This window comes from Chiloscyllium punctatum, chromosome 37, assembly GCF_047496795.1.
Source record: "Chiloscyllium punctatum isolate Juve2018m chromosome 37, sChiPun1.3, whole genome shotgun sequence".
Lineage (NCBI taxonomy): Eukaryota > Metazoa > Chordata > Chondrichthyes > Orectolobiformes > Hemiscylliidae > Chiloscyllium > Chiloscyllium punctatum.
Genome location: NC_092775.1, coordinates 60026637 through 60170815, shown reverse-complemented (window position 1 = coordinate 60170815; position 144179 = coordinate 60026637). Strand labels below are relative to the sequence as shown.

General features: G+C 43.3%; 1 protein-coding gene across 1 annotated transcript; it reads right to left on the bottom strand.

The window, feature by feature from the left end:
* Positions 1–73258: 73258 nt before the first annotated feature.
* LOC140463156 (tumor necrosis factor receptor superfamily member 5-like) lies at positions 73259–142553 on the bottom strand. The gene is made up of 9 exons (XM_072556922.1): positions 142159–142553; positions 115810–115894; positions 99456–99584; positions 90674–90817; positions 89096–89192; positions 81307–81368; positions 79777–79875; positions 77734–77771; positions 73259–77135 (listed from the first exon to the last, which is right to left on the bottom strand). The coding sequence occupies exons 1-9, from the start codon at positions 142198–142200 to the stop codon at positions 76893–76895; spliced, it is 939 nt and encodes a 312-aa protein (XP_072413023.1). The 5' UTR covers positions 142201–142553; the 3' UTR covers positions 73259–76892.
* Between the last annotated feature and the right edge of the window lie 1626 nt (positions 142554–144179).

Below are 144179 nucleotides of genomic sequence, written 5' to 3'. Positions count from 1 at the left end.
TGTTTAATGGTTAAATAATCTATTATTCTGTTAAGTTTTTCAGTCGAGTTAAAATTATGCCAATTCTTTCTTTTGTTTGTATCTTAACTGTGGGTAAGAATAAAATGTGTTTTGCTTAAAGCTGAGTAATGTGACTAATCAAATTACATCTGGAACACGGTACCTCACATCTGCCTGTAAATAAGATAAAAGTCAGAGTCGAGGCTATCGTTTTGATATATTTACAGGGGGTTTCTTCTGATCCATAACAAGATGGAGAATAACATGACACTCCATGGCTTAAAGAATAGTTTCACATCAATCATGCCAACTTGAAACTTGCACCAGGGTTGTTAATAAGGTAAATTAAGAATCCTGTGGATTTGCCCACAATCCACATTGAAATAAGTCAATGTCCAAGACTCTCCATTGCTACATCAGTTGTGTCCTGTCAGTGGGGTATGACAATATAGAGTCAAAAGGGGTGTCATATTATTGCTCGGGTCTCAGCAAAACACTTTAAGACAGCTGGGTTGTGTCATGACAAGTGAAGGTCTATTGTTATAAAGTGAAGGTTGACCACCCCCACCGAGAACAACAACTGAAATACCCAAGGAGGAGCACCTTGCCCTATAATCTGTAAAGGAGTGCAAAAAGTGGTGTAACCTGCTTTTCAGCAACTTCTAGTAGTTAACTAAATCAAATCCCTGACACTTACTTTAAAATCTACAAGTAACAATTTATTTATCGAACTCTAATAATGAACAAATTAACTAAACTTTTAAGAAGCAGAATAAATGTTTTCTAACTACTAACTGTTCCCGAATACAGTAAGATTCCAATGGAATGCTGCTCCAATAAATATAAGTCCCACTTACGCAAAAACAAATTAGAATGGAGTTTCTCAAAATTACAGCCGGGTTACATGTCTTCCAGAATGTTTTGTGCTTTCTCCATCGATTCCACTATCAGGAATCCTTCTCTATTGATTCTTCTGTCAGAAATGCCTTCTCCTTCATTTTTTTTGTCAGGAATATTAAATAGTTGTGTCATTGGTAACATTTTTATTTTAGGTAGTGCTTTGTCCAAGACATGGAGAAGGCTGTGGTGAATGACAGCTAGCTCTGGGGACGTTGAAAATCACACCACACCAGGTTATAGTCCAACAGGTTTTCAACTTTGTACACCCCAATCCAACACCAGCATCTCCAAATCTGAGGTCTTTGTCCAACTGCCCCTTTCTTTTATACCATGATGACATATCAATATTTCTACAATAGGATTGATCCTATTTATCAAAACCATCAGATTTAAGCTTAATAGGTGTTAGCAATCTAAGCACCTGGTTCAAATTGATTAACTAAATTCAAAAACCCGTTGTCTTGATAAAAGCTGCGGCTTGGCCTGCTAACTGCTTGCCTTTCAACACAAATGTTTCAATTCAGGTGCTCTCTGTACTTGCAAACTTTCAAGCTGCTGCTCAGAGACATACATTTTAAATCTCTAAGCATAGGAAAAGCACACATTCTTTTAAAGGGACCATGCAATGCTTTTCCCCATAGCAGTTTACAAACACCAAATTCTAACTTCCTACTGCCTAATCCACAACTTTGCTACCCAATTTCACAACACTATTATAAAAGGTCTCCATCCTACTCTCAGATAAGCAGTTAGTCACTTAGTCACTACAGCTGACAGCTAGTTTGCAATGTAGGGAATGTGTGTGTGTCTTGTGTGTGCTAATTTGGGAATCATTCCCAATATTTCCCAATGTTCCCATAAAGATAAACAACCTTTCAACATCACCCTGTTACACCCTCTCAATATTTCATATATTTCAATGAGATCACCTCATCTTCTGAACACTAGAGAATACAGACTGCTCGATGTATCCACATGGGCTAACCCTCTCATCCCAAGATTCAGTCTCGTAAATCTTGGCTGCACTGCTTTGAAGTTCAATCAGGAGAATGCCTTCCCCAGACTACAGAAATTCCTGCTGCCTGTCTTTTTGTAAGAACTATTTCTTTGCAATGAGCAGTTTTAATGTGCTTGGAGAAAATCCATACAATAATAATCCTTTAACTGAAATTTTTCCAAAGCAAAACATTAAATGTGGTCAGCAAGGTAACAAAATCCACCTTTACACCAATCAGTGAGACATGTTCCATGTATCATGCAGCATCTATTGCTGTCTTGTCAGAAATAATATTCTCAATTGATGGTATATAATATGTTGCAGAGCATGTGGCTGACAGCAGATTTTTATGTCCAGGAGATTTACTGAGATTTAATAACTAACCTAGCAGTAAAGTGAATATATGACATTTAAAAAAAAAACATTTTTTAAGCTGTTTTTAGTTTCTACAAATATCTCTGAAGGGCTTAAAAGTTACGACTGAGATTTGCTTTAATTTATAACTGACATTTCAGCTGAAGTATCTGGCAGATGAGTCAAACTCCCAGCATTTTCTCATTCAATCTTGTCCTCTGATGGGATGTGGCACATACACAAGTCATGGGAATCTTCATCCAATCTTTACGTCTGGATGGTGCGTTAAAATAGAAGCGAACACAAGTTGGTTGAATTCATGGAAAGGATAGCAACGCAGCTTAAGATATTACAGTTATATGATCTGGCTGGTTCTATGTTGGACTCTTTGATTCCAAAAGGACAGGGTCAGAATGTTACTGTGCCAAGAGTACTTGGAGCTGGCAAGGATATGATTGAAATTTATAGTCTGAAGGAGGGATGGATGGACACCAGATTTTTAAAAAATATTTAAATATAAGGAATTATGAGGCAATGAAATCAGATTAAAGCAAATTGGGTTAAAGGATTGTTCAATAGATATACCATGATAGACTTTTAAAAGGACATTTCAGGATACAGAGAATGGATACATTCCAACAAGTAGGCAAAATTCCAAGGAACAGACCCAAAATCCATTGTTAACTGGTCATGTTAATCTAAAAAAGTACATATATTTTTGCAAAAACAGATAGCAGGTCAGACAATTGTATGGAAATTTAAAAACAGTAAAGAATCATAGAATCCCTACAATGTGGAAGCAGACCATTCAGCCTATCGGGTCCACACCAACCCTGCAAACAGCATCCACCCGGACCCAATCCCCCCATCCATCCCTTCCCTGTAACCCTGCATTTTGTACATCTAACCAGCTTACCCTGATCCTCCCTGAACACTATGGACAGTTTAGCACGGCCAATCCACCTAACCTGCACATCTCTGGACTATGGGAGGAAACCAGAGCACCCAGAGGAAACCCACACAGACATGGGAAGAACGTCCAAGTGTCACACAGGCCCAAGGGTAGAATCGAATCCAGGACCCTGGCGCTGTGAGGCAAGGGTGTTAACCACTAAGCCATTGAGCTGAAAAGAATAAATCAAAAAATTAATAAAGGGTGAACAACTAGATCATAAGTGAAAGTTAGTTGGTATCACAGCTCATTGGTGTAGCACACTGCAGATCAAACCCCATGATTCCCAAATGCATCATTAAGGTTAAAAATGCTATTAAAGTATACAAAGTCTCCAATCTGCCTTTTGGGTAGACCTAGGTTAACAGAAAATATTTCTTTATTTAAACAAGAGTGACTATTTATTTTCAACAAATGGATTCCAACCACAGGTAGGCAGCAATGGACTGTCAATAAATAACACACCTAGTTAGAATGCTAAACCCCCCTAACCCCTACCTCCTTTACACATATACACAGATAAACAAAAAAAATTTGGTAGAGAAAATAGAAAATATTGGGAAAGCAGCTGAATGGCACCAGCCCTCAGGTGTTCTTTTTGTTCCCAAGTTCTACAATTCCCTGATCCTTTCCTTTTGATGCTCAATTTTTTTTTAACAAGGGACACCGAGAGACTGGTTCTCAAATTATAAACTCTGCCTTACTGGTTAACAGCACCAGTGAGAGAAAATGAACTGGCTTTCTTCAGGGTCTCAGTATTTATTGGAGACAAAGACACATTATTTGCTTTTTCAGCAGGTCCAAAGGCATCTGCTGGTATTATCCACACCCACAAGCTGTTCAGCTGCCCAGGAGCCAATCAGATAGTTGTTGTCAGGCTGATGACCTTCGGAATCTACAGCTGGTCATAGCTCCACAAACCAATCAGCAACCCGTTGCTGGCTGAATTTCACTTTTGTATACATCCCAGGTGTCAATGCATGTACGAGTAACTTCCCTCACCATTTGAGCAAAGCAGCAGAGTAAATACAACTTCTAATGAAGTTCAGTAACGTGCTTTTTAAAAATGCAACAATTCCGTCCATAATACTTGGTTTAAAAACAAGACTTTGACCGTTCCATCCACAAGCAGAAATACAGATAAATAAAAAGATAAAAGTAAGAATTTCTACAAATATTTAAAGAACAAGAGTTAACAAAATGACAATTGGTCCTACAGAAAGTGAGACTGGAGAATTAATAATGCACAATAAGAACATGGAAAATGAATTGTACAGATATTTTGCATCAATCTTCACTATGAAGAATACAACATTCCAGAAGCAGTAACAAACTGGTAAATGGAAAGAAGTGGGGTACTCAGTGATATCCCAAACACCAGAGAAGTGATGCTGAAGAAATTAAAACCAAAAAAAACTACACATTCTGTAAATCAGTAACAAAGCAGAAATTGCTGGAAAAGCTCGGCAGGTCTGGCAACATTTAGAGTCATAGAGTCATAGAGATGTACAGCGTGGAAACAGACCTTTCGGTCCAACTCGTCAATGCCGACCAGATATCCCAACCCAATCTAGTCCCACCTGCCAGCACCTGACCCATATCCCTCCAAACCCTTCCTATTCATATACCCATCCAGATGCGTTTTAAATGTTAGAATTGTACTAGCCTCCACCACTTCCTCTGGCAGCTTATTCCATACATGTACCACTTTCTGCATGAAATAGTTGCCCCTTAGGTCTCTTTTATATCTTGTCCCTCTCACTCTAAACCTATGCCCTCTAGTTCTGGACTCCCCCACCCCAGGGAGAAGACTTTGTCTATTTATCCTATCCATGCCCCTCATGATTTTATAAACCTCTTTAAGGTCACCTCTCAGCCTCCAACGCTCAAGGAAAAACAGCCCTAGCCTATTCAACCTCTCCCTATAGCTCAAATCCTCCAACCCTGGCAACATCCTTGTAAATCTTTTCTGAACTCTCTCAAATTTTACAACATACTTCCAAGGGAAGGAGACCAGAAGTGCAGGCAATATTCTAACAGTGGCCTAACCAATGTCCTGTACAGCCGCAATATGACCTCCCAACATTTCCACTCTGTACACTGACCAATAAAGGCAAGCATATCAAACGCCTTCTTCACTATCCTATCAACCTGTGACTCCACTTTCAAGGAGCTATGAATCTGCATTCCAAGGTTCAGCAACACTCCCTAGGACCTTCGCATTAAGTGAAAAGTCCGGCTAAGATTTGCTTTCCCAAAATGCATCACCTCACATTTATCTAACAATAGATAGACAATAGACAAACAATAGACAATAGGTGCAGGAGTAGGCCATTCTGCCCTTGGAGTCTGCACCACCATTCAATATGATCATGGCTGATCATCCTTAATCAGTATCCTGTTCCTGCCTTATCTCCATAACCCTTGATTCCACTATCCTTGAGAGCTCTATCCAACTCTTTCTTAAATGAATCCAGAGACTGGGCCTCCACTGCCCTTTGGGGCAGAGCATTCCACACACCCACCACTCTCTGGGTGAAGAAATTTCTCCTCATCTCTGTCCTAAATGGTCTACCCCGTATTTTTAAGCTCTGTCCTCTGGTTCGGCACTCACCTATCAGCGGAAACATGTTTCCTGCCTCCAGAGTGTCCAATCCTTTAATGATCTTATATGTCTCAATCAGATCCCCTCTCAGTCTTCTAAACTCAAGGGTATACAAGTCCAGTTACTCCAGTCTTTCAGTGTAAGGTAGTCCCGCCATTTCAGGAATTGACCCTGTGAACCTACACTGCACTCCTTCAATAGCCAAAATGTCTTTCCTCAAATTTGAAGACCAGAACTGCACACCAATACTCCAGGTGTGGTCTCACCAGGGCCCTGTACAGCTGCAGAAGAACCTCTTTGCTTCTATACTCAATCCCTCTTGTTATGAAGGCCAGCATGCTATTAGCCTTCTTCACTACCTGCTGTACCTGCATGCTTACCTTCATTGACTGGCGTACAAGAACACCCAGATCTCTTTGTACTGCCCCTTTATCTAAATTGATTCCATTTAGGTAGTAATCTGCCTTCCTGTTCTTGCCACCAAAGTGGATAACCATACATTTATCCACATTAAACTGCATCTGCTATGCATCTGACCACTCACCTAACCTGTCCAGGTCACCCTGTAATCTCCTAACATCCTCCTCACATTTCACCCTGCCACCCAGCAGCAAATTTGCTAATATTATTACTAATACCATCTTCTATATCATTAATATATATTGTAAAAAGCTGCGGTCCCAGCGATACCCCACTGGTCACTGCCTGCCATTCCAAAAGGGAGCCGTTTATCACTACTCTAAATTAAACTCTATCTGCCACTTCTCAGCCCATTGGCCCAAATAATCAAGATCCCACTGTAATCTGAAGTAACCTTCTTCGCTGTCCACTACGCCTCCAATTTTGGTGTCATCTGCAAACTTACTAACTATATGTCTCTTACGCTCATATTCAAATCATTTATGTAAATGACAAAAAGTAGAGGACCCAGCACTGATCCTCGTGGCACTCCACTGGTCACAGGCCTCCAGTCTGAAAAACAACCCTCCACCAACACTCTCCGCCTTCTACCTTTGAGCCAGTTCTGCATCCAAATGGCGCGTTCTCCCTGTATTCCATGAGATCTAACCTGGCTAATCAGTCTCCCATAGGGAACCTTGTTGAACGCCTTACTGAAGTCCATATAGATCACATCTACCACTCTGCCCTCATCAGTCCTCTTTGTTACTTCTTCAAAAAACTCAATCAAGTTTGAGAGACATGATTTCCCACACACAAAGCCATATCCTTGATTAGTCCTTGCCTTTCCAAATACACATGCATCCTGTCCCTCAGGATTCCCTACAACAACTTGCCCACCACCGAGTCAGGCTCACTGGTCTATAGTTCCCTGGCTTGTCCTTACCACCTTGCTTAAATAATGGTCCCATGTTAGCCAACCTCCAGTCTTCCGGCACCTCACCTGTGACTATTGATGATACAAATATCTCAGTAAGAGGCCCAGCAATCACTTCCCTAGCTTACTACATAGTTCTAGGTTACATCTGATCAGGTCCTGGGGATTTATGCACTTTTATTCATTTCAAGCATTTCCTCATCTGTAATATGGACATTTTTCAAGATGCCACCATCTAGTTCCCTACATTTTATACCTTCCATGTCCTTTCCCACAGTAAATACTGACGCAAAATACTCGTTTAGTATCTGCCCCATCTCCTGCGGTGATACACAAAGGCTGCCTTGCTGATCTTTGAGGGGCCCTATTCTCTCCCTAGTTACCCTTTTGTCCTTAATGTATTTGTAAAAACCCTTTGGATTCTCCTTAACTCTATTTGCCAAAGCTATCTCATGTCCCCTTTCTGCCCTCCTGATTTTCCTCTTAAGTATACTCCTACCGCCTTTATACTCTAAGGATTCACTCGATCTATCCTGTCTATACTTGGCATATGCCTCCTTCTTTTTCTTAACCAAACCCTGAATTTCTTTAGTCATCCAGCATTCCCTATACCTACCAGCCTTTCCTTTCACCATGACAGGAATATACTTTCTCTGGACTCTCATTATCTCATTTCTGAAGGCTTCCCATTTTCCAACCATCCCTTAACCTGCGAATATCTGTACCCAATTAACATAACAATCTTAAACAGAGAAATTAGAAGATATCTATGTAATGGGGCTAGATGAAGAGAAATCAGAGTTAATGCTTCAGATCTGAGGAAGAGTCACTCGACCTGAAACATTAACTGATTTCTGAATAAATTGTTGGAGTCATGGGCTGAAAAATATCTGGCCTCTGATGAGTTTCATCCTTTGAAAAGGTCGTCCTTGAGATCGTTGATGTTTTCGTTTTATTGTCTGATTCAGGGACAGTCCCATTATATTGAAATGTAGCAAAAGTAATTCAGTTACTCAGAAAGTGAGGGAGACAGAAAGCTGGAAACTATAGCCCAGTGCACTCAACATCTGTCCTGGCCAACATGTTGGAATTTATTATCAATGAAGTTAAAGAGGTGGAGAAGGCAAAGTCAACGTGGCTTTCTGCAAGGGAAGACATGTTTCACCAATCTGAGTTGGCAGCTAAAAGGGGAATTGGGAGAGATTAGATTGCTTTGATTTAGACTTTAAACTTACATTTCCAAAAAACATTTGTTAAGGTGCTACATTGTTGAGGAACATGACATGTGGGGTCAACATATTGGCATGGATAGAAAATTGGTGTGCTGGGACAGGAAACAGAGAGCTTGCATAAATGGGTCTTTTCTCCTTTTAACAAGATGGAACAAATGCTGTGCCACTGGGATTGATGTTGGGATCTCAACTATTTACAATTCATATACCTTTTACATAAATATGACTTAGATGAAGGGATGGAAGGCATGGTTACTGAATTTACTGACGACACAAAGATAAATAGGAAAGTAAGTTGTGAAAAGGACACAGAAAGGCAACAAAAAGATATAGGCAGGTTAGGTGAAAGGGCAATGATCTGGCCAATAAAGTATAAAGTGGGAAAGTGGGAAATTCTCCATTTTGGGAGGAAGAATTTTTTAAAAATTTTCAAAAGATAGCAGATTACAGAGATCGCAGTGTCAGAGGAATCTTAGCATTCTCATGCATGAATCACAAAAGGTTAGTGCAGACATTCAGCAAGTAATTAGAAAAGCTAATAGAATGTTATCATTTATTGCAAGGTGATTGAATACGAAAGAAGGGAAGTTATGCCTCAGTTTTACAGGGCACTGGTGAGATCACATCCAGAACACTGTGCACAGTATTAGTCAGCTTATTTTAGGAAGGGAGTAAATGTATCAGAGACAAATAGCTGGAATGGAGCAGGGAGGTTGTCTTATGAGAAAAAAGTTAGACAGGCTAGGCCTGTATCCAATAGAGTTCAGAAGTTGATTGAAACAAATAAAATCCTAAAGGATGTTGATGCAGTAGAAGTGGAGAGGATGGTCTTATGGTTACATTCTCTTAGTGTCAGATTCAAGGAACTAATGGATCACTAAGCATAACAACAGAAAATGTATCAAAGAACTAATAGAGATGTGAGTGTTATGCTTACAAGGTTAGTGGGATTATGATTGACACTGATCCACTGCCTGAAACCTTCACTCCTCTACCACCAGCAGACAGCAGTTTACTGATAAAAATCCATTGAAAACCTTTATAATGAATGCTGATATTGTACATGAATGATAAAAAGGGAAAATGTGCTATCTCAGTGGGAGAATGCAGTTTACCCAGCTCAGAAGGAGCGGGAGGCAAACCTTAAACATTTGCTCTTTACTCAGTATGCTATCTGCACATCAAACAATTTCCAATCATCCATTCTGAAGTAGGTTAAACTTCACAATCGGGGCAGCTTCACAATTTTGCTAACAACAGGAAAGAGGCTTGGTTATAATTAATAAATGTACAAGCATTAACATCAGCTTTGATTTCTGCAGCACCAGTGACAGGCAGGAATTACTGTTGCTCCTTACAGTTAACTAAAGAGGATTTTAGTCAACGTTTGCTTTCTGATAATATAATTTAAACCTGAATTTTTTTTCTTGCTGACAGAAGGAAGGCTGTCCCATTTGATTTTTTTTTAATTCTCCTGTATCAGAGTCTGTCTGAACAGAATTGTACATTTTGCTTTGCATACACATCTAGAATCTTGCCTTTTCTGGGCTGATATATTGCTGGAAGTTTAATTCTGTTGACAGAACCTCTTGAGAGAATCAAAGAAGTGCTGGTGGCTGCCTTGCCACACACAGAGGATATCCTCCTTCAATGTCTTTCTCAGGGGAGATAACTGTTCCATGAACTTGGGGATGTATGGCAACAGGAAGTTTAAATAAGGCAACATCACATATCCCTCTTATTCTATGGAGTGAGCTTTTAAAATCCTGCTTAGTAGAGGTGAGGAAACAACGACAAGGCAGGGTACAGGAAAGAGATAAAGAGCTTAGTGGCATGGTGTAAAGACAATAATCTCTCCCTTGATGTCAGCAAAATGAAGGAGCTGGTCATTGACTTCAGGATGCAGAGTGCCTATACCAGTGGTGCTGAGATGGAGGTGGTCAAGAGCTTCAAGTTCCTCGGAGTAAATATCATCAACGACCTGAACTGATCCATTCACGTAGATGCTACAGTCAAGAAAACACACCAGTGTCTCTACTTCTTCAGAAAGCTAAGGAAATTCAGCATGTCCACAGTGATTCATACCAATTTTATAGATACACCATACAAAACATTTTATTGGTATGTCAACTGCTCTCCCCAGGACCACAAGCAATTACTGAGAGTTGCGAACGCAGCCCAGTCCATCATAAAAACCAGCCTTCCTTCTATTGATTCAGTCTACACACCTTGCTGCCTCAGGAAAGCAGCCAACATAATTAAGCCACACATAAATGATTTGGAGCTAAATTACCATTCCTTCACTGTCACTAGGTCAAACGCTTGCACCACCTTCCCTAACATCATTGTGGGTGCACTTACACTCTAAGGACTGCAGTAGTTGAAGAAGGTGGCTCATCAGAATAGGCAATAAATGTTGGCCAGGCCTATAAGTCCCAACACCTCAGGCAAGAATTTTTTTAAAAGAAGCTAGGATGTACAATCATGGAGATCAGCTTCATCCATCTGTTTATCTGATCCAGGATCAATGAACCATTTTGTGAAGACTACCAGCGTCAGCTCTGGAAATCACTAACCCCTGCTTGCCCATACACTGTCCATTATTCCAATTCAGGACTAGTCGACTGCTCTCACCTCTTATTGTATCACGTCTGCCTATTTAGACTCTGCACCAAACTTTGTCCTTTCTATTAGCTCATGCATCATTTTTAATGCTGCTGCATCATAATCTCCCTTAAATCACATGAGTTCTTGACCATCTATTTTAGGAAAACTGTGCCTTTCAAACCCTAAGATGTAATTTAATGAGCAAAGGAGACAAAACATATCAAGGCCTGTGCATGCCACTATCAAATCAATGCCATGATCTTGCTGATTGACAGAGCAGGCTTGAGGGGCTGAATGGCCGCCTGCTGCTCCTAATTCCTATATTCAGATATTTGTCCACAAACCTTACACTGTCCTATGGGCATAAATTAGTAATGGGATCTTCTTGTTTAACCGTAGTAGCAATTTAATGTGAACTATTCATTTTCAATCACAAGATTTAGTGAACCAGACAGAAGTGCTTCAGAAGACTAAAATATTTACCATGGATATTAGAAGTGATCAAACATAATCCAAAATGCCCATTGGTGTTCATTTGCCACATTGCAATAGCAACAATTTAATCCTCAGTTCAAGACAATTTCCTCAGGCCTATGTTTACAGACGTAGCCAGCTCCATCAGGTTTGATATAACACAGTGAATTTACAAGCAATACAATTCTTTAAGCCTGGACAATTTGGAGGATTTAGTCCCTGCTGCAGAGACACATTAATCAAACCACATTTAACAGTTCATCTCTGAGCCTGCCTCAGTAGCTCTCGATGAATGATCAAAAGTCCACAAATGGCCACCTTAGATCGGGACTTCTGTTTCTGAGTCAGAAGCATGGGAGGAGGGGACATTTCCTCTCTCCACAAGTTCAATTTGGGAATACGTGTCCCTGCAGTTGGAATTCTCATTCCCAGTGGCAGAGATCACTGGGAGTTGGACCGGGCAATCTCAGAAGCAGAGCAAAGCCCAGCCTGTGTTCACCAGCACTGTACTGAAGTTTCAAACAAAGAACAAAGTGTCAAACAGCCCTTACACCCATTCACTCACATGGCACCTTATGAATCCCTCAAAGCCCCAGTGCTAGTTTGTATCCCTGTACCCACTTCTCCATGTCCCTTTGTACACTCTAGGCCATCTTAGTATTTATTCCAAACCTCATTTTCCTGTCTACCAACCAATTCTCTAGCCAGTCAGTACTCCACCCCCAAAGCCACACACTTTAATTTTACATGCTAATCACTTACGTAGGATATAATCGAAAGCTTTCTGCAATTCAAGGGAAACCACATCCACTGACTCTCCTTATCAGTTACATCCTTGAAGAATTGCAGTTGATTTGCCAAGCATGATTTCCTTTATAAATCCATGCTGCTGTGTCAGATTCTACCACTGATTTCTAAGAGCTGTGTCATGAAATCTCTTAGAACGGGCTCTCGCATTTTCCTCACTACTGATGTCAGGCTAACCTGCCAATAACTTATTGCTTTCTCTCTAACTATTTTCTTTTTTTTAAGAAAGTGTGTGGCTACATAGATGCCTTCCAATTCATGGGAACGGTTCTAGAGTCCATAAAATATTGAAAGAGGACATCCCCTATTTCTAGAGCCACTTCCTTAGGTATTCTGGGAGGCAGATTATCAGACCTAAGGGATTTAATCCCATCAATACCTCCCAATACCATTTCTCTACTAATACTAATTTCTTTCACTTTCTACCTCTCACTGGACCCTGTGTTCATGTTGAGATGTTATTGGCTTCCTCCTTTTTGAAATCATAACCAAAGAATGTATTTAATTGGTCTGCTATTTCTTTGTTTCCCATTATAATTTTCCCTATTTCTGACTATAAGGGACCTGCACTTATCTTCACTAATCCTTTTCTCTTTACATGCCACAGACATTTTACAATCAGTTTATATGTTCCCCCAAGGTCACTCTATTTTCCCATTCTTATTCAATCCTTTTAGTCCTCCTTTCCCAATTCCTTCTTCATTCCCAATCCTCAGGTCTGCTATGTTTTTTGGCCAAGGTGCATGTTCCTTCCTTGGATCTAATATTAACCCTAATTCCCCTTTCCTGCTGCGGCCCAGTCATCTCTCTTATTTCTATGCCAGACAGGAATGACCAATTGTCGGAGTTCATCCATGCCAGTTTTAAGTGTTTGCCATTACCTACTCACCATCACTCCCTTAAGTAATGTTCCCCAGTTCATCATAGCTAGCTTGTGCCTCACTCCATTGTCATTTCCCCAATTTGGATTCAGAACCGGGGGCTTAGTATCAGATATGTCACTCTCCATCTGAAAGAATTATTCTATCATATTAGGGTCACTATTACACTTGGTGCCTCACACTACCGGATTGCTAATTATTCCTTCCTCGTTTGTCGAGGATGGCCTCTTCTCTAGTTGGTTCCTCAATACATTGATCCAGAAAACCTTCAGGAATTCCTCCTTTACGGTATTGTTTACCTGATTTGCCTAATCTGTATGTAGGTTAAAGTCACCCATAATCACAGCTATACCTTTATTGCTTGCATCTCTAATTTACTGATTAATGCTTTCCCCAGCATTACCACTACAGTTTGGGAGTCTTCATACAACATCCAATATATCCATGTATAGTTGTCAATTAAAGTGTAAAATAGCAGGCATCAAATTGTGAGAATGTAATCAGTCATGTGGCATTAAACCAGTAATGGGTAAACAGGCAGAGTCAAATGGCATGCAATGACTTTGTTAATACTCCAATCATTGTTTTCAAAGATTTAAAGACTTCTAAAAGACCTAAGGATTTAAGAACATTTAAGTTGACAGATCTATAGCTTTTTTTGACTGGAGTTTTGAACGGCTCTTGTTGCAATTTTGACGGATGCTTTTGACAGCTTTTCTTGACACTTTTGACAGTTGTCTTCACAACTCTAATTAGCTTCACCGTTCAATGAGTTTATGTACTTTTACACACATTTATGTCGATTGACAGTATTCCCAAAAGGAACCTGACTTCTTTACAAAAGGGTACTTAACCTGACTCTGATGTGTACACTACCTGTTCAAATAAATCCACAAAATTCAGGCATGCTCGTACCAGACCTAATGTGTTTCAGCCAACCCAGTTACCGAAACTACATAGGAATGCAGTCAGCTGCTGATGCCTATGGACAGAAAAGGAACATGCATGAAATGCAAGTCAACCGTCCTTGTACAGTTTCATAGGTACAGTGTTTAGAGACAGGATTCACAATTTTCAGCTATATATCTGCCATTCTCACCATAGGAGAGGCTATCCATCACGGAGAAAATCCAGGTATCAGTATCAGGTTGGCATTGTTATTGAGAATCCTATTATACCATATTACGTTGTATGAGCAGAAAGGTTTTTAAACCAGTTTGAGAGAGTTTTGCTCCACTGTGTCATACAACTTATTGATATTTTATTATTGACAAAAATCTTGACTGTAACCACTTATAGTGAACGAGAACTGGATGTCATGTTGGAGGTCATGTTGCGGCTGTACAGTACATTGGTTAGGCCACTTTTGGAATATTGTGTGCATTTCTGGTTGCCCTACTATTGGAAGGATGTTGTGAAACTTGAAAGGGTTCAGAAAAGATTTACAGGAATGATGCCAAGGTTGGAGGGTTTGAGCTATAGGGAGAGGCTGAATAAGCTGGGGCTGTTTTCCCTTGAGCAGATGCTGAGGGGTGACCTTATAAAGGTTTTTAAAATCATGAGGGGCATGGATAGGTTGAATGGGTCTCTCTTCCAGACTGGGCAGTCCTGAATTAGAGGGCATAGGTTTAGTGTGAGAGGGGCAAGATTTAAAAGGGAGCTAAGGGGCAACTTTTTCACACAGACAGTGGTGCATGTATGGAGTGAGCTGCCAGAGGAAGTGGAGAAGTGGTGAACAATTACAACAGTTAAAAGGCATCTGAATGGGTATATGAATAGGAAGGGTTGAGGGATATGGGCCACATGCTGGGAAATGGGACGAGATTAGTGTAGGATGTCTGGCCAGCATGGATAAGTTGGACTGAAGGGTCTATTTCCATGTTATACAACTTTATAAATACTCTATAAAATGGATTAAAATCAATTGAGATGCATGCAAGTGGACAGAGTGTCCAGTGAAGCACTGGTTGTATCATCAATAAATATATCAACTTCGATCCCATCTACCTGCCCTTGAAAAAAAAAAGGACCGGAAATGACATCACCACCTTAAGAAACCAAGACCTATAAATAGAGAGGCAGGACATACCACCAGCGCTTCACCAGAGACTCTCACTGATGATGTTACCTAGTCATGGTGACGAAATGTCTGGAAACAAACCTTCCAGCTCAGTGAGCTAACTTACATACTATTCAGAGCAATCTTCAGAACAATCTGCCTGCCTCAGCTCATCCTGAAGCACCAAGTAAGTTGCCAGTACAAACTCTAAAGGGGGGATAGCTACATCTAGGCAAGACACAATCTGTTGCCTCAGGAAAGCAACCAATATAATCAAAGACCCTCTCCTACCCTAGTTATATTCTCTTCCACCCTCTTCTGTAGGGCAGAAGATAGAAAGGTTTGAATGCATCTACAAAGCGATTCAACAACAGCTTCTTTCCCATTGTTGTCAGATTTTTGACAGGACCTCTCAAGTGTAAACTCTGACCTCACTCTCTCTCTCTCTCTGTGGTTGTAACACTGTACTCTGCACTCTGTGCTGCCACCCTGATGAACTTTGTATGATATGATCTTCCCGAATAAGCACACAAAACAACACTTTTCACTATCTTGGTACATGTGACAACAATCAATTAATCCAGAGAGTTAAGAAGTAAGTCTGGCCAGGCGTTCTAACAGAGTACAGAGGGAGTGCTACACTGTCAAAAGGTGTGGTCTTTTAGTTTAGGCTGCTAACTGAGATCTTCTCAGGTGGCACTATGACACAGACAGCAGAATACTTATTCTAATGCCGAATTCATCCAGTCATTTATCCCAACACAGCCTGAGTGGGACCATGCTTGTTACAAATTGGCCGTCTTAAATTCTTCTACAACTGTGGCTATATTTGAAACATTTACTTCACGGGTTGTAAAGTGGTTCAGGCATTTTTAGAGTTGGAAAGTGCAGATAAATGCAGTAATTTATTCCTTTCGATCTTCGTGACAACCAAATTAGATTTTTGGCAGGGCGATCACTTTGAGGAAGAATAGGAGATGATTTCCCTTATAATTTCTGAGACAGAAGAAGAGTACGGCCTAATGTTAGGCTGCTGAGTTCGTGCTTTAAAGACTGTGGTGTTTAGAATGCATGGCTTGAAGTAGCTTCAAGCACATTTGAGTTCACAGAATTCCGGGCTGCATCCTAATTGCGATACTCTGACCATGCAGTGTATAGAGAACATGGCTTATAGCAAACACTAAGAATTCCTGACACATTCTCTAACGGGTCTATTGTGAAAGCAACAGAATTTAAAACTCATTAACTTCAGTCCTTTTGAGTGGTAATCCTATTAAGTAAATATGTATTTGCCCAAATAATAGAGTTTTGCTATTTTGCTCCAGAGTATTTGTATTTTAACTGCCCTTGAAGAATCTATCAAAACAATTAATTTGCTATCTTTGCTTTTATTTGTATTGCTACTGACTAATGTAGTTTACTTTTAATATCTCCCCACTTGTTTTCGATTTATCTGACTAATGCTAAGAGCTAATTCCACAAGCACTGGGCAAAATCCTGACATTGTTTCCTTCCTGCGGGCCTGGTGAGGGACTGACAGCAATCAATTTAACCTGAGTGGCATCACATTGATCCTGATCATTTCCAACAAGGCTCAATAGTTTTCAGCCACTGAATAGTGGCACTTTTACAACTTCTGGACACTGGGAGCACAGATAATGTCACTCGAGGTCAAATGCGTCATTCACTTCCAGGTCAGCCTTTCTGATTACATCACTTCCTCCACCTTCATAAACATTGAATTTTGCTGAGATCTCTTGTGACACCACCAATTATCGTTCTAGCTCAAGCCGGCTGACTTCAACTGTGGGACTTGTTTCTTTTTAAATTCTTTCGTTGGATTTCTCACCTCTTACTAATTGCCCTTGAGAAGGTGGTTGTAAGATATCTTCTTTAGCAAGTCCATCCCATGTTGGGCCACCTCAATGCTATTAGAAAGGGAGTTCCAGGATTTTGATCCAGCTACGGGTTAAGGAATGACGACATGGTTCCAGGTCAGAATGACCTGTGGCTTGGAAGGGAATTTACAGATGGTGGTGTATCTGCTGCCCTTGTCTTTTTAGGTTGTAGTGATCTTGGGTTGCAAAGGTGCGATCAAAAGAGCCTTGTACGTTATGCAATGCAGTTATTTCACCATCTGACTATCCAGTGCAGCCATTGAGTTAGCAAGATGTGGATAAATTCAGGATGAATGCACATTCAGACCCCTGCGTATCAGTTGTTTTTGTTTGAAAGGCTACTTTTTGGGGTGGAACACAGGATTACCTCATAGTTTTCAGGGTCTGTTTTCTTCATCCTTTATCAGGTGATGCAGCCTCACAATAACTTTACTTTTAGTAATTGTGTGATGTACACAGGTTTCAGACTCATGCAGAAACAGAAATAGAAAAATTCAACAATACACATTATAATCATCACTTAAACCTAAAGTCACATGATACAAGGAAAGCAATACTTTTAAATAGCATAGCATTTAAATTGGCATGTGATAACAGGCATGGTTTAGCAATATACATTTTTATGAAAGAAATAATTAACACACACTTGTTCACCAAAAAAAAAACTTGCTTTTTGCAGACTAGTGAGATCTGATTCCCCCAACGTTGGAATCCCTCCCCCCACCGCTACTTATTTGTCCCATTTGCAGACTTATGTTGTACCCAGCCCCCAGCGTCCTTTCCCAAGCCCTGAATTTGCCAGTCACACTTCCTGCCCACTGTCTCCCTCCAAGCCCTCCACTTGCTCTGGCCTCAGCCAACTTGCTCACCACTCTCTCCAGCCTTCTCATTATCCCTCCAATCACACTCTGTTCCCCTTCCACACTTGCTGCTGATAAGCTCACAGTGAACCTATCAGGATTGAAGAGAACCAGCCTGTGACTGGAGGAAAAAGCACCCCTCAGAGGGATAGCTCTTCTCTGGTTGGTCACCATTGTGTTAATCTTTCCCCAGTTGGACTTGGCCACTTTCAGTGTGAATCTACCCTCTGCCCCCACGTATTTTAAGTTTGTGTCCATTTAGCTAATCACTGGAAGCTTCAGTAAATACATCCTGATACAACACAGCCAACTTGCTGGAGCTTTTTGAAGAGATAACAGGAAAGTTGATGGCGAGGGGGGGGGTAATCCTGTTGATGTAGTATACACAGACTTCCAAAAGGCATTTGATGTAGGGCACACAACAGACTTATGAGGAAAGCACATGGAATAAAATGGACAGTACCAGCAAGAATACAGATTTGATGAGGTAAAGGAAACAGAGAGTAACGGTTAACAGGTCTTTCTTGAGCTGGAAGATTTGTAGAGGTCAATATCGGGACCCTTGCTTTTCCTGATAAATGAAAATCATCTAGATCTTGGTGTACAGGTGCAATTTCAAAATTTACGGATGACGCAAAATTTGTAGATGAAACGTAAACCAAGAGGGGGTCAGTGTGGAACTTCAAAGGACATTGACACATTGGTGGAGTGAATGGATAGGTGGAAGATAAGTAGAGACATAGAGTACAAGAGCAGAGAGATTATGATGAATGTATAAGCCCTGTTAGATGTAACCTGTGTACAGTTCTGGGTAGTATATTATGAGACTGTGAACACTTTGGAGAGAGCACAGAAGGCGTTTACAAAAATGGTTCTGGCCTTGAGAAACTTCAGTTATGAGAATGCATTGGAAAGACTGGGACTATTTTTTTTTAAGAGAAGCCACGAGGAGATTTGAAAGAAGTTTGCGAAATCATGGGGGCGGTTATTGTAGACAGAGTGAATAGGAAGAAACTATTCCTACTTGCATATGGATCGACAATAAGAGGGCAACACTTTAAAGCATTTTGTAAAAGAAGCAAATGCAAGTTGAGAAAAAAAAACTTTTTCACACAGAGAGTAGTTAGATTCTGGAATTCTGCCTGGAAGTCTGGTGGAGGCATTCAAGAAGGCTTGATAAAACAGGCGATCGGCACTAGGTTACAATGTTCAGACAGAGTCCAGATTAGAGTGTTGCTGGAAGAGCACAGCAGGTCAGGCTGCATCCAAGGTGCAGGAAAATCAACGTTTTGGGCAAAAACCCTTCATCAGGAATGGAGCGATGCTCAGACAGTCAATGCTGGCAGAATGGGCTGAATGGCCTCCTTCTGCACATACCAACTCTGTGAATCTGTGACACCTCTGGTGTTGGAAGGGGTAAAGTTGCATTTTCAATCTTTCCTCATGTAGCTCCATCTCTCTTCATCTTCAAAAGCTTCCAAGAAAGCTATCTCTTCACACAGATGGAAATGGCCAGTTGCATTAACTCCATTTAGTTATTCAAAAACACTCAACAATCACACTGCAGCATCAAACTAAATGATGCCAGGACTCTCCTCCATTATTATGCAGAGTGGATAGATTGTTGTAACTGGGAGTTTATGCCATTAGATTGATCACTCTTGATGGGAGAAACATTTCTCATATCTGATCTAATTTCCCTTTTCTTATTTGAACCTGTCTCCTTGTCCAACTCTCACAATTCAACTAATAATGATATTCCAGATCAGTCTTTTCTATTTTATGTACTATCTCATTTTGTTCTGTAAGATTATCACAGAGACACCTTCTGCCCAGCCTAAAATGCTCATGTTTTCCCAATCCTTCCCTATAAGTGACTGACTGCAGGGGCTGGTTTTGTTGTTTACCTCTAGACCGCCTCCATCATTGAGACATCTTTCCCCTGGCTCCACAATTAGATACAGTAATCCAGGCACAGTCTGAGTAGAGACTTATGTGGTTAGATCACAAATATTGACTTCTAATTCTTTTCAATCGTGTCTTCAGCACTTTTCATTGTGAGGTTCTGTCTGCCTGACCCAATTGGACAGAAAAAGATCCCATTGCATTATTTGAAATAGAGCACACTCTGCACAATATTCATCCCTCAACCAATAACCTCGGAGTATCTAATCATATTTCATTCCTGGAGGCATTTTGCTGTGTGCATGTTGGCTACTATGTTTCCTGGTTCCTAACAGTGATCGCAGATCAGAAACCACTTTGGGACAGTAAAGTGTTTTCAGATATCCTGAAGTTGTGAAAGGTACCACATAAATGCAGTTCTTTATGCCCGTATGAGAATTTGTAGCACCTTTATAGGCATAATTCTGGATAATTCAACTGTTTTCTTTAGGTACGGGGAGAGAGATAAAGAACATTATTCAACTGTATTTATCAAAATTAATAAATCATGATAGGTACAGCCTGGATCTCTTTTCCATCCTGTTAACTTTTTCATTATAAATGTGGTTAAGGGCTCTGAAGAAATCCTATGCTAGTAAAATCTCCCTTTAAAAGATTAAACACTCTGACGGGCAAAAAGAAAGATTAAAAAACACAAACTGTGGCTTATAGCCCTGGGTGACTTCCTGCAAAAGAAAATATTATATTTTCATTAGCATATTCATTTTTACATAAAAGGCTTTTCAGAAGCCTGGCTGTCCATTTGCTGGATTTTGTTTTATTCTGTGCTGCTGTGAAATGGGAACAGAAAGAATAAGTGAGCTGTTAAAGCCAATGGCATCTGTCGCTAGGATTTGAAGTAAGAGCAAATTACAGCCAACTCCAATCTTTGCAACCAAAATCAAAATATTGCAGGAGCTGGAAATCTGAAATTAAAACAAAAAACGCTGCAGTAGGTCAGACAGTATCTGTGGAGAAAGCAACAGAATTAAAGAGCAGAATTCAATGCATCCTCGACCATGATCACGTTGGTGATGGGGGACTAACTGGAAGGTGCAGTAGCATAAAAGATACAGGAGCAGAATTAGGCCATTCGGTTCATCGAGTCCACTCTACCAATCCATGCCACATGGTGGCTCAGTGGTTAGCACTGCTACCTCACAGCACCAGGGACCCAGGTTCGATTCCAGCCTTGCTTCAAGTGACAAGCTCTTCATCCCAGACAACCACCTGACAAACGAGCAGTGCTCTGAAAGCTAGCGCTTCCAAATAACCCTGTTGGACTATAACCTGGTGTTGTGTGATTTTTAACGAAGTAAACCCCAGTCCAACACCAGCAACTCCAAATCATGATCCCAGAGAACATTCTTGTAAACTTCCTCTGGACCCCCTCCATTGCCAGCACACCCTTCCTTACATATAGGACCTAAGACTGTTCAAAATACCAAATGTGGTCTGATCAGAGCTTTATACAGCCTCTGCTCTTGTATTCTAGCCCTCTTGAAATGACTGCTCAAATTGCATTTGCCCTCTTAACAAAAAAATGAACCCATGTATTAACCTTGAGACTCTTCTACTAGGACTCCCAAGTCCCTTTGTGCTTTCTGAAGCCTTCTCCCCTTTCAAAAATAGTCTATGCCTCTATTATTCCTACTAAAGTGCATAACCTCACACTTTCCAACATTATATTCCATCTGGTACTTCTTTGCCCACTCTCCTAGCTGTCTAAGTCCTTCTGCAGCCTCCCCATTCCTCAACCCTACCTCTCCCTCCTTCTATCTTTGTGTCATCTCAAATTTAGCAACAATGTCCTCAGTTCCTTTGACTAGGTCATTAACGCATAATGTAAATAGTTGTGGTCCCAACACTGACCCATACAAAATTCCACTAGTCACCGGTTGCATCCCTGCAAAAAATTCATCTATCCCAACTCCCTGCCTTCTGTCAGTCAGCCAATTCTCTATCCATGCTGGTACCTTGCCTCAATACCACAAGCTCATGTTTTATTTAGCAGCCTCCTGTGTAGCCCCTTGTCAAAGGCCTTCTGGAAATCCAAATAGATCGTGCTCACTGGGTTTCCTTTGTCTTACTTGTGTGTTGCCTCCTCAAAGACTTCTAACAGATTTGTCAGTGATGACCTCCCCTTGATGAAGCCGTGCTGAATCAGCCCTATTTTACCATGCACTTCCAAGTACTCTGCAATCTCATCCTTAATAATGGACTCAAAGATCTTACCAATGACTGAGGTCAGACTAAACAGCCTATAGTTTCCTCTCTCTGCCTCCCTCCTTTTGTAAACAGGGGTGCTTCACTGGCCATTTTCCAGTCTTCTGGGACCCTCCTAACACCACTGATTCCTGAAAAATCACTACCAATAGCTGTGCAATCTCCCTAGCTATCTCCTTCATAACCCTGGGGATAGTCCATCTGGTCCAGATCGATTTACCCACCTTCAGATCTTTCAGCTTCCCCAACACCTTCTCCTTAGTGATGGCCACTGCATTGATCTCTGCCCCCTGACCCTCTTGAAGCTCTGGTATTTTGCTGGTGTCTTCCACTGTGAAAACTGTAGCAAAGTACCCATTCAGTTCCTCTGTCATTTCTTTTATCCCCTTTACAACTTCTCCAACTTCATTTTCCAGTGGTTCAATATCTGCTCTTGCCTCTCTCACACCTTTTAATATCTAAAAATAACTCTTGCAGTTTTCTGTAATATTACTAGCTTGTTTACACTCATATTTCATCTTCTCCTCCCTTATTTAATTTTTGGTCATCCTCTGCTGGTTTTGACAGGCTTCCCACTAATTGTCATCACGATATATGCTTTTTCTTTTACTTTTATGCTGTCCCTGACTTCCCTTGGCAGCCGGGCTCACCTCATCCTCCCCTCAGTATGCTTGTTCTCCCTTGGGATGAACTTCTGCAGTGCCTCCCAAATTACCTCCATTATCCTGCCATTCCTACTCCACTATCTTCCCTCCGAGGGTCCTCTTCCAATCAACTCTGGCCAGCTCCTCCCTCACGGCTTTGTGGTCACCTTTACTGAATTGTTATAACGTTGGATCGAATTCCAGCTTCCCCCTCTCAAACTACAGGGCAAATTCTATCATAGTATGCATACCGCCCCCTTGGGGTCCCTTCACCTTCAGCTCCCTCAATATAGTCTGCCTCATTATACATCTCCAAATCCAGATTTGTCTTTTCCCTAGCAGGCTCTACGACAAGCTGCTCCAAAAAACCTTGTAGATATTCCACAAATTCCTTCTTTTGAGTCTACGAGTGACCTGATTTTCCCAATCTACTTGCATAATGAAGTCCCCGATGATTATTGTACCCGTGCCCTTCTTACATACCTTTTCTATCTCCTGATCTATTTGCTTCCCCACATCCTGACCACTGCTAGGAGCCCTGTTCGCAACTCCCATCAGGGTCTTTCTCTCCCTTATGGTTCCTCAACTCTACCCTCACAGATTCTACACCTTCTGACACTATATCATTTCTTGCTTTTGATTTAAGTGCGTTTCTTACAAATTCCACCTCCTCTGCCAATCTGCCTGTCTTTTTGATAAGATGCCTTAGATGTTTAATTCCCAGCCCTGATCCCCTTGCAGCCACATCTCTGTGATCCCCACAACATCATACCTGACAATTTCAATCTGTGCTATTAGCTCATTTGACCTTATTTTGTATACTCTACTTATTTAAGGACAATACCATCAGTTCTCCATTGACTGTCCCCCTTCTCATAGCTGTCTCCATCTGCTGTGCCTGAAGTTAGATTCCTGACCCTTTCCATACTCTCATGTCTTATTGCTGGTTCTGGAAATGTTAATCACCTTGGCTAAGCCCTCCCCCCTCTTTAAGCCAACAGTGGCTCAGCAGTTAGCACTGCTGCCTCACAGTGCCAGGGACCTGGGTTTGATTCCTGCCTCGGCCGACTGTCTGTGCGGAGTTTGCACATTCCCCCCCACCCACCCCCGTATCTGCATGGTTTTGCTGCAGTTTCCTCCCACAATACAAAGATGTGCAGGTCAGGTGAATTGGTCATGCTACGTTGCCCATAGTGTTAGGTGCATTAGTCAGGTCTAAACATACAGGTACAGGAATGGGTCGGTGTGGACTTATTAGGCCCACACACCTGCTTCCATACTGTAGGGAATCTAAACATGTTAACTTTATCCATAATTTCCCATACAACTGAACCCACTCCTCCCTTACTATTTAGTTTGAAAGCCCTTTCAACAGCGCTAGTTACACATGATCAGTCTCTGTCATCTATCTGTGCTCTCTGTTTAAATCTGTTACAGGAAAGCTTGTGAATTATCTCTCTTACCCATCCCCAACTGATGTGCTTAAGTGGGCAATTAATGCATTTTTTTGGTGGGGGGAGGATCATGGGGACGCCCAAAAAGCAAATCTTGCCATGGTTTGCTATGGAGATATGAAATGATGGGCCAAATGGCCTCCATCTGAACAGAACAATTCAGTGATATTGGGTGTCTGAGGTGTTGGGGAGACAGGATCACTCAGTTCCTGATCAAGGGAGCCCACACCCAAAACATATGGAATTAGGTTTTGGTTACAAACCACTGGTAGCTGTGATTGATGTAATTCACTGCCACTAATTCTCCTCTCTGAGATGATAATTTTGATCATCCTGGTTGGACATGTTACAACACACCTTCAGGGCATCTTCAATTTGAACACAGATCTTCTAGCCAAGAAGTAGGGACCCTACCACCACACCACAAGAGTCCTTAATTTGCCTTTCTCTGCTGAGTCTAAGTGGTTGTCTAATTAACAGTGACATAGATTAAAACACAACAGAGCCTTAGGATAAACAAAAGGAACTCCCACAGTCCAAAGATGTGCAGGTTAGGTGGATTGGCCACGGTAAATTGCGCATAGTGTCCAAGGATGTATAGGTTAGGCAGACGAGCCAGGGGAAATGCAGGGTTACAGGGATAGGGTAGGGGGTTGAGTCTGGTTGGGATTGCTTCAGACAGTCAGGGTGGACTTGTTGGGCCAAATGGTCTGTTTCCACACTGTAGGGATTCTAAGTGATTTGTCTAACATAATAACATGGAATGTCTTGCATGGTAACAATAGGTACAAAGAAAGTACAATTAACCAGTTAGACATAACTACAACTATCAGTAGTTTGAGATGTCGTGTCAGTCTCCACAAGAACCTTAGGCGAGACTGCCCAATTCTTCATCCAAAGGCTGTGTTACATCATCAGATTGGGTGGAACTACTGCAACGGCAACATTAACTCTTTCAGAATCAATACCTCACACAAGGTAGAGTCATAGAGTCATATAGCACAGGAACAGACCCATTGGTCCAACCAGCCTATGTCGACCATAATCCCAAACTAAATTAGTCCTACCTACATGCACTTGGCCCATATCCCTCCAAACTTTTCCTATTCATATATTTATCTAAAAGTCTTTAAACATGGTACCTGTATCCACCACACACAAAGCACTCTGTGTAAAAATATTGCCCCTCATGTAATTTTTAAATCTTTCTCCTCTCACCTTAAAAATAGACCTACTCTTCTTGAAATCCTCCACTCTAGGGAAAAGGTACCTGCTATCCTCCTTACCTATATCTCCTCATGATTTCATTAACCTCTGTAAGGTCACCTTCAATCCCCTATGCCTCAGTCTCATAGAATCCCCACAGTGTGCAAACAGGCCCTTCAGCCCAACAAGTCCACACTGACCCTCCAAAGAGTAACCCACCCAAACCCATTCCCCTACTCTATTACTATACATTTAGCCCTGACTAATGCACCTAACTTACACATCCCTGAACCTGCACATCTTTGGACTGTGGGAGGAAACTGGAGCACCCGGAGGAAATCCATGCAGACACGGGGAGAATGTGCAAACTTCACACAGACAATTGTCTGAGGCTGGAATCAAACCCGGGTCTCTCGCACAGTGAGGCAGCAGTGCTAACCACTGAGCCACCATGCCATGAAACCTATCCAGCTTCTCCTTATAACTCAAACCCTCCTTTTCCAGCAACGTTCTAGTAAACCTTTTCTGAACCCTCTCCAGCTTAATAATATTCTTCCTATAAAAGAGCAACCAGAATTGGACACAATGAAGTATTACATTGTTTTACCAAAATGTAATACCTCTTACTTACCCAAATTAAACTGTGTTCTTCCACCCTTCAGCCAATTGACCCAATTGATCAAGATCTCTTTGTAATGCTAGGTAACCTGCTTCACTGTCTACTACACCACCAATTTTGATGTCATCCACAAACTTACTAACCATGCCTTCTACATTCTCATCCAAATTGTTTGCATAAAAGACAAACTAACATGGAACCAGCACCGATCCCTGTGGAACACCGTTGGTCACAGGCCTCCAGTCTGCAAAACTACCCTCCACCATCACTCACTGTCTCCTGCCATTAAGCAAATATTGTACCCAATTGGCAAGCTCAACCTGAGTCCCTTGTGATTTAACCTTATTAATTAGTCCACCATGCAGAACCTTGTCAAAGGTTTTATTGAAGTCCAAGTAAACAATATCTACCGCTCTGCCCTCAATATTCTTAGTTACTCTCTCAAAAACCAAATCAAGTTTGTGAGACATGATTTTCCTTGCACAATTATTCTTAGTTATTCATTGTTTCCCCAAACATATAAATCCTATCTTTCAGAATCATTTCCAACAACGTACCCACCACCAGACTGAGACTCATAAGTTTATAGTTCCAAGCTTCTTGTTAAATCCCTTCTTAAACAAAGGCACAACATTAGACACTCTCCAGTTATCCAGAGTTATAGATGATACAAATATTTCTGTAAGACGTCCCGCAATTTCCTTCCTAACTTCCCACAACGTCCTGGGATACACCAGAGATTTATCCATCTTTGTTTTCTAAGAACTCCAGCACTCCCTCTTCTGCAATGTGAACTGTTTTCAAAACATCAATATTTATTTTGCTGAGTTCTCTAGCCTCCATTTCTTTCTCTACAGTAAAAACTGATGTGAAATATTCATTTAATATTTCCGACATCTCCTAAGGCTTAATACAAAGGCAGCCTTTTTGATCTTTAAGAGGCCCTACTTCTCTCTAGTTGCTCTCTTGATCTTAATATACTTATACAATCTCTTTGGATTATCCTTAACCTTATTTGCTAAGGCTGTCTCACGTCCTCTCTTTTCCTTCCTTGACCTCCCTCTTAAGAATGCCCCTTTGCTCTTTCAACTGTTCAAGAGGTTAATTTGAACCCAGTTGTCTATATCTAATTAATATACAATTCTCTTTTATTCTTCACGAGAGTGTCAATATTTTTATTCATCCATTGCTCTCTAATCCTCCCAGCCTTACCTTTCACGCTAACAGGAACATCAGAGGGTCGGTGTGGATTAGTTGGGCCCAAGGGCCTATTTCCACACTGTAGGGAATCTAATCAAAATAATGACTCGTAACTCTCATCGTCACACTTTTGAAAGCATCCCACTTATCAGGTATCCCTTAACCTGCAAACAGTGTACTCTAATGAGTTTTTTAAAAGTTCTTGTCTGATACCATTAAAATTTGGCTTGCTCCAATTAAAATCTTTAACTTTTATGGAAAGCTTACCCTTATCCATAACTATTTTAAAACAAATAGGATTATGATCACTGGACTCAGTGATCCCCCACCATCACTTCAGTCAGTCGTACTGTCTTATTTCCCAAGGGAAGGTCAGGTTTTGCTCCTTGTCTAGTAGGAACACTTACATATTGATAAAGAAAATTTTCTTGAACACATTTAACAGATTCTTCACTAACCAAATTTTTAACACTATGATGGTCCCAGTCATTGTGTGGAAAATTAAAATCACCTACTATTACAACCTTATTAGTCTTACATATATTTGAAAAAGTGTATATTTGTTCCTCTATTTCCCTCTGACTATTGGGGGATCTATAGTACAAGCCCAATAAGGTGATCATTCCTTTCTTATTTCTAATTTTACCATGTGTTTACACTGAACAATTTTACAGAAATATCTTTTCTCGTTACAAACGTAATGGTTTCCTTAATAAAATGCCACTCCCCCTTCTCTTTTGCCTCTCTTTCTATCTTTTCTTTAGCATCCTTTCTTTAACATTAACCTGTTAGTCTTGATTATATCTTCCCCGAGCTATTTTCTCTGAGGGTAACATCTATATATTCAGGTACATAACAAGTGTTTACATTTACCACCACCCCACCAGCCCTCAAGTCTCTAACTTCACAAATCCAGGCTATCTGAAGATGGCATACTCCTTCCAAATGCATTTCACTGGTAGTTTTTTGTTTGACTTGAAGACTGTTAGCCTTTATTCTGAAGTAAATTATTTCCCTGCTCAAAGATCTTGTATCTCTTAGCTATCTTTCACAGAGGATATTATTCCAATTAAACCTGATACTTGGTTGACTATCACCTCTGGAGCAAACTTAATCACATGAATTCCCTTCACAGAAAAATTCTTTCCTGCTAACTCAGATCCTTTCCTCATAACACCACTTGAAGAATCAATCATGGAAGGTGATTGCTCTGGTACATCAAGTTCTTTCTTCCTTGAAATATCTTGGATTCTCTGACCAGTTACTTTCCACGTTTTGACTGCATCTTGAATGTGTAGAGTTGTTCTAGTTTCCATGGAGACACATGTAGCTCATCTCTACTTTGACCAAGAAAATCCTTATCAACGACCAGCTGATATATCTGAGTTGAAGTATAAAGTGGATTTAAAAATATCTCAAATTAACACTGATGTAAGTAAGATCAGTGAAGGTGAGTTCAATGAATTACTAACTGTGACTGAATAACTAATATTCCCTCACAATGCCTTGGCTACTTTTCTAATGGAGGTGTATTGTGTAATCAGGCATCCATTCTCAAGGAGGTGGGTTCCAACTATATTAATCTTTTAGTAAGAATAAGCATTTTGCTTTTTCTTGCCCTAAGACTGTGTTCTGCTTCTGCACATTTTCTGGAAGAGACCTACAGCTTTACATATGCTGCCATACCTGAACATTACCTGTGTTTATGAGACTTTGTTGTTCCACAGCATTGAGAATGATCCTTAGTATCCGCAGTTCAATTTACTGTCTGTGTTTACTTGTTACATGTTTCCAGGGGGAAGGCAATGGTGTTAAATTGGGGGAAGTTGCACTACAACAATATTAGGCAGGAATGGAGATGTTTATTGGAACTAAGAACAAAGAATATTACAGCACAGGAACAGGCCCTTTGGCCCTGCAAGCCTGCGCTGATCCAAATCCTCTATCTAAACCTGTCGCCAATTTCCCAAGGATCAGTATCCCACTGCTCCCTGCCCATTCATGTATCTATCTAGATAGATCTTAAATGATGCTGTTGTGCCTGCCTCTATCACCTCCACTGGCAACATGGTCCAGGCACCCAAGACCCTGTGCGTAAAGAACGTTCCACGCATATCTCCATTACACTCTTCCCCTCTCACCTTGAACTCATGATGCCTAGTAATTGAGTCCCCCAATCTGGGAAAAAGCTTCTTGCTATCCACTCTATCTATACCTCTCATGATTTTGTAGACCTCAATCTGGTCCCCCCCCACCCCCAACTCCATTTTTCTAATGGAAATAATCTTAATTTACTTAACCTCTCTTAATAGCTAGCACCCTCCATACCAGGCAACATCCTGGTGAATCTCCTCTCAAAAGGAATTCTCCTAGAGGCCTGGCACTCCAACCACAATGCCATAAACAAACACATAGATCTAAATACCATCTATCAACCCCTCAGAAAACCAACAGGAAATGACATCACCACAAACTCCAGGAATCCCATCCAGGACAAACATATAAATAGAAAGCAGGAGACAACAGCTTCGCTTCACTTGGAGGTCGCCACTGATGATGTTACCTAGCCAGGTAATGAAACATCTGGATATCAAACCTACAGCTCAGCGAGCAAACCTACACCCTACAGGCAATCTATGTTTAGAGCCAGAAGAGGTAGGTGACTTCTCAAATTAATACTTTGTGTCAGCATTCACCAAAGAGAAGGAATTAGTGGAGGATGGTCTCAGTCAAGGGAGTATTGGTTTTTATACCAAGTTGCTATTAAAAAGGGAGAAGTGCTGCACATCTTAAAAAGTATCAAGGTAGATAAGTCCCCAGGTCCTGATGGAATCTATCCCAGAATATCGAGGGAGGCAAGAGAACAAATTGCTGGAGCATTGACAAACATCTTTATATCCTTTTTGGCCACAGGTTAGGTCCCAGAGGACTGGAGAATAGTCAATGTTGTCTCATTGTTTAAGAAGGGTAGCTGGGATAATCCAGGAAATTACAGGCCTGTGGGTTTCACGTCAATGGTAAGGAAATTATTGGAAAAGATTCTCAGGGACAAGGTCTATACTCATTTAGAAGTAAATGGACTTATTAACGATGGACAGCATGGTTTTGTGCAGGGGGGAGGGTCGTGCCTCACTAACTTAAGAGATTTTGTGTAGATGATGAAGATAATTGATGAGAGAAAAGCAATTGATGTGTACATGGACTTCAATAAAGCTTTTGACAAGGTCCCTCATGGCAGACTGATACAAAAGGGAAAGTCACATGGTATCAGGGTGAGCTGGCAAGATGGATACAGAACAGGCTCAGTTATAGGAGACATAGGGTAGCAGTGAAAGGATGCTTCTTTGAATGAAGGGCTATGACTAGAGGTGTTCCACAGGGATCAGTGCTGGGACCTTTGCTGTTTATGATCTACCTGAATGATTTGGAAGAAAACATAGCTGGTCTAATTAGTAAATTTGTGGTCGTTACAAAGATTGGTGGAGTTGCGGATAGTGAGGAGAATTGTCAGAGGGTACAACAGGAGGAGGCATGGGCAGAAAAATGGCAGATGGAGTTTAATCCAGACAAATGTGAGGTGATGCATTTTGTAAGGTCATGTACAGGTGGAAATTATACAGTAAATGGCAGAACCCTTAGGAGTATTGATATGCAGAGGAATCTGGGTTTGCAGGTCCACAGATCAATGAAGGTGGCAGCATGGGTAGATAAGGTATTAAAAAGGTGTGCTTGTTTTCATCAGAATGGGCATTGAATATAAGGATAGACAATTTATGCTGCAGCTTTATAGAACTTTAGTCAGGCCACACTTGGAATATTACATACAGTTCTAGTCACCACACTACTAGAAGGACGTGGATACGAGGGTACAGTTAAGGTTTACCAGGATGTTGCCTGATATGGGGGATTTTAGCTATGAAGAAAGGTTGGATAGATTGGCATTTTTCACTGGAAGGCATGAGGTTAAGGGATAGCCTAATAGATGTTATAAGATTGTGAATGGCATGGATAGAGTGGAAAGTATAAGGTTTTATTCCCAGGGTGGAGGGGTCAATTACTAGGGGACACAGGTTTAAGGTGTGAGGGGGGGAATATTTCAAAGAGATATGCGAGGCAAGTTTTCCACACAAAGGGTGGTGAGTTCCTGGGACACACTGCCAGAGAAGGTGGTAGAAGTAGACACAATAGCAGCATTCAAGAAGCATTTGGACAAAAACATGAATAGGAAGGGAATAGAGAAATATGGATCCTTTAAGTGAAGACAGTTTTAGGATAGAAGGTCAAAATATGGGAGCACAGGTTTGGAAGGTCAATGGGCCTGTTCCTCTGCTGTATTGTTCTTTGTTATCCAGAAGTAACGTTTGCACCCCACTATGATAGATGGTAAAATTTGAATTCAATGAAAAATCCAAAAGAAAGACAGCTCGGCTAATGTGACCAGTTAACCATTGTCAATTGTTGTAAAAACCCATCTGGTCATGAATATCATTTAGGGAAGGAAATCTGTCATCCTTATCTGGTATAGCCTACATGTGACCCACAGCCTCTGGGCAATTGGGAATGGGCAATAAATGCTGGCCAAGCCAGCAACATCCATATCCCGTATAAGAACAAAATAAAAGTGTCAATATCTTATAAAGTGAATAGGTTTTGTTGCTGTCCTCAGGTAGGATGTTTCTTCATCTCTCAGGATCTGTCTGTGAGTCTTTATGGTTCATACCTCCAGCTCAATTTCAATAGCTTTCTCCAAAGTTAAATACTCCTTGGACTGTGATAAATCTGACAAATACCCATGAAGAATTCCACCATTAATTCTTTTGAATTCTGATTTCAAACATCAAACCCTGACTCTCCAGTGCAGCTGTGAATGTGGTCCCATGACAACACTTACACTTAAAATTAGTTCCTGGCTAATTAGGCCTGATTTCTTTCCAGATGAGACAATAATGTACAATGCATGTCCTTTGTTTTTGATTCTTGCGATGGAACAAATATTTCTATCTATCCCAGCAAATCATTTACAATATTTCAATCTTCTATACTTGAGGGAAAAAAAGTCTAGTTGACAAGCAACTGGTTCTTATCACCTAATCCTTTTAACATTGATACCAGACTGCTAAAATTGCATTGCATACCTCTCCAAAGTTAGTATATTCATCTTGAGGTGTACTTTCCAGACCTGAGCATATTACCATTGATTAGTTCTTACCAGAGCTTCATTCAAATGAAGCAAAACTTCCCTCAGATCCTGTAAGATGAAAGCCAATATTCCAATTAACTTTTCTAATTCAGTTTTGTTCCTGAGTATCTGATTCTTTTCAAGGGATCTGGGAGGACCCTATTTTCTGAACCTTATGTGAAAGCAGCCAATAATCTAATGGAGACAATGAAGACATTGTTACCTCTGCCAAATAGCATTTCATTCCAGGATGCTAGGTTCAAGACAGAGAAACTGTTTCACCTGGTAGGGGAAATCGATAAACAAGGAGTTGTGTTCTTAGAATTACAGCTGGGATAGTTCAGAATGAAATCAGAAAGAATCTTTGCAGAAAGATTAGTATTGAAGTATAGCGTGTTTTCAAAAAGTCTTCAAATATTGGGGGTCAATTGGAGCTTTATGCATAGTCTGACTGTTTTGGGTAAGGGACAGAAGGGATGTGGGTAAATGGTGTTGAGATACAAACTGATCATGTTCTACGTCAGTAGCAGCTCTGAGGGACTGAATGGTCTCTTCATTCTGAATGATTCCATGCCCCAACTAGCAGCCCAACTGTCCTATTTAGCTTCCTCGATTATTTCTCCAAGAAAAGATTGCAGTGTAATTTCTTTGACAACAGTGATGTTCAGTTCAATTCAGAGCATAGGCAATTGGATTGATGTCAAAGGCAGATTCTGGAAAATACAGATTCAAATTGTGTCTCTCAACTACCCAGAAAGTTGCTTCTCCGATCCCAATTCTACCTGAGGATTTTCCTGTAAACTTCCACAGTCATTGTCTTAGGATGATCCATTTGTTTGAGGGCATTTAGAGTCATAGAGTGTGATAGCACGGAGCAACGCCCTTCGGCCCAAACTGGTCCATGCTGACCAAAATGTCCATCCATGCTAACCCCATTTCCCTGCACTTGGCCCATATCCTTCTAAATCTTTCCTATCCAAGTATTTGTCCAAATGCCTTTTAAATGTTGTTAATGTACCTGCCTCAACCACTTCCGCATATGCATACCACCCTCTGTGTAAAAATGTTACACATCAGGTTCCCTTTTATTCTTTCCTCATTAATCTTAAACTGATGCCCTCTAGTCCTTGATTCCCCAACCCTGGGAAAAAGACTGAGTGCCTTCACCCTATCCATGCCTCTCAGAATCTTATACGCCTCCACATGATTGCCACCCAGTCTCCTACACTCTAAAGAAAAGAGTCCTAGCTTGTCCAGCCTCTCTCTATAACTCAGACCATTGAGTCCAGGCAACCTCCTTGTAAATTCCTTCTGCACTCTTTCCAGTTGAACAACATCCTTCCTATAGCAAGGTGACCAAAACATAATTGCACCCTTCTTTTAAGCAAATGGTTCTGAGTTGATTGGAGGTTTATTTGGCTTTTTTCTGGAAGAGGAGAGCACACAGTCAATTTGTCATCAATTAGACAACTCAATGACAAATCAATTCATTGGGCTGGATTTTCATGTTGGATCAACAAAATGTTATTTGAAGCCATTCCCCTGTTCAGGAATCTAAGCCCATCACCTGTATCAATAGCCTTCAGATTTCCACCTCCTGAAGAGACTGGGTTTGGGTTTCCTGACTCCTGTCAGTCTAGAAGAGCATGAAGAAAGGGAGGACTGCAGATGCTGGAGATCAGAGTTGAGAGCGTGGTGCTGGAAAAGCACAGCAGGTCAGGCAGCATCCGAGGAGTAGGAGAATCAACATTTCGGCCATTAGCCCTTCATCAGGAATGTGGGGTGGGGGAGGTAGGAAGGGGCCTGAGAGATACATAGGAAGGTGGGGGGGTAGGGCGGGGGGGGGAGGGGGTGTGGTGGGGTATCAGGAAGAGTATGATACTAAGACAAGCTGGTTATAAGGCCCACTGTGGTTGCCTATGGTTTACTGTGGAAGATCTGGAAGACGATGTGTTCTCTTTTAGAAGGATTTAACTTCATGCCGAGGAATGGTGAGTAACCCCCCTGCCACCCCCAAAGCCTGTCCACCACCTACAAGGCACAAGTCAGGATTGTGATGGAATACTCCTCACTTGCCTGGATGGTGCAACTCCAACAACACTCAGTAAGCTTGACACCATCCAGGACAAAGTTGATTGGCACCATATCTACACTGGGACACAGTTGGAGCAGTGTGTACAATCAAGTAAATACCAATGGTCTAACGATTAGTCACTCGGTGGGGATTGATTAACTGATTGACACATTTAAAACAATAAAACATATCACAAGCTATGAACCAAATATTACAGCAACCATCTGATTTCCATGTGTGCAGCCTGCTGACTGGTAGCAGAGAGCTAGGCAGATTTATAACATTATACTGTATTCCCATAGCATGTGGATTCCTTACAAGGAAACTGTCTTCAGGCAAGACGTCCATGAAATATCTCTCTCCTTTCCACAAGAAAGTTTAACTATTTACAGCAACATCTGAGCATTTGATTCTCTATGATATACAGATCACATGCTGCAGCATCCATATCTCATGACTGATGAACATGTTATTTATTGACCACGACATCAGTGATATTGTCTGTCATACATGTTTGTGCTGTTCAGTTATTCTTGTATGAACTGCAGTCCTGTTCCAGAGGCATTTTTCAATTAACCTGTTCAGGGATGGTATTACACACCTCTGGTACAGGTGGGACTTGAACCTGGGCATCCTGGCTCAGAGGTAGGGACGTACCATTGTGCTGCAAGAATTCTATTCCAGATATTTTCTAATCAATTTATTCAGAGATGTTATTAAACAGCTGTGGAACAGATGTGACTTGAACTTGAAGTGGGAACACTACCACTGCACTATTAGAGTCCCTTATAGCCCAGTTCAATTTTTTGTTATCCATTCAAGGGATGTGGCTGTCACTGGCTAGGACCCAGACCCACAATTTTCTCTTTCTGATGAACTACAGCTGGACTTTTTTCCAGAATAATCACCAACTGATCTAGTTCCTCAACAGTTTTCAGTTGGGTCAAACTTCCTGACAATTACTGTTTCTTTCCTTGAGAGGGTCTGCCTTTACATCCTGGATCCTTTTCATTCTATTAAAGCTTTAACCTTCTTTTGGTCCAGTATATTTTCTCCTATTGGGCCCGGTCTTACAACCATTTAAACTCTCCAACTCTATTTGTTCTTCTCAGAAACTACTCCACTTGCTGTTTCAGAGGTTGTTTGGTTTCCTCTCAGTCCTGCTTGAGTTCTTTCACTAGAATGTCACTAGAGCAGGCATGCAGTCTTGAAAGGACTGTCTGATGAGTCTTTTGCAGTTCCTTGCGTATGCCATCTATTTCCTGTTTTTGTAGGTCTGTTATTCTCTCTTGTATTGCTTTGAGCTCAAGATGATGTTTCTGTAGCTGCTCTGGTGAACCTGATCTGTCTTATATGCGAGTTGCTCCAGATGTTCCTGTAAACCAGCAATCTTTTCATTGGATTGATGATATCCAGCTTGGAAATAATTGTCGTTCCTGTCTTTTTCTTCCATTCCTTCATTTGTCTTTGTGAGCTCAACAGAGGTATCGCCTAATGACTTTTCATCTCAGAGATGGTATTCTCAAGTCTAGATTTATCCTCGAACTAGCTGTTCAGTCTCCCTTGAAATGTTGCTGTTCTCTCGATAGCATTGAGCAGAGACTTTATTTCCATGAATTCAGCAGAAAATGAAGTGTTCCATTCTTCTTTCATATTTTGCTCTGCAAGTATTTCCAAAAGAGTATGCTGCAGTATCTACATTTCTATGATAGTTGACTAATTTTATGGATTGTAAGTATTGTGAAGTCACAGCAGTTGCTGGTCCATCAGTGTCAATGACATACCATCAGCATCAATAATATACAACATTCACATTGATGGATTGCACCTCCAATTGATCTTGCACATGGAGTTAGTGAATCACTATGTGATGAAAGTTTTACATCTGTGCACTTCACCATAACTTTCTGCCGCTCCACCTTTTGTTTTAGAATTCGGAGGCACTTGCCCCCGCATTGATTTTAACCAATAACACTAGCCTGTTTTCTGAGGAAAGATCATTTCACATTTTGCAAACATGTTCGACTGTGCGCCAATGTTGGCATTTTCCACAAGACTGACAGTGTGTAGCATGTGTTACCACTCTTTGTCTCATCGTGTACATTGTCAGATTCTGCTTCGTCAGTCACTTCATGGATACCCCTCTAGTGGGATCCCCATTGATCTTTTTTGTAATTGGAGATGTCCTTAAGTGGATTTGGTGCATGGGTCTTAGTAACTGTATCAGCCTTTTCTCCAGTGCATTACCACTGCCAGTAGACCTTTCAGCACATGCGTTGCAAAAGTGAAAGCTGGGCATTTCCTTGGTGAATGCAGCAAGCCATACCTCTACATGTCTTCCAATGTTGAGGTATTCAGTCATTGTGTCAGGGTTGTACACAGAGCTTGAAGCTTCATCAGTGTACAAGGCTCACTTCCTATTTTTGTCCATCCTTCAGTGGCCCTTCCATACTGTAAGGCTCTTGTGTATCTAGCAAACCTTTCTGGAAAGCTTTCCTGGGGGTGGAGGTGAACACCAACTCAACAATTCTGTGTACCAGCTCTGCAACTGAAAAAAGCATATTGTGAGCCCTTTTCTCTGCATCTACTCATGGAGTGATCGTTGGATTCTTTAATCTACTGTCTAAGTGGCATAAATTCTAGTCAATGAACACAGAAATTTAATCAGACTGTGAATTGATCTTCTAATATCGTCCATATTTTTTAAGGGATCTTTTAGCTCTTGAGCTGCTAATCCTGACGTGAGAAGTCTGTGTAAACCTTCATTTCTAATTATTAAGCAAAGCACAGTGTCTTGCTTCACTGCACTGGACACACTTAAGTGTAGAATCTTAGCTCTGAACATTCTTGCAATATTTTGAACTCAGTTAGGAAGACTGCTCGACCTCAATTTGACCAAAGGTTTTTTGAGAGGATTCTGACAATATTCTGACTTCTTTGCATGATATTGATCCAGCACACACAATGATGACTTGCCTTTCTTGAGTGAATTAAACTGGTTTCTTGTTCAGAACTTGTTTGCTTACCAGAAAGCCATGTTTTCACATTCTCTGACACAGTCATAAGCAAAGACATCAAGATTTATCTTTGATGTAGAGGTGCTGTTGTTGGACTGGGGTGGACAAAGTCATAAATCACAAAACACCAGATTACAGTCCAATAGATTTACTTGAAACCTCAAGCTTTTGGAGCCCCTGCTCATTCCTCAGACAGATAAATGTATTTTTACACTTTAGGATGATTTAAGAATAGAATAGAATCCCTACAGCGTGGAAACAGGCCTTTTGGCCCAACAAGTCGACACTGACCCTCCGAAGAGTAATCCACCCAGACCCATTCCCAAACCCTAACCCAAACCCTATTATCCAATATTTATTCCTGACTAATACATCTAACCCACATATCCCTGAACACTAGGGGGAATTTAGCATGGCCAATCCACCTAAGCTGCATATCTTTGGACTGTGGGAGGAAACCGGAGCACCCAGAGGAAACCCATGCAGACACGGGGGGAGAATGTGCAAACTCCACACAGACAGTTGCCCAAAGCTGAAATTGAACCTGGGTCCCTAGTGCTGTGAGTCAGTTAACGGCTGAGTTAAGATTGATGGCCCTGTGTTTTAGCTATAGATTTAGATCCTTGATGGTGGTTGAACTGTGGTAGGCCTCATCCTAATGATGTCTTGCACTGCTGTTAATGATACCAGTCGAAGAATCAACTGCTCCTCAGGGATTGATTCACTTTATGATTTATTTTATTTGAAACAGTAAATCACATTACAAAGCTGTGAAGTAGTAATTACAGTGAACCAACTGGTGACACTAACTGCCAGGGAGAATCACAATATTGTCTACACATAGCACATGGAGTCCTTTACACTGAACTTCCTTAAAGGCAAGATACACAGCGACACTCTAGAAGCTCGATGCCATCCAGAACAAAGTGCATGATTGACACATCATTCATCAATCCCTCACATTTTGCAAACATATTTCACTCTGTGGTAATGTGGGCATTTTCTACAAGATTGGAGGTGTGAATCCCTTCGAAAATCCTTCTGTCCACCACTGATAGAAGTGACAGTAATGTGTGCCATCCGGAAGATGCACTGAACGAGTCACCAGTACGTCTTAGGCAGCACCTTCAAAAACCGTGACCACTAACATCTAGATGGAAAGGCAGCAGATACTTGGGAGCACCACCAGCTGCAAGTTCCCCTCCAAACCACTCATCATCTTGATCTAGAAATATATCACTGATCCTTCACTGTCGCTGAGTCAAAATCCTGGAATTCCTTCCCTAAGGGCATTGTGGGTCAACCTACAACTAACGAACTGCTGGGTTCAAGAAGGCAGCTCACCAACACCTTGCCAAGGGCAAGTAGGGACAAATACATTTTTAAAAACTGATGGAAATAATATCATGCAGCAAAAAAGGAAGGCCATTCGATCCACACTGCCTGTGCTACTTGGGAAAATCTCTTCAAGTCATCTCACTTTCTCAATCTTTCCTCTTCAATTTTTGTTCAAGTCTGTAATCAATCTGATTTCTTAAGTTACAACTGAAATGGTTTCTTCTGCTTTGTTTGCCGCAACCCACAGTTTAAATAGAACTCTCCTCATCATCTCATCAGTTCTTATGGTAAATATTTTCAATCTGTATACTCTAGCTAGGAGAAACTGAGGACTGCAGATGCTGGAGATCAGAGCTGAAAAATGTATTGCTGGAAAAGCGCAGCAGGTCAGGCAGCATATAGGAGCAGGAGAATCGACATTTCGGGCATCCTGAAGTAGGGCTTATGTTCGTGGATGCTGCCTGACCTGCTGCGCTTTTCCAGCAACACATTTTTCAGCTCTGTATACTCTAGCTACCTGTTTGTGGAAACAACTTCCCTCTACTGACTCTCAAAAACTCTTTCTAATCTTGATGGAACTCCCCCCTTAATTTCCTCTGCCTTCAGGAGGTGTATCGCAAACTCTTCTGTCTCTCCACATTAACTGCTCAGGCTTCGACATCATGACTGAAGTGTTAGCCCTTAGCCTGTTAACAGATAGTTCTGACAGCAAGCAGTCAGAGTTTAGATTTTTGATCTGCCAGCTTTGGTCGAGACAAAACTGATTGAAGAACTGCAAGAGGGACGGTAGAAGCTCTGTAACAAGAGGTCAGTCACATCCTGTTCAAAGATTCAGGAAGCAGGGTACCTAATGAAACAGTCAGGTTTAAAGGTGAATTCTATTGAAAGTTGAAGATGTGGCCTTTTTCTGACCAGACCTTTGATTTTTCTCTGTCTGGGTTGCACGCTGGGCAACATAATTAAAGTTTAAATATCATTCCAACCAGGGCTAGATAAGAATAATTGAATGGGATATTGTTCTCATTGTGATCAAGAAGGAATGATGAAATGTCACCAGAATGGTGTTAAATACCAAATGAGCTTCTCTATTATTTAGACCATTACATGTTGAGAGCAGAGGCACTGACAGGACTTCCATTACTGTCGTTATGCTCCTGAAGAGCGAGTGAACAAACAAAGGTAGAGGAGCGATGGGTCATAATACCTAGTTGGATCCTGCTAAATATTTTTCTAAATGGAAGCTGATGATTTTCCACTTGGTCTAACACTATTGTATTGCACAAAGGAGATGACAGTGAGACTTGCTCCTAGCTAGCCTGTTAATGAGCTCAAACCAACCAAGCTGCTTCTCGAATTCACTGCAATGCCTTCGTTCTCTGTCTCTTTTCTCTTCTGTCTCTGTTCCTTTTCGTGACGTGAGGAGCTGTCACTTTGGGTTTAATTGGCATGATCTGACTGGGAGGAATTACTGAGCCTAGTGCTGTGAATGAAGAAGCGCGATTGAACAGCCAGGACTGCTGGAACGTGCTGGGTTAATGACTCCATCACCTGTTGCTGGGTTAGCTTCTCAATAAAGCACCCGCTGCAGCTCCTTCAAAGCAAGGTCTCCCAGTGGCACCTTCCACGGCTGCAATTTAAACACTGTCAAAATGGATAGCTAATGAGATGATTTTTTTTTAAAGTGACACTCATACTAAGCCTTCAAAGGAAACCCATAGAAATCAGAATCTGATATTTCCTCTAAGTAGTTTTAACTAGCAATATAGTAGTTTGACCACTCATTCTCCAGTCATGGGGGATCAATACCCAGAGATATAACACACTTGCAATATGTTGCATGGGTTCTAAAGGGGTTAATGCTCATGTTATATTGGCTCCAACCACTGCTGCCAAACAGTCTGTGGGTGAAAAGGAGATCAGCTCAAGCTTTCAGAGCAAGCAGATGTATCTGTACCAACTTCATAAGGTCTATTCATAGACTCATAGAGCCATATAGCACAGAAACAGACCCTTCGGTCCAACTCGTCCATGTCGACCAGGTTTCCCAAGCTGAAGGAGTCCCATTTGCCTGCTTTTGGCCCATTTACCTCTAAACCTTTCCTATTCAGTACCTATCCAAATGTCTTTTAGATGTTGTATCTGTACCTATATCTACCATTTCCTCTGACAGCTCATTCCATATGCACATCACCCTCTGTGTGAAAAAGTTGCCCCTCAGGTCCCTTTGAAATGTTTCCCCTCTCACCTTAAACTGATGCCCTCTGGTTTTGAACATCCCTACCCTATAGATAAGACCTTTGTCATTCACCTTATCTATACCCCTCACAAACCTTACTGAATTCTTTGAGAAGGTGACTAAGGAGGTGGACGAGGGTAAAGCAGTAGATGTGGTGTATATGGATTTTAGTAAGGCGTTTGATAAGGTTCCCCATGGTAGGCTACTGCAAAAAATACGGAGGTATGGCATTGAGGGTGAGTTGGAGGTTTGGATTAGGAATTGGCTGGCTGGAAGAAGTCAGAGGGTAGTAGTTGATGATAAAGGTTCATCTTGGAGTGCAGTTACTAGTGGTGTTCCGCAAGGATCTGTTTTGGGACCATTGCTGTTTGACATTTTTATAAATGACCTGGAGGAGGGGCTAGAAGGTTGGGTGAGCAAGTTTGCGGATGATACGAAAGTCGGCAGAGTTGTTGACAGTGAGGAAGGATGTGTCAGGTTACAGCGGGATATAGATAAGCTGCAGAGCTGGGCAGAAAGGTGGCAAATGGAGTTCAATGAAGGTAAGTGTGAGGTGATTCACTTTGGTATGAGTAACAAAAAGATGGGGTACAGGGCTAATGGTCGGATACTTGGTAGTGTGGATGAACAGAGGGATCTTGGTGTCCATGTACACAGATCTCTGAAAGTTGCCACCCAGGTAAATAGTGCGGTGAAGAAGGCATATGGTGTACTGGCTTTTATTGGTAGAGGAATTGAGTTCCGGAGTCCTGAGGTCATGTTGCAGTTGTATAAGACTTTGGTGGGGCTGCATCTGGAGTATTGTGTGCAGTTTTGGTCGCCATACTATAGGAAGGATGTGGAGGCACTGGAACGGGTGCAGAGGAGGTTTACCAGGATGTTGCCTGGTATGGTAGGAAGATCGTATGAGGAAAGGCTGAGGCACTTGGGGCTGTTTTCATTGGAAAAAAGAAGGTTTAGGGGTGACTTGATAGATGTGTACAAGATGATTAGGGGTTTAGTTCGGGTTGACCATGAGAATCTTTTTCCACGTATGGAGTCAGCTATTACGAGGGGGCATAGTTTTAAATTAAGGGGTGGTAGGTATAGGACAGATGTTAGGGGTAGATTCTTTACTCAGCGAGTCGTGAGTTCATGGAATGCCCTGCCAGTAGCAGTGGTGGACTCTCCCTCTTTATGGGCATTTAAACGGGCATTGGATAGGCATATGGAGGATAGTGGGCTAGTGTAGGTTAGGTGGGCTTGGATCGGCACAACATTGAGGGCCAAAGGGCCTGTACTGCGCTGTATTTTTCTATGTTCTACGTTGTATGATTTTATAAACCGCTGTACAGTTTATAAACCTCCTACATTCCAGGGAAAAAAGTCTCAGCCTATCCTTGTGACTCAAACCCCCCATTCCCAGCAACATCTTTGTCGTTATGCCTGTCCATACACTGTTGTGCTTATGTCATGCCATAAATCTTTCTATCTAAGAACAGTACCTCTTCTGTTGATACTATATCATGGTATATCCTTTACTGTGAAGGCCAAGACAAAGCAAAGACAAAGGAGGATCGGTGATAGTCTTCTACAACAAACAAGTCTTACCCTGTTCCACATACTGGTGTAAAGGTGTCAAATACCCCAAGTTACCAGGAATCGTCAGCTGTGAAATATCACACTTTTACATAACCACCATATACTCCCAACATACATTACAGCCACTGACAGACTTCTGGTGTATTTACTTTGGAATAATAATCTAAGAGAACATGATGTCTTGGTGATGTAAGGTCACATGACCAGAAAGATGTCCGACATTTCACAGAGGACACTCTCTGAGAATATGCAATTCCATCATTGTGCAGATGGTTAGTCTGTATACTAGCTGTTACTGTTGAAATATACATAGGATGCTGCAGAATCATTTGAGAGATGATCACACACTCTATCACCTTAACCAAAAGGAGTAGCAGCCACTGTTATAATGTTGGAAGCATGCAGTAAACTCCAATAAACAACATTGTGATCATGACCAGATAGCCTGTGTTTGTGATGTTCACTGACAGCTAAATAAATCCAGGACAAATTCCACCCCACCCCACCCTGTTCCTCTTAAAAAATAGTGTCGGGATCATTATGCGATTGCCCGCATCTATTCCATGGTTATGTCAGAGCCTGGGTGTCCCTAGAGAAGGAGCACACGGTGTCTACCAATATCCTTCAGCTGTTCAGGGAGAGGTGGGCACCGCAGGGAGTGGAGTGTTTTATTTCCCCCTCCAACTCTATTTTGATTTAACCCCTGCCCTCCCCTTTACGTTTTTGATCACGCAGCATTTCCCTTTGATGAGAAGGGCACTGCTTGTCAATGGCCACCCTCGTGTTTCCTTTTTTCTTGGTGGTGGGAATTGAATAAAGATTTGTCCACCTGCTGTCTTTCACTGTGTCTCACACCTGCACACACACACAACATGGGTGCTGGGGAAAAAATAAGCACGACCACAGTCAGGTGGTAGTGTTGGGGGGGGGGGGGGGGGGGGACAAAGAACAAAGAGAAGAAAAAAAAACATATAGTGCCACAGTTTGTGTGCAAAAAAAAAATAGTGCCACAAGATTAGATTACTTACAGTGTGGAAACAGGCCCTTCGGCCCAACAAGTCCACACCACCCCGCCGAAGCGCAACCCACCCATACCCCTTACCTAACACTATGGGCAAGTTAGCATGGCCAATTCACCTGACCTGCACATCTTTGGACTGTGGGAGGAAACCAGAGCACCCGGAGGAAACCCACGCAGACACGGGGAGAATGTGCAAACTCCACACAGTCAGTTGCCTGAGGCAGGAATTGAACCCAGGTCTCTGGCGCTGTGAGGCAGTAGTGCTAACCACTGTGCCACCGTGGTTTATTTTCTCCAGAGTAAATGGGAAAGGCATATGTTCAAAAACCATCACCAATAGTGAGACACTCCTTTGCATTACTCATAAACACCAGCATCATTTCCCAGGATCAAGCATTAGATTGTGTCTTGAACTCAGAGCCACCTGCTTCCAGACACCAGAGTACTTACGAGTGAGCCATAGCTAACTGGTAAACCATTGCTGTCAGATTGTATAGTTCCACATACAGGGATAATTGGGCAGCCAGGCTAGTCAGTACTGCAAGTAAATTAGATTTTGAACAAAAAATAAATCATGAGACACATCCTCTTTAATATTCATAATGCATGCACATTGTAAGATAGAAGCTATTAGATTTTAAATTAAAATATCTGCTGAACTTTGAACCATAGCTGGCTTTAGATTGCAAGGGCATGGCAAGTCGTGTGTCTCTAAAAGGATTACACAGGAAGAGAGATCTGTCTTAAATTTTGATCAACAGCTTTACACTGAGAAGAATTTCATTTCATTACATTTTCTTCAATTCCCGGCCCAGCCATTTGAGGCAGTATTGACCCCTCTTTCGGTCATGGTTACATTGCTTCACTGTACTAAATCATGGGAAATTTTCTGATTAGGATTCGGGTTTTCACAGAAACTAGTGCATCAAAATCCACCTCCCAGCTGTCAGAAATAATTTCAGGTTTGCCTGGGAAGAAACAGACCATTTCTCCCTCATTCATTCTTCGCAAATACTCTCAGGAAGATATGAGAGCTCAAAACCCAACGGAAATTATCTTTGCCACTTCTGGAGGATTCCTGGAGAGAATTTGTTAGCATCTCCTCACCATCTCACCACCTCTAGCAATGGGAATTCAGGCAGCTGCAACTGTTCCAGGGAAATGTGAGCAACAGCTAAGTGTGCAGAATAACATCAGACTTCTTTTGATATATTCCATCACATATCCTTTTCTCACTAGTTTAAATTTTGCTTGGCCAAAATACTTCAAAGTTAACTGTATGCCGAGTTTACATTGTGTTTTTGTGTGTGTGCGTGTGCATGTGTCCGTGTGTGCATGTATCTGTGTATGTGTGTGTTGCCTACTAAGGTAGATAGATATATATTTGTGTCTGAACCAAGTCAGTGCCCTAACCTCCACTACCTTCAGGGGAAGAGAATTACCCAAACCAACATGGCGGCACAGTGGCTCAGTGGTTAACACTGCTGCCTCACAGCACCAGGGTCCCAGGTTCAATTCCAGCCTCACTGTCTGTATGGAGTTTGTACATACTCTGCGTGGGTTTCCCACAGGTGCTCTGGTTTCCTCCCACAATCCAAAGATGTGCATGTTAGGTAAATTGGCCATGCTAAATTGCCCCATAGTGTTCAGGGATATGTAGGTTAGGTGCATCAGTCAGGGGTAAATATAGGATAGGGGTATGGGCAGGTTACTATTCAGAGGGTCGGTGTGGAGACTTGTTGGGCCAAAGGGCCTGTTTCTATACTGTAGGGATTCTATTAAAAAAAAAGACAAAGTAGCCTGCTTGATTGGTACCCCCTCCACTACTGATGCTCAGTAGCAGAGTGTACACCATTTACAAGTTGCACTGCAGAAATTTATAAGTCTCAATAGATCATCCAAATCTATGACCACTTCCATCTAGAAGAACAAGAGCAGAAGATACATGGGAACACCACCAGCTGCAAGTTCCCCTCCAAGCCACTCACCATCCTGACTTAGAAATATATCACCATTTCTTCAGTGTCACTGGGTCAGAATCCTGGAATTGTCTCCCTGATGGCATTGTGACTCTACCCACAGCATATGGATTACAGCAGTACAAGAAGACAGCTCACCACCACCTTCACAATGGCAGCTAGGGACAGGCAATGAATGCTCATATCCAGTGAAAGAATAAAATCCAATGTTGGTCAGAGATCAGCAGTTAGACCTGCTTGCATTTAGAAATGTGCTTGATGCTGAATTGAAGGTAGTGCTGAGGATAACCCTAATATTTACCTCTGGTTGCACTCGGAGTACAGTCTGAATTGTGGATTTCCTCAGTTACCTTCTCTCTATCTAATAATAATTCATGTCCTAGAGACTCATTATTCTCCACTGGGTCTTAAAAATTCTGTGTTGTTAACTTATCAAGAGTGAGTCTGATGTCATTCTTTCCTGTTTTTGTAGTCCAGTCTTTATGTTTCAAACTCCACTTACAAAACCTCAGTAATAACTCCAAAAGCAGTACTGAGGACTGGGTGTACTGGTACCATTCAAATAAGACACTCAGTTGAGATCCTGCTCACCCTCCATTTCAAACAGCAGGGAGGATCTCCCAGTGTCCTGGTCAATACATTAACCCTCAACAAATACCAAATAGAAACCCGATAGCCTCATCATCATCCCACTGCTGTTTATGGGAGCTTACTGTGCAAGAATTGCCTGCAGTGTTTCCCACCTTATCACTATAAATGAACTTTGAAAAGAACTTCATTGGCTCTGACGCTCTTTGTGGACTTCCTGGTCTTGTTTGATCCTTTTAAAGTAATTCTTTATTTTCCTTTCTTCACGGGTGGCACTGCTGCCTCACGGCACCAAGGACCCAGGTTCAATTCCATCGTCCGTCTGTGTGCAGTTTGCACGTTCTCCCTGTGTCTACATGGGTTTCCTCTGGGTACTCCAGTTTCCTCCCACAGTCAAAAAAGATGTGCTGGTTAAGTGGATTGGCCATGCTAAATTGCCCTTAGTGTCCAGGGATGTGCAGGTTAGGTGGATTGGCCATGCTAAATTGCCCTTAGTCTCCAGGGATGTGCAGGTTAGGTGGATTGGCCATGCTGAATTGCTCTTAGTGCCCAGGGATGTGCAGGTTTGGTGGATTGGCCATGCTAAATTGCCTGTAGTGTTCAGGGATGTGCAGGTTAGGGTGGATTGGCCATGGTAGATTGCCTATAATGTCCAGTAATGCGCAGGTTAGGTGGATTGGCCATGCTAAATTGCCCGTAGAGTCCAGGGATGTGCAGGCTTGGTAGGATTAGACACAGGAAATACAGGTTTACAGGGATAGAGAAGGAAAGATGCTCTTTACTGGGTTGGTGTGGACTAAATGGGCTGAATGGCCTGCTTCCACACTACAGGAATTCTATGATTGTTTCACAGGAAGTCTTGTGACACAATGGGTAGTGTGTGCCAGAACAGTCCCACCCAGAGACAGGAGACTACACAGTGATGTGTTCCGAACACTTGGAAATGCACTTGGCAATTGTACTGGAACTGCGGCTTGACGTCTTCAAGAAGAGTCAGGCCAATCAGTATGTGTTACTCACTGGTTTCCCAGAACATGGTGACTCTGGTCAGCTGTGCTGGACACAGGCAGGTCCCTTCCCACAGTGCCAGGCCACGACCTCTGCACACCTGTTCCAGGAAAACCAAGCTACTTTCTCCAAACTGATGGAAGCCCTTGCTTTGCCTGCCTGGTGTGGGTCTCAGCACGGACAGAAACCAAGGAAAGAAGGAATCCCTTTCACACAACTTCTGACAGGTCTGCTAAAACCTGGCGACAAATCCTGTCCTCATGCAGATTATGTTTAACACCCAAAAGCACTAAACTAGAATAAAACCTTCCTTGGATCTGCCTATTCTATAGCTGTCTGTGTTCATATCACCGAAAATCTGTATAATATTGAACACTGCTGCCATCCAGTCCTTGTTAAATTGTTATCACTATCACCAGCTATTCTCAGCACATTGCAGAAAAATCTCGTTGGTTTGTTAATCCTAACCAGCATGTCCTTTCTTATCTAAGTTCAAAGCACCTCTAAATCTTTCCATTCATCTCAGTCTGTCCCCTGACTGACAGAGAGCAGATTCATCTGATGGGCTCACATGGAAAGGTTCTGTTAACCCCTGTCTTGCTGTGCTGCAGAGGATCTGGAATGGTGCAGTCCAGGAGACGGTGCAGAGACTCCTGCAGGTTTACTGAGGAATGACAACTATCGAGAGGACTGGAGAATCATCACAGTGTTGTGAACACCTGGCCTGCGCCCCCTTTTATTGGCCACGCCTGAGTCAGAACTCTCAATCACAGAGACAGCACCGTGAGGTGGGAGTCAAGGAACTCTCTTATGTAAGGAGCACCCAATGTTAGCTACAAATACCCACACAAGGTACCTGCAGAGAGAGGAGACAGTCAGAGTGCATTTGTATGAGAGATTACACTGGGAACTATCACTTAGAGGCAGCATCAGACTGAGATGAAAACACAGCTTGAACAAGTGAACTTTGGCCAAAACCTTCAGACAATTTTGCATGAATTATGATTCTAATGAGAAATAATTACTGATCAGAAGGACCAGGGAATGACTTCAATTATTGCACATCAGTGAAAGTAAATTACAATGTTCATGTGGGATGACACAGTGTGAAAGAGTCCTGCTCCTCTTGTTAGGTTCCCACATTACACAGCGGCATCTGACTGGGTCATAGTTGTCACAGATAATGATTCCCAGCTCAGATCTCCAAGTACCCAGTGTGCTGCTGGATTGTAGTCTGAACCTGGAAACAGAGACACTGTCATCTCCAAGGCCTGGTGTCAGAGTCAGTGTCAATCCAGAGCTACCCGCTGAACTAGAGGACGGTCTGATTGACGGTCTGACTGACAAGGTGGGCTTGGATTTTTTTTTTTTGGCCGTTCACATCCTGCTTTCTGGAGTGTGTGAGATTTCAGTCACAGCTCATGGCAATGTTAAGCATATCAAAACGACACAGCGATGACCCTCCACACCCCGCACCCCAACCAAGGTGGCGGGATCTGAAGTTATATCCTCACCTTGAGGGTCAATCCAGTATGATCCCAATGAGTCCATCTCACTGCAGATCTTGGCATTGCGGGTGGGGGGCATTGGGAGGGTGGCTGACGGGTACTTTCTGGGTTACTTGACGAAGGAGCAGGTGACCAAAAGTGCAGAAGGAGGCCATTCAGCCCATCACGCCTGTCCTAGTTGTGATATCTACTATCAACCTCCAGCCTTTTCTCCATCCCCTGCTGCACCATTACTGCCCAAATCATCATCCCATGCCCCTCTTAAATATCTCAGTTGGACCAACCTCCGCCACATTCCCAGGCAGTGTATTCCATACCTAACCTCTAACCATGTGAAAAAGTTTGTTCTTATTCATTTGTACATCGCTTTAAATCCTTTCGTTCTTGTTCCTTTTTAACCGTGGGAACGGTTTCTCCCCTTCAACTCCATCCAGCCCACTCATGATTTTGAAAACCTTTATCCAACCTCCTCTCAGCCTTATCCTCTTCAAGGAGAACAGACCCAACTTCCTTAATCTATCCTCATCACTGAAGTTTCTCATACCTGCAGCCATTCTAGTAAATGGCTTCTGCCCCTCCCTCCAATTTATTTGCTCCTTTCCTGTTATGTGGAACCCAGAATGGTGTACAATAAAAAATAAAACTTCTGGAGAAGTTCTGTGAAGAGAGAGAAACAGGGTTAGCGTTTCAGATCAAGTGATCTCTTACCAGAATACAAGAGGTACATCCTCTGCCTTTTTATCTCCTCCCTCCTCACCACCCAAGGGCCCAAACACACCACGATATGATACAGCAATTTACCTCATTCCAATTCATTTACTATATTAGCTGCTCACAAGGTGGTCCCTTCAGACCAGGCTGGCTGGTTCCTGTCTAAAAAACAATTCCAAGCTTCCGGATTCCCAGTCATTTCAATTTTTCATTTTGCTCTCACTCAGATACTTCTATTCATGGCCTGCTACCGTGTTCGTGAAGCTCAATGTAAGTCAAGTTGCCATACTCTTACCAGACCGTAGGGCTGCTCTCTCGTTAGAGCAGCCCTACGGTCTGGTAAGACTATGGCAACTTAACTTACATTGAGCTTCACAAACACGGTAGCATGCTTAACTTGAGGGCCACCAAGCTCCAGGTGAAGGGAGACGTTGAGAAGGAGTCCTTCATGTTAACCTTAGCCAGCGTGAGAATTGAATCCACACTGCTTTGCAAACCAACTACATAACTGAGCTAAATCGACTCCCAACTCAATGTAAACTGGAAGTATCTTACTTTTCAACTCCACATTGCACAGAAGAGATGGTGGATACTGCAATGTTATTGGGCTACATACTCAGAATCCCAGACTAACGCTCAGAGAGTTTGCCTTCCAATCCCACCAGTGGCAGACGGTGAACATGAACTCAGTGACTGTGATTTAACCCACCACTGTGGAGCCTGTGACATCACCATATTCCTGAGTTCCGAGATGAAGTCGGGCACACTCAGGAGGCTGGAGAGATTTCAGAAAGTAGGACATGGACAGCCAACAATCCGAAAGAGTCTTGCAGGTCAGGCCATTGAAGATGTCCCATTGTCCACTGCCTTTGTAGCACTCACTGCCTGACATCACGTGGAGTAAAAATGGAATTGGCTGAAGACTGGTATCCGTGATGCTGGGGATCACTGTAGCCTGCTGGATGGATTACCCATGCAGCACGTCTGGCTAAAGATTATTGTAAATACTTCAGCCTTATCTTTTGCACTGATGCGCTAACCCACTCCCCATTCATCATTGAGGATGGAGATACTTGTGGAGTCTCCTCCTCTTCCAGTTAGTTGTTTAATTGTCCACCATTCATGACGGGGTGTGGCAGGACTACGGGGCTGAAATCTGCTCTGTTGGCTGTGGGATCGCTTTAGCTCTGTCTATCACTTGTTGCTTATGCTGTGCAACATGTGTGCAGTCTTATTCGATTGACACCTCATCCTTGGGGGCACAGTGGCTCAAGGGTTAGCACTGCTGCCTCACAACATGAGGGACCTGGGCTCGATTCCAGTCTTGGGTGACTGTCAGTGTCAAGTTTAGTTTCCTGGCATTAAAAGGATTGATTACTGCAACTCTAACCCTGTATCCATGTGGCTGAGTGGAAATTCTACCTGAGGACAAGCTAAATTTCACACTCTGCTGAAAAATGAATTGAGAGTGCAATGCCAGAAGTAGTTATACCTAAATCATAGAATCCCGACAGTGTGAAAGCGGACCACTTGGCCCACCTAGTCCATGCCAGTCCTTTGGAGACCATCCCACCCAGACCAAACCTGCCCGTTAAGGGTTTGGATGGAGAGGAATTTGTTAAGTGCGTCCAAGAAAATTTTCTGATTCAGTATGTGGAGAAGGTGCAAAACTTGACCTACTCTTGGGAAATAAGGCAGGGCAGGTGACTGGTGTGTCAGTGGGGGAACACTTTGGGGCCAGTGACCATAATTCTATTTGATTTAAAATAGTGATGGAAAAGGATAGACCAGATCTAAAAGTTGAAGTTCTAAATTGGAGAAAGGCCAATTTTGATGGTATTAGGCAAGAACTTTCAAAAGCTGATTGGGGGCAGATGTTCGAAGGTAAAGGGACGGCTGGAAAATGGGAAGCCTTCAGAAATGAGATAACGAGTATCCAGAGAAAGTATATTCCTGTCAAGGTGAAAGGGAAGGCTGGTAGGTATAGGAAGTGCTGGATGACTAAAGAAATTGAGGGTTTGGTTAAGAAAAAGAAGGAAGTATATGTTAGGTATAGATAGGACAGATCGAGTGAATCCTTAGAAGAGTATAAAGGCAGTAGGAGTATATTTAGGAGAGAAATCAGGAGGGCAAAAAGGGGACATGAGATAGCTTTGGCAAATAGGGTTAAGGAGAATCCAAAGGGTTTTTACAAATATATTAAGGACAAAAGGATAACTAGGGAGAGAATAGGGCCCCTCAAAGATCAGCAAGGCGGCCTTTGTGTGGAGCCACAGAAAATGGGGGAGATACTAAATGAATATTTTGCATCAGTATTTACTGTGGAAAAGGATATTGAAGATATAGACTGTCGGAAAATAGATGGTGACATCTTGCAAAATGTCTAGATTACAGAGGAGGAAGTGCTGGATCTCTTGACATACATAAAGGTGGATAAACCCCCAGGACCTGATCAGGTGTACCTGAGAACTCTGTGGGAAGCTAGAGAAGTGATTGCTGGGCCTCTTGCTGAGATATTTGTATCATCGATAGTCACAGGTGAGGTGCCGGAAGACTGAAGGGTGGTAAGGACAAGTCAGGGAACTATAGGTCAGTGAGCCTGATGTCAGTAGTGGGCAAGTTGTTGGAGGGAATCCTGAGGGACAGGATGTACATGTATTTGGAAAGGCAAGGACTGATTCGGGATAGTCAACATGGCTTTGAAGAAGTAACAAAGAGGATTGATGAGGGCAGAGCAGTAGATGTGATCTATATGGACTTCAGTAAGGCGTTCGACAAGGTTCCCCATGGGAGACTGGCAAGGTTAGATCTCATGGAATACAGGGAGAACTAGCCATTTGGATACAGAACTGGCTCAAAGGTAGAAGACAGAGGGTGGTGGAGGAGGGTTGTTTTTCAGACTGGAGGCCTGTGACCAGTGGAGTGCCACAAGGATTGCTGCTGGATCCTCTACTTTTTGTCATTTTCATAAATGATTTGGATGTGAGCATAAGAGGTACAGTTAGCAAGTTTGCAGATGACACTAAAACTGGAGGTGTAGTGAACAGTGAAGAAAGTTACCTTAGATTACAACAGGATCTGGACCAGTTGGGCCAATGGGCTGAGAAGTGGCCGATGAAGTGTAATTCAGATAAATGCGAGGTGCTGCATTTTGAGAAAGCAAATCTTAGCAGGACTTATACACTTAATGGTAAGGTCCTAGGCAGTGTTGCTGAACAAAGAGACCTTGGAGTGCAGGTTCATAGCTCCTTGAAAGTGGAGTTGCAGGTAAATGGGATATTGAAGAAGGTGTTTGGTATGCTTTCATTTATTGGTCAGAGTGTTGAGTACAGGAGTTGGGAGGTCATGTTGCGGTTGTATAGGACGTTGATTAGGCCACTGTTGGAATGTTGCATGCAATTCTGGTCTCCTTCCTATCAGAAAGATGTTGCGAAACTTGAAAGGATTCAGAAAAGATTTACAAGGATGTTGCCAGGGTTGGAGGATTTGAGCTACAGGGAGAGGCTGAACAGGCTGGGGCTGTTTTCCCTGGAGCATCGGAGGTTGAGGGGTGACCTTAAAGAGGTTTACAAAATCATGAGGGGCATGGATAGGATAAATAGACAAAATCTTTTCCCTGGGGTTGGGCAGTCCAGAACTAGAGGACACAGGTTTAGGGTGAAAGGAGAAGGATATAAAAAAGACCTAAGAGACAACTTTTTCACGCAGAGGGTGGTACGTGTATGGAATGAGCTGCCAGAGGAAGTGGTGGAGGCTGGTACAATTGCGACATTTAAAAGGCATTTGGATGGTTATATGAATAGGAAGGGTTTGGAGAGATATGGGCCGGGTGCTGGCAGATGGGACTAGATTGGGTTGGGATATCTGGTCGGCGTGAACGAGTTGGACCGAAGGGTCTGTTTCCATGCTGGACATCTCTATGACTCTATTCATCCTTGCATTTCCCACGACTAATCCACCCCACCTATTAATCCCTGGATAGAGACTTAGACCAGACAGCTGAGCTTCAGAACAGAACTTGGCAACATTCTCCCACATTAGCTGATTGTTTGAGCCTTGGTAAACAACTCTGTGCTGCTATCACCCTCAGAATTCCAACTCTCGTGTGGTCATCTCGGCCACATTTCCTGCAGAGGGGACAGAGTGTCCCAGGCAGGTAGAAATTGGCCTCTGTTTCCCCCAACTCCTCTTCCCAATCTGCTCACCTCATTCTACTTCCTCCCAGGCAGTCAGCCTACAGGAAGTCCCGGCCCTCACTGAGCGTCTCCCAATCATCAATGTCTGCCTTTGTCAGATCTCACTTGTCTGTGACCTTGTAGTGGAGACTTGGACGCTCATGGGGTCATGACCCAGTAGCCAGGTCACTGGGCAGAAAGTCTTTAGGCAAATAGCCATCAGCGTTCTAATGAACGTGATTGAGCCAGTGTCTACATCATTAGCTTAACAACGAGTGGATGCTGATGGAATTAACACATTCTAAGGACCTCAAAGCCAGTTCCCTTGTCCTGCAAAGAGATACTGAGGATTCGTTGGGGACACTGAGAATGGAAATTGTTCAGACTTTTGTCCTACAGATCATTTATTACCCAGACACCTTGTCTTACGATATACCATTCTCAGTCAGCTTGCTGTTGTTCCACACTCTCACTCAGCTCAGACATAGCTGCAGCTTTTGGTAACGTGTGTGATCATTTCAGCTTCAAGTGACAGATTGCTGGGGATTGTGGAGCCGAGATATGTGGAATTATCCACCAACTCCAGCACCACATGGTCAGTGCTGGTAGATGGCAGAATGGTAACATCCTGGACCAGGACATTTGTCTTCCTGATGCTGAGGGTCAAACCAAACTCTTTACAGATTTGGGGGGGCTGGAAGGGGCAGGGGGGCACGGTCTGTTCATCTGTCACTGTGTGTGACCCTCGGTGTGGAGTGTTGCTGTAGCATCGTCAGAGTGAAGCAACTTTGAACAGGACTTGGAGCAACTTTGTCTTGATCTCAGGTGAGTGAGACTGAATACCTTTCTATCAGTCAGTATGTTGGGTCCCATTCACCTGTTCACACACAACCTGTGGGCCCCATTCACCTGTTCACACACAACCTGTGGGCCCCATTCACCTGTTCACACACAACCTGTGGGCCCCATTCACCTGTTCACACACAACCTGTGGGCCCCATTCACCTGTTCACACACAACCTGTGGGCCCCATTCACCTGTTCACAATCAGCCTATGCATCCCATTCATCTGCTCTCCTCCTGTTCTCCAGTTCTAAGATGTTCCATCCTGTGTGTGTGTGTGTGTGTGTAAGTGTGTGAGTGTGTGTGTGTGTGTGTGAGTGAGTGTGTGTGTGTAAGTGTGTGTGTGTGAGTGAGTGTGTAAGTGTGTGTGTGTAAGTGTGTGTGTGTGAGTGTGTGTGTGTAAATGTGTGTGTGAGAGTGTGTGTGTATGTGAGAGAGTGTGTAAGTGTGTGTGAGTGTGTGTGTGTAAGTGTGTGAGTATGTGTGTAAGTGTGTGAGAGAGAGAGTGTGTGTGTAAGTATGTGTGTATGTGAGAGAGTGTAAGTGTGTGTGAGTGTGTGTGTGTAAGTGTGTGTGTGTGAGTGGGTATAAGTGTGTGTGTGTATGTGTGAGTGTGTATGTGTAAGTGTGTGTGTGTGTGATTTTATCTCCACCTAATGGGCACAGGCCCTTCCAGCAACTCTCACACTAACTCAGCAACAAATTAACAGGGTTTTGTCACCATCCTTTTCAAGTTCCATATACTTTCCTCTTCACAATTCATAGTACTTCCAAGTTTTATATGTGGATAATGTTTTCTGGAGATAGTGTTTAGAGCGAGATTTATTCTAAATCTGAAGTGCAAGTATAAATAGAAATAATGAATATATATGGGGATTCTTATCAAAAACGTAACAGTGTAACATCCGAAAGCAGTTTAAGTTGTGCATAGCACTCGAAACTTCATGAGGTCAAACAGATTATGAAGTTTATTTACGTTCCTAACGCTAGACTCTAGCACTTTGACTCCAGTTTATTCTGAATATTGTTTCCTCTCTGCTCAACAACCGTTTTCCTGATTTGACCCCTGCATTTATCTTGCAATAATTGTAAAAGCGTGCCCTGGTTTTATTCCTTCTGTTTAAGTTGAGCTAATACAGCAGTCAGAAGGAGCAGGTTTGCTGCAGAGGCAGGTTCAGGAGTTGGATGCACTCAGGACTGTGAGGGGCTGGTCTCTGCTCTGGGTCATCAGGGACTCTGTATTTTGGTCTTGTGGTGCAAGAGCCACACAAATTTCAAAAGGAAGAAATCAGCCAGAGCTAGCTGGAAGAACACAGCAAACTATGTCTGACTCCCAATAATGTTCAAACTCAAAGATGTACACACTAGTGTCTGAAAGGTTGTCCACAAAGTATAAAAGCAGGGAGCAGTCATACACTGTCAGTGCCTTCCAAACCTTCCTGTTAGTGGGGCATGACTGCCCTCTGCTGGTCATCCAGAAATCTGCGCCAACATCCTGGTCATCATTGTGTTGCTGCAGCATTTGCTCTTGGCATTTAGTTCAGTTATGTTAAAACTACACAGTACAAAAGTAAAGTGCAATCAACAGAACCACACAAGCTTAAACTTCCAATGATCACTATCTCTATGAAACTGCCACTAAACAAATAATCAAGAGGAGTTAAACTGTAGTTAAGTTGCATCACTCATTGACTCAAGAAGGTGGTGGTGAGCTGCCTTCTTGAACCACTGCACTCCTTAGGGTATAGAGACATCCACAATGTTGTTAAGAAAGCTGTTCCAAGACTTTTCACTCAATGGCAGAGGCTGTGTACATCCCATTTCTAAGTCAGGATGGTGAGTGTCCTGGAGGGGAACTTGGGAATATATTGCTGTTCCTTCATCATTGCTGGGTCAAAATTCTGTGGACAATGTTTGTTGGAGATAGTGTTTAGAGTGAATTATTCTAAATCTGAAGTGTAAACGTACATGGACATAATAAATCTATATGGGGATCTTTATCAACAAAGTCTATCCACCATCTACAAGACACAAATCAGGAGTGTGATGGAATACTCCCCACTTGCCTGGATGGGTGCAGCTCCAACAACACTCAAGAAGCTTGACACCATCCAGCACAAAGCAACCCATTTGATTGGCACCACATCTACAAACATTCAATCCCTCCACTACCAGTGCTCAGTAGCAGCAGTGTGTACTATCTACAAGATGCACTAAAGAAATTCACCAAAGATCTTTCAACAGCACCTTCCAAACCCATGACCACTCCCTTCTAGAAAGACAGGGGCAGCAGGTACTTGGGAACACCTCCACATGCAAGTTCCTTCCAAGCCACTCACCACCCTGACTTGGAAATACACCGCCATTCCTGCACAGTTGTTGGGTCAAAATCCTGGAATTCCCTCTGTACCGGCATTATGGGTCATTGTCCACAGCAAGTGCTCTGCAACGATTCAAGAAGACAGCTCACTCCCAGCTTCTCAAGGGCAAGTATGGGTGGGCTATCAATGCTGGCCAGCCAGCAACACCCAAGTCCCACAAATGAATTTAAAAAAATGTAATGGCATTGGATGTCTACCTACAGCACATGGACTGTTGTGATTCAAGACATCAGCTCACCCTCACCTTCTTGAGAACAACCAGGAATGGATAGTAAATATTGACCCAGCTAGCGATGCCCACATCCCACAAGTGAATTTTTGAAAAGTCAGTTTCCAGCCTCCAATACAAGCACTGGGACTTTGCTTTAGGAGCACACACAAGCAAGTTACGCAGAGCAACTAGGCACACTTGGGTTCATGAGTGTTTAGAGTTTGTGCATATCATATGCTGTAACAATAATAACTGCTTGATGGTCCCTCTGGTTGATGATAGTTTTTGTCCAGCTCCTCAACTGCATTGCAGGAGTCATCTTTCAGTAACACTCACCCATGAGGATCAATGAATGAAGTCAGACAGGGGGCCAGTATATCAGTATCATTTGGACCTGTTAAAGTATGTAGCCCTTGTGGTTTCTTCCCAAGAACTGGTGCAAACTGGTTATACATGGAGCAGGAGACAGCCTTTTCTGTTGGTGAAAGTCATTGATGTGTCCGTGGGACTTTGACACCCACCTGTCTGGGCAGGTCTGATATTACGCATAGTTGCCCAGCCATCTTAAACATGGCATTCATCACCTTCCTGAAGCAATGCTGCATTGCAGTCTGAGAGATCCCTAAAGGATCTCTTCATCTACCAGGATGGGTAAAACAATAGGTGCCAAGGTGATTTTCAGTGCCACTAGCATTGGGAGTTTACTTGGGTCTTAGCCCTCCCTGCAGCTGGCACGGAAATTGAAAACAGCCTCCTTTTCGAGAGCCTCAACCTGCAGTTGACTGGAATGTTTAATGGCTTGATTGATCTATGTTTAATTGTGTTGGTTGGTTTGCCGATCTCTGTAACTCTGCTTGATTGTTTCACCTATGGTGAAGCAAGAAAATGCATTTTTAGTTAATTTAATAATTAAGCTGGAAACAACCCTGAACTTTTACCTCCCTGCCTCTTCCTTTGGCTAAGTTGACTCCAAAGACATATTGTACCTAGTTCATAAAATCTTGGAAGTAATTTTATTCGAATTAGAGTACTAACTATCCTATCTATTATCTCACAGCATCATTGTGTGAAATTAGTTCATATCAGTCCTGCCACACACAATATTCAGAAACAATGTCACAGTGTAGTGTACTGTATAAGAGTATCCCATTCCCAGGCTATGGGCCCTCTCACCACTGACACTGCTCTTTGAGGCTCAGTTGAAGACCACACGTACACTCTGTAACTGTTTTACAGAACTATATTTTAAAAGAAAAATCTCTATTAAATCATCCCTTTCAAGAGGAACCCTCCTGACAGATGTACCCAACCATTTCTGTTCATTATCTTGCACATTCTTGACTCTTTAGCTCTTACGTAAAATGATGACCAGAATTTGACCCAGTACTAGGTTGGTCTTTAGGAAGATTTAACACAAATTTAGTTTTACTTCTTAACTCGTCAACACTATCCCTCTCAAAATAAATCTTGTGCTTTTAGTTTGACTTTGCTGTCGGCTTCAAAACCCGCACAGTGCACGAACGATTCACATAGATGTTTCCAGAGATGAGAAACTTCAGTTGTGAAATCAGGTTGGAGATGTTGGACCCAGCGCCCTTCAAGAGGAGAAGCCTGGGAGGACATTTGGTGGAAATACTCGGTGGGATTCGGACAGGTTGAGAGAATGGACAAATAATAACAGATGATGCGTAATGCAGGCAACTGTGAGATTATCCACTTCGGTTGCAAAACAGGGAGACTTTTTTTTATTTAATTCGTTCACTGGATGAGGGCATCCCTGGCTGGGCCAGCATTTATTACCCACTAGGCTGTTGAGGGTAAGCCACAGTGCTGTGGGTCTGCAGTCAAGTGTAGGCCAAACCAGGTAAGAATGACAGTGTGATTCCCTACAGTACACGAGTGAGCCAGACGGGTGCTTCTAACAATGGGTTCATAGGCATCGTCAGACCTAAATTTCAGACCTCTTTTTTAAATTGAATTCAAATTCTACCACGGCAGGGTTTGAACCCTGGTCCCCAGAATAATACCTTGGGTGTCTGGATTAACAGCCCAGTGGTAATACCACTTGATCATTGCCTCCCCTGAATGACAACAGATCAAGAAAGGAAGAGGTATTACAGAACCCTGGGTATCCAGCCACTGTAAATTAGCATGCAGGTGCAGCAGGTAGTGAAGAAGGTAAATGGTATGCTGGCCTTCAGAGTGACAGGATTCATGTACAGGAGCAGGGAGGCCTTACTGCAATAGTACAGAGCCTTGATGAGACCATGTCTGGAGTATTGTTTGCAGTTTTGGTCTCCTTATCTGAGGAAGGATGTTCTGACCATACAGGGATGTTTAATAGACTGACTCCTGGGATGCAGGACTGACCTAGGCAGGGAGATTCAATTGGTTAAGACTACATTCACCAGAGTTTAGAAGAATGAGAGGAGATCTCTTGGAAACCTATCGCATTCTAACAAGACTAGACAGAGTAACTGCAGAAAGGATATTCCTGATCACCAGGCAGTCAGGAAGCAGAAGTCACAGTCTAAGGATACAAGGTGAGCCATTTATGACTGAAATCAGGAGAAATTTCTTCACCCAGAGAGTAGGTCATAGAAAGCAGCCAAAGCCAAAACATTGAGTTGATATAGCTCATAGGGTTAAAGGGATGAAGAGTGTGGCGACAAAGTGGGTGAAGGAGACAGAGCTGGATGATCAGTCATGGTCATAGTAAATGGCAGAATAGGCTCAAAGTGGCGAATGGCTTACTCCTGCTCCTGGTTTCTATTTAAAATCATGAATGGTCTGGACAGAGAACATACGGAGAAACTGTTCCTACTCATAAGGTCAGCCGCATGGAAAGAGACCCTTCAGTCCAGTTCATCTATGCCAACCATCATCCCAAATTAAACTAGTCCCACTGCCTGCACTTGGCCCGTCTCCATCCAAATATTTCTTATTCATGAACTTATCCAACTGTCTTTTAAATGTTGTAACTGTACCCACATCCACCACTTCACCTGGAAGTTCATTCCACACACGAACCACTCTCTGTATAAAAATACAATTGCGCCTCAGGTCTTTTTTAAAATCTTTTTTGCTCTCACCTTAAAAATATACTCTCATCTTGAAACCACACATACTAGGGAGGAGACATCTGCCATTCACTTTATCTGTGTCCCTCATGATCTTATAAACCTCGATAGGGTCACCCCTCAACCTCCTATGATCCAGTGAAAGAAGTTCCCAGCCTTTTCAGCTTCTCCTTATAACCCAAACCCTCCATTCCAAGCAACATCCTGGTAAGAACTGTAGATGCTATAAATCAGATACAACAGTTCTAAGACAGGGTCACTCAACCCAAACATTAACTCTGATTTTCTCCACAGATCCTGCCAGACCTGCTGAGATTTTCCAGCAATTTCTGTTCCAGTAACATCCTGGTAAATCTGACCTGAACCCTCTCCAGGTTAACAGTGTCCTTCCTATAACAGGGCGACCAAGATTGGACATGAAAGGACTGTGAATGAGAAGGCACAAGTTTAACCTGAGGGCGATAAGAAGAGGAAGAGGAAAAGCTCTTTCATATGGTACATGGTGCTGATCTGGAATGTAATACCTGAGAGTGTGTGGAAGCAGGTTGAACCAAAGCTTTCAGAAGGGATTTAGAGAATTATTTGAAAAGGCTGAGTTGTAGCCAGTATGGCCATTATATGGAGCACCCCGCACATGTGCACCAATATCAGAGTCTTTTTTGCTTCAAACCCAATCATTGTTGAGTATTGCTGACTTACTACTTCATTGCCAGGTCACTCCTCAGTGATTTATTAACCCATAATCCATTGCTTAGATGGTAATCTGATATGTTTAAGCTTTGGACCAAAAGAGAATTCAATAGCGCAGCATGTTATACAATGCAGCCTAAACTATATACTAAGATTGTTGGAGTAGCAGGTAATGAAGGGGACTGTCAGAGAATGCAACAGAATATAGATCGATTGGAGAGTTGGGCAGAGAAATGGCAGATGGAATTCAATCCAGGCAAATGCGAGGTAATGCATTTTGGAAAATCCAATTCAAGAGTGAACTATAGGGGAAATGGAAAGTCCTAGGGAAAACTGATGCACAGAGAGATCTGGGTGGTCAGGTTCATCGTGCCCTGAAGGTGGCAACGCAAGTTGATAGGGTGGTCAAGAAGGCACATGGGATGATTTGGAGAGAATGCTGAGGTTCACCAGGATATTGCCTGGTATGGAGGTCGCTAGCCATGAAGAGAGGTTGAGTAGATTAGGATTATTTTCATTAGAAAGACAGGGGTTAAGGGGAGACCTGCTTGAGGTCTACAAAATCATGAGAGGTATTGACAGGGTGGATAGCAAAGAAGCTTTTTCCCAGAGTGGGGGACTCAATTACTAGAGTCATGAGTTCAAGATGAGAGGGGAACAGTTTAAGGGAAATATGCGTGGAAAGTTCTATACGCAGAGGGTGGTGGGTGCCTGGAACAAGCTGTCAGTGGAGGTGGTAGGGGGCGGGAATGATAGCATCATTTAAGATGCATCTAGACAGATAATGAATGGGCAGGAGCAGAGGGATACAGATCCTTGGAAAATAAGTGACAGGTTTAGATCGAGGATCCGAATCAGCGCAGGCTTGGAGGGTCAAAAAGCCTGTTCCTGTGCTGTAATTTTCTTTGTTCTTTGTTCTTAATGTTAGTCACTCACAGGGAAACCTCCAGCTGCTTTGAGCCTCATCGCCCCATCTTTGGTTGGTTAGAGATATAACAATTTAGACCTTCGCTCCTTTGCATTCCAGGGCATTGCAGAGGTTTACTCCCTGACCAACATTAAGATCACAGGTGATAGTTTCTCACTGAAAGATAATCTTGCAATTCTGCAGGTTTTGTTTTAACAACAAAAGATGTGAACAAATGTTCGTTGGAAAATAATTTAACAGAAAGTAGAATGATCCAAAGTGTCCACGTACAATTCAAATTGAAGATTATTAACACACAACAAAAGTACAATCCTATTAACCCCAAAACACACCTTCATCAATTGAAAAGAAATAAAACATCTTTTACACAGTATCCAAAGCATATCCTGGTAGAGTTCTCAACTCACCACTCCTGGTACAGTTACCAAAACACTCTTACAATATTTATATCAGTGTCTATGTATTTAACACCTTGGTAGGTTTAAGTCAATTGTGACTTCAACTTTTAGAGTGGAACTGCAGACAGCTTCTTCATGGAGCTATCTTAAACACACACGTAAATGTACTCAGCAATAAGTAACCTCTTCAGGGTTTTATCCCACCGCTTTTGATCTGGGACAAAAACCAACTTTTCACTCTCATGTAACCTAATTTGTTATATATCCTTGTCTTCTTAGTAACACTTCCTACAAAGCCATCCTATTCCAAGGTCTTCATAGGACTAACCCAAATACCCATCTGGAAAACTATGTGTTATTCTCAGCTATTGTGACAACTTGGTTAACTATCTGCTGATTGCTGTCAGTCTGTATAATCACACAATCATTGACTGCTTTTTATTGGACAGCACAGTGACTCAGTGGTTAGCACTGCTGCCTCATAGCATCAGAGACCTGGGTTTGATTCCCACCTCAGGTGACTGTCTGCGTGGAGTCTGTATGTTTTCCTCATGCCTGCATGGGTTCCCTCCGGGTGCTCTGGTTTCCTCCCATAATAGGAGAGAGTGAGGACTGCAGATGATGGAGACCACCGTTGAAAAATGTGGTGCTGGAAAAACACAGCAGGCCAGGCAGCATCCGAGGAGCAGGAAAATCGACGTTTCGGGCATAAGCCCTTCTTCAGGATTCCTGAAGAAGGGCTTATGCCCAAAACGTCGATTCTCCTGCTCCTCAGATGCTGCCTGGCCTGCTGTGTTTTTCCAGCACCACATTTTTCAACTCTTTCCTACCATAATCCAAAGATGTGCAGATTAGGTGAATTGGCCATGCTAAATTGCCAATAGGTGTTGGGTGCCTTAGTCAGGGGTAATATAGGGTAGGGGGGTGTTAGTCTTCAGAGGGTCAGTGTGGACTTGTTTGGCTGAAGGGCCTGTTTCCATACCGTAGGGAATCGAATCATGATAGAGTTTTCTTCTTCACTCTCCTCGTGAATGATTAGTTTATCACACACTGATCTGAGTTGGCTTCATAATGTAGCAACACAATGAGGAACGACTTTGTAAGATCTGACTGATTGCATATTTAATGCACCTTTGCTAGTATCCAGAGTATTCCTAACCAGATTTCTGACTTGCACTCTCTGTCTGATAAATTAGCTCTTTATCTGCTCACAGGTCATGCATCTCCTTCATTCTCCTTTGTTTTGTTTTGGAGAGGAATGGCCTGTGTATCAGAATGGTTGGACAATTAGTTGCTAGGCAAGGTCGCTCACACTTCTCTTCTGAACACGGGCTGTGCTGGGGCTGGTGGTTTCTTCTCCATGTTGTTCAGTTGTCCTCAAAACCTCTGCTCGCCACTAACACAGTACCTTCCAGGAGGCTTGATAAAAGGGTTTGCATCATCCTTGAGATGCCATGTTGTATGACCCTTAACATTTCTTATGTTGTTGAAGGGGTTAGGAAATAGCTGTTTGTGATTGGCTGATTCCATCGGGTCACAGGTGGTCTGTTCCACACACTGTGGATGTGATTCTCAGTAATTGTTCAATCAGTGTAGACTGGTCGCATTGTCAATGCAGGACCATTGGCGTTTATCAGGTAAATGATTGTAGCAAGCCAAGCTGAGTTTATGTACTGGCAGTGAAGTGCAATTGTGTCAATAAACAGAATTGGTGATCCATTATACACTGTGAAATAGTCTTTCATGGGCTATATCACGGAGTGCCACTTGTTGGGATACATGTATTTCAGTGTTTGTCGTGGTAGAATGTTGGTACTGGCTCGGGTGTTAATATTCATTTTCAGAATGTTGCAGGAACTATGGTGTTAAAGATTGTGAGGGTGGCATGGTGGCTCAGAGATTAGCACTCTGGTTCGATTCCAGCCTCAAGCAACTGTCTGTGTGGAGTTTGCACATTCTCCCCGTGTCTGCGTGGGTTTCCTCCGGGAGCTCCGGTTTCCTCCAACAGTCCAAAGATGTGCAGGTTGGGTGGATTGGTCATGCTAAATTACCCATAGTGTCTAAGGATGTGTGTACTAGGTGGATTAACCATGGGAAATACAGGGTTACAGTGATAGGGTAGGGACGTGGGTCTGGATGGGCTGCTCTTTGAAGGGACAGTGTGGGCTCGATGGGCCAAATGGCCTGATTCCACACTGTCAGGATTCTCCGTTTCTATGAATACTTCTGATCACCTCATACTATTGAAAGATTTGTGAACTTGACAATCTGAAATGATTGGTCCAAAGTTTGCCTTTCTCTGCCCACATCATTGAGATGTTTGTTTTGCAGACAAACCTTGCTACCATTGTGGTTGAGTGGTATTATCTTGTCAGTCACCTTTTTTTAAGCTTTGGGGTCTGGATTGTCCTTTGGGACCAGATTTTCTGAACATGTCTGCCCAATTCACATTGGTGCCAGGAACAAATTCCTGCAGATGCTGGAATCTGTACTGAAAACAACAAATGCTGGAGATCACAGTGGGTCAGGCAGCATCGATGGAAACATGTCGTGTCTAGATGACTCTTCATCAGAGCTGAAGTAAACTGTGGAGTGGACAGCATTTATTCCATAGTTTGGGAGGGTGAGAGTGGGGCTAGCAGGTGTAGGTTGCTGATGGAGAAAAGATGTGATCTCTACCATTTATTGCTTTCGTATTGGCGCCCCACACTTTGGAGAGCTGAAGAAACACATCATTAAAATGGAGTGGCAGCGCTGCATTCGAAGTCCTGAGCTTATTAGTTTCCATCTGCTTTTCTTTATTTTCTTTTCCTTTCATTTTGCTTTTGATTTTTTTTTTCCTCCCTTTTGTTTAAAGCCTTTTGCTTCAGCAAGGCATTGATGATGGGCCCTGCCTGACCATATTAAAGAACCTGGCTATCAGAGCAGGCCCTGCCCAAGCAAGTTCCAGAACTGGGTCGTGGCGTTGATGGTTATTGAGTCAGAGGCAGCATCACAGCAGGAAGAGGCCAGAGGTGCTGATGCTGGAGGCTGCAAGCACTCAGCTCCTCCCAAGACTCCAGGCTATGGCTTAAGACTTCAGTAAGGCTGAAGTTTCTCATTCCTTTTAGCTTTGTCTCCTTTATAGCTTTTGTTTAACTCCAGTTTTGTAATCAAGTGTGTAACCAAGATGGGGCCGGTTACGTTGTTAGGGGTAAGATGGCGACTTTCATTCTGACAGCAGCGGCATGGGCGAGAGGGATTTATGCCTGGCCACTAGGCCAATGGTGGAGCACTTAATAAGAAGGATTGCGAAGCTGAACACTTTTTCCATATTTCATCATTTTTCTGCCTTTATATTCTATGATTTGGTTTATTTTTCTGTGTTTTGAGAGTGGTGACATTATACAACACTTTGCGTTGCCTTTTGTAACAAGATATGTGACAAACAATAAATCAAATCGCTGGGCGGCTTTTGGGTAGGTGTATTTACGTCAGATCTTGTTAGTTTGGTGCATGTCTCTGACTGTAGCAATAATATAGTCTGCACCTAAAGCATGTAATCGATGTTGGCCTACCACTGTGGCTTCATACTGGAATTTATCTTCCAGAAGGGCATCAAACGTATGTGCCTTTTCCTTCCCCAAAAGATCTTCCTCTGATTGGTGTAAAAATGGCTGCCAATTCATTCCTTCTTCAGAGAGGTCACATTCATGCCCTTTGCTGCAGCACCCTGTGACAAACTGGTTAATGGACTCTCAGGCTTCCAGTCCATATATCGAGTTGGTGTCTGTTCATCCTGAAGATAATTGCTTCGTGAGCTGGTCTTCAATATGTTTCAGATCTTTTGATTACTTTATCATCCTCAGAAAGACAAAATTGATTTATTCTCTTATTTAAGTCCCTCCTTATAATATTATTGATTGATTTGTTAAATGAACTGCATCTTCTATTTAAACTGCCATGAAAATATCACTTACCCATTCTCCAGCCCATAGCCAAATGTTTGCCTTCAGTTTCTTATTGACGGTCTGCTTCTTTATGCAGTGGTGTTCCTTTATGCTTATCTTTTACTTACTTTGCTAATCTATCCTTTTATTTTGCCTTTTCTGCTTCCATATTACCTTATTTTTCACAGTTCCAGTGCCTTTAATGAGTGTCTTTCAGAAATAACAGCCTGTAGCAGCAGGTTTCAGTTAATAGAGCTGAAAGGTAATAAAGGGAAGCTTTCTAAGTTCAGAAAATCACTTCTGAAATTTTAAAAATGCTATTTTCTTCACATTCTCCATTTCTTCTGTATTTAAACTGAATGTAGTCTTTGAATGCTGCTTTTACTTACAAATGTTTACGAAGCTTTTTGATTGCTCACCTTAACGCTTAAATCAGAAAACAGGCCGACTTTTTTATTTAAAAAAACTGATGCACAGCTTCTGGCTAGATAGAACTTAAATTTTAGATAGAAAAGAGATGTATCTGCCTCCTGGTAATTTTGTTCGCAGATCTGCACTCATATAAACTTATGCTGTTTATCTCATGCTTCCATTAGCATTTACTATAGCTTACCACCGTGCTGCACCATGATCTGCTCTTGTGATGGGCTCTTATCTTCAGCAGGGTATTCATACCAATGAATGTTGTCAACAGAGAGACCTAGGGGTTCAAGTATGTAACTCTTTGGAGTTTGCAAAGAAGCTGTTTAGCACACTTGTCTTCATTACTCAGACCTTTGAGTACAGGAGTTGGGATGTTATGTTGAGGTTGTATAAGACATTGGTGAGTCTTCTTGTGGAGGACTGTGTGCAGTTCTGGTCACCCAGTTATAAGGAGGATATTTTTGAGCTGGAGAGGATTCAGAAGAGATTTACCAGGATGTTGGCAGCAACGGAGAGCTTGAGTTATAAAGAAAGGCTGGAAAGGCTCTTTCTTTTTTCACTGGAGCACAGAAGGTTGAGAGGTGACATTATAGAAGTTAATAAAATGATGAGGGATATAGATAAGGTGAACAGCAGGTGCCCTAGCATGGGGGAATCTCAAGATTAGGGGGGACATGTTTAAGATGAGAGATGGAAGATTTTAAAAAGACATGAGGGGTATTTTTTTTAACAGAGAGTAGCTCATGTGTGGAATGAACTTCCAGAGAAAGTGATGGGTCCAGGTACAGTTACAATGTTTAAAAAACATTGAGATAAGTTCATGATTAAGAAATGTTTGGACAGATATGGGCCAAATGTAGGCAGGTGGAATTAGTTATGTTTGGGATTATGGGTCGGCATCGACTGGTTGGTCTATTGTTGTATGACTCTATTACTCTAAGTGAGACTTCATTTGGCTCTCATAACATATGAATAAGAGGTGAGTAACATGGTACTGAAAGCTTCATTAGATGATCATTACAGCTTCTGATATCCACATAGATTACAGTCATAGTGCATGTCTGATCAATCTGGTTACAAACTGTTACACATTTCCCTCAGCTGTCATGCTGCAAGTGACCCCAGTAAGATGGAATCCGAGGTCTTTATACATTCAATTCACATGCTATAGTATGGTGATTATATTTTGAGCTTAGCATAAATGAGGACTGCAGATCAGACTGGAGATCAGAGTCAAGATTAGAGTGGTGCTGGAAAAGCACAGCAGGTCAGGCAGCATCCAAGGAGCAGGAAAACCGACGTTTCAGGCAAAAGCCCTTCATCAAGAAACCAGATACAATGTGACTGGTTGATACTACTTGAAGGTCAGGCAGCATCTGAGGAGCAAGAAAATCAATGGTTCGGGCAAAAGCCCTTCATCAGGAAATGCAGGGCTTTTGCCCAAAACGTCAATTTTCCTGCTCCTCAGATGCTACCTGACCTGCTGTGCTTTTCCAGCACCACTCTAATCTTGACTATATTTTGAGCATGTCTATTAAAGGGATGTCATTCTTGGCTGGAAGATATTACAAAGCAGGTTCAGTCCTAGGCTTGGATCAGCAGTAAGCAATGCCAAGGAGAGAAATTAAGAATCTATTTCGTCTTGTGCAGACATCAAGGGCACAACTTTAAAGTGAGAACTTGAGTCTTTAAAAAATGAAATCAAAAAATAAAAGGATTGTTGAAATCTAGACAGAGCTCCCTCTAAAATGTCTGAGTTTGATAAATTGGATATGTCTTGAAGTCAGGAAAATTAACTTGCTGCACTGAATTGAATGAGGAGAAAACTTGAGGATTAACCAAGTCTTGCTCCTAATGTCACAAACTGGTTTTCATATGTTTCCTCTACACTGGCAGAAAGAGCAGACATTATTAAAAATGACAGCACTCAAAGAGCAACCAGTCTGTTCAGTGAAGGTCCTCATTATTTAAGGCAAGTTACTTCTGTTTGGTAAGAGCAAGGCCATCATTCCATTGTAAATGTCGTGATAGAGTTCACCCCCTTTTTAAAAATTCTTTTATGGAAATACACATCACTTTAGTCCAGACCTAACTGCCAATGAACTGAGTGGCTTCCCAGGCCAATTCACACAGCAGTTAAGGGCCTAGAGTCATGTTCGGATCAGACCAGGTAAGGACAGCAGATTCCCTTCTCTAAAGGGGAACTAGTGAACCCGCTGGGCTTTTATCACAATCACCATTTATGAATCTAGCTTCCAATTCCAGCTTTTATTGAATTCCACCATCGGGATTTGAACCTATATCCCCAGTCTTAAATTCTGAATTGCTAGGCCAGTAACATTACCCGGACATCATCCCTCACCCCAACTCCGGGTTGGAATGATCGATTTGAAATTCCACCAGCTGCCAAGTTGGGGTCTCAACCGAGAGTAATGAAGAGAAGTCATAACTATTTCAAAGTATTACCTTTCATTTCTCTGCCAAACCTATTGCATTTCTTCCAGTATTATCTGTGTTTCAGATTCACAGTGCTTGCAGTATTGGGCACTGGATTACTAGTCCAGTGATAATTACCACTGTACCATCATCTCCCCTCATTTATTCCTATGGAGAGACTGGACAGTCTAAGATGGCCAAGAGCATCAAGTTCCTAAGACTGACAATCATCAATAATCTATCCGGGACCACCGCAGTCAAGAAGGTACAACACCACCTCTTCTTCCTCAGGAAGTTAAGGAAATTCGACATGTCCATAAACACTGTCACCAACTTTTATGGATGCACCATAGAAAGTGTTCTGTCTGGATCATGGCTTGGTACAGCAACTGCTCTGTCCAGGACCATAAGAACCTACAGAGTTGTGAACACAGCCCAGCCCATCACACAAGCCAATGTTCCAACTTGGTGTCTCTACTTAATGATGTTTAAGTTCTGTAATACCAAACAATTTTGTTCCTTTGGAGAGGTGTGTGGAGGAGGGAGTCTGGAACTTTGTAATTCCTGAGACTTCATTGAATATCATTGAGTATCAGTCAATATCCATTGACTCCATCTATTTCTCGATGCCTTCAAAAGACAGCTATCATCATCAAAGGCCCCTCTCTTCCTACGGGCAGAAGATACAAAAGCTTAAATATGTGCACCACCAGGTTCAAGAACAGTTTCTCCCCTGCTGTTATTAGACTGCTGAATGGACCTCTCAAATTCTGTACCTAAGCACAGTGAAAAGTTTTGTTTTGCATGCAGATCAGGCACAGCATACCATACAAAGATCATGGAGTATTGAACAGAGCAAGGGATACAAAGTTACAACTAAAAAGAAGAGCAACATTAGATTTGGAATTTGAGAGTAGATTCTCAAGTGATTGTAACATGCATTATTGTTGTTACCCAGGAATCCAAAAGCAATGGATTGCAATAACTTTAGAACTATAATGCGTCATTAGGGATCTTTAAAATTATAATAGAAAGTAAAACTACAATTTTTAAAAGGTTTCAGACTAGGAGGAGGAACAAATGGAAGAATATTTGATTCAAGAACAATCATGGATAAATGTCTATGAGTAAACAGGAGCATTATCAGTTACTTCATTAATTCGGGTTTGAAGCAGTTGATCATTGGAGTGGATTCTTTTAGCTGAACATGAGTGAGCTTTGCTGTTATAAATTTATTCCCTTCAGCCTCATTTATTTTCTTCCAACTCAGGGGTGGGGGTTGGAGGGGTAGTTATAACAAGTGCTGAAGGTGAACCCACCCATACCAGTCGTGTCAGTGTAATGGTATATAACCCACCCGCATGTCTGAGGGCTATTGTTACTAAAGTGTCCTGGCAGCAAAGCTATGGGATCAGATGAAATTTTTGTTTTCCATTGATATTGCTCTTCACTGACTGCAATGTTGAGTAATGCAGCCATTTTCATATCTAATCAAATCCACTTCCCCAATGGGTGGGTTTGGTTAAAATTGTCCCAGCTAATATGACAATACTATGGCTTTAAGAAATGTATTTTGTTCTGATGCTTTTTTTTTGAAGAAAGGTTTTAGAGCATAGCTACTAAAGTAACACCTTGCCTTGGGATTTATTTTAAGTTGGAACAATAGAAGCAGCCTGAATGGGTGGGGTCAAGCTTCCACAGAACCGGGATTTTTAGTTTTTTTAAAAAACGTTTTTCAGAAGCAGCTGCTTTTGGGGTCTTGAAGATATGGAATCTATTCTTTCCCCTCTTGGTTACAGCTAAACGCTGGGGGATTCTCTTCCTGCTGTTGGAGTTGCAGGTGAAATGATCTGTTTTCTGAACTTGCCTTTTTCCAAGGGTGTGTTTATGGGATGTTACTATATTTTTCTTAGCACCCATGTCATGTGTGTGCAGCTGTAGGACACAATGTAGAAATGACAAGTGCAGAAACCTTTACGGGGTGTTACTATATTGGTACAATTACTGTTTAGTAGTTATATAATCTATTATTCTGTTAAGTTTCCTAATAGAGTTATAACTAAGCCAATTTCTTTCTTTTGTTGCATTTTAGCTATACTGTATGAATAAAGTGCATTTTGTTTCAAATCTGATATTTTAACAGTCAAATTGCATCTGGAACACAACACTAACTTTTAAAATAAGTAAATGTTAGAGTCTAGACTATCTTCTTAATACATTTTGTGGGGTTTTGGTTTAGTTCATAGCACTAACTTTGCAAAAAAATACAATGAACATTTAATCAGATCACAGGTTAATATATTAAACTGTCAAAAACTATATAAATAGTCAAGTAAATGGTAGTAAAGACAAACAGCATATTTACAGCGATGTACAGACAAATACCTCTCAATGGAATATAGAAAGAGTTGAGTCATTTACAATAACATGTTAGGGAAAACTCATCATTATAAACTTCCCAGGCCTTTCAGAGCAACCAATTGCTACCCTTTCGTGGATTGTCCTGGTCTTACCTCTGTTCTGGTTTCAAGCCAACGTTCAAAGTCCTCTGAATGTTGATGGCAACAAAAGAATTTGAAAATGTATCTCTTGCACTGATATCAAGTTCTTACCAAATACAGATATAAATAAAAATGTTGTCTGAAGTGAGTGGCCTGGGAATGAAACATTTTTAAACATTTAGGAGAAGGTGCAAGGTATTTCTCATTGTGCAATGATCCCTAGAACAATCAAATAGTTAGTAACAGCATGTTGAAGACACCGAAAAGATGAGGCAGAGATGTCGGCTTATGGACAGCAACCTTCCAGCTGGTACGATAATGGTTTGGACAGTGATTGTCAACTCTGTTTCTGGGGGAATGTTAAGGCCTTGTAGCAAAACGAGTTCTCTCACGAAGCCACAATCTCAGGCAAAATTTACAGCGATCCTGGGAACTCCTGACCTATCTCACTGGGTGAGTCTAAAGAAATGTAAAGCATTGCATTTGACAGTGGAGTTGCCAGAAAGATGATATTTAGACTTCAGTCCTCCTCTTCAACTCTCCTGAGGTATCCATAAATCAGGGGACATACTCATTCCTCGATGGGACCTCGGTTACTGAGTGTCACAGTGGGTCAACATGCTGATAGGCATGTACACCACACATAGGGATGATCTCACAAAGAGCAAACAATCTACTTTTGGTTAATGTCAAGAGTTGAGTACCCCTGTTCCTCTGAAACTAAAATGGAACTTGAAATTTTAACTCATTCCCTTTCTCCACAGGCTCTACTCAGTCTCAGCAGCATTGTCTGTTTTTATTTCATGGGATGGGGGTGTTATTCAAAGGTGAACATCTGTTGCCAATCTCTAAGTGCTGTCAAGAAAATAGTGACTTAGCCTTTTCTTGGACTGCTCTAGTTCATCGCGTGCAAGCGCAGCCTCGGAGCTGTTAGGAAAGACATTCCAAGACTTTGACACAGTCACTGTGAAGGAATGGCGATATATTTCCAGATCAAGATGGTGAGTGGCTTGGACAGGAACTTGCAGGTGGTGCTGATTGCACGTATCTGTTGTCTTTGTTTTTATATTTGGTCGGGGCTTGGAAGATGATTTCTTTGAAGCCTTACATGGCACCTTATAGATTGTATATATACTGCTGTTATGGAGTGTCAGTGGTGGAGGAAGTGAATGTTTGAAATTAGTTAAGCCATTGAGAAAGTTGTTTGGCTCAGTTTTTACCTTCCTTTAATCAGTAGATTTTTTTCTGATAACTCAGGTTAGAGTCCTAATTTTTTTGCCTCCTTTACAGAGAACAGACTTGAGCTTATCCTGACATATAAAAGGAAAGTGATGGCTGTCTAGGAAACACTTGATAATAATCCAGTTTGACCTGTCAGTGAGGAGAAAGTGAGGACTGCAGATGCTGGAGTACCAGAGTTGAAAAATGTGGTGCTGGAAAAACACAGCAGGCCAGGCAGCATCCGAGGAGCAGGAGAATCGACATTTCGGGCATAAGCCCTTCTTCAGGAATTCCCATTCCTGAGGAAGGGCTTATGCCCAAAATGTCAATTCTCCTGCTCCTCGGATGCTGCCTGGCCTGCTGTGTTTTCCAGCACCACATTTTTCAACTCTGACCTGCCAGTGACCCAGGCATTAATTTTAAGAATTCAGTTTAAGAATACATACAAAATGTTGAGCAGTTACTTGTTGTAGTCTTAAAGATTCAGACATCTACACTTCTGCAGCAGAATTATGATTGTACATTATTTGTCATATTTCTCCCATCCTTATGAAACAGTACCAAAGAAATTTATTAGTAATAAGTACATAAATTCATGCTTGAGCACACTTACCCTCCAGACATCATTTTGTTGATACAAATTAAAAACTGTCTTTGTTTCTTTTGACTATGAAAGCCTGTTGCTGAATTACAATCTGAAATGTACAATTATCTGATGTTCAGCTATGGTCTTAAAGGTACAGGTCAGGTTAGCAGCTAAACACTGTATCCACCTTCTTAATGATCCAAGAATTCACTAGTGTTATACTGACTTCGTGCAAAACTCTCAACAAGAACACAAGTCAAAGCAGGAATAAGCCATTCAAAATGACTTTTGATTTCACAGGAGGCTGCTACGCTGTGACCTCAGGGGTCCACACACCAGGTAAGAAATATTAGAATGAGGATCAATGAGAAGACATTCTACTGGGACAGTTAGTCTGTGGAATTCTCTTCCGCAGAAAGCTAGGGAGACCAAGTCACTGAATTTATTCAAGGGTGAGTTAGACAGATTCTTAATAAACAAGGAGTGTCAGGGGTTATGTAGAGCAGATGGAGTATGAATCTGGGGCCACAAACACATCAACCATGATCTTATCGAATGGTACAGCAGACTTGATGGGCTGAATGGCCTACTCCCAATCTGAAATCCCCTGATCTTAATCTACTCAACCTCACTTTATAAGACAGCCCACTCATCCAAGGGATCATTTTAGTCAATATTTGTTGTACATTCTCCAAGACAAGTAGTTCCTGTCTAAGACAGCGAGACTAAAACTTTCCACAATACTCCAGGTGTAGTTTCAACAAAGTCCTGCACAACTCCACGAAAATTTCCTTCCTTTCAAAATCATTATAGGCTTTACCTGCATGTTAACTTTTGGTGCAAGAAGCCACAAATTCTTCTGAACAGTGCATTTACTAGCTTCTCACGTTTGAAAAAATATTCTGCTTTCTCATTCTCACTCTCAAAGTTGACTACCTTCCTGCCCATTCATGTAAATTATCCATATCTTTTCACAGTCTCTTCACATCTCCTTCTGGGTTGAGTTTGCAGCTTCAGCGAACATACATTATTCTTAGTTCCTTCATCTAAGACTCTGCTGCAGACCCTAGCTACGTACTTGATCACATCAATCTCAAACTCAATAGGAAACTCTTTCAGATTATGATCACTCTTCCCTGGAGGGTTCTTCCTGACAAAATTACTAATTAACTCCAATAACTCTAATGCATTGTTCCAGCAAGCTGCCCCATGAACTCATCTTCCAAGTCTTAATGATAAATTGGATTTGCCAGTTTATATAAAAGTTGCATTAGTCTTGTTCCATGTTCTTCTCATTCCCTAAGCTATACTCCATCAATAATATGATTACTATTAGACTATCCATAAACTACTCAATGTTGTCTAAACCCCATTATTTCTTAATTCTAACATACAAATGCTACATTCTAATTTCCAGGATGAATTAATTTCTCCTGTTGCCTTTACTATATCCTTTATCGGAGGTGCCTTACCACCTCTTTCATTTTGCATACCTTTTCTTTAAAAAAGGTCACATACTCCAACTATCCTGTTCCCAATCCTTGTCACACAAAAGTCTTTCAGTCATGGCCGTTAGATCAAAACCATTCATCTCTATCCATGCCATTAATTTAATCTACATTATTAAGAATGGTCCAGACAGTTAGGTAAAGCACTTGAGTTTGAATGACTTGCTATTTTTCCTTGACATGCCTGGAGTCACTAATGCTCTATTAAAATTAATAAGCTCTCTGTCCTTTCCTGACATCGTTTGCTTGATTCTACTCAAACTGACACTTGGCTTCACATTCTCAAACTTTTCTCTTCAGACTTGTACAAATGCCATTATCTGAAATCTCACTCCCAGCTAAGCCAAATCTATTCGCCAGAATACTGGTGACGGGTCAGTTTAAATGAAATCTATCCTCGCAGAACAGTTCCTTCTGACCCCATGAATGTGCCCTGTGATATTGGTGGCTGGTGATGGGGATCCTTCAGAGCTCAATTGATGAGCTCAAGTCGCCAGGTACCCGCTCTGACTTTCATTTCAAGAATTCTCAAAGTTTAGCTTGCTTAGGAGGGGAGGAAACTGAATACTAATAATGCAATTTGTGGCATTGATGAGGAACCTAACAAGCAATAACCCCTCTTAATCAACAACTCCCCCCTACCAAGTGTGAAACTCACCACATTGCTTGGCAAAAACATAAGGTGTACAGTGAAAAACTCCAGACATTGAGATTGCCCTGGCCAGATTTCTTGTCTGATATTCTCGCAAAACATATAGCTCACATTGCTTAGACTGCTGGAACACTCCACCCATAGTCACTGCCATAATGTAGGAAATGTAGCAGCCAATTTACACACAACAGACTCCCAAAAAACCTGTGCGATAACAAGCAGGTTAGCTATTATTGTCATATTTGATAGAGGGACAAATATTGAGCAGATGACCACAGGTCTTTTTTCAAAATAGTGTCATGGAAATGTTTTTCTATGTCCACCGCTGTAAAAGGCCCTATTCCCCTCTGCACCAGATTCCACTCGATTTACTGTACACCCTACTGGTACATCCCTCCAGTGAGACAGGATACAATTGCATAATCATAGCAGTTACAGCTCATATCATCAGCTCTGACTCATCATTGCTGGGAATTTTGCTGACTCAACCAGCAAGAAAAAATTCTCAATAAAAGCTAATGGAAACAAGCTGTCACTGATTACTCAATCAGCTATGGAGTTGTCCTACACACACTCGAAACAGTAAGAGCAAATATTGTGTTTCCAACGATTCCGAAGAGCTATTGTGAAGTTTGGCTGGTTTCGCTGCCATCTGAAATCCCAGTCTGGGATTACATTCTTGTCATCATTGTCATCTATTTAATCTCATGCCTTCTGCCATCGAAGACTATTCCTGTTAGGGTACACCTCCATTTAGTTCTCTACTTCTGTGGCCCCATGAGTTCTGAGCCCTTCTCAGGCACTGGTAATCCTGCACTGGATCCTCTCTGGTAGCTCACCACTCCGGCAGCCCACTACTCACTGGTGCCTCAGCGATCTAAGATTCCCTGGCACATTTTGCCAGCTGTCCAGCCACAATCCATGTTAATGGGCGTGAGCAACTTGCTGGGAGGTGAGGGGGCTGTGAGATCCCAAGCCAAAGTGTATTCCACCTAGCAACTAAACCAGGTAAACTTCCACGATGGGGTCGATAAATCCCTTGACTGAGTACCCATCGACAGCTTTTTGTGCCAAATGCACCCAATTTCAGTCAAACAAGGCAGTATCCTTTCTGCAAGATTCACCAGTTATGCACATCAAAGGCAGAACCAAGAAATGTCGTGATCCTTTCTGCTTTGGGAGCGATCCATCTGTACAGTGATCACTGATAACAGTACAGGCATTCCTCGTTCTACTGCTCCAATGAGCAACCTTTGCAGTGACTTCTCATGCACTCAGGCCAAGAATAGGAGGATATAGAGAAAAATGTTGTGAACACAGAATGAGACTGTTGTACGGTATTCAGTCCTGAAGCAAGTTCTGTAGGGATCCAAGGGCAAGTCTTTGAATCCTGGATTTGTTGGTTTCAGGTTCCGATTCACGTTACTACTATTTCTCAGTCCAAGCATCTTCTCCCTGCATTCCCATTGGCAGTATCCTGAAACTCGTAGGAGCTGCCTGATGTGTTAAGCAAGGTCTGCCCTTCCTCCTCCGAGGGGCGGCTGTCCTTGCCTACTTCCTGGACCGCAATGTGCATACTGATGCTCCCTCCTTGCTCCATCTCTGGGGTGAAAACTGGATCCCCTGGATGGGTTTCCTGGACAACGCGCTCAGGGTCAGTCTCCTCCTGCTTCTTTTTCTGAAAAAGGTACAAAGAGTAGGCCGCCATGAGACATCACATAGACAATGAGCCACTCTTGAAGCAGAAACTGCTCAGTTAGCATTGCAGGAAGATTCCACAACATTCAAGGAACCACTCAACCTTGCAGGGGATCTGATATAGCAGCAGCCGCCATTTGCCACTGCATTGGAGATTGGGGTGCACACCTCAAACGACCTGGACAGACCAGGATTGCAGGAACCCTCCAATGCTTGGAAATGTCCCGGACATGTCGAAATTGCTAGACTCCCTCCCCCCTCTGGAATGGGTTGGGAATATCACGGAATGAATTGGGATTCTGCGTGTTCCAATAAATTGGGAATGTTGTTGATGGTCAGCCAGGGCTCAAATATCCAGTGTTTGGGGTAGTTCCGTTTGGGGGGTCAAATCCCCTGATACACTCAAACGGGCGAAGTGTGCAATTTTTCCACCCAAGTCATTCAAAGTAATGGAACTCCAACTCTGCTGCCTCTAGAGGCACCAAGTGGTAAGCAACATTCAGCTTATTGAGTAGGCAGAGGCACCAGCTCATTCTTAACCATTTCTAAGCCTGGCAGAAATAACTGAAGGCACTGACCTTTCTTTGAATGAAACCCAAAACTTGATCCAGATAACCTGTGGAAAAGGACATGCCTGTTATTGAAAAATGAATATCCTGACACCTCTCTGACTGACTGAATTATTCTCCTTTTGATTTATTCCTGAGTTGACATGTTTACAAATTCTCTCTTGTTCTAAATTAACGCCACTGGAGGAAACAGTGGTTCCTCTGAACCAGGCCTTCTCAGAATAACCTTCAGAATCCCTCCAGGACCTGGGTTCGATTCCAGCCTTGGCCAACTGTCTGTGTGCAGTTTGCACATTCTGCCCATGTCTGTGTGGGCTTCTTCCGGATACTCCGGTTTCCTCCCACAATCCAAAGATGTGCAGGTTGGGTGAACTGGCCGTGCTAAATTGCCCACGGTGTTCAGGAGTGTGTAGGTTAGGTGCATTAGTCAGGGGAAATGTAGAGTCATAGGGTAGAGGAATGGGTCTGGGTTACTCTTCAGAGGGTCGGTGTGGACTTGTTGGGCCAAATGGCCTGTTTCCTCACTGTAGGGATTCTATGATTCTGTGAATAACCCTCCTTGGGTCATCCATAATCTATGGATCCTCAGGCAAAATGTACACAGTCCCTCATTTTGACTCCTCCTCGATAATGGAGATATCCACACTGTGTTCTCTCTCTCCCAAGCCAGTGAGGTCGATCCTGGGGCTGAGCAGAATAGTCCAAATGAGGGACGAACAACTATCTGTGTTACTGGGGGAATTTTACTTTATTTTGGTAATCCAAAGAAGTCTTCCACTGAAGACAGTTGTTCTTTCTGAACAGTCTTTCCAGCATCAAGCAACCTTTTAACTGATGGGGCTGATACATTCCATCATCAATTGGATAATCCTGAATTCAACAACCCATAAGTACCTCCTTGTTATAATGTTGCTACTCCTGTCGAGCAGTTTGGAATGTTTCCCTACATTAGAAGGTGCTACATAAATACAACTTGTTGATGGGTAGACTTTACGCAAATCTGACTTATTTGGACCCATGGCATTCAAATGCAAGATTCTTAAATGAGCTAGAAAGAAATCTAACATGAACACAACCAATTCTCCTATAAAAGAATCAATTCCCTCTTTAGTGTTACATAATACTCTGGGGGCAATTTCAACCCAAGCTGTTTTTACTTTCTGCACTTAGGAGAGGTAATATTTTGCATGCTTTGTAGCTAAAACTTGATCCAAATTGACAAATGTGTGAGTTGGAGTAGAAGATATCTCTGCACTTTAGGGTAAGGAGTTGAGTCAACAAAAATGAAGTACCACTGGCATCAGTACTGATGGGAGGTTACCATCATATTTAGATTAGATTCCCTACAGCATGGAAACAGGCCCTTCAGCCGAACAAGTCCACACCGACCCTCCGAAGGGTAACCCACCCTGACCCATTTCCTTCTGACTAATGCACCTAACACTATGGACAATTTAACATGGCCATTACACCTGACCTGCACATCTTTGCACTCTGGGAGGAAACCCACACAGACACAGGGAGAATATGCAAACTCCACGCAAACCAAGGCTAGAATCGAACTGGGTCCCTGGCACTGAGAGGCAGCAGTGCTAACCACTGAGCCATCGTGTAACCCACAAAGCTTATATAAGCAATTTAGAAGTTGCCTCAAAAGTGTGATACAAATGCCAGTAATGAGAATCAAGGACTTGCAAACTGTCAAGTACAAGTAAGTATAAATGTTTTAATAAGTTTGGAAAAGTTTATATTAACCAGGATCAAGCCACAAGTCTGTTTCTTGGGAATATTGACTTAGACTCTCACTAAGACAGAGTGAAAAATTTGGCCAGGCTTTCATTTTAAAGTACATTTCGAGTAATTTTTTCATAATTTCCAGATGTCTAAGCCAAAATCTAACCCAGTCTTAAGATTGATAAAGCCAGTTAACCGGCAGCTTGAAGCATGTTTTGGATAATCTATATCAAGGCTTTTTAATTGAATACCTGGCTAAGCCAAATCTATTATAAAGTTCCACAATATTCAGTGTAATTGTCAAAACTGAAGACTTACCTAACCTGCTGCAGATGAATAAAGCTATGCACAAGATAAGTAGCACAGCCAAAAAGCCAATTGCAACTTTGTAGGATTCATTGTCCTGGTATGGGATACCTGAAATGAAAGATCAAAGTTTATGGATGTAAGTTTTTTTAAATCAATATTTTGAATGCTCTCAGATTGATGTCGTTGACCAGAAACCCAGCTGGACCCAGCCCAACATGGCCACTCGATTCGATCTTGAGCCCCTTCCTTGTAGTCCTCAAGAAGCCTTCCTGTTAAACCGATAGGTCTAGAGGTGTAGGAAGGGACAGCCAAGATTTTGATCCAGCGACAGTGAAGGGACAGCGATATATTTCCAAATGAGGATGGCAAATTGTTTTGGGGGGAATTTGCAGGTGGAGGTGGTGCATGTTTCTATTGCCTTTGTCCTTCTGGATAATGGGAGTAGCAGTTGAAAGTGCTTTTAGTAAGTTGCTGCAGTGCATGCTGTAGATGGCTCACGCTGCTGCCAATATCACAGAATCCCTAAGGTATGGGAGCAAGCATGCTGCCCATCAAATCAAAACCAATCCTCCGAAATGCATTCAACTTGGACCCATCCCCTACCCCAACACTGCATTTCCCATCACCAACTCACATTGCCTGCACATCCCTGAATACTATGGGCAATTTAGCATGGCCAGTCCACTTAACCTGCACATCTTTGGACTGTGGGAGGACACCGGAGCACCCGGAGGAAACCCACGCAGACACGGGGAGAATGTGCAAACTCCAGTTTGTACCCAGCCTCCTGGTGCGGTGAGGCAACACTACCATGCCTACCTGATGGAGGGAGTGAATGTTTAAGATCCTTTTCTGATCCGTCCCAGATCAACACAGAGAATCAATCTTCCCAACACTCATCCAGGAATCAGTTGCACACCATAGGACAGCAATAGGAACTTAGGATGTAGTTCCTTGGCTTTTTGGGTTTGCTCCACCATCCAGTAACATCATGGCTCATTGAATTGTGGTCTCGACCCCACTTTGCTGTCTGCACCCTCTGCCCTTTGATTCCCCTGTCAATCAGTGCCCCAACCTCCACTACTTTCAGGAGAAGAGAATTACCCAAACCAACAACCACAAAGAGAAAGAAATTTGCCCCTTTGCCCCCATCTCTGTCTGATTAGGGAGATTTCTTATTCTCAAATTGTGTCCCCTAGTTTCAGTCTCTCCTGCAAGAGGAAACATTCACACAGCATCCACCTTATATAGACCACTCAGGATCTCGCGGGTTTCCATGAGATCACTCTCGTTCTTCTAAACTATGAGCCAAAACATTCCTCATAGGATAACCTCCTCATCCTAGGATTGGGATAAGGGGGCCTATTTTTCCCCAGAGTTATACGCTCCTCACAGTTTGACACACAAAAGATGGGCATTTGGAAACCCAGGGCTTGGATACTGAAGGTCCCATTTACAAACCTACTCAACAATTTTCATTTAAATTGAGAGATTTGGGGTCATCCACACAGCAAAGCCCAGACGGTGAAGACTACTCACCACACTCAACATCGCTCCACGCAGTGCCTGCTCGGATTTCTATCAGTCTGAGTGATGAACAGCTGTAAAGAAAAAAAATGGCCATCAGCAGCTACAGAAACTCCCACACCCCATCAAGAATAAACTCTGCAATCGGCAGAATCAATCCTCACTCTGCCCCTTCATTGATCTTTGATCGACTGGGAGGTGTGAAATTACACTAGACCTTAGCACTGCTGGCTCAGGATAGGAGGAATATTCAGGCCGAGCTCTTGATAGCTAGCCAGGAGCACACGGACATGGACTTCAGATTTAGCAGCCAGCACCTTTTCCCTTTCCAAATCCATTCCCTTTTCCACAGACCATGGACTTTCCAAGATGTGTCATTCTCCAGGCGCTACATTGATGAGGCCTCTTTTGGAAGACTGCGTCAGTTCTGATCACCCAGTTATATAGGAAGGATATTATTAAGCTTTACAGGGTTCAGAAGAAATTGGAGAAAGGGAGGACTGCAGATGCTGGAGATCAGTGTCGAGAGTGTGGTGCTGGAAAAGTACAGCAGGTCAGGCAGCATCTGAAGAGTAGGTGAGTCGATGTTTTGGGAATAAGCCCTTCATCAGGGAGGTAATGGGGATGAGAGACAAACAAGGGACTGGGGGTGGGGCTGGGAGGGAGGTAGCTGGGAAGGCAATAGGTGGAGGTGATTGTGATAGGTCAGTGGAGAGTTTGGAGCAGATAGGTTGGAAGGAGAATGGACAGGTAGGACAGGTCAAGAGGGTGGTGCCAAATTTGAGGTAGTGGGAGGGGAGAGAAGATTTGGAAACTAGTGAAGTCGATCTCGATACCCGTGTTGTTGAAGGGTCTCAAGGCAGAAGATGAGGCATTTTCCCTCCAGTTGGCAGGTGGATTTGATTTGGCGTTGGAGGAGGCCCAGGACTACCATGTCCTTGGCGGAGTGGGAGGGTGGAGCTGAAGTGGTCAGCCAGAGGGCGATGGAGTTGTTTAGTGCATCTCAAAGATGTTCTCTGAAATGCTCTGCAAGTTGGCGTCCTGTTTCGCCAATGTAGAGGAGACCACATCGAGAGCAACAGATGCAATAGATGAGGTGGGTGGATGTACAGGAAAGTCTCGGCCGGCTGTGGAAGGATCCTTTGGGGCCTTGGACAGAGGTGAGGGGGGGAGGCGTGGGTGCAGGTTTTACACCTCTTCAGCTGGTAAGGGAAGGTGCCAGCAGTGGAGGGTGGGTTGGTTGGAGACATGGACCTAAAGAGGGAAGGGTGAAGGAAATGGTCTCTACAGAATGCAGACAGGAGTGGGGACGGAAATATATCTCTGGCAGTGGCGTCTAATTGTAGGTAGTGGAAATGGCAGAGGGTAATGTGCTGTATCCGGAGAAGGTGAGGACCAGGGGATTTCTATCCTTGCTGCAGTTGGAGTGGTGGCTTTCAAGGGCGAAGGTGCAGGAAGTGGAGGAGATGCCATGGAGGGCATTGTTGATCACATGGGATGGGAGCCTGCTGTCCTTGAAATAGGTGGCCACCTGGGGTGGAATTGTCGGAAATGGAGATGGAGCAGTCCAAGAAGGGAGGGAGGTGTCCGAGATGGTTCAGGTGAACTTGAGGTCATGGTGAAAAGTGTTTGTGAAGTTGTGGTTGGATCAGCAGGAGAGGAAGAAATGAAGGGCTTGGAGGCCTTTGTCATGGCAAATGCAAGTGTATCGGGACTGAATATCCATGGTGAAGATGAGGCATTGGGGGCCAGGGAACCGAAAGTCATGGAAGAAGTGGAGGGCATGGGTGATGTCCCAAATGTATGTGGGGAGTTCCTGGACTAAGGGGGTCAAGACGGAGTCAAGATATGAGGAGATAAGTTCCGTGAGGCAAGAGCAGGCTGAGACAATGGGTCGATCGGAGCAGTCAAGTTTGTGAATTTTGGGTAAGAGGTAGTACTGGGCAGTGCATGGTTCTGTGTCTATGAAGCTGGAGGCTGTGGAATAGGGGATACTCTCAGGTGTAACTCTGTACCCCTGTGTAATTCTGTACCCGACCCAGCCATGTAGCTGAGCCCATACAGAAGTGATGAGAATCTCACAACCACATCACAGCACCAGTTTTAAGCCCTGCCCAACCCCCAAGGCACCAGTCCACAATATTCCTGTTTAACAGTGTTCCTGGAAAGTCAGCCTCAAATGTACAATTCTGAATTTAACCACTTAGTTCAAGCAGCAAAGGCTTTGTTCAAGTACCTTACTTCTTGCAGCCAACCGTCTCGAATATATTAAAAATCGTGCACCCTGTTACAATGTGTGCCTCTAACGTTTTGATTTCTGTCACTATTGGGCCCACCGTTCCATTATAAAATCTTCAAAGATACATTTACATAGGGGACTGACTATGTAAACATGTTACACTGTAATTACACCCTCCTGTCAGAAGGGGTGCTAAAATGCTTCGATTTTGAGTCTCAACAGTTTACTGTAGAGAAGCTGCCATGGGGTTTACAGAATTATAATTTTAAGTCAAAGTTTCACACAAAAATAATAAAATATTTTGTTATACACATTAACTTGCGCACAGTCACATTTTTGGGACTGCTGGTACGTTTTAATTGTGTGATACGCACAGCAGAAATTCATTGAGACATCCAAGTTTCTTAGCAACACTTTTCTATGTTCTATGTTCAGGTGAGATTGTCACACTTTGTTATCAGTGAACAATTTTAAGAGGAGATGGTGGGGTCGTGTTTACTAGCATTGGCCTGACAGTGGCAGCAAAGAGCAACTGCCAAAAATACTACTTTAGGATGATGATTTGGAGGTGCTGGTGTTGGACTGCGGTGAACAAAGTTAACAATCATAAAACACCAGATTATAGTCCAACAGGTTTATTTGGAAGCACTTGTGGTATCGATGGTAGACATGATTTCCAAATAAATAAAGTGCTTCCAAATAAACCTGCTGGACTATAACCTGGTGTTGTCTGGTTTTTACCTTTAAGAAAAGGTAATGATTTTAACTAAGTTTCTGTACATTGTTAGCCTGGGACCCATTTTGTTTCTCTATTCCTGCAGACCTTTGCAATAAGACTATATAACTCTGCAGGATTTTACAACAGGATAAACAAACACAACGCGTGCCACATTTTTGCACCCCCCCTCCACCCCCACAAACTCTAACACACACATATAGACAGTTAGACACACAAGTTTATGTATAAATTAATATATGAACTTGTATATTTAAACATCTGAACATGCAGGTATGCACACACAGGCATATACACACATATACATCCATTTATACACACACACACACACATAATACACACTAGAACACCCATCACATTCAGGGATTCCTGGCTTGTTCCAGATTTAAAAAGCATTAACAAATATAGCTTACTTTAAAGTAATTCAACAATCAATAACGCTGCACAATTTTACAATATGACATGTACCTGTAAAACACTATGCAGTCCACACACAGACACACATATACGTATAACACATAGGACGTACTACCATGTTTATAAAAATACTTGCCTTGCATATCTCCTTTAAATTTTCCCCCTCTCACCTTAAATCCATGCCCCCTAGTATTTGACATTCCCTAACCTGTGAAATAAATTCTGAATACCCACCCTATCCATGGCACACACTAATTTATAGACAAATGCACACACACATATGCACATAAGCACATGCACATTTACACAAGTGAGCATGCAGACATACATTCACATGTACATGTACATCAGTACGCAGACACAAATACTCAGTCTAGATCACTCAGTACTATAAGCCAGAACAATTAAGCAAAGAAAAGCATGTTCCAGTATCAATTAAGTTTTAGTAATAACCAATTATTAAATATTTATTATTTTTCAAAGTAGAAACACAATTTGTTTATACTTTGTGTTTCTGCGTAGGGGGCACATGGGGAACGCGCATATAGATGTACATGTGAACAAATACTGATAAATATATGTCTGTGTGTACCCATATGTCTGTGTGCATATGCGCATGAGTGTGTCTGTGTGTCTGTCTGCATTTGTGTGCATGTGCTTGAAAAATCACGTGCAAGAGAGAAAAGGCTGCAATGGGTAGGGTGTCTCTGTGGCTGTGGCTACATTCAATGTGAAATTTAAGAAAAGCTTGTCCTTTTTGGGGCAGCATGGTGGCTCAGTGGTTAGCACTGCTGCCTCACAGCAGCAGGGTCCCAGGATCAATTCCAGCCTCTGCAACTGCACATTCTCCTTGTGTCTGTAGTCCACAGTCCAAAGATGTGCAGGTTAGTTAAATTGTCTAGTGTCCTGGGAGGTTCAGGCTAGGTGGGGTTAGCCATGAGAAATGCAAGGTTATGCTTGGGGGCAGTGGATGTGGCTGGGAAGCTCTTCGGAGGGTCAGTGTGGACCAACGGGCCTGCTTCCACACCATCAGGATCACAGTCCATTCTACATTTGGCTCCCTTTCAGATCATGTGCCATGCATTTTCTAACCAGCAGAGGGAGCAAGACCAGAAGAACAAATTATCATGGCTGGTGGACACCAAAATTATAATGGCTGCGTAAGCAAACTTTAAAACATACATGGAACAAAGTAATAGAAAGAGAAATCCTATTCCCTCTCCCTTTCTAAATTCAGCTGTTAACTCCATTACCCGTCACTACTAGGCAAAAGTGAGTACTGCAGACGCTGCAACGAGAGGTAAAAACAATGACTGCAGATGCTGGAAAGCAAATACTGGATTAGTGGTGCTGGAAGAGCACAGCAGTTCAGGCAGCATCCAACGAGCAGGAAAATTGACATTTCAGCAAAAGCTCTTCACCAGGAATGAGGCTGGGAGCCTCAGGGATGGAGCGATATATGGGAGGGGGTGGGACTGGGGAAAAAGTAGCTGAGAGTGCAATAGATGGATGGAGGTGGGGTAAGGGTGATAGGTCGGAGGGGAGGGTGGAGCGGAGAGGTGGGAAGGAAGATGGACAGGTAGGACAGGTCATGAGGACAGTGCTGAGCTGGAAGGTTGGAACGGAGTAAGGTGGTAGGTGGGGGGGCCGCGGGATGAGGAAACTGGTGAAATGCACATTGATGCCGTGGGGCTGGAGGGTCCCGAGGCGGAAGATGAGGCGTTCTTCCTCCAGGTGTCAGGCGGTAAGGGAGTGACGATGGAGGAGGCCCAGGATCTGCATGTCCTTGGAGGGGGAGTTGAAGTGTTCGGCCAAGGGGCAGTGGAGTTGGTTGGTGTGGGAGTCCTGGAGATGTTCTCTGAAGCGCTCTGCACATAGGCGCCCTCTCTCCTGAATGTACAGGAGACTGCATCGGGAGCAACGGATACAATAAAGGACATATGTGGAAGTGCAGGTGAAACTTTGATAAATGTGGAACGATCCTTTAGGGTCTTGGACAGAGTGAGGGGGGGGAGCATGGGCACAGGTTTTGCAATTCCTGCAGTAGCAGGAGAAGGTGCCAGGAGGGGAGGGTGAGTTGGTGGCGCGTGTGGACCTGACAAGGGAGTTATGGAGGGAACAGTCTTTATGGAAAGTGGATCGGGGTGGGGGAGGGAAATATATCTCTAGTGTTAGGGTCCGTTTGTAGGTGACATCTCCAGGACGCCCACACCAAGTAACCCCACCACCCTTCAACTCCCCCTCCCATTCTGCCAAAGACATGCAGGTCCTGGGCCTCCTCCATTGCCACTCCCTTACCACCAGACCCCAGGAAGAAGAATGCCTCATCTTCCGCTTCAGGACTCTCCAACCCCATGGCATCAATGTGGACTTCACCAGTTTCCTCATTTCCCCTCCCCCCACCTTACCCCAGTTCCAACCTTCCAGCTCAGCAGCATCCTCATGACCTGTCCCACCTGTCCATCTTCCTTCCCACCTATCTGCACCACCCTCCCCTCCGACCTATCACCTTTACCCCCACCTCCATCCACATAGTGCCCTCTCAGCTATCTTTCCCCCAGCCTCACCCCCTTCCCATTTATCTCTCCACCCCCAATGCTCCCAGCCTCATTCCTGATGAAGGGCTTTTGCCCGAAACGTTGATTTGCCTGCTCCTCAGATGCTGCCTGACCTGCTGCACTTTTACAACACCACACTCTTGACTCTACCCATCACTACTGTCCATTCAAATGGGGTTTATGGTTGCAGAATCTACCCTTAACCAGCAATGACCAATATGTTGCATTTGACAATACAATGTCCCAGTTGTAAGCTGTTAACACCCACTGCTTTGGTTCATAGCTAGGTACCAGGCCACATTAACGAATCCCATTACATAGTCATCAACTCTCCAGGAATTAATAAGTTATGTCCAGCACATGGCTGTCAGTAATTCAGGTGAAAATTCAGACACATTATAAAAGAAATTGCATATTTTGATTGTCAGTTAAAAAAAAAATCTCATTTGAGAAAAAAGGGCAATAAAACATATCATCCCATAAGATCCAGGAGCTGGAGTCGACCATTTGGCCCACTACTCTGCCATTCAATAAGATCATGGCTGACGTTTCACCTCAACCCCACCTTGCTGCCTGATCCCCATATTCATTCATTTTCTTGGAATCTATCTATCCCAAAGCCATGGCCATGACCCATAGCCCTTCTTCATGGAAGGAGACAGAGGGCAGTGGTGAAGGATTGTTATCCTGACGGGAAGCCTGGGACCAGCAGTGTTCTACACAGCTCGATACTGAGTCAGCTTTTGTTTGTCCTTTAGATGAACTATTTGGATGAGAATGTGGAAGGCGCATTAGTAGGTTGGTGGATGACACAAAAATTGGTCGCACAGTGGGCAGTGAAGAAGGCTACCTAAAGACTGCAAAGAGATCTTCATCAATTGGGCCAATGAGCTAAGGAGTGGCAGATAAATTGGATAAATGCATTTTAGTCAAACAAACAAGGGCAGGACTTATACAATTAATGGTCGGGTCCGAGGTAGTGCTGTAAAACAGAGACACCTGGGGGTTCCCATTCATAATTCCTTGAAATTTGCGTCACAGGTAGACAGGGGGTAGTTAAGAAGGCATTTAGCACACTTGCCTTCATTGCTCATACCCTTCAATTTTGGAGTTGAGAAATCACATTGAGGTTGCACAGGATGTGGTGAGGCTCCTTCTGGAGTACTGTGTCCAGTTCTGAATGCCCTGCTACAGGAAGGATATTATTAAATTGGAGAGAGTTCAGTATAAATTTACCAGGATTATGCCAAGACTGGAGGGTTTGAGTTATAACAATAGGTTGGATTGGCTGGGACTTCATTCACTGGAGCATAGGAGATTTATAAAATCATGAGGGGCATGGATAGGGTGAATAGCAAGAGTCCATTTCCTGGCATGGGCAAGTTCAAAACTCTAGGGCAGATCTTTAAGGTGAAAGATTGAAAGGGGACGTGAAGAGCAATTCTTTTTAAACAGAGGTTCATGTGTGGAATGAACTGTCAGAGGACGTGGAGAATCTAGGTACAGTAACAACAATTAAAAGATATTTGAATAAGTGCATGAATAGGAAAGGGCAGGATATGGGCCAAAAGCAGGCAAATGGGACGAATTTAGTTTGGGAACTTGGTCAGCATGGACTAGATGGACCAAAGGGTCTGCTTCCATGTTGTATGACTCTATGATGAAACCTGCACAGACATGTCCAATTGCAGTTAGATATACCCTGCAGACCATTATTAAAGCTAGGTGTCTATTTAAATGACCACGATATCTAGCAGTTTGAGGAGGCAAGTGTTGGACCATCTACGACAGACACTTTCTCTTCCAAAAAGGGCATTCAGAAAGCTTGTTCTAATCAATCCAGGTACTTACTCCATCCATTTCTTACAAGGCTCCGTGAAAGACGTCACATTTGAATAGAATCCAGTTTTGCAATCCTCGCAAATTGTTTCCTGAAATTTTCGGTCACCTGGTCCAGGGGTGGGAGAGAATGACACCATTACAAATTCGCCAGCAACCCATCACTACAGCTAACTTGCTGCTTGTTAGCTGAAGAGTTTCTAATGGAGCCTTGGAGTGCAAAGGGCAACGAGTGTCAGAAATGTAGAAGGTCCCAACAATCCACAGAATCAAAGAAACTTATTGCACAACAAGAGAGCACTCAGCTCAATCCACCTAAAGTAGCTCATTGGAACAGTTCATTCCTGCTCTGTCCCATCACTCTGCAACTATTTTATTTCCTTTTCAAGTCTGTAGCCAATTTCCTTTCGAAAGTTCCAAACTGCACATACTTCCATCGCCCTTTTCCGGGATATAGCAATTCAACATGGAACAACTCAGCTCAATCCTGGTTACTTAGCCACGTATCCTATAACTGTGTCCTGGAGTTACTGACTCTCCTGTCAATGAAAACAGCTTCTCCTGGCCTAAATTACCGATATTGAAAATAATTTATTCAAGAAAAAAAAATTCACCCAAAGTCTGATACTGATCAAAAAAAGGATCAAGCTTTCTCATTTTATGTCAGAGGGTTTCTGATTTGTAAAAATAATCGGTTACATATTGACTGTAGTGAGTGGATGCACCAGGTGAAGCAGGCCTGGCCTGTACTGTTCCAGTGATAGCAAAGTGAAGGCTGGTATTAATGGCTTGGGAGAGGGAGGCAAGGAGGGGGTTAGGTGGGGGAGGGGGAGAGTGGTGTTGGATGGGGAGGCGGCAGGTGGAGACAGTTACAATTCCCAATCAAGAAAGGACGAACTGTGATGCTCCCCACCACTGAATAGCGTACCATAACCCAGGCTTACACTTCTGCCACCTGGGGAGCTGTATCACAAGAGGCAGCGCCCTTAAGTAAGCAGGAGGAAGAAATCCAAATGGATGGCATTGCCTTATATTCTAAGCCTCAATAACAGCATGAACAAACCTCCTTTTGGATCCCAATTCCCCACCCAGTTAGATGGAAACATCCTGGGATTTGACTGTGAAGATTTCCTCCCTCAGGTTGTGATGTGATTGAGCTGTGAAGTGTGTTACCCGAGAGCCGATGAGCTCCGACTTTAATTGACACATTCCCTGGGCCGCACTGGCTGAAAGCGCCTCATTGCTGCCTCTGTTCATATCGCTCAATAACTGAGGCTGAAGCCTAAGGTGCAGTAGGACTCGCTTCTGTTCAATACCTTGCTCAGCGACAGGTTTACAATATCACTGCATGCATCGGGAATATCCCTGTCTCTGCCACACTAAGGTCAACACCACAGGAAGTAAAACTGAAGCCTGGTACTGCATGGACTGATCAGATGTGCTCTTTCCACACAGCATGACTCCCCATCAGTAACTGCCCTGATGGTGCAAGTTGAATTGCTTTATAATAGCTCCCCAATCCCAAAAGGCCTTCAGCAAAACTGAAAGCCGTTTCATCCGTGCTCCAACACTGGCATACTGGCATCTCACCTGGAATTGTGACTCCTTCACCAGGATGACATGCAGTATCAGAGTGACAGATCTCACAGTCTTTATTAGGACAATGCATCCCCTGTTTGCATAGACACTCCACATCTCTCAGCTGGTCACCAGTTTTCACAACTTCAAAACCTCCTAAAAAAAAGATAAGTGCAGACATTAGTTCTTCAGCACAAAACATCTGACTAGATCCATTCATCATTCCCTCTCACTTCACCATCAGACAACAATCGTTTCCCATTTGAACATTTCAAACTGTGCCAGGGCAGAGAGTGAGGAAGAGGTGGACATTGTGTCACCTTCGTACACCAGCAGTAAATTCCCACACTGACCAAACTGTCCTCCCAGATTTACCTCTTTGTGTGTCATAGAGTCATGGAGCACAGAAACAGACCCTTCAGTCCAACCAATCCATGCTGACCATAATCTCAAACTAAACTAGTCCCACATGCCTGCACTTGGCCAATATCCCTCCAAACCCTTCCCATTCATGCACTTATCTAAATGTCTTTTAAATGTTGTAACCGTATCCACATTCACACTTCCTCTGGCAGTTCATTCCACACACCAACCGCTCTCTGTAAAAATTATTGCTCCTCATGTCTTTTTTAAAATCTTTCTCCTCTCAGCTTAAAAATAAGAAATGCCGCACCCTAGAAAAAGATACTTTATCTATATGATTCATGACTTTATAAACCTTAATAAAGTCACCTCTCAACTTCCTACACAGCAGCAAAAGATGTCCCAGCCTATCCATGCTCTCCTTATAGCTCAAACCTCCATTTCCAGCAACATTCTGGTAAATCTCTTCTGAACGCTCTCCCTGAACATCTTTTATCTTTTCAGTCCTTAGTTCTAAGCTGTGTTTGTATGTTGCATTTATTTAAGCAACTAATACACTCACTGTCTTTCTTTAACTCAAGTAAACCTGATTAAAGTGAACCCTTTTAAAACATAAATATACTCAGATTGAGAAAGGTGTCCATGGGAAAAGGGATCCTTTGCATGAAGTTAACCTTGTTGAAACCAACAGACAGTGGGGTTGAATAAAGAAAGGGAGGCCATTCCTCCCTCCTCACCCAGATTCAAATTGGGGCCCCTCACTGGGTGACCCGTCATAGCATCCCTCCATTATTCACATAGTTCAGAAAAAGCTTTCTTTGTGAGACTATTTGCCTCTTAACCCATCCATTAGGGGGGGATCAACTGATTTCAAAAATGGCAACTGCCTGTCGCAACAAAACCAAATCAAAATGTGCATCACAAGACAAACTATGGTCAAGACCCACAATCCACCACTCTGTACTGTTGCACTTTGGGAAATTCTTCAAAGTTGTTAAAAACTTCACTTCAAACTTTAACCCTTGGTACAGTAAAACCAGTTCAGAGCCCATCTTGGACAGAGCTCATCCTTAGACTTAATTGAGTTCCAAGTGTCATTATTTCATTTTCGCATCCTTCTTTGAAAACGCCCCAGTTTATTGATTGCATTTTTTGATACTCAGATGCCAGCAAGAAATATCCTTGTCCGCAGCTCGGAAAGTTGAGGATTTTAACGCGTCCCTGTTGTCTGGCTAGTGTGAGGGCCACGCCTATCCAGGGAACCTTCATTCCCAGTTTGTGTTGCTAGCTGTCTGGTGTAATGGTAGAAAGGAGGAGGAAATAAAGATTTACATTGAGATCGGAACCAACAAAAAGCACCAGGAGGCTAAGGTGGGAAAGGCCAACATTGCAGAGGTGGAAGTAAACAGTCTTGGTGTAAAAGCTAAGTTACAAAGGTCAGAGAGTTCTTGATTCAGTTCCTGCTTTTTGCTCAATTTACGGATCTTGCTCGGGGGCTAACAAAGGTTTCTATTCATCATAGTTTCATGGGCTCTGCTGGGTATGAACAAAGAAAATGATAACTGGTAATTACAGAATAGTTTATATATAGCCGCAAAACATTCCACGGTGGTTTATAGCGAGCATAGCACTCTTAAAGCATTTTCACTGTGGTAATGTAGGCATCAGAGCTGAAAATGTGTTGCTGGAAAAGCGCAGCAGGTCAGGCAGCATCCAAGGAGCAGGAGAATCGACGTTTCGGGCATGAGCCCTTCTTCAGGAATGAGGAAATCCTCATTCCTGAAGAAGGGCTGATGCCCGAAACGTCGATTCTCCTGTTCCTTGGATGCTGCCTGACCTGCTGCGCTTTTCCAGCAACACATTTTCAGCTCTGACCTCCAGCATCTGCAGTCCTCACTTTCTCCTAATGTAGGCGTCACACAAGCCAATTTGCAAACATCAAGCTCCCACAAACAAGAAAAGGGATAAACATCATCTGTTTGGCTGTGAAATAAAGGTGGACCAGGGCCTTGGGCGAACACAGCTCCAATGAGGAAGTGCTCAGTCGGACAGGTGGACTGCAGCAAAAAGGAAAGCGGGGACTGAGTTAACTCTCCAGAGTGGGGCAGATCTCCAACTCAACTTCAAACATTGAACCTGAGAAAAGGTTTCCAGACATCACAGAGCTCCATGTCACCTCTTACAAGAAACCCACATTTGCCCTCAGAAATGGACTTGAAACAAATTAAGTTAAAACGTGTGGTGCTGGAAAAGCATAGCTGGTCAGGCAACATCCAAGGAGCAGGAGAGTCAACAGTTCGGGCATAAGCTCTTCATCAGGAACATTGTCTCCTGCTCCTCGGATGCTGCTTGACCTGCCGTACGTTTTCAGCACCACACCTTTTGACTCTGATCTCCAGTATCTACACTCCTCACTTTCTCCTTGAAACAAACTGAGTCCACTTTCATACAAGTTGTGTGGGTCAGTGCTCCCCCTCCCCCTCCACCCCTCAGAGAGACCAATGTGCTGTCAGTCCCCCATTCTCCATGTGAAAGGGGTAAGTGAGAGCACAGACTGGTGGGGATTTCCACCTGCAGCCATTTGAATGTTGAAACAAAACCCCCAGTCGCTGTGGATGGAAGATCATTCCACATAAAGGCTGACTGGAAGGTGATGAGTGATGCACTATGACTTTTGATCTGATGACGCAATGGTCTCAAATCCCCTGCATCTACTGACTCCCTGTTCCACTCTGACCTGACAGTGCATTTTCTTCCTCTACATCAAAACGTGAATCCCCAAAATAGAGTGGAACAAGAATGCAATGAGGGCTTCTGTTGACTACAGGAAAGATCAAGGCTTATTATCACTCAAGCCCTAACGGGATTATTCCTCCAGCCCATCAGTTACAAGCATGGAGAACTGGTAGGAGCTGGTTCCTGCTGCAGGCCTTTGAAGAACAGTGCGTTAGGGTATCTATGTCTCTCATACGGCGAGTTCACATGTGCCCAGTATTTAATCACTTGTACGGTGCAAACCAATGGCAAGCACTGTTAAAATTTCCCCTATTCACCTTGCTGAAACAGCAGGTCACTGTGAAGATGTAACATTGCTCCCTGTGGCTAAAGCTGACAACTCAATTACTTCAGGTTCAAGGCTAGGGCTTTCACATAGCAAACCCCTCCATCCCAATGCAATATCAGAAATTCCCACCCGATACATTTCACGCTGGGGAGAGGGGTAGGGTCAAAGTTCACACATACTGTGATTCCACAGGTATATCAACTCCCAACAAAAGGATCACAGGCTGGGAGCGACACACTGACAGAGTGTCGGTACTGAGGGAGTGCCACACTGATACATTGTCAGTATAAAGAGAGTGCCACACTGTCAGAGGGTCAGTACAGAGGAGTGCTGCACTGTCAGAGGGTCAGTACGGAAGGTGTGCTGCACCACTGTCAGTGGGTCAGTACAGAAGGAGTGCTGCACTGTCAGAGGGTCAGTACAGAGGAAAGCTGCACTGTCAGAGGGTCAGTACGGAAGGAGTGCTACACTGTCAGAGGGTCAGTATAGAAGGAGTGCTGCACTGTCAGAGGGTCAGTACGGAAGGTGTGCTGCACTGTCAGAGGGTCAGTATAGAAGGAGTGCTGCACTGTCAGAGGGTCAGTACAGAAGGAGTGCTGCACTGTCAGAGGGTCAGTACAGAAGGAGTGCTGCACTGTCAGAGGGTCAGTACGAAAGGTGTGCTGCAATGTCAGAGGGTCAGTACGAAAGGTGTGCTGCACCACTGTCAGTGGGTCAGTACAGAAGGAGTGCTGCACTGTCAGAGGGTCAGTACAGAAGGAGTGCTGCACTGTCAGAGGGTCAGTACAGAAGGAGTGCTGCAATGTCAGAGGGTCAGTACGAAAGGTGTGCTGCACCACTGTCAGTGGGTCAGTACAGAAGGAGTGCTGCACTGTCAGAGGGTCAGTACAGAAGGAGTGCTGCACTGTCAGAGGGTCAGTACAGAAGGAGTGCTGCAATGTCAGAGGGTCAGTACGAAAGGTGTGCTGCACCACTGTCAGAGGGTCAGTACAGAAGGAGTGCTGCACTGTCAGAGGGTCAGTACAGAAGGAGTGCTGCACTGTCAGAGGGTCAGTACTGAGGGAGTGCTGCACAGTCAAATGGTCAGTACAGAAGGAGTGCTGCACTGTCAGAGGGTCAGTGCTGAGGGGCTGCTGCACTGTCAGAGGGTCAGTACTGAGGGACTGCTGCACTGTCAGAGGGTCAGTACGGAAGGAATGCTGCACCACTGTCATAGAGTCAGTACAGAAGGAGAGCTGCACTGCCAGAGGATCAGACTTGAGAGAGGGTCAGTACAGAGGGTGTGCTACACTGTCAGAGGTTCAGTACAGAGGGAGTGCTGCACTGTCAGAGGGTCAGTACTGAGGGTGTGCTGCACTGTCAGAAGTTCAGTACAGAGGGAGTGCTGCACTGTCAAAGGATCAGTACTGAAGGTCAGAGGGTCAGTTCTGAGGGAGTGCTGCATTGACAGGACAGAGGGAGTGCTGCACTGTCAAAGGGTCAGTATTGAGGGAGTGCTGCACTGTCAGTGGGTCAGTACTGAGGGATTGCTGCACTGTCAGAGGGTCAGTGCTGAGGGAGTGCTGCACTGCCAGAGGGTCAGTACTGAGGGACTGCTGCACTGTCAGAGGGTCAGTGCTGAGGGAGTGCTGCACTGCCAGAGGGTCAGTACTGAGGGACTGCTGCACTGTCAGAGGGTCAGTACAGAAGGAGAGCTGCACTGCAGAGGGTCAGTACTGAGGGACTGCTGCACTGTCAGAGGGTCAGTACAGAAGGAGTGCTGCACCACTGTCAGAGGGTCAGTACAGAAGAAGTGCTACACTGTCAGAGGGTCAGTACTGAGGGAGTGCTGCACTGTCAGAGGGTCAGTACAGAAGGAGAGCTGCACTGCCAGAGGGTCAGTATTGAGAGAGGGTCAGTACAGAGAGTGTGCTGCACTGTCAAAGGATCAGTACTGAAGGTCAAAGGGTCAGTATTGAGGGAGTGCTGCACTGTCAGTGGGTCAGTACTGAGGGATTGCTGCACTGTCAGAGGGTCAGTGCTGAGGGAGTGCTGCACTGCCAGAGGGTCAGTACTGAGGGACTGCTGCACTGTCAGAGGGTCAGTGCTGAGGGAGTGCTGCACTGCCAGAGGGTCAGTACTGAGGGACTGCTGCACTGTCAGAGGGTCAGTACAGAAGGAGTGCTGCACCACTGTCAGAGGGTCAGTACTGAGGGAGTGCTGCACTGTCAGAGGGTCAGTACAGAAGGAGAGCTGCACTGCCAGAGGGTCAGTATTGAGAGAGGGTCAGTACAGAGAGTGTGCTGCACTGTCAGAGGGTCAGTACAGAGAGAGTGCTGCACTGTCAGAGGTTCAGTACAGAGGGAGTGCTGCACTGTCAGAGGGTCAGTTCTGAGGGAGTGCTGCATTGACAGTACAGAGGGAGTGCTGCACTGTCAGAGGGTCTGTACAGAGAGAGTGCTGCACTGTCAAAGGGTCAGTATTGAGCGAGTGCTGCACTGTCAGAGGGTCAGTACTGAGGGAGTGTCAGAGGGTCAGTTCTGATGGAGTGCTGCACTGTCAGAGAGTCAGTACTGAGAAAGTGCTGCACTGTCAAAGGGTCAGTACTGAGGGAGTTCTGCACTGTCAGAGGGTCAGTACAGAGGGAGTGCTGCACTGTCAGAGGGTAAGTACCAAGGGAGAGCTGCAATGTCAGAGGGTCAGTACTAAGGAAGTGCTGCACTGTCAAAGGGTCAGTACTGAGGTAGTTCTGCGCTGTCAGAGGGTCAGTACAGAGGGAGTGCTGCACTGTCAGAGAGTCAATATAGAGGGAGCGCTGCACTGTCAGAGGGTCTGTATTGAGGGAGAGCTGCACTGTCAGAGGGTCAGTACAGAGGGAGTGCTGCACTGTCAGAGGGTAAGTACCAAGGGAGAGCTGCAATGTCAGAGGGTCAGTACTAAGGAAGTGCTGCACTGTCAAAGGGTCAGTACTGAGGTAGTTCTGCGCTGTCAGAGGGTCAGTACAGAAGGAGTGCTGCACTGTCAGAGAGTCAATATAGAGGGAGCGCTGCACTGTCAGAGGGTCTGTATTGAGGGAGAGCTGCACTGTCAGAGGGTCAGTACAGAGGGAGTGCTGCACTGTCAGAGGGTCTGTATAGAGAGAAAGCTGCACTGCCAGAGGGTCTGTACAGAGGGAGAGCTGCGCTGTCAGAGGGTCTGTATAGAGGGAGAGCTGCGCTGTCAGAGGGTCTGTATAGAGGGAGAGCTGCGCTGTCAGAGAGTCTGTATAGAGGGAGAGCTGCGCTGTCAGAGGGTCTGTATAGAGGGAGTGCTGCACTGTCTTCTCTCATTAATGCATTGCTATTTGTGGCATTTCATTTGGAACTGCAGTAGTCAATTTCAACATGACAATAGTGGCTCCTTTCCAAAAGTCCTCCAGTAAAGGGTTGACATAAGGTCACAACAGTGACTATAAAATTGCAATTCTCTCTGCATTACCGTTACACCCTCCCAAATTCAGAGAAATTGATTCACCCTCCTGCTTATGCTGACAATCCCCTTCCCTCATTTGTCTCGAGCAAACCCATTGTTTTCAGGTCAGCTGCTGCCATGCTGAGAAGGTGGAGGTGAGGACTGGGCATCAGGGAGACGGTGAAGGGCAGGAAGTGAGGGGAGGGGAGATGATGGGGAGCTGGGAGTTGCAAGTGATGGGGGGATGCAAGTTGGGGTTCAGGAGCAATATTAAAGTGCAGAATGCAGAGTGGCACTGAAGAGAAGGGGGATAGTGATGTTAAGAAGAAAACCAATTGATGAGGAGCATTGTAAGAGGAATGTTTTGAGTGTTGGAGGCGCGAGTGACACGGAACTGCATGGAGGGAAGGGCTGATAAGTAACATGGTGGGCCAGCAGAGCTGGGAATCAATGAGGAATGCAGCTGGGAGTGGAGGTAAGGAATGGTATTGGGAATCGGATCAGTTTCAGTTCCAAAGAAGTGGCATTTCAGACATGAACTCTCAACTGTTTCTCTTTCCTCAGACCTGCTCCAGCACTTCCTGCTTTATCCCAGATCTCCAGCATCACCGGAACTTTGCTCCATTACCAATATTTTTACTTTATTTTATCTTTTGTCATCAGTGTAGAATTATCTCGCATGAGGCCCTCTACTTCCTGGAGAAAGCAAGAAACAGCAGCCCACATTGGTCTGACCTGAGGCGAGGCAAATTGAAGAGTTGAGCGACTGTGTTCGAGTATTGTGCTCCGAGAGCATCTTCGTCCAGTTCACCACATGTGATAAAACACATTGACTAAGAACCAACACCAACCCAACACTCACAAGGTCAAAAGCACATCCACACTCCCACTTTAATCTGAGGTTGATATACCACATCCTGTAACAGTCACTTTTAGAAGAAACAGTCAAATTACTCAGAGTCATCGCGGTGATTCTAATAGTCAGCAATTTCCTCACTCACCACATGACTTTCCATTGGTAACCTTCCTCTCCCACAGATACTGCCTGAGAACCAATAATGGCCACTGGTTTTTACCTAGCGTCTTTCACAACCTCATGATGTCCTTGAGGGGAACTCTACAGCCAACAAAGTGCTTTCGAGGTCCTACCATGGCTGTAATGCTGGAAGTGAGGTGACCAATTTCTGCACAGTGAGATCCCACAAAACAGCAACGTGATCATGACCAGGTCATCTGTTCTACTGACGTCACGTGTCGAGGTAAATACTGACCAGGCGGCTGCTGAAACATAGAAAATATGAGCAGGAGTAGGCCATTCAGCCCTTTCAGCCTGCTCCACCATTCAATAGGATCGTGACTGATCATCCAAGTCAGTCCCCTGTTCCTGCTTTCTCCCCACAACCTTTGATCCATTAAGGCCTACACCTAACCCCTTCTTGAAGACATTCATTTGGCATCAACCGCTTTCTAGAGAAGACAATTCCACAGGCTCACCACATTCTGGATGAAGAAACCTCTCCTCATTTCAACCCGAAATAGCCTACCCCATGTCCTTAGACTGTGAAACTGGTTCTGGGTGAGAACTCTCTTTCTCTTTGGTGAAACATGAGATTTATTACATAGACTTGGGGAAACAAGTTAGGCCTCAGTTTATAGTATCCAATCTAAAAGTCAACTCTGCAGCAATCCCTGTACTATGCTGAGTTGGCAGTCTGGATTTCATGTCCACATCTCTGGAGTGGGACTTGAATGCAGTTTTCTGATCAAACTACTATCCACTGAATGACAACTCATAACTGCCCGGGCGGCCAGACAGGAGGAGTTTAGGGGAAGCTAAACTTAAACAGATAACTAAAGCTGAAGAATTGCTGAATTGATATAAGGGTGGGAAACAGGGGGAAAACCAATGACAAGTTTATTTGAGAAAAATAAAAGTACCTGTTGAATCGCAAACTGTGTGTGACTGACAATGATCTTCAATAGTCCAGGCAGGTTGGTAGAAGCCATGCTGGCAAGGTCGACAACTGGAGTATTCGCTTAAATTACACTTCGCCACCAAGAATGAACCTGCAAAATATAAAGGCACCCCTCAAATGGGAGACATTCACCTTGTTTGATAAGGATTATGGCTTTGGAAGAAGTCAAGAACTTTCATTTAGAGAATGAATTATTTTGTTTCCCTCAGAAACAGTTCACAACCCTTCACATGATGAATAACTCTGAAACGGCTGTCACTGTGAGATAGGGCAGAAGTGACAGCCATTTTGTATTTGACGTCCCACAAACTAGGAATGGCTAATTAGGCTGGCGATGTCTGCTTCACAGCAGAACGGCACATTCTGCTTTGACTGCTGCTGTATGTGAGCAGAACAAGACAAGTGGGAGAAAGAGAGGACTTCAAATGCTGGAGATCAGAGTCAAAAAGTGTGGCGCTGGAAATGCACAGCCAGTCAGGCAGCATCAGAGGAGCAGAAGAGTTGATGTTTCAAGCATAATGCCTTCATCAAGTGTCACTTTAACATCTCACCAAAAAGGTTAACAATTGAGCACTCCCCTCTACCTGCTCTGCAATATCCATTTTGGAGTTCGTCTCAATCCCATAACTCTCTGTTCTTATATAACAATAGTAACCTTTGTGAATAAAAAAAAATCCGTCTCTCTTATTAAGGATCTCTGCTTCTTTGCTGATAGCTATTTTAGTTTTGTTTCGCCCCCCCACCTCGCCTTTTTCTCACTATCAATTTTTCCCTCATTGTTCCTGCTCGGGTTTCTTTCCCAAACTCAAGCAGAAAGAGTGGAGGAGAACTCAATCCGGGTAAATACTGAACATCTATGGCCTGACATTCCCTCCACCCAGGATCGTTCCTCTAGGCACTCACTGCCATACCTGACGGACCTGGAGGCCTGTGACCATCAGTGTGCCGCAAGGATCGATGCTGCTTTTCGTCATTTATATAAATGTTAATGTGAATATAGGAGGCACAGTTAGTAAGTTTGCAGATGACACCAAAATTGGTAGTGTTTTGGACAGCTAAAAAGGGTTACCTCAGAGTACAATGGACCTTGATGAGATGAGCCAATGGGCCAAGGAGTGACAGGTGGAGTTTAATTTAGATAAATGTGAGATGCTGCATTTTGGAACTGCAATTCAGGGCAGGACTTAATGGTAAATTCCTGGGGCGTGTTGCCAAACAAAGACACCTTGGAGTCCAGGTTCATAATTCCTTGAAGGTGGATTCGCAGGTTGACAGGATATGGAGGAAGGCATCTGGTACACTTGCCTTTTTTGCTCAGTGCATTAAGTATACGAGTTGGGAGGTCATGTTGCAGCTATAAAGGACATTGGTTAGATCACTTTTGGAATACTACATTCAGTTCTGGTCTCCCTGCTATAAGCATGATGTTGTGAAATTTGAAACGGTGCAGAAAAGATTAACAAGGATGTTGCCGGGGTTGGAAGGTTTGAGCTACAAGGAAGACTGAATGGGTTGGGCCTATTCAGCCTATTTTCCTTAGAATGTCAGGAGCTAAGAGGTGACCTTATAGAGGTGTATAAAATCATGAGGGACACAGAAAGGGTAAATATCCAAGGTCTTTTCCACAGGGTATGGGGAGTCCAAAACTAGAGGGCATAGGTTTAGGGTGAGGTGGGGGGGAAGATTTAAAAGGGACCTAAGGGACAATGTTTTCATATGGATGGTATGAACTGCCCAGGCTGACAGATGTAAACAGAATACTGGATTAGTGGTGCTGGAAGAGCACAGCAGTTCAGGCAGCATCCAACGAGCAGCGAAATCGACGTTTCGGGCAAAAGCCCTTCATCAGGAATAAAGGCAGTGAGCCTGAAGCGTGGAGAGATAAGCTAGAGGAGGGTGGGGGTGGGGAGAGAGTAGCATAGAATACAATGGGTGAGTGGGGGAGGAGATGAAGGTGATAGGTCAAGGAGGAGAGGGTGGAGTGGATAGGTGGAAAAGAAGATAGGCAGGTCGGACAAGTCCGGACAAGTCAAGGAGACAGTTACTGAGCTGGAAGTTTGAAACTAGGATGAGGTGGGGGAAGGGGAAATGAGGAAGCTGTTGAAGTCCACATTGATGCCCTGGGGTTGAAGTGTTCCGAGGCGGAAGATGAGGCATTCTTCCTCCAGGCGTCTGGTGGTGAGGGAGCGGCGGTGAAGGAGGCCCAGGACCTCTATGTCCTCGGCAGAGTGGGAGGGGGAGTTGAAATGTTGGGCCACGGGGCGGTTTGGTTGATTGGTGCGGGTGTCTCGAAGATGTTCCCTAAAGCGCTCTGCTAGGAGGCGCCCAGTCTCCCCAATGTAGAGGAGACCACATCGGGAGCAACGGATACAATAAATGATATTGGTGGATGTGCAGGTGAAACTTTGATGGATGTGGAAGGCTCCTTTAGGGCCTTGGATAGAGGTGAGGGAGGAGGTTTGGGCACAGGTTTTACAGTTCCTGCGGTGGCAGGGGAAAGTGCCAGAATGGGAGGGTGGGTCGTAGGGGGGTGTGGACCTGACCAGGTAGTCACGGAGGGAACGGTCTTTGCGGAAGGTGGAAAGGGGTGGGGAGGGAAATATATCCCTGGTGGTGGGGTCTTTTTGGAGGTGGCGGAAATGTCGGTGGATGATTTGGTTGATGCGAAGGTTTGTAGGGTGGAAGGTGAGCACCAGGGGCGTTCTGTCCTTGTTACGGTTGGAGGGGTGGGGTCTGAGGGCGGAGGTGTGGAATGTGGACGAGATGTGTTGGAGGGCATCTTTAACCACGTGGGAAGGGAAATTGCGGTCTCTAAAGAAGGAGACCATCTGGTGTGTCCTATGGTGGAACTGGTCCTCCTGGGAGCAGATACGGCGGAGGCGGAGAAATTAGGAATACGGGACGGCATTTTTGCAAGAGATAGGGTGGGACGAGGTGTAATCCAGGTAGCTATGGGAGTCGGAGGGTTTGTAAAAAATGTCAGTGTCAAGTCGGTCGTCACTAATGGAGATGGAGAGGTCCAGGAAGGGGAGCGAGGTGTCAGAGAGAGTCCAGGTAAATTTAAGGTCAGGGTGGAATGTGTTGGTGAAGTTGATGAATTGCTGAACCTCCTCGCGGGAGCACAAGGTGGCGCCAATGCAGTCATCAATGCAGCGGAGGAAGAGGTGGGGAGTGGTGCCGGTGTAGTCAGGCTCACTGAAGCTCAGTTTCTAAGGGTGGCACGGTGGCACAGTGGTTAGCACTGCTGCCTCACAGCGCCAGAGACCTGGGTTCAATTCCTGCCTTGGGCAACTGTCTGTGTGGAGTTTGCACATTCTCCCCGTGTCTGCATGGGTTTCCTCTGGGTACTCCGGTTTCCTCCCACAGTCCAAAGATGTGCAGGCTAGGTGAATTGGCTGTGCTAAATTGCCCATTTCCTTAGGGGAATAGGTCTGGGTGGGTTGCTCTTTGGAGGATTGGTGTGGACTTGTTGGGCCGAAGGGCCTGTTTCCACACTGTAAGTAATCTAAGTGTCAGAGATTCTGTTCTCTCTGAGAGCTGGTTCTGAGGAAGCCAGACCAGTTTCATAGTAATAGTAGGAGTAGGCCATATGGCCCATCAAGCCTATTCCACCATTCATTAAGATCATGGCTGATCTATCCAGCGCTTCAGCTCCTCCTACCTCCAACATCCCCATAACCCTTAATTCCCCAACCATGCAAAACCCATGCAACTTGTCTTGGATATATTTAATGAAACTGCCTCTATTGCTTCCTTGGGCAGAGAATGTCATCGATTCACTGGTCTCTTAAAATCAACAGTACCTCCTCATCTCTGTCCTAAATCTACTCCCCCTAATCTTGAGGCCATGGTTCCAAGTCCTAGCCTCACCCACCAGTGGAAATAACTTGCTTGCCTCTATCTTATCTATCCCTTTCATAATTTTATTTGTTTCTATATTTTTCCCTCTCAATCTTCTAAATTCTAGAGAAAACAGTCTCAGGCAACTCAACCTTTTCTCACAGGGTAGCCCCTTCATCTCCGGAATTAATCTGGTGAACCTCCTCTGCACCGTCTCCAAAGCCAGTATGTCCTTCCTCAAGCCAGAACTGCACACAATACTCCAGGTGCGGCCTCACCAACATCTTGTACAATTGCAGCAGAACCTCCTCGCTCTTAAATCCAATCCCTCTGGCAATGAAAGCCAATATTCTATTTGCCTTCCTGATTACCTGTTGCACCTGCAAATCAACTTTTAGCAATTCATGTCCGAGCACTCCTAAGTCCCTCTGCCACAACAGAATGCTGCAGTCTTTCACCATTTAAATAATACTCTGACCTATTATTTTTACTTCCAAAGTGGATAATCTCACATTTACCAATATTGTACTCCATCTGCCAGACCCTTGCCCACTCATTTAACTTATTTAAATCTCTCTGCAGACCCTCCACATCCTCTGCACAGTTTGCCTTTCCACTCAATTTAGTGTTACCAGTGAACTTGGATACATTGCACTCTGTCTTCTCTTCCAAATCATTTATATATATCATGAATATTTGCGGGCCCAACTCTGACCCCTGCTCCACCCTGCTCACCACTGACCTCCAACCAGAGAAGCACCCATTTATCCCAACTCTCTGCTTTCCATTGGTAACCAGTCCTCTATCCATGACAGTACATTCCATGCAACTCTAGGCATTCTTATATTATGGATGAGTCTTTTATGTGGCACCTTATCAAAAGCCTTCTGGAAATCCAAGTATACAACGTCCAACTGTACCTCCCCATCCACCACGCTTGTTACATCCTCAAAGGACTCCAGTAAGTTTGTCAAACACGACATTCCCTTCCTGAATCCATGCTGCATCTGCCTGATGGGATACCTTTCCACCCAGATGTCTTACTATTTCTTCTTTAATGATAGCCTCCAGCACCTTCCCGACCACAGATGTGTAGTCACCTGCCTTTTGACTACACCCTTTTTAAACAACAACGTGACATTCACTGTCTCCCAGTCCACCAGGACCTGCTTGGAGTCCAGTGAATTTTAGAAAATTACCTCTAACACATCTACCATAACTTCTGCCATTTCTTTCAGCATCCTGGGATGCACTCCGTCAGGACCAAGGGACCTATCTACCTTTACACCCTCAGGTTTGTTCAATACTACCCCTTCAGTGATAACAACTGAATTGAGGTCTTCACCTCCCATCGTATCCTTAAAATCATTCTTTGGCAAGCTAGACACATCTTCCACTGTGAAGACTGACACAAAACAGTTATTTAAGGCCTCAGCCTTTTAAACATTACCCAATAGTAAATCCCCTTTCTCATCCCGCAAGGGACCTACATCCACTTTAGCCACCATTTTCCATTTTATATATTTATAAAAACTTTTTCAAACAGTTTTCATATTCTATGCTAGTTTGCATTCATAATCTATCATTCTTTTCTTTATTGTTTGCTTCATGAGTCTTTGTTGCTTTTTAAAGTTTTCCCAATCTGCCTGTTTCCTATTACTCTTGGCTACTTTGTAAGCCTGAGCTTTTAAATGGATGCCTTCCTTTATTTCCTTGGTTATCCAAGGCTGGCTCTTCCTACCTTTGCTATCCTTGTTTTTGACCGGAATATATTTTCCTTGAGCACTGTGAAAACTCTCTTTGCAAGTCCTCCACTGTTCCACCGTTCAACTGGTGTTCCCAGTCTAATTTAGCCAACTCCTTCCTTGTCCCATTACAGTCTCCCTTGTGTCAATTAACATGCACATGTAAATAAAGGGGCATTTGGTAATGGGATAGCAGCCTCTGTGGAGTCATTTCACTCGAGATCCAACATTAATTGTGTAAATCCTTTCCTTATTAGAGTCTCCAAAATGCATCAACTCACAATGAATTCCATCTGCAATTGCTCTGTGCAGTGCACCAGCTGATCAATATCAGACTAATCTCAGACCATCCCCCTCACTATCAACAACATCACCAATTTTCATGTCATTTGCAAACTTACTAATTATACCTTCTAAATTCATATAGAGTCATAGAGTCATAGAGATGTACAACATGGAAACAGACCCTTCAGTCCAACGTATCCACGCCGACCAGATATCCCAACTCAATCTAGTCCCACCTGCTAGCACCTGGCCCATATCCCTCCAAACCCTTCCTATTCATATACCCATCCAAATGCCTCTTAAATGTTGCAATTGTTCCAGCCTCCACCACATCCTCTGGCAGCTTATTCCATACATATACCACCCTCTGCGTGAAAAAGTTGCCCCTTAGGTCTCTTTTATATCTTTCCCCTCTCACCCTAAACCTATGCCCTCTAGTTCTGGGTTCCCCCACCCCAGGGAAAAGACTTTGTATATTTAGCCTATCCATGCCCCTCACAATTTTGTAAACCTCTATAAGGTCACCCCTCAGCCTCCAACGCTTCAGGGAAAACAGCCCCAGCCTGTTCAGCCTCTCTCTGTAGCTCAAATCCTCCAACCCTGGCAACATCCTTGTAAATCTTTTCTGAATCCTTTCAAGTTTCACAACATCTTTCCAATAGGAAGGAGACCAGAATTGCACGCAATATTCCAACAGCGGCCTAACTAATGTCCTGTACAGCCGCAACATGACCTCCCAACTCCTGTACTCAATACTCTGACCAATAAAGGAAACACCTTCTTCATTATCCTATCTACCTGCGACTCCACTTTCAAGGAGCTATGAACCCGCACTCCAAGGTCTCTTTGTTCAGCAACACTCCCCAGGACCTTACCATTAAGTGTATAAGTCCTGCTAAGATTTGCTTTCCCAAAATGCAGCACCTAGCACATATCCAAGTTATTAATGTAAATAACTAACAGCAAAGATCCTACCACTGACTCCTGTGGTACATTGCTGTTCACAGGCTTCCAATTAAAAAAACAACTCTCCACCATCACCTATTTGGTAGCCAATTTTGGATACAGTTTGCCAACTTGTTTTGGATCCCATGGGCTTTTGGCTTTTGTAGTAGCCTTCCATGTGGGACCTTGCCAAAGGCCTGAAGTCCATGTAAACCACATCAACTACCCTACACTCATCAATATATTTAGTCAACTTTACAAAAAACTCAATTAAATTAGTCAGACAGGCTTTCCCTCTGACATATCCACACTGACCAATCCCTACCTTTCCAAGTATGGATTAATCCTGTCCTTCAGAATTATTTCCAATAATTTCCCTACCTCGGACGTCAGACTAAGGGGTCCATAATTCCATGGTCTGTGCCCTCCGAACCCCAGGGCATCAATGTGGACTTCAACAGCTTCCTCATTTCCCCTTCCCCCACCTCATCCTAGTTTCAAACTTCCAGCTCAGTAACTGTCTCCTTGACTTGTCCGGACTTGTCCAACCTGCCTATCTTCTTTTCCACCTATCCACTCCACCCTCTCCTCCTTGACCTATCACCTTCATCTCCTCCCCCACTCACCCATTGTACTCTATGCTACTCTCTCCCCATCCCCACCCTCCTCTAGCTTATCTCTCCACGCTTCAGGCTCACTGCCTTTATTCCTGATGAAGGGCTTTTGCCCGAAACGTCGATTTCGCTGCTCGTTGGATGCTGCCTGAACTGCTGTGCTCTTCCAGCACCACAAATCCAGTATTAAATATCTCTGCCCAGGCCCCAACAATCTCTGCCCTTACCTCCCAAAGCAGCCTGGGATACATCTCATCAGGCCCTGGGGATTTAAACAATCCTAGGCTGCTAAAACATGTAATACCTCCATCTTATAATCTTAACACGCTCTTAGAACCTCACAAGCCCAAGTGAAATCTCCAGCTACAATGTTTTTGCCTTGCTGAGTACGAATGGGAAATATTCATCTAAGAACTCATCTGGCTCCATCCACAAGTTGACCGTCTGGTCTCTAATAGGTCCCACTCTTCCCTGGTTATCTTCTTACCCTAATGCATTTATAAATAGCCTTGGGTTTTTCCCCCATCAGACAATGATATTTCATGGCCCCTGTCTGCCCTCCCAATTTCCCTTTAAAGCAAACACCTTCCCCACCCCCCCACCCCTCCCCAACACTCTCTATACCTTGAAGTACCTCCTCTGTTTTAACGTGCTGCACCTGACAATCGCTTCCTTCTTTTTCTTTATTAAACTCTCAATATCCCTTGACATCCCAGGTTCCCTGGGCTTGCTGCCTTTGCTCCTCACTAGAGGAGCACGTTGGCCCTGAATTCTCACGATACTACTTTTAAAGGTCTCCCACTTTCCAAATGTAGACTTATCTGCAAATAGCTGCTCTCAGTCTGTGTTTGCCAGATCCTGTCTAATGATATTGAAATTGACCTACTCCCAGTTTAGACACTTAACTTTGAAACTTATGGTCACTGTCCCCAAAATGCTTGCCTATTAAAATGTCTTGACCGCCTTCATTGTGTCAGATTAGGTCTAGCACTGCCCCATCTCTATTAGAACTATCTGTATTCTGGTTCGAAAAACAATCCTGGCTACACTTCAAAAACATTCCACTGTCTAAACCTTTGATACTAAGATGATCCCAGTTAATGTTGGGATTACAACTATCACCCTGTTTCTCATACACCTTTCTGGTGATCTGCTCCTCTCCGTCCTGTGACTGTTGGGAATCCTGTAGTATAATCCCAGCAAATTTTTTATTTCTAAGCTCCACCCAGATGGCCTCATTTGAACACCGCTCCGCCTACCCCCCAGGATGTCCTCCCTCATTACTTCAGTGATGATTTTCTTTATCAATAATGGAATACCCCCATCTCTCTTACGTCAAACCTGTCATGCCTGAAACCTCTATACCCTGGAAGGTTAAGGTACCAGTCCTGGCCCTCCTTCAACAATGTCTCAGGAACTGCACCAATATCATATTCCCGTAATGCTTGTTGATCTAAGTTCACCCAACTCACCAGTCAAACTCACTGCATTCAAAATGATACAACTGAGCTTTGGGGACCTTCCACGTGTTTCTCCCTGGCCATGTGTTCCCCACCTACCGCATGGTCCTAGCATTCCTTCAACATCTGATTGGACCTTGCTCCCATCTTTATACCTACTCTGTCCCCCAACCCCCCCCTGCCAAATTAGTTTAAAACCTCCTCAATAGCATGAGCAAACCTCCCTTTCTAAATTCCTTGTCTGTAAATGCATTGTGGCACGAGGCCGGACGCATTGAGAAGACTGTTAAAGAAGCTTTTGAAATTACTCATTTCTTTAAAAAGCAATAGAGTACAAAAGCGAGCAAGTTATCATAAACATCTATAAAACAGCCAGCTGAAGAATTGTTTCCAACACTGGGCATTGTGCTGTAGGGAGGATGTCAGCCCATCAAACATGGGGAGAGACTGTAACAGAGAAGCTTACAAAGAGATTTGATAGAGGTGTTCAAAATCACACATGGTTTTGAATGAGTAATTGTTTCCAGTGTCAGTGGGTACATAATTAGAGACTACAGATTTAATGTCAATGATAAAAGAATCAATGGTGGCCAAAGGAAACATTTTTATTAATGAGTTGTGACTGGGATTGCAGTGACTGAGAGGGGCAGAAAGGCATTGAACAAAGAATGAAATAAATGCCTGAAATGAAATTTTATCAAAAAAAACAGGTCTTTGTGTAGATTGCGGTAAACCGAATATCCACCAGAGACACAGTGAGTCAAATGGCCTCTTTTTCACACTATCATTTTATAATTTAGTGAACATTAAGCTCATAATGTAACGACTGAACTGGCTCCAGTGAATACACATCTAAGAAAACACTTGTGTCGGTGTCTAAAACCAGGTTGGTTTAAATCGAAGATGATTCAAGGATTTGATTGGGTAATTAGATTGAAATTATTTTCAAGAAAGAGGTGGCACAATCGTGAAGCCGGACGTAAGCCATTCTGCATTGGTAACAGGATGTTCCTCAACAGCAAGAGTATAGTGAAAATATGGAACTCGTTTCCACCGAGAGAGGAAAGAAGAGTGAGAGAAAAGAGAGCGAGAGCGCGAGAGAGGAGAGGAGAGGAGAAAAGAGAAGAGAGAAGAAGGAAAGAGAAAAGAGAAGAGAAAAGAGAAGACAGAAGCGAGGAGAGAATTGAGGAGAGAATCGAGGAGAGGAGAGAAGAGAAGAGAAGAGAAAGGGCACGAGACAGAGAGAGACAGAGAATGACCAGAGATAGTTACTAACATCAAAAGGAGTGAAAGAGAGAACTATGTGTTTTTGAAACACCACAAGAGAGAACGGACACAGCATTTTCATAAAGAGAAGAGCAGACTTCTGTGAGAAAGTGGCAGGAGATTAAAAAAAAAGTGGCAGAGAGTCCCATCAACCTGATTCCACCTGTCAGTGACAAAGTGTAATGTCACAGATAAACGAGTGACTGGTAAATATTTTGTGCATGTCTCTTTTCATTGGGCAAGTAGCGTACATCAGGAGATATTATTGCAGCTGAGCAGTACAATTGAGAAATTCAATTTTAAACTATTTATCATTCAATTTGGTTCTTGACACATAACAGAAGTAGCTGGGCAGGCGAATGTTGGAGTTGGCAGATCCACATTGACCAAATCTGCAGCAAGCGTTAGCTGCTCAAGAAACTTCAGTTTGGAGTTGTTAAGGTGGAATCCAAGTTACACTGTGAGGTATCAGAGAGGTGGGAGGGGTACCAAGACTTTGCCTCAGAGGGTAGTCACACCCTTTATGTTAATTACATCAAATCTAGTGCATGGGTAGGGACAGGAGAGTGTGACTGCAAGTGAGACAGGTATCCATAGATGTGAGGTGAGGTGAATTGGCCATACTATAATTGCCCATAGTGTTCATGGATGTGTAGGTTAGGGGCATTAGTTAGGAGTAAAATGTAGAGTAACGAGGAATGGGTTTGGGTGGGATACTCTTCGGAGGGTCAATGTGGACTTGTTGGGCTGAAGGGCCTGTTTCAACACTGTAGGGATTCTATGACTCTGTAGGGATTCTACGAGCATGCAGAATTCAGCTTTGGAGGGTGTGAACTGCCAAGAGGAAGGATGAACTGACCAAAGCAATATGGTCCAGAGTGCATTGAAATGGGGGGATAAATGAGAAATGAAGCAGTATTTGGGAATATCACGATTTGGGGAATAGATACTTCTCTGCAGCAAAGACAGAGAGATCTGATGCTATGTTGCTAACCTGGAACCAAGGTCAAAAAAACTCCTTTGGGCTAGAGAGAAACTTGCCATGAGAGGGGAAGAATCCAGTTGTTGGGATCCATGTAGACATCAATGGCAAAGGTAGGGTTGGAAAATCCTGAGGGATTACAAACAGCTCGAAGCTAAATTTGAAAGCAGAACCACAAAGGTAATGATCTCTGGATTACTACCTGAATCACATGCAAGTTGACAGACGTAAGTAAGATTAGAGAGATTAATGCTTGCCTCAAAGATTCGGGTGGGAGAATGTATTCCAACTCATGAGGCACTGACACCAGTACAGGAGAAGGAGAGAGATGTTCCATTAGGGCAGCCATGTTGAGGCCAGCATCCTTGGGAATCACATAACTAGGGATAAGGATAGGGCTTTTAACTAATTATTGGGTGGAGGCAGTGGTGGTCATGGTGGTGGGGGGGAGGGGTGGGGATGGGGGGTAGAGGGTTCAATTGAAGGAAAGTTTTTAAAAATAAATGAGAGAGTAGAGATGCGAGTTAGTCAAGAAGTAAACGATAACCAAAGGGTGACAAGAAAGCGTAGAAAATGTATGTTACTGATTGCAGCTGAAATCAGAGCCAGAGAAAGTATTAAGAGTAAAGAGTTAAAGTTTAGCGCTCTTTATCTGAATGCACTCAATGTTTGTAACAAGATAAATGAGTTTATAGCACAAATATAAATAAGTAAAAAATGATTTGATAGCTATTAAAGACAGGTGATTGCAAGGTGACCAGGACTGGGAATTTAATACTGCATTCCTGGAATGACAGGACTGATATATGAGGAGACCAGACTGTTTAGGACTATATTCACTAGAGGTCAGAAGAACATGAGGATTATTTTATAGAAACGTATAATGTTCTAACAGGCCAAGACAGGGCAAACTCAGGAAGGAGAGTTCCAGAACGACGGCCACAGTTGAAGAAAATAGATTAGGCCATTTGGTGCTTGGATGAGGAGAAATTTCTTCACCAGAGAGTGATGAGCCTATGAAATTCCTGGCCGCAGAAGGCAGTTCAATGATGTTATTACACACCTCTGGGTGGGAGTTGAACCAGGAACCCCCTGATGCTTATATTTTCTCCATTCCAGACATCAGGCTAAACACCCTCTGATTCCCTATTTTCTTTTTACCTTTTCATTTAAAGAGTGGTGCTACATTAGTTACCCTCCAATCCATACAAACTGTTCCAGAGTCTACAGAATCTTGAAAGATGACCATCCAATATTTCTAGGGCCACTTCCAAAAGTATTCTGGAATGCAGATTATCAGATCCTGGGGATTTTTCAGTATTTGATCCCATCAATTTCCCAACACCATTTTCCGACTAATATTGGTTTCCTTCAGTTCCTAGCTATCACTTAGACACTGTCTTTCCCAATGTTTTGGGATGTTATTTGGATCCATTGTGAAGACAGAGTACATTTACTGGTCTGTCATCTCTTTGTTCTCTATTACAACTTGTACTATTTCTAAACATAAGACACTTGTGTTCATTAGTCTTTTTCTCTTCACATTTCTACAGAATTATTTTTACAATCAGTTTGTATGCTCCGTACTGTATTTTTCCTCACTTAATCAATCCCTTAGTCCTCCATTGCAGAGATCTAAACTGCTCCGTTGTGAGCCTGTGGAAATTCTCTGTCACAGGTGGTGTCTCAGGCTAAAACAGCGAATGCTTTCAAGAGGGAGTTAGCCATAGTTCTTAGGGCTAAAAGGATCAAAGGGTATGGGGAGAAAATGGCAACAGGGGATTGCGTTAGATGATCAGCCAAGATCATATTGAAGGGTGGAGCAGGCAGGAAGAAACAAGTACTCCTATTTAGTATGTTTTACACAACTAAACAGAATCGACATGGTTTTATGAAAGGGAAGTCACAGCTGATAAAATTTTCAGCATTCTTTAATGATATTTGAAGAAGTCAAGGTGATAAAGGATAATTGGCAGGTGTAATGCAGAGGGCATTCGATAAGGCAGCACACTAAAGGTTATTGTACAAGATAAGAGCTCATAGTATTGGAGGTAAAGTACTGGCATAAATCGAGGATTGGTTAACGTGGAACTCAGACAGTCAGATCCAATGATTTTTTTTCAGGTTGGAAAGACGTAAGTCCTACCGCCTCAATTGTTTACCATCTACCTTGAGATATCTTGACATTCAGGGATATGGGCCAAGCGCAGCAAAATGGGATTATAACGATTAACTAACAATACAAAAATATCCATGTGGATATAAGGAATCTGTATGGATATTTACATGGATTTGATAAGGGAGCAATAATGTGGCAGTTGGAATTTATTGTAGGTAATTGTGAGGCCATGCACTTTGGTAAGAAGAATCAAAAGGAAAGCTATCATTTAAATGGACAGAGACTCCAAAAAATTGTAACACAGAGGGATCTGGGCGGTCTTGTGCATGAAACACAAAAGGTTAGCATAACAGAAGAAGAAAGTAATTGAGACAGCAGATGGAATTTTGGCTTTTATTGCAAGGGATTGGAATTTAGAAACAAGGAAGTGCTGTCACAACTCCACAGGGTGTTGGCAAGACTGTACCTGAAAGTATCTTTTACAGTTTTACTCCCCTTACTGAAGAAAGGATATACTAGTATTTTAAAAAAGTTAGATTCAATAGGCCAATCACTGGGATGAAAGGGTTGCCTATTCAATACAGTTTTTATTCATTAGAGCTTAGAATAATAAAGGGTGATCTTATCAAAATATATAGGATTCTGAAGGAGTTTGACAGGGTAGATGCTGAGAAGATATTTCCACTAGTTATATAGGCCTTGGTAATGCCTCACCTTGACTACAGTATGCACTTTTGGGTCTCCTAGTCAGAGGAAGGACATGTTTGTTATTCAGGGAGTCCAGCGAAAATTCACCAGATTGATTCCAGGGATGGCAGGACTGGCATATGAAGAAAGACTGGATCAACTAGGCTTGTATTCACTGGAATTTAGAAGAATGAGGGGGGATGTCACAGAAACAAAATCCTGATGAGATTGGTCAGGTTAGATATGGGAAGAATGTTCCCAATGTTGGAGAAGTCCAGAACTAGGGGCAACAGTTTAAGAATTCGGGGTAAGCCATTCAGGACTGAGATGAGAAACAATTTCTGAACTCAGAGTTGTGAACCTGTGGGATTGTCTACCACCGAAATCTGTTGGGGCCGGTTCGTCAGATATACTCAAGAGGGAGCTGGATATGGCTCATTTGGATAAAAGAATCAAGGAATATGAGGAGAAAGCAGGAGTGGGATACTAAGGTTGCATGATCAGCCACAATCATATTGAATGGTGGTGCCAGCTCGAAGGGCCGAATGGCCTACTCCTACACCTATTTTCTATATGTCTATGTTTATAGGGAGAAATGTCCAACTAGGAAATAATGTAGGGAACACTCATTTGAACCTGAATTGTGAAGGAAGTTCTTCTCGAGAATTATTAATTCCAGAGAGTTGTGCAGATCAGCTCACTGGAAGTATTTAAAGACGGGATAGATATAATTTTGAAATACAGGCCAGTAAAGGACTACCATGAGCTGGTACAAAGTTCAGAAGTTGCTGGAAAAGCTCAGCAGGTCTGGCAGTATCTCTGAAGAGAAATCAGAGTTAACATTTCGGGACAATGTGACCCTTCCTCAGTTCCTCAATTTTAATTTAAATCTGTTTTTAATACAAGGGTGCATCACAGCATCCTTTGACCATTGCAGTGAGCAGTACAATTTAAGTCTTGTCATGCATTACTACACTTGTCCCAATGGAGAAAGTACTATAATGCACTGAAAACTGAAGGGAAACATGCTGGCAAACTCTCATGTCATGTATGTCATTTTACTCAATGTGCTATGACATGGGCATAAGGCCAAGATGCTATTTGGACAGCAGGTGCAGATACAATGGAGTGAATGGTCTCCTATGCTGCATCACTGCAGTCCCATAGTGCTGTCTTGGATTGATATACAAATGTCCACTGATCGTTAGTGTTGTTAAAATATATCCCTGCTGTTTAACAATACAACAATCTAAGTACCAACTGCACTCCACTGATTCATGGGAAATCCACTTTAAAATGAACTATCACTTGCAGCTTTTAAAAAAAGGTCATCTAGGGTTTCAGCTTCAACAGGCTGCATTGCTGACATTTTCCTGGGTTAGCTAAATATATTAGGAATGCTTAACTGAGTCATAAAGACCCTTCAGCCCAACCAGTCCATGCCAACCATTATCTCAAACTAAACAAGTCCTGCCTGCTTGCACTGGGCCCACATCCCTTCAAACGTTTCCTATTCATGCATTTATATCAACTTTTTTTTTAAACATTGTAACTGTAGCTGCATCGATCACTTCCTCTGGAAGTTCACTCCACATATGAACCACTGTGAAAAAATAATTGGCCCTCATGTCTTTTAAAAATCTTTCTCCTCATACCTTAAAAACGTGCCCTCTAATCTTGTAATCCCTCACCCTAGGGAAAAGAGACCTGCCATTCATCTTATCTATACCCCTCATGATTTTATAAACCTCTACATGGTCACCTCTCAATCTCCGAAACTCCAGTGAATAAAGTCCCAGCCTATCCAGTCTCTCCATCCAACTCAAACCCTCCATTCCTGGCAACATCCTGGTAAATCTCTTCTGACCCCTCTCCAGCTTAATAACATCTTTAATAATAAAGTCCTGAGGAATCTGGAACCACTTATCCTAGATTGGCTGTGTTTACATTTTGATTGATGCCTTTAATAGGTTATGTATCTTTGATACTGGAAGTGGGTAACAGTGTGTTTTACAACAGATTAACAGCCTGATGATCCTCTGTAGTTTCCCTACAAATACAATCACAGAGTCATTGGCAGGAAATTAGTTTTAAAAAACCAACTGAAAAAAAGAAAAACACTGGAAAACATCCAGTGGGTCATTCAGCCTTTGAGACATACCAGGAATATTTGATCAATACATTTGTCAAACAAAAAACTCTAGTTCCAAATGACACGTCACTTCTAAATTCCAAGCTATCTTCCTTTTTTAACTGGTACAGATAAATCTATGGGGTTTTTTTCTCGTATCCTCCATGCTCACATTAAGAAAATGTTTTGTTTTTATCAATAACTCCCTGTTTAACTTTCACCCACTCAATACTTGTACTCACCAGGGCCACATTTGAAACAGCACTTGCCATCCTTGAAGTACTCGGTCTTTTTGTCACAGTCACTGGAGGAGGCACACAGGCAAAGCTGCAAATTAAACAGACACAAGATCCTCAGAACAAGCTGCTGACCTTTTCCTCAAGCTCCCTTCTTAATGAGAATTAGTTTTCTTCAACTCTCATTGATCAAGACCAACTGAAGTAGACCAAACTTCTTATTAACTGGCACCTATGGGAGCAGAAGCATGCTCAAATATTCTGGATAATCCAGAAATCCGCGGAATCGATGTTAAAAACACACAGTAAATAGTAGAAATGCAATTAGGAGGTATACAAATCACTGTTGTACTTCATTTACAGCACTAAATAATAAAGCAACTTAGCTTTAAATAAAACTTACCCTCACAGAGCCCACTCACTCACACCCTTAATTGACAACTTGGACATTGCGATAATGCAGTAAATTATCAGTATTTCAGGTACGATATGTAATTTTCTTTTTTACTCACAGGTTTATCAAGAGTGCCACCCATTATTAAAGTGAAGTTTGCTGAATGACAATCTAACCTTTCGAGTTCAATAGTAGTTGTCCAACATTACTGAATTATACAATGCTGAAAACGGCCATCATCTGCAAAATCTATCCAATTAATCTTACTCCTTTCTACACTGCTGTACTGTGCAGCTTTCTTCTTTCCAATTATTATTCACATCCTTTTTGCAAGTTACGATTGCACAGTGCTAACAGCACAGAAACAGGTCAGCATGACCCAATTGAGACTCCCTGCACCACCACATCCTTTTGTATGTAATCTCATAGGCTCAGATTGAGTGATGCTCACAACAAAGATATCCCTGCCTCCATACTCTCTCCACCCTCAGCCCTGCCTGACCCAATCCCAACCCCCGCTCCAAATCATGCGAAGCAGGCAGCTGTGAGACCCCTAATTCTTCTTGCTCCAAACTCCTGCCCCCTACCCTTCAGACAATTCACTGCAGCCCTAGCAATGGTTGCCACTCCTGGTGGTACTGTTGGGACAGGTAAGCTGCCAAACGTTTGATTGGCCTGCGTCTCTCAGAGCAGGGCTTCCTCTACCTAAGGATAGAAGCCTGAGTTCAAAACAGGTAAAGGCACAATGGCTCTTCAATAGTTTTGAGGCCAATCCAACAGCTACAGGCAAATAGGGTCACCCTCCATTTTTAAATACCCACCCACCTACCCACCGCCAGTGAATAATTCAACTCCTGGGTGAACAACTTGCAAAAGACTCTTCAGATTTGAAGCTGGAGATTACTAATTCCACTGTAAACATAGACTCAGCAATGGAAGACCTGCATTGATAGTAACAGCTCGTAACCTCCAACAGCTTGTTGTAAGAAATGCAGCAGCTATTTTGCATCCAGCGCCATTCCACAGTCTGCAATGTCACAGTGAACAGATAATCTGTTAAATATGAACCAGTAAACCAAAGAGCTCCCACGCTCTTAGTGGAGTTTCCTCACAGCCACCTAAAAGAGGCCTCATCTGAAAAGCAGCTCCTCCAACAGTGCAGCACACCCTTAGTACTACACGGGGCCTGTTCAGCCTAAGCCTGTAGAGCAGGAACTAAACTCACAAGTTCCTGGCTCCGAGGCACCACCAATGCTGACTGAGCTAGAACAGGCACTGAAAAACAAGTTAACCCACCAAAGAGAAACACAAGTGATATTATCACTGGACCATTACTCCAGAGACCCTGGTATTGTTATGGGAACCCAAGTTCAAATCACAGCAGATGGTGGAATATGAATTCTAAAAAATCTGGAATTAAAAGTCTAATGATGACCATGGATCCATTGTTGACTGTTCTGGTTCACTAATGTCCTTCAGGGAAGGAAACTGCTATCCTTACCCGGTCTGACCTACATGTGACTCCAGACCCACAGCCATGTGGTTGACTCTTAACTACTCTCTGGGCAATTAGCAATGCCCTCATTCTGTGAATGAATAAAAAAAAACAAGCTGTTCTAATAATAAAGCAAAACAGGTTCCAGGAGTACATTCTGAGCTGCACAGTATTTCCTAATCCCAGAATTATTGCTGAATTTAATCCAAGGAGGCCTTTTTTGAAAAAAATTGAAGCTCGTCTCTGATGATGTTCTTTACCTCAAAATAAAACAATTGGTGAGTTCTCCCAGAGGACGGAAGGAGACTGGTTCATATGGCCAACCACAGCGCTGGGAACCACAGAAACGTAAGGAAAGTCAAACAGAGATAGGGAGACTTTCTAAATGAGTAAAGGGCAATAACCAGGTCACAGAACGGCCGCCAAGGATCTGCAGCTGAAATATTTCAGGTTGTGTTTCTTCTTGAGTCACTGCTCCCATGCTGGCACTTTCCAAAGGGGAGATTAATTTTATTCTTCCATTGAGTTCTCGATGATCTGAAACAATAAGATCTGAAGCAACATTCTCAAACCCAGCTCTGCTTGCTCCATCAACCCTTTACAGGAAGATTACCATGTTCTGCTGTCTCCTGCTGTAACAATCGCTGCAGTGTCATCCAGAGGGGAATTTCCCAGAATCTCAAATGACCAACCTGTGAACAATGTTCATCCCATCCTAGCCTTGCTGCAACTGACTGAATACCTGCCTGACTCAACCGACAGAACTGTAAATGAAACCATTATAAATCATCACCATTACAACACAAAGAAAATCATCGCACCCGGGACAGTATGAAATGTCTCAATTTCAGCACAAGTCAATCTATTTTAAAGTTATTTCTCTGTTTCACAGTTGCTATTTGTAAACTGGGTGTTGGTACTGGAAATGTACACTTCTTTTTTGGCACAGGCCACATTATCAGCCAGACACTAGGACACATTTGGCAACCATCTAGCAGCAGAACTCGGTGTTGTAGGTTTACAGACCTGGATGAAACTATATTGTCTATGATGCACTTCCTGCTCACTGTTACCATTCTAGCTGATGTTACTATTGGACAAGTCAGATCCCAAAATGAAATCTGGCTTGACAGATTTTATTCTGTTTGCCATGGTGGTCATTCACTGAAATATAGCCACATATAGTTGAAGATGTTCTTTAATAATAAAACAGATCACGCAAACATTTTTTAAAAAAGTCTGACTAAATACAGAATACAGTTTGAAAAATCTTAAAGCACACAGCAAAATAAAGTCTCATCTATTTTCCCAAATGTTTCATTTTATAGCAATCTAGAGAAATGACACCGAGATCTCAAATCATTAGGTTCAACTTAACGGGTTCTCCCCAGTTCATTCTTGTGGACTCTTCTTGTGCTCACAAAATGTAACGCTCAGACTTTCTCAATCTTTTGATAATCTGCAGATTTCTAATCAAACACTTTTGGGATTGGAAGCCTTCCAAACTGAACCTTTACCTCAAGGTAAATATGCTTCCCCTGAACTGTCCTATCCTCCATCGTAGGAGAGAAACTAGATTTGCTTCTGAGCTTAGTTGTGTCTCTTCCAAGACTCCCCTAAAAGTATTCAATGTCTGGGAGTTCTCGGCTAAAATTGATCTTTGATTATTCTAAATAAAAGGCAAAGATAACGCAGTCCAATGTTTACTCCCCCGACATAAACCCCACAGTGTCAGCAATCTCCCATCAACACTCCAAGGTGTTCACCATGAACATTGTTCACAGTCACCTGTACTCAGACACATACTGGATTAGGTGACTGATTCAGAGGGACAGCCCCTGAACTTCTTTCTTTCAAACCCTTCACAAAGTGATATGCTAGCAGTTTGAATGCTAAAATCTACATAAAGGCATTTATGTATCACACATCTAATTTATCCACAAAATCTCTTCGGCCTCAGCGCACTCAGCCCAAAGCACATTCTCTGCTGTTTCTCTCACAGTTTTAATTCCTCATTTGCCTGCGTCTGTTTTCCTGTTTGACCTCACACTATGACTCACGCATTTCTGTTGAAGGTCTCTATTTTACACATGGAAAATAGTCAGACCAAAGAAATGTACGTAATATCATTGTAATCAGAGTGGTTAAGTCACCTGTTGGGGCCCTTTTGGAAGATGAAGGATAGATATTGGCCAGGCTATTGGCAGAACACCCCTGTCCTTCAACAAAATAGAAATGACCGATTTGACAACCACCAGCTTGTTTTAATGGCTCAACCTGACCTCATGACCTCAGACTTCCTCATGAGAAACCTGCTGCAAACAAGGTTTATTTCTTATCTGGGCCATCGTCAAGCTCATCAAGTTGCTGAATTGTAACGAATAAACAGACTGTTGGAGAATTGTCAAAGTATCAATGAACAGTTTACGACACTGCTCCCTCCACACTCATGAATCATTTTCGTTTACCTAGCACCTTTTCTTAGTCTCGGATTCTAAGATTTTAAACCGTGTTGATGCTTACTAATACGGTTCACACTACTTTGTCCAGGTCTACCCTACATTCAACAAATCAAAATCAGAATCTGAACCAAAATATCCTCCATATGCTTTATATTCAAGGTAAGTTACAAGTAACTTGCAAGATGCACCCACAGCAAGTCTCACTCAGGAATTGGCAGCTCCATATAGTTGATGTCCTGTCCGGTAACGTACATTACAGACTAATACAGTTTGATGTCCTGTCCGGTAATGTATATTGCTGACCCATTCAGTCTGATGTCCTGTCGGGTAATTTACATTACTGACCCATACAGTCTGATTTCCTGTCCAGTAACATACATTACAGACCCATACAATCTGATTTCCCATCCTGTAATGCACATTACAAACCCATACAGTCTGATTTCCTGTCCGGTAATGTACATTACAGACCCATACAGTCTGATGTCCTTTCTGGCAATGTACATTACAGACCCATTCAGTCTGATGTCTTGTCCAGTAATGTACATTACTGACCCATTCAGTCTGATGTCCTAGCTGGTAATGTACATTACAGACCCATTCAGTCTGATGTCCTGTCCAGTAATATACATTACAGATCCATTCAGTCTGATTTCCTGTCCAGTAATGTACATTACAGAAACATACAGTCTGATTTCCTGTCCTGTAATGTACATTACTGACCCATTCAGTCTGATGTCCTGTCAGGTAAGGTACATTACAGACCCATTCAGTCTGATTTCCTGTCCAGTAATATACATTACAGACCCATACAATCTGGTTTCCCATCCTGTAATGCACATTACAGACCCATACAGTCTGATTTCCTGTCCGGTAATATACATTACAGACCCATGCAGTCTGATGTCCTGTACAGTAATGTACATTACAGACCCATTCAGTCTAATGTCCTGTCCAGTATGGTACATTACAGACCCATTCAATCTCATTTCCTGTCCAGTAATGTACATTACAGACCCATACAGTCTGATGTCCTGTCTGGTAATATACAATTACAGACCCATTCAGTCTGATGTCTTGTCCAGTAATGTACATTACTGACCCATTCAGTCTGATGTCCATTCCAGTCAGGTAGATTACAGACCCATTCAGTCTGATTTCCTGTCCAGTAATATACATTACAGACCCATACAATCTGGTTTCCCATCCTGTAATGCACATTACAGACCCATACAGTCTGATTTCCTGTCCGGTAATATACATTACAGACCCATGCAGTCTGATGTCCTGTACAGTAATGTACATTACAGACCCATTCAGTCTAATGTCCTGTCCAGTATGGTACATTACAGACCCATTCAATCTCATTTCCTGTCCAGTAATGTACATTACAGACCCATACAGTCTGATGTCCTGTCTGGTAATATACAATTACAGACCCATTCAGTCTGATGTCTTGTCCAGTAATGTACATTACTGACCCATTCAGTCTGATGTCCATTCCAGTCAGGTAGATTACAGACCCATTCAGTCTAATGTCCTGTCCAGTAATATACATTACAAACCCATACAATCTGATTTTCCATCCTGTAATGTATATTACAAACCCATACAGTCTGATTTCCTGTCCAGTAACGTACATCACAGACTCACACAGTCTGATGTCCTGTCTGGTAATGTACGTTACAGACCCATATAATCTGATTTCCTGTCTGGTAATGTACATTACAGACCCATTCAGTCTGATGTCTTGTCCAGTAATGTACATTACTGACCTATTCAGTCTGATTTCCTGTCCAGTAATGTACATTACAGACCCATACAATCTGATTTCCCGTCCTGTAAAGTACATTACAGACCCATACAGTCTGATGTCCTGTCCGGTAAGGTACATTACAGACCCATTCAGTCTAATGTCCTGTCCAGTAATATACATTACAGACCCATACAATCTGATTTGCTGTCCTGTAATGTACTTGACAAACCCATACAGTCTGATTGCCTGTCCAGTAACATACATCACAGACTCATACAGTCTGATGTCCTGTCCGGTAATGTACATTACAGACCCATATAATCTGATTTCCTGTCCGGTAATGTACATTACAGACCCATTCAGTCTGATGTCCTGTCAGGTAATGTACATTACTGACCTATTCAGTCTGATTTCCTGTCCGGTAATGTACATTACTGACCCATACAATCTGATTTCCCGTCCTGTAATGTACATTACAGACCCATACAGTCTGATGTCCTGTCCGGTAATGTACATTACAGACCCATATAATCTGACTTTCTGTCCGGTAATGTACATTACTGACCCATTCAGTCTGATTTCCTGTCCGGTAATGTAGTTTACAGACCCATACAGTCTGATGTCCTGTCCGGTAATGTACATTACAGACCCATACAGTCTGATGTCCTGTCCGGTAATGTACATTACAGACCCATACAGTTTGATTTCCTGTCCGGTAATGTACCCATAACAGACCCATATAGTCTGATTTCCTGTCCAGTAATGCACATGACAGACCCATAGAATCTGATTTCCTGTCCGGTAGTGTACATTACAGACCCATACAGTCTGACTTCCTGTCTGTTGAGTTATAAAGATGACATGGTTGAGCTCTCCCGACAAGAATGTGATCTGAACTGTAATCTCCACTCAACAAACTGCCTGTCCCATTTGGGAATTAGCTGTCAGCAGGAGACTGAGCTGGGCTATCAATTCAGTACCTTCTTGTTTCCTCTAATTTAAATTATTTTAGCGCGAAATAACACAGTATCGGTTTAACCTCAGAAAATGTTCAACATCTGGATCAAACAAAAAGAAGCAGTCGTGCTCTTACATCTAAACCCCAAACGAGACTTCCTGTTCATACATGAGCTGGTGGCAGATATAGGTTACAGACATTAAGCAACAATCAGGCTTCTATCACTGTGTCTCTGGTATTAACCAAACCCAAAACCTTAAATGGCCGTGATAGGATTTGAACATAGACTTTTACTCCAGTCCTTTAATCAGCAAAGTAATAACAAACACAGTATCACGGTATAACTCTTTTCTATTTAGCACATAAAAAAAGAACTATTTTCTTCCGACTTCCCTGTCAAGCACTGATTCACGATGGGGCTCAGCTCCTTAGAGATTAACCATCCCTCAGCACTAGACTCTGTCACCTGTGAATGTGACATGAGCAAACATTCATCTCTGAAGACACAATCCATCTCCCCCTGTGTCATTATACTGTCTCCTATAGAGGTTGTGGATTGGGATAGGGGAAACCCAAGCTGATTTCCCCTCTCTACAATACCAAGCCAACTGTCGACCCTCAACTCCCACCCCAGTTGTGATTGGTTAGTGCTCAAATTGAGGACTGAATTTGGATCTTTACTGAGTCTTGTTTCTCAGTTGGCTGCACAATTCCATTCCTCAGTACAATATATTGGGCCAACAGTACTTGCAGCAAAATGGTATTGTCACTGCCTCTAAGCTGGGAGGCCAGAGTTCAAATTCCATTTACTCCAGAGGTGTGTAATAACATCTCTGAACATATTAAATAGAAAAGTATATTGAGCCATTTTATGCCACTCGGTTACCTGTGCATCTTTTTTGAATCTCATATTCCTGCTGTGATTCCATGAATGAATATAAAAGAGGAAATGTGAATCAATGAATAAACCAGTTTTTCAATGGGCCTGAAGTACCAACATTGGGAAAAGCAACCACCTGGCAGGGCTGTGTTGGAGGGAAGATCGTCTTAATACTTAATTCTGCTCCACTGACAGACTATAGCTCACAAACAAACAGTCTTGTACAGTAACTAGCTTAACAGCATCAGTTCCAATACATTCCTAGCTTTTCTGTTTCATTAACTGTTAGTTTGCATTTTTGTTCCTCTGCCCCATTAGAGCATAATTTAGATGGGACCACAGCTTCCTGACCTTTACCCCAGAAATGCCCCAATGCGAATGTTGTCCAATTAATCCAAATGCTTAAATGTGAGCAATCAAAAAAGAGCTAACTTATAAAGTAGCAGGCCACAACTTTACTTTGATATGTTTTAGATTTGTGGGGTTTTTTTTAATCCTAAGGCCCAGCTTATGTCTGGGGCATATGTTTAGCCAGCAATTTCCAGCAGCTATGTTATACAACAGAAAGTGGTTGTTTCAGTGGAGAATGGTTCCTCCACTGTGAATGAGCGAATAGGATTATCAAATCTCACAGCCTAGGAGGCGGCCATTCAGCCCATTGTGCCTCTGCTGACTCTTTTGCAAGAATTCCCCACTATCAACCCTGGGGATCACCACTGACCAGAATCCGAACTGGATTCGTCACTTAAATATCTTGGCATCCTGTAGCAACTGATTCACCTTCCAACTCTCCAAAGCCTGCCCACCATCTACAAGGCACAAGTCAAAGGTGTGATGAAATACCCTCCATGTGCCTGGATGAGTGCAGCTCCAACAACACTCAAGAAGCTTGACATGATCCAGAACAAAGCAGCACACCTGATTGTTTGGGGATGTGGTGCCAATCATTCTCCCAACTACCGATCCTCAGTTCCAGTAGTGCGTACCATATAAAAGGATGCAGTGCTGCAACTCACTAACACTCCTGTGAAGGACAAGGGCAGCAGATACACCCGCACCTACATGTTCCCGACCAAGTCACTCACCACCCTGACTCATAACCACTGTTCCTTCACAGTCACTGGTTCAAAATCCTGGAACTCCCTCCCTACTGGCACTATAGGTGTATCTACACCACATGGAGTGCAGTGATTCAAGAAGACAGCTCACCACCACTTTCTCCACAGCGATTGAGGATCAGTGATAAATGCTGACTTGGCCAGCAATTCCAATAAGCTGACAATGAATGAAAGACAAGCAGCCAAGTAAATGCAGCTCTCTCTCTTTGTAGCTTTCTGCACGTGAACATGCAGAGCATGGGAGCAGTACCCTCTCGAATTTGACTGGGGATTAGCATCCAGGAGGGCAAAAAATATGCTATCATATCTATATCACCGTTATGAAGGTGTAATCTGCTCTCTAACCTTTGTACATCTCATGAGGTCATGAGTCCATCTGCAGCACTGAAGTCAACCTAGCCAGTCACTGCTGGTTGTTCCAAGCCTGCGCTGTGCTGAGTGAGTTGTCTTAACAGAAGGGATCCTGTTTGCTGAAGCTTGCTCACAGCATATGTAAAAGATCATTTGTTGCAAAAACACAAAGTCATAACACTGATCGTCAGACACACGCAAACTGTCACTATCCCTGAATTATAGAGGCTCCACACAAAAACTGCAACAGGCTATTGACATGGTTCTGTCTTTTCCACCCATTAAAGGAGGAGATGAAGAACTGGAATTTTAGTTCTTGCACTGTGCAGACCAGGGCCATTAAGCAATTGGGTGCAGATTCAACAACCAGGAAACATGTTTAGATGGCTGGGGAATGGCTGGCAGTGGAAAATCATTCATTCACTCCCTCATTCACTGATCTGATGGAAAGCCCATGTCCTAGAGAATGTAGGGCCCTAAGTCTGTTTGTGAAAGGGAGCCCTGAGTTAACGGAAACATTTCATCAGCTGATGAGCTATCTTCGAACAAATCAATTCAAGAGGAAATAACTTATGAATTGCCGTTACTAAGTTTTGTCTGTAATACGTTGCTCAAGTTTCAAAATAGGGTCTAGCACCAGTCAATTCCAGAAATAGACAGATCTGTAAACTCTTGTTATTATCACCTACTTCCAGAAATTGGTCAACAATTTCTTTCAGTTCTTAATCTTCAAACAAGATGGCAGTGATAAAAAGTGAACAGGAAGTTTGGAAATGCTGTTGATAACTCAGGGATATCACAGCTTTAATGATTCTATCCTCATACTGATAATTTTTAAGTACAACTAAGGGGGAAAGAATCACAATGATCACAACTAGACAGCCCTGAGGAGAAATCCATACAGGAAGGTTGTCAGCCTGCCTCAGTCCAGTACGTTCTCTATTACAATAACACATACCTTGACCACAGTGCCAATTCTATTCCTCCTCAGCACTCAGTGCTACAGAGTGCTTGGTAGGTTACTGCGCATTGAGTGTAATACTTCCCACTGATCCCTGATCTCAGATTCCCTGATAGAGGGAAATGCTGAGCAGTGGACAAGAAGAAGCTCCAAGGAAAAGACTAAATCCCTCAGCGATGTTACTCAACACCAAAGAACTGAGGAGAAAGAATTTAGGATTTTCTTCTAGACTTATAAAGAGGTGGTATCACGGTGGGTGAAGTTGGGGGTGGGGAGTGGACTTTAGCCCAGCTCAACCTGACTGTAGCCCCACCCCCAAGACCTCCGCCACCCCTCAAGTCAAAGGTCAGCTCCCGTACATGAGGGAAGTGTCAGTAAGCCAGTGAGCTTATTGGATGGTGGAGCACCAATAGAAGTGACAAAGGCACAAACAAAATGACAGGATCTTTCTGGGAGCAACAGAATCATCACCTTGGCAGACACCATGACCTCCACCCGTCATTGGGATCAGACTGTCTCCCTGGAAAGGTGTCGGGACCGGAAACACCATTTCATAAGGCCTGGCACCAGCTTCTTCCCGAGGCGCTGGCAGTACCATGGCCGGATGTGTGGGCAAGTTGCCATGGATTCAGGCAGTCTCTCCTCAAACCCTGCTCCCGTGCACACTGCCAACTAGTTAGAGGCATTGATGGTCCAGGATGATGCAGGAGTAAGGAAATCCCTCTCAAGGGTGAGGTGGTGTTAAAGAGCGTCCACTGTGGCAAGTACAGAAAAATGTAGCAGTGTGGCTGTGCATAGCAAGTTCCCATAAACAGCAATGATTTAACAAAAAAAAGAGAACTTGGTTTTAGTAAAACTGGATTGAGGGATAGGTATTGTCGAGCACACTATGGAGACTCCTCCTGCTATTCTTTTATGTTACAGGAATTGGAAGGGACAGCCAGGATTAATGCCCCATACAAAACACAACAACTATCGAAGAGAAGCGAAGCCCAGGGTTAGATGGATCGCAGACATTTGAAAGAAATCGCAGGTCGCAACCTCTCAGGCAACTGGCTCTGTGTCACTGTAGGATGTGAGGTTTCGAGAAAGAATCTTCTGTGATCCCACCTACGACAGTGGAAACCCTGCTGATCTCACTCCAGCTGGGTTCGTTCAGTTTGCACAAACCTCTCCCACAAACGATAACACCATTGCACCAGAGAAACCACAACACTCAAGAGGAAACTACCTAAAACATCTGATATCCACTCCTGGAAGTGTTTATCTGATTTTCTAGACTTCATACCTCTCGTTATCCCATTTCAATATCAATTTTGCTTTCTATTCAGCTGACTACTTCCATTTTACCTTTGAAATGTAATTATTTTGTTTTTCTATGTCTGAGGCCTTTTTTTAACTCACTCCCTGTATACCCTCCATGCTATTTCTTTACTCTTTCCGATTGACTTATTAGATATCATTTCCATTGATTCCTCTCACTTCCCTAACTGCCAGTTTTCTCTCCTGAGATTCTCGCTTGTACTGTCATTCGGTTTTTTGAGGCCTCAAGTGAGGTTTGAGCCTTTGTATTGTTTCAGTCAGCAATCTGAATGCAAGAGTCTCCACTAAACACGCTCTCACGTCCAACTGGATCGTGATCAGAGAAACATAGGCAAGAGGAGAAGTAGTAAGCTATTTGGCTCCTGCAGCTGCTCTGCCATTCAACGTGATCCAGACTGATCTTAAATTGTTACCACAAGGAAAGAGGTTCTTCTGCCCATAGTTTCTGTACCAGTCATCAAGCACCTATCTGCTCTAGTCCACTTCTAATACAGCTATTTGCTCTGTAGCCTTGTATGCTTGGCACTTCAAGTGATCATCTATATATTTCTTCCGATGTCACAAGAGATTCCTCTCTCTATCACCCTTTCAGTTCCAGACACCTTCTGGGTGAAAATAACAAATCTTCCTTAATTTGTCTCTAAATCTCCTGCCCTTTATCTTAAATTTATATCCCCACTATGGGGAAAATATTTTTCCTACCTATTCTGTCGATGCTCCTCATAAGTTGTATGCCTCATTCATATCCTTGTTTAGCCTTCTCTGCTCTAAGGAAAGCAACTCTAGCCTATCCAGTCTAATTTTATAGCTGAAACATTCCAGCTCAGGCAACATCCTGGTGGAATCTCCCCTCCAGTGCAATCACACCTGTCCTTTAATTGTGCAAGTAAAACTGCATATAATACTCCAACTGTAGTCTAACAATGTCTTACATTGTTCAATCATAACCTTCCTGCTCTTATATTCAATGCCTTGACTAATAAAGGTGAGTATCCAAAAGCCTTCTTAACCATCTTATCCTTATGTCCTGCTCTCTTCACGGATCCAAGGGGATACACATCAAGGCCCCTTTGGACCCTCTGTATTTCCTACGATCTTACCACTCATCAGGTACTCCCTTTCCTTGTTAGTCCTCACACTTTTAAAATTTAATTGGCCTTTGTTCTGCCCAATGGACCGGCCTGACAATATTGCCCTACAGCCTAAAGCTTTTATCCTTGGTATTTGCCACACCCCCATTTGCAAACTTACTTATCAAACCTCCCACATTCAGGTCTAACGTAAACAACAAACAGCAAGAGAACCAGCAACAAACTCTGTGGCATTTCACTGGACACAGGATTTTAGTCACAAAAACAATGTTTGACCATCACTCTCTGCTTCCTACCATCAGCTAGATTCAATCATGATGGATGCTGACTCCCCCCCTGAAAAAGGTAAAAACAATGACTGCAGATGCTGAAAACCAAATACTGGATTAGTGGTGCTGGAAGAGCACAGCAGTTCAGGCAGCATCCAAGGAGCTTCGAAATCGACGTTTTGGGCAAAAGCCCTTCATCAGGAATAAAGGCAGTGAGCCTGAAGCATGGAGAGATAAGCTAGAGGAGGGTGGGGTGGGGAGAGAGTAGCATAGAGTACAATGGGTGAGTGGGGGAGGAGATGAAGGTGATAGGTCAAGGAGGAGAGGGTGGAGTGGATAGGTGGAAAAGAAGATAGGCAGGTCGGACAAGTCCGGACAAGTCAAGGAGACAGTTACTGAGCTGGAAGTTTGAAACTAGGATGAGGTGGGGGAAGGGGAAATGAAGTGGACTTCAACAGCTTCCTCATTTCCCCTTCCCCCACCTCATCCTAGTTTCAAACTTCCAGCTCAGTAACTGTCTCCTTGACTTGTCCGGACTTGTCCAACCTGCCTATCTTCTTTTCCACCTATCCACTCCACCCTCTCCTCCTTGACCTATCACCTTCATCCCCTCCCCCACTCACCCATTGTACTCCATGCTACTTTCTCCCCACCCCCACCCTCCTCTAGCTTATCTCTCCACGCTTCAGGCTCACTGCCTTTATTCCTGATGAAGGGCTTTTGCCCGAAATGTCGATTTCGCTGCCCGTTGGATGCTGCCTGAACTGCTGTACTCTTCCAGCACCACTAATTCCCCCCTGAAAAAGTCATGCTGACTATCTTTACCCCTCTACACGGATTTTAAGGCTGTCCCTCAAAATGTTTTCCCAGTAGTTTCCCTACCACGGATGTTAGATTCACTGGCCTGTAGTTTTCTGGTATATCCCTCCTTGTATAATGGTACCACATTAGCTGACGTCCAATCCTTTGGAACCCCTCCTGTGACGAGAGAGGATTTGAAAATTAAAGTCCAAGCCCCTGCAATCTTCTTTCTTGCTTCCCACAGCAGCCTGAGATCCATCTCATCTGGGTCTGGGGATTCATCCATTTTCAAGCCTGCTGAAATTGTTAATACCTCCTCTCCCTGAATCGTAATTTATTCAAGTATATTGCAGTGCTATTCCGTAATTTCTTTATCTTTATCTTTATCGTTCTTCTCTATCATGAATACAAAGGTGACATACTTACTTAAAGCCTCACCTGTGTCTTCTGGATCCACCTTCAGTTTGCCACTTGAGCTCCACTCTTTTGTTGGTTTAATCTCTTCCTCCTAATTTTCTGATAAACTGCCTTTGGATGTTCCTTTATTTTTCATGTCCCCTCTTCACTTTACTCATTTCATTTTAAGTAACACCCTGAACTATCTGTAGGGCTTTAGAACCTCTGTTGTTCTGAGTCTTTAGTATCTCCCATAAGCTTCTCTTTTATTCCTTATCCAATTCTACATATCCATTGATGTCTGCAGGTCTTTGATCCCACTCTCCACTTTTACAGGAATATGTTGACCCTACACTTCCATGATTTCCTTTTTGAAAGACACCCACTGCTCTGAAGTAGATTTTTCCAGAAGAAGCTGCATTTTGTCCAGATCTTGTTTGTTAAATTTGGCTTCCTCCAATTCAATACTTTTATTTTTGGTGTGTCTTCATCCTTTTCCCTGACTACCTTAAATTTTACTGAGTTATGGTCATTATCAACAAAGTGCCTCCCATTGACATTTCATACATATCATTGGCTAACATTAGGCCCAGGATTTCCCTCTCTTGTCAGACTTTCTATATGCTGGCTGAGAAACCTCTCCTGGATACAGTTTGAGAACTCTGCCCCTTCTAAGCCTTTCACACCTTGTCTATGCCAGTTAATACTGGGGAAGTTGAAATCCTTTACTGTTAAAGCACTTATTTTTACAGTACTCTGAAATCTACCTATATATTTGCCCTTCGAACACACCCTCACAGTTTAGGTGTCTATAATACATTCCTAACAATGAGATCTCCCTCTTATTTTTTCAGTTCTACTCATACAGTCTTCTTTGAGGAGCCTTCTAAAATATCATCCCTCCTTATAGCAGTAGTTGATTCCTTGATCAATATTACACCTCCTCCTCTTTTACAACCACACATTCTTGCTTGAGGATTCTATATTCTGAAATATTGAGCTGCCAGTCCTGCCTCTCCCTCAACCATGTTTCTATCACACCGATGAAATCACATCCCTCAACCTATCTGCCTCACATGCAAGACTCCTCACATTAAAATAAATGCTACCCACCATGCCAAGCTTCCCAGTGTCTCGCCTTGACTATCACTTGACTTTTCTTCTAAATATTTCAATGTATCACCCACTATTTTATCTCTATATCCCACTCCCCCTGTCAAATTAGCTTAAACCTTCACCAACTGCACTATCAAACCTGCCCACAAGGAAGTTGGTTCTGCCTCCCCACCAAAGTTCAGGTGCTACCTGTCAAACTTACTCAAGTCAACCTTTCCCAGCCATCCAGGAATCTAAAGCTCTCCCTCCTCATCCAACTCTTTACCCATACACTTGTCTGTTCTATCCACCTATTCCTCTATTGCCTAGCATGTGGGACTGGGAGTAACCCAGAGATTACAACCTTTGAGTTCCTGCTTTTTAATCTGCTGCCTAGCTCCCTAAATTCTTTTATTCGTTCACCGGATGAGGGCGTCTTTGACTAGGCAGCATTTATTGCCCATCCCTAATTACCCGGAAGGCATTTCAGTGTTAACCACATTGCTAGGAGGCTGGAGTCAAATGTAGGCCAGGCCAGGCCAGGTAAGGACAGCAGTTTCCTTCCTTAATGGGCATTATGGAACCAGATGGTTATTTTCCGATAAGCAACAATGGATTATGGTCATCATTAGATTCTTAGATCCCAATTTATTCATCCCTCTTTCTACCTATGGCGTTGGTCCCAATGTGAACAATGACTATTCACCTTGTCCTTCAGAATGCCCTGCATCTGTTCAATTACACCCTTCACCCTGGCCTCAGGGAGGCAACACATTATCCTGGAGTCATGCCTGTGGCTGTATAAGTACCCGACCGTGCCCCTCCTGAGTTTCCTACCATTATTGTTCTCCCTCTCTTTCTGTTCCCTCTTTGTGCAGTTGGACTCTGGCTTCATTCTCCAGAGGCAGCGTCACTCTCACTGATTTCCAACAAAGGAAAGTGAGCTGAGCTCTAGGGCTGCCTAACCACCTGCCTGCCACCCTTCTTCTGACTGACGGTAACTCCTAACCTCGCTGGCTGCACTTCCATATGCTGCTGGGTGACCATATCTAAGACTGTGCTCTCCCTGTTCCTTGATCTCTGTTTTGGATGTGCTCAAAGATTGAGCTTCCACAGCTCTTTGGGGGCATAAGTTTGTTCTCACCTAAATGGTCTATTTCATGTTCAGACACCATGTTCCCTGGTTCTGGACAACACACATGTCCATCCGTCCCCGCTCCTGCAAGAGGAAGGATCCTTGCTGTCTACCTTGTTGAACCCTAAAAGTTGTGTACGTTTCAATGTGATCACCTCTCATTCTTCCAAAGAGAATCCAGGCCCAGTCTCCTCAACCTTTCCTCACTGTTCAATCGCTCCATCCCAGGGATCAATGAGAAGAAGGGCAATAAAGCTCAATTGATATTGTTTTCTGGCCCCTTACGCCAAGAGTTCTGAAACTCAATGTACCTCCACTCCTGACCCAACTAGCCTCAGCCAATTCTGCAGAAACTGGAGACTTCCCTATACCATGTGTTTCTAACCACAGTACTCAGCAGCTCAGTTACCAAGTGAACCATTTATGTCACATAATGACAGGAGGTGACCATTCAGTCCTCAAGCCTATTCCATCACTCACTTAGGTTCAGTCGCAGATGTGTATCTCAACAGTGATTACCCTCCTCGGGCCTATACTAATTCCCTCCCAGATTTAATGGTCTCTGCTTCCCTTCCACAGTTGGCTTTCCCATCCACAGACACTGCCCAAAAGGGTGGCCTGTTCTCAAGCTTCATCCAGCTGGGCCCCAAAGCTAAATGCTCAGGGGTGAGACAGATAAACTGGAGGGGGAAGGGTGTCATTGTCAGATCAGGAATCAATGGAAAAGATTACAAACTGTTAATTAATAATTATCATCAGTGTCTCCCAATCACACTTGTAGTAAGGTGCACTGTGCTGCCACACTCTTCATCCTGTAGTCCCCATCCAGGACAATCTCCTCATTGTAACAAACCTGAAGCTGTGCGAGGAGGAACTACACAGCACTTTTGGATAAGCTCTAAACACTTGTAAACTTTATTAAAAGCCAGATAATATGCTATTATCCTGGACAGTCTCCTGGTGTTAATGATTAATCCCATGGACACTAACATAGCCAATACAGAGGAAACATTAGAGATGTATATAAAGTGTTTCTCATTTTCTTTGAGCCTGTTTATTAATGGGTTATTGATGAGCTATTATGCAGATGGGTACAGAAGAGTGAGGAAGAGGGTTTGAGGCAATTGGAAGAGGGATGTCATTTCACAGGATCTCCCCGAATATGCCAACAGAATGGTCCCTTCCGCTTTTCCTTATCATAGAATCATAGAATCCCCACAGTGTGGAGGTAGTAGGCTATTCGATCTATCAAGTCCACACCGACCATCTCTAGAGCATCCCAGCCAGACCCACACCCAACCCACCATAACCCTGAAACCTCGCATTCCTGATGGCCAATCCACCATAACCCTGCAACTTCGTATTCCCAATGGCCAATCCACCATAACTCTGCAACTTCACATTCCTGATGGCCAATCCACCATAACCCTGCAACCTCGCATTCCCAATGGCCAATCCACCATAACCCTGCACCCTCGCATTCCCGATGGCCAATCCACCATAACCCTGCAACTTCGCATTCCCAATGGCCAATCCACCATAACTCTGCAACTTCGCATTCCCGATGGCCAATCCACCATAACCCTGCAACCTCGCATTCCCAATGGCCAATCCAACATAACTCTGCACCCTCGCATTCCCGATGGCTAATCCACCATAACCCTGCAACCTCGCATTCCCGATGGCCAATCCACCTAACCTACACATCTTTGAACTATGGGAGGAAACCAGAACAGCCGGAGGAAACCCATGAAAGCTGTTACATGGAAGCAGGTAATTTAGCTTAACTGGTCCACCCTGTATTTCATTCCTCTGTATATCAGAGTGACACAAAAGTTGTTCAGTGGACATGATGTGTGAAAGGCTCTCAGATCAATGCCAATTCTTGGAATAATTAAAGGTGTGCTTGTGCTTTGACTGGGAGCTATTGGCTAGGCTGAGGTCCTAGAACTGGCAGACTCATGATCTCTGCTGCCTCATAAGTTCCAGACAAACACATGGTTTTATCCATCTCAACATCATTTTTGGGAAGGAAGAAGTCATTTTTGGAGAGTCCCCTGTCTATTCTTTTTCAGGACATTTCTACACCCCTCCCATTTGCTTTAAGTTTCATTAAGGAAGTAATGCTATTCCATGAATAAACAAACTGCAACCAATTCATCCCACAAGTCGCAAATAGGATAAATGAAGTGATCAGTACTTGGAATCCCCTACAGTTTGGGAGCAGGCCATTCAGCCCAATGAGTCCTCACAGACCCTTGGAGGACCAACCCACCCCCTGCTACCCTCTCCCTGCATTTCCTAAGTTAATCCATCCAGCCTGCATATCCCTGGACACTATGGGGCAATTTAGCACAGCCAACCCATCTAACTTGGACATCATCGGACTGTGGGAGGAAACCAGAGCACCCAGAGGAAACCCCAATAGACACAAGGAGAATGTGCAAACTCCACACAGACAGTCACCCTGGTCCCTGGCACTGTAAGGCAGTAATGCAAACCACTGAGACTCCATGCTCAAATAACCAAGATGAGAACTGAGCCTTAAACTGGTTTATTCAATCGATCGACTGGATTTGTGTTTCCTAATTGATAGGAAGAGAGGCAAAACGAAGCCAGTGAACATGGCTGCAAATTGCATCTGGGCAGTCACTGAGATGAGGTTATGATAGCATTTGTCGGTGACACCCACTGTGGTTAAACTGTCATAGAGTCATTAAGATGTACAGCACAGAAACAGACCTCCTATCAGATAGATGTTGTGAAACTTGAAAGGATTCATAAAAAATTTACGAGGATGTTGCCAGGGTTGGAGGATTTGAGCTATAGGGAGAGGCTGAGCAGGCTGGGGTTGTTTTCCCTGGAGCAATGGAGGCTCAGGGGTGACCTTACAGAGGTTTATAAAATCATGAGGGACATGGATAGGGGAAATAGACAAGATCTTTTCCCTGGGGTGGGTGAGTCCAGAAGTAGAGAGCATAGGGTTAGGGTGAGAAGGGCAAGATTTAAAATGGAACGAAGGGGCAACTTTCTCACACAGAGGGTGGTGTGTGTATGGAACAAACTGCCAGAGGGAGTGGTGGAGGCTGGTACAATTGCAACATTTAAAAAGTATCTGGATAAATATATGAATAGGAAGGGTCAAAGGGTGTAGACTTTGTGTGGGTAGAATCGAGGAACCGCAAACATAAAAAAAAACAAAGTTGGAGTCAGGTATAGACCTCCAAACAGTAGTCAGGTGCTGGGGCACAAGATTCACCAAGAGACAGAAAAGATGTGTAGGAAAGGCAAAGTTACAGTGGTCATGCAGATGGACTGGGAAAATCAGGTTGGTAGTGATTCGCAAGAAAAGGAATTTATGGAATGTCTATGTGATGGCTTTTTGGAACAGCTTATGGTGGAGCCCAGGAGGGAACAGGCAATACTGGAGTTAGTATTGTGCAATGAGACAGACTTGGTAAGAGAGCTTAAGGTGAAAGAACCCTTAGGAGGCAGTGATCATAACGTGATCGAAGTTAATCTGCAATTTGAGAGAAATAAGATCAAATCAGAGGTAACAGTATTACAGTTGAATAAAGGCAACTACAGAGGCATGAGGGAAAATTGACCAGGAGAGGAGCCAAGCAGCAAAGACAATGGAACAGCAATGGCAGGAGTTTCTGGGAGAAATTCAGGAGGTACAGCAGAGATTCATCCCAAGGGAAAAGAAGCACAGTAAGGGAGGATGAGGCAATCATGGCTGACTAGGGAAGTCAGGAATAGCTTAAAAGCAAAAGAGAAAACATATAAAGTAACAAAGAACAGTGGGAAACCAGAGGATTGGGAAGCTCCTAAAGGCCAACAGAGGGCAACAAAAAAATAAATTAGGAGGGAGAAGATTAAGTATATGGGTAAGCTAGCCAGTAATATAAAGGAAGACTGTAAGAGTTTCTTTCGATATATAAAGGGCAAAAGAGAGGCAAAAGTGGACATTGAGCTGCTGGAAAATGACGCAGGAGAGATAGTAGTGGGAAACAAAGAAATGGCTGAGGAACTGAATAATTATTTTGCATCAGTCTTCATGGTGGAAGACACGAGTAATTTCCCAAAAATTCAAGAGAGTGCAGGGACAGAGCTGAACATGGTGGCCACAAGTAATTTCCCAAAAATTCAAGAGAGTGCAGGGACAGAGCTGAACATGGTGGCCATTGCCAAGGAGAAGGTTCAAGAAAAACTGTATGACCTGAAGGTGGATAAATTACCTGGACTACACCCCAGAGTTTTTTTAGATTAGATTAGATTACATTACAGTGTGGAAACAGGCCCTTCGGCCCAACAAGTCCACACCGCCCCGCCGAAGCGCAACCCACCCGTACCCCTATATCTACCCCTTACCTAACGCTATGGGCAATTTAGCATGGCCAATTCACCTGACCTGCACATCTTTGTGACTGTGGGAGGAAACCGGAGCACCCGGAGGAAACCCACGCAGACACGGGGAGAACGTGCAAACTCCACACAGTCAGTCGCCTGAGGCGGGAATTGAACCCGGGTCTCTGGCGCTGTGAGGCAGCAGTGCTAACCACTGTGCCACCGTGCCGCCCACAGTTCTAAGGAAGATAGCTGAAGAGATAGTGGAGGCGTTAGTGGTGATCATTCAGGAATCACTAGAATCAGGAAAGATCCCAGGGAACTTAAAAATCACTAACGTGACACCCCTGTTTTAAAAGGGAATAAGGCAGAAAGAGGAAAACTACAGAACCAATTAGCCTAAACTTGGTTGTGGGTAAGACCCTGGAATCCATCGTGATGGATGAGATTTCTGAATACATGGAAGTGTGTAGTAAAATTGGGCAAAGTCAGCATAGTTTCATCAAGGGGAGGTCATGCCTGACAAGTCTGTTAGAATTTTTTGAGGAAGTAATGGGCAGATTAGACCAAGGAGAACCAATGGATGTTATCTATCTGGACTTCAAATTGGCCTTTGACAAGGTGCCAAGCAGGAGGCTACTGAGTAAGCTAAGGGGCCATGGTGTTAGAGGCAAGGTGCATGGACAGAGGCTTGGCTGTCTGGAAGAAAGCAGGGAGTGGGGATAAGAGGGTCTTTCTCAGGGTGGCATCAGTGACAAGTGGTGTTCTGCAAGGTTCAGTGTTGGGACCAGAACTTTTCACTTTATACATTAACGATATAGATAAAGGAACTGAGGACATTCTGGCTAAATTTGCAGATGATACAGAGATAGGTGGAGGGACAGGTAGCATTGAGGGGGTGGGGAGGCTGCAGAAGGATTTGGACAAGTTAGGAGAGTGGGCAAAGAAGTGGCAGATGGAGTTCAACATGGGTGAGCTCATGCACTTTAGTAAGAAGAATAGAGACATAGACTATTTTCTAAATGGGGGGAAAAATTCAGAAATCTGAAGTGCAAAAGGACTTGGGAGTTCTAGTCCAGGATTCTCTCAAGGTAAACTTGCAGGTTAAGTCAATAGTTATTTTGAGAGGGCTTGAATATAAAAGCAGGATTGTACTTCTGAGGCTCTATGAGGCTCTGGTCAGGCCACATCTAGGGTATTGTGTGCAGTTTTGAGCCCCATGTCTCAGAAAGGATGTAATGGCCCTGGAGCATGTTGAGAGGAGTTTCACGAGAATGGTCCCAGAAATAAAAAGCTTAACATTTGAGGACTCTGGGTCTATACGCGATGGAGTTTAGAAGGATGAGGGGAGATCTAACTGAAACTTACAGAATACTGAATAGCCTGGGCAGAGTGAATGTTGGGAAGATGTTTCCATTGGTAGGAGAGACTAGGACCCGAGGGCACATCCCGAGAGTAAAGGGAAGATTTTTTTAGAATAGAGATAAGGAGAAACTTTGTCTGCCAGAGAATGGTGAATCTATGGAATTCACTGCCACAGAAGGTTGTGGAGGCCAGGTCATTGAGTATATTTATGACTGAGATAAATAATGCTCTCGGGACCTGGGTTCGAATCCTGACCACGGCAGATGGTGGAATTTGAATTCAATAAAAATATCTGGAATTAATGGCTCCGTGGACTGATGACCAGTGACTCCACAGCCACAGCAATGTGGCTGACTCTCAACTGCCCTCTGAAATGGCCTAGCAAGCCACTCAGTTGTATCAGTCAATAGAAAATTGCAACAAAGCCCTGCTGGCATTGTGGGTCAACTCACAGCAAGTGGACTGCAGCGATTCAAGAAGGCAGCTCACCACCATCTTCTCAAGGACAAATAGGGATGGGCTATCAATACTGGCCAGCCAGTGATACTCAAATCCTACAAATGAATTTTTAAAAATTTCTGCTCCTATGTCTTATCGTCTTATGGTTTAGAGGGATACGGGCCAAGTGCTGGCAAACGGGACTGGATTAATTTCGGAGATCTGGTCGTCATGGACGAGTTGGACCTAAACAATACACATCAGTACATGAAGAATGAACATATAATGTGAGGCATCAGGGAGGGAAGAATCTTCACTCAACTCCAGATCTCGGAATTCTCAGGCAGGATTTAGACTTTAACTGGATTTGGATGTTATATAGGCTTTAGTCTCCCACTAGTGTGCATCCTACCAAAGAATCACGGAGTCATAGAGATATACAGCACAGAAACTGACCCTTTGGTCCAACTCATCCATGCTGACTAGATATCCTAAATTAGTTCAGTCCCATTTGCCAGCACTTGGCCCATATCCCTCTAAACCCTTCTTGTTCACGTACCCATCCAAATACCTTTTAAATATTGCAATTGTACCAGTCTCTACCACTTCCTCTTGCAGCTCATTCCATACACACACCATCCTCTGCGTGAAAAGGTTCCCCCTTGGGTCCCTTTCATATTGTTCCCCTCTCACCTTAAACATATGCCCTCTAGTTCATCCCTTCCCCCACCCCAGAGAAAATACCTTGTTTGTTTATCCTATTCATGTCTCTCGTGACTTTATAAACCTCCATAAACCTCAGCCTCCAATGCTCCAGGGAAAACAGCCCCAGCCTATTCAGCCTCTCCCTATAGTTCCTTTTTTGAACCCTTTCAATTTTCACAACATCCTTCCAATAGAAAGGAGACCAGAATTGCACACAATATTCAAAAAGTGGCTGAACCAATGTCCTGCAGAGCCGCAGCATGACTCCCAACTCCTACACCTGGATTCCATTTATTTTCAACATTTAGATTTTGTGAAACTTGTTAAGTACAGCCACAGCCCAAGAGGATAATATCAGCTTGAAAAAGCCACACAGATAAATTTAGCAAAGTGAGTTCAGGGGAATTCCAGCTTTACATAAAAAGCCAAGTTATCTGACCAGCTTTAGTAAAATATTTAAAACAGAACTGTTCCCTTCACACAGTAATCCTTCTAGAGAGCCATTTTGAAAATAAAGATTTGGATCATAAAAGTCTTCAAACGCAGCCACAGGAATTGATATAACAGAGAGTCCACCATAGCTTTCATTTAGCAGGTACTGTTTGAGAGATAAGAAATGATACAGATTACTGATAGATTAGCAACAAAAGAAGGCAATTCAAACCCTCCAGCTTACTCTGCTGTTCAACTGAATCAGAGTTCACCTGAATCTTAGCTTCTTTGACAAATATCACTTACTAACATTAAGCAGCTAAAATCTAACAATGTTAGTATTGGAAGCTCCAACTGCGTCACATCCACAGTCTTCTGGGAAAGAATTTAACACCTTCAATGCTCACTGTTGCTTCCTAACGTTTCTCCTGAGTAGCCAACTTTTTATGCCCCCAACAGACAGAATTGGTTTTTCTCCCCCTGTATCTACACTATCAAATCTTTTCAACATTTACAAATACCTCAACTAAACACCTTTCCATCTCTTTTATTCGAGGGAATTTAAGTTAAGTTTATACATAATTTTACCCTGCAGAGACTGGCATCATTCTGTTTATACCCTTTTCTAGGTCAGTATATCCTTCCTGAAGATGTGATGCTCAAAGCTGAACAAGGATGACAATCTGAATAACTGAAGCACCCCTCTGTAGTACAGCCATTGACAACAGTACCTGCCAGTGGATTTAAAAATAATTTCTGTCTTAAGTAATACTTTATTTCATCAACTCAAATTACTCACTCTGTCATTATGACAGACACAGCAGATGATGCCACTTTAGTAACAAATATGATGGCAATTTCCTCATCCTTTTTTACAACAGACTGTTTAACTCATATCTTTTATTTGCATAATAGACAAAGGATTTGCATACAGATGCAGCTTCAACTCAGAGATCCTTCAAAAACAATGCAGTTACAGTTCAAGTACACCTTAGACACTTTTTCACACATGCACTGCAAAGTGCACTTCATTAGACTCGGTATAAACTGAAATGTGATGTACGGATACAGTTATCATAATAAGCCAGACAAGACATTGGTACAAATTCTCCTCCCATAATCCAGACAGCATTCCCTCAGCACTGCTTTGGAGTAGGCTCAAATCTCCTGTTGTGGGACTTAAAGACACACTTCGATCGTAAGACAATAAAATGTACATCCACTCAGCTAATCCAATCACAACTGATATGTTTCTCAACCCTCTTCTACCTGCACCCTTGATCCCCTGACTACTTAAGAACCTATATCTGTCTTAAATACACTCAATGACTTGGCCTCCACAGCCCTCTGTGAAAACAAGTTCCACAGATTCACCACCTTCTGGCTGAAGAAATTCCTCATCTCAGTTCTAATGGTTTGTCCTTTCACTCTAAGGCTGTGCCCTTGGGTCCTGTTCCCTCCTACCTGGGCAAAGGTCTTCTCGGTGTCCACTCTATCCAGATCTCTCAGTATTCTGTAAGTTTCAATCAGATTTCCCCTCATCCTTCTAAACTCCATTGAGACCCGGAGTCCTCAACCGCTCCACACAGGACAAACCCCTCATACCTGGGATCTTTCTTGTACAAGTCCTCTGGATCTACTCCCATGCCAGCACATCCTTCCTTAGATACTTAGCCCAAAACTGCTCACAATATTCCAAACGTGATCTGATCAGAGCCTAATATCGCCTCAGCAGTACATCTCTGCTCTTGTATTCTAGCCCTCTTGAAATGACTGCTCACATTGCATTTGCCTTCCTAACCACAAAGTGAATCCGCGTGTGAACCTTGAGAATTTTGAACTAGGACTCCGTTGTCCCTTTGTGCTTCAAATTTCTGAAACCTTTCCCCTTTTAGAAAACAGAAGTGCCTCTAATCTTCGAACCAAAGTGCATAACTTCACACTTTCCAACACTGTATTCCTTCTGCCACAATTTGCTCTGATAGTCTATCCAAGCCCTTGACCAGCCTCCCGGTTTACGCTACACTCCCTGTCCCTAAACCTATCTTTTGAGTCATCTGCAAACTTAGCAAAAACACCCTCAGTTTCTTCATTCAGATCCTTAATGTATATATCAGTAATCAATTCCCGATAAGTGTACGCAGTTTCCGTCAGTGCGTCTGGAATGAGGGGCATGTGCTGGGGGCCCATCTGTGAACGTTTGAACCACAGCCTCAAAGATAAATATAAAACGACACACAGTGGGCGCAACAGCCTGGAAAGGTAAAAATCGAAAGTGAAAGGAACGGTTTCTGATATATTCCTTACATGGGCTTCATGTTTCTTGTAAACAAGGATCTTATTAATCCCCCCCATATAAAATCTCCATCTATCCCCCTAACTCCTTCCCAGCTCGGGGGAATTGCACAGTCCTGTGTAATCCACAGTGGACGCGAAATGCCAGAGACTTTGTCGCTGGAACTTCCTGATTACAAAATAAAACACACAATGGGTTTTACTTAATCCAGACAGTTCCCCCTCCCAAATCCGCATTCCCAGTCAAACTGGGCAAACCGAGGGTCCCCAGTTTTTAATACTTACTGGAATAACACCAAACAACAAGATGAGAGTCAGTGAGTCCATTGTCCCCGGGATATGTCTATCAGATCTCTACAACAGTTCCCCCTTTCCACGATTCATAAACACTTCCGCCTGTTTCCCTGTAGAAATTGACAGTTCAGAGCCTGGATAGTGATTTCTCTCTCTCTCTCTCTCTCTCTTTGCTCTTCGCCCGTGCACCGGGTTCACGGACCCAAAGTGTCATGAGAAACCGCCAGAAGCCACTAGCGGAACAAGAGCCAGACCCCCGCCTTGTTTTTCATTCTCTCTCTCTCTCTCTCTCTCACATACACACACCACCTCCGCCCCTTCAAACCAGACACTGGCGAGTCTGTGCTGTCTACCAGACCACAGCTTGTGTGGCCCAGCTATAGCAGCAAAGTATCTCAACACTGACACATTGAGCAACCAATGAAGGCAGGGTTGCATTGGCATAGCGCCTCTCATGACGCTGAAAGACTCCCCACTCTCCTTACAAGCCCCTCAAGCCAAGTTGGAAGTGCAATTATCATTGGCAAAGAGGGCAGCCACTTCAGACACGGCTAGACCACACTGGCAGCAAAGCCACAAGTAATCAAATTGTTTTTTTTGAGGTATAGTAACCAACGCACTGGTTTAAGGATGTTCAAGGGGGAAATGGAGGGGGTTTTTTCCAAGAGTTGTGGAAGGCAGGAATTCTCAAGTCATTTAAGAAGTATTTAGATGAACACTTGAAAGACTATACAGTGTGGAATGCTTTGGTAATGCAGTGGTAGTAGAACATAGAACAATACAGCGCAGAACAGGCCCTTCGGCCCTCGATGTTGTGCCGACCTGTGAACTAATCTATGCTCACCCCCACATCCCATCATCATCCATGTACTTATCCAAGGATTGTTTAAATCTCCCTAATGTGGCTGAGTTAACTACACTGGCAGGCAGGGCATTCCACACCCTTACCACTCTCTGAGTAAAGAACCTGCCTCTGACATCTGTCTTAAATCTATCACCCCTCAATTTGCAGCTATGCCCCCTCGTACAAGCCGACGTCATCATCCTAAGAAAAAAGACTCTCACTGTCCACCTTATCTAATCTTCTGATCATTTTATATGCCTCTATTAAATCCCCTCTTAGCCTTCTTCTCTCCAATGAGAACAGACCCAAGTCCCTCAGCCTTTCCTCATAAAACCTTTCCTCCAGACCAGGCAACATCCTGGTAAATCTCCTCTGCACCTTTTCCAATGCTTCCACATCCTTCCTGTAATGGGCCGACCAGAATTGTACACGATATTCCAAGTGAGGCCGCACCAGCGTTTTGTACAGTGGCATTACAGCTCCAGAACTCAATTCCTCTGCCAATGAAACCTAACACACCGTATGCCTTCTTAACAGCATTATCAACCTGGGTGGCAATTTTCAGGGATCTACGTACATGGGCAACAAGATCCCTCTACAAATCCACATTACCAAGAATCTTTCCATTGACCCAGTAGACTGCCTCCCTGTTATTCTTCCCAATGTGGATCACCTCACATTTAGCTGCATTGAACTCCATTTGCCACCTTTCAGTCCAATTCTGCAGTTTATCCAAGTCCCCTGCAACCTGCTTGGCACACTTTCCTCATTCCTGAGGAAGGACTCATGCCCGAAACGTCGATTCTCCTGCTCCTTGGACGCTGCCTGACCTGCTGCGCTTTTCCAGCAATACACTTTCAGCTGTAAATTTACTAACCCATCCACCTATCCCTGCATCTAAATCATTTATAAAAATGACAAATAGCAGTGATCCCAAAGCAGATTCTTGTGGCACATCAATAGTAACCGGACTCCAGGATGAATATTTTCCATCAGCCACCACTTGCTGCCTTCTTGTAGAAAGCCAGTATCTAATCCAAACTGCTAGATTACCCTCAATCTCATGCCTCAGCATTTTCTCCAAAAAGCCTACCATGTGGAACCTTATCAAAGGCTTTACTGAAGTCCACATACACCACGTCAACTGTCCGACCCTCATCCATATGCT

Bases quoted from the DNA above. Each gene is read 5' to 3' on its own strand.
- LOC140463156 (XM_072556922.1), bottom strand. From the start codon at position 142,200: ATGGACTCACTGACTCTCATCTTGTTGTTTGGTGTTATTCCA. The intron at 79,876-81,306 runs GTGAGTAGTCTT...CTTTCATTTCAG, and splicing joins GTGGAGCGATGTTGAGTGTG to GTATCCCATACCAGGACAAT. The intron at 77,136-77,733 runs GTCAGTGCCTTC...TACCTTTTTCAG, and splicing joins TGGGTTTCATTCAAAGAAAG to AAAAAGAAGCAGGAGGAGAC.